At 43.2% G+C, this 143,389-nt stretch overlaps 3 protein-coding genes across 25 annotated transcripts; 1 reads left to right on the top strand and 2 right to left on the bottom strand.

Moving 5' to 3' along the window:
* Positions 1–9,041: 9,041 nt before the first annotated feature.
* stx10 (syntaxin 10) lies at positions 9,042–22,198 on the bottom strand. Its single transcript, XM_030428625.1, has 9 exons — positions 22,112–22,198; positions 21,542–21,617; positions 19,571–19,664; positions 18,820–18,914; positions 17,187–17,249; positions 16,138–16,239; positions 15,226–15,332; positions 13,341–13,435; positions 9,042–12,261 (listed from the first exon to the last, which is right to left on the bottom strand). Exons 1-9 carry the CDS (start codon positions 22,177–22,179, stop codon positions 12,185–12,187), a joined length of 777 nt encoding a protein of 258 aa, XP_030284485.1. The 5' UTR covers positions 22,180–22,198; the 3' UTR covers positions 9,042–12,184.
* Positions 22,199–33,058: 10,860 nt separating this feature from the next.
* ier2b (immediate early response 2b) lies at positions 33,059–34,740 on the top strand. The gene has a single exon (XM_030414917.1). It carries the CDS (start codon positions 33,271–33,273, stop codon positions 33,820–33,822), a length of 552 nt encoding a protein of 183 aa, XP_030270777.1. The 5' UTR covers positions 33,059–33,270; the 3' UTR covers positions 33,823–34,740.
* A 13,111-nt stretch (positions 34,741–47,851) lies between these two features.
* cacna1ab (calcium channel, voltage-dependent, P/Q type, alpha 1A subunit, b) lies at positions 47,852–132,449 on the bottom strand. 23 transcript variants are annotated; one of them, XM_030414818.1, is made up of 49 exons: positions 132,356–132,449; positions 131,322–131,474; positions 130,968–131,155; positions 128,320–128,423; positions 128,075–128,190; positions 127,897–127,941; positions 127,356–127,448; positions 126,795–126,989; positions 124,788–124,900; positions 122,446–122,558; positions 121,692–121,823; positions 121,517–121,589; positions 120,486–120,606; positions 120,224–120,291; positions 119,868–119,974; positions 117,617–117,770; positions 113,460–114,049; positions 112,921–113,228; positions 111,918–112,050; positions 111,600–111,729; positions 110,458–110,517; positions 110,004–110,110; positions 108,977–108,979; positions 102,326–102,337; positions 100,449–100,548; positions 99,593–99,753; positions 98,897–99,034; positions 98,282–98,483; positions 98,026–98,190; positions 97,813–97,923; positions 97,394–97,477; positions 95,263–95,268; positions 91,643–91,759; positions 91,485–91,550; positions 90,837–90,934; positions 90,556–90,706; positions 90,255–90,382; positions 89,559–89,655; positions 80,064–80,169; positions 79,592–79,699; positions 77,007–77,110; positions 73,210–73,331; positions 72,044–72,176; positions 70,530–70,643; positions 66,771–66,788; positions 66,222–66,257; positions 60,010–60,208; positions 58,562–58,788; positions 47,852–57,889 (listed from the first exon to the last, which is right to left on the bottom strand). In XM_030414818.1, the coding sequence occupies exons 2-49, from the start codon at positions 131,446–131,448 to the stop codon at positions 57,161–57,163; spliced, it is 6,612 nt and encodes a 2,203-aa protein (XP_030270678.1). In that variant the 5' UTR covers positions 131,449–131,474; positions 132,356–132,449; the 3' UTR covers positions 47,852–57,160. The 23 variants fall into 23 exon arrangements, with proteins under 23 accessions (XP_030270678.1, XP_030270729.1, XP_030270631.1 ...); XM_030414869.1 differs by having other exon boundaries at positions 58,562–58,800; positions 73,210–73,307; XM_030414771.1 differs by having other exon boundaries at positions 58,562–58,800; positions 77,007–77,107.
* Between the last annotated feature and the right edge of the window lie 10,940 nt (positions 132,450–143,389).

Raw genomic sequence — 143,389 nt, 5'->3', positions numbered from 1 at the left:
TTTTTCAACTAAATCAGAGGTGATAGAAATGCTCTGATCCAGATTGGAATGATAGTTTCTTTAATAACACTTTTAGTCACGTTTCTCTGTGACTGATAAAACATCTGTCCGCAGTGGATGTTAGTGAAGGTGTTAATCTGCTTATTCTGCCTGAAGTTGGATACAAATCTAAAGACCGTTTAACACACAGAATAAGTCAGAATCTAAATCAGCTGAATATACATCGTCCGCTGGATAAACATCTTAATAAATGCCGTTTACCTGACAGGTTTTCTGAGAATAAGATGATTTAATATTTATTTTGCCGCTCGGACGTGAAAAGTAAAGCTTCGTTTTTTGTATTTGCTGATAATAAATTTAATATTATTTGTTTTTGTCAAACAAGACAAGAAATTTAATTTTTTTTCGAGAGCATGAAAATAAGTTTCAAGCCTGATTGAACATACACACTACTTTTTAAGATAAAAATGCAATAATTTGTGTAAATGAATGAATCAGAATGTACTTTTATCTTCTAATGACCCCTTGAATGCGTCAGTCGACAGGTTGGGAACCACTGCAGCAGCAGTATTAGTCTAAACGTGGGCTTTAATTTTTTAAAAAACAGGCGGGAATTCGAGATTGAAGTTGAAGGTTTTGTACTTTTTTAAAAAAAAGTAACTTTTGTCACTGTGGAAGATTTTCTTTTTTTAAAAAAGCAAAGAATGTGGAAGTTGTGACCGTGGAGGGTTTTAGGCAGATCCAACACTTTCCGCTGTCTTGTCGGTTGCTTGGCCCGGTTCTCCTGAGGCCAACAGGGGTTCTCACATCCAGGGGTTTGGAGAAATTGGGCGTACTTCAAACGAGCACAGCACCTTTCCTCTTTGATTGGGAGGAAATGTTAGGAGCCGGTAGCCGATCGCTGCCGAGAGAATACAGAGGATGATTTCCTACAGAAGTTTTGAACACTCCTCTGCCCTGCAAAGAGCAAAACGTGGAACGGTAAAGCTTCGTCAGCCGAGTGCCAATGGCTGCATATCACAGAATATCTTTTTGTTTAATTTAGGACACAGGTCGCAGCTTCTTTGCCTCTTTGTAGGGCAGCTATGTCTGAGCACAGTGTTACGACTAAAGGTTGAGCGGGGCCAGAGCAGAAGTTTGCTTTCTCGAAGCGATACGAGTTTGAGTCGCGCTTGTTAGAAGAGCTTTGTACACGTTTTTTTATTTTCTTTTAAACTTTCACGTTAAATTTTCTGTTTCTATTGTGTTTCTTTTTTTTTTTTTTTGTTTTCTACATTTGAGCTAGTGTACTGTAGTCCTTGAGAGGTATTTTGAGACAGATGCTACTAATAATCCAACATTAACACCTTGTACGTACGTAGAGTTGCCAAGATGTGTAAAAAAAAAAAAGTAAAAAAGAGAGAGGAAAAAGAGAAAGTGGAGACATGGTTAGCTGTAAAATAGTTTTAGAGAAAGAGAACCACATATTTTTGCATTGCGATTGTTGTATGACTGAGGTGCTGCGGGCGGGCGGGCGGGCGGGTTTGAGGGGTTTGGGCTTTAAAATGCTGGAACAGATGTTTGGTTTTTACTGTACTGCAGCTGTCGTCGGGCAGGACGGACGGATTGGACCGACTGATGGACGGACGGACAGTCTGAGCAAACAGAACACCGCTGGACTTACTTCATTTAAAGGCTACAAGTCTGAATGTCTGTTTAAAAGAAAATCTCTTCACGGGTTAAAACCTTTACTCTCCATTGTCTTGTGACCATTTAAATACGTTTCTAACCGACATAAACTTCCATTAGAAAACGACCCAAAGTAAGTTTACTTGACCTGGTTCTGGAACCAGCTTTACGACTAAGAATAAGCTACTGCTGCTTGAATGTTCGTTTCTTTACACACACCACCTGGTGGCCAAACGCAGCTACCGCGGCTCAGAGAACAGGGGGGGGGTCTCACAACCGCAGGAGCTGCCGGCGCCACCAGAGGGCGAGATCCCAAGACGCAGTGATCCAACGCAAAGCTACGATTGTAATGAGTCTCGATCACTGTATTCATCCGAGCACCTTAACAGCAGAGCGCCGGAGGCTTCTGCTGCTCATTGTTTTTTACAAATCCGACACAAGACGCAAAAACCCGCCAAAATGTCCGCCGCATGCGGACCAAGATGCCAAATAAAGCTGTCGGTAGATTGAAAAGTTGCTGACGAGACTTTTCCAAAAGAAAAAAAAGAGCTCAGCGGCTGTTTGTTCGTGCTTCGACCCGTCCGTCCGTCCGTCCACGACTCGTCCGGTTCTTCTGCTTCCTGTCCTGATCTCGGCTCGGCTGCAGACCCACAGAGAGGATTCAAAGTGACAAAGGAGAGAGTGACATAATCTTTTAACAAAATAAAAAAAGCACCTTTGGGCGAGCGCTCAACTGTCCCGGAGAGCCGAAGCCCTCTGCACCTTTCTGAGCACGCTCACTATGTCACTTCCTGTCTGTGGTTTGGATGCTGGCGTCAGAAGTGGGACTTTCTGTTGACCTTTGGGGGTCGGGGTGGGATCGAGATGTAATGTGAGGGTTCTTTTTGTAAGTTCCTTATTTTTGTTGTTTTTATCTTTTTGTACTTTTATTCCCTTTTTTTTATTTTGTATGTTTTTGTTTTCTCTTCTCTCGATGACATTTGTTTACTGTAAAGATGATGATGATGATGATGATGATGATGATGATGTGCCCATCGACCTGTCTCCCCCCCAGGTGGGTAGTGGGAGCGTAGACTGTGCAAACTCTCCTCTGATTGGGTGTTCGGGGGGGGGGGAGTAACGGGGGGGAGAGTTCAGATGGGTGAAGGGTTTAAAGGGTTGAAGGTTGGAGTTGGTGCAGACAGGGTTCCTACACTGATCTGGAATCTGGGATGAAGTGATTTCTGATCATTTTCCAGGTCTGTAAGAAAAACAAAATCAGCAAGAAAACTGCTCACTCAGCAAGTATTTAATGATTGGATCCAAACGAGCACAAAGTTTCGAATTTACCGAAAAATCACAGTTTGAATATCTCTTTAAAAAACACAGATTCCGGCTGACGTCGAGCAGATTTTCACGTCTGATTTTCAAAATCAATCAATGAAGCAAAGATGGACGACTTCAGCGTCCTCCTGTTATCGGTTCCCACCAAAATGCTTGTGAGGTTTTAACTTGTTCTGTCATGTGTATTGTATGGAAATGCTTTTTTAACATGTCGAAGGAAAAATCCACCCTCAGAATCACACGTGCTGCTGGATTCATGAAGTCCTGGTGTCTGTTTATTAAAGCTGCACTAGTTTATTATTTCATCCTGCAGACGTGGAGGAGAGTTTGCATTAATTTGGCTTTATGTTTTGTTATTGTCCAACACTGACTCTGCTTTTAGCTGTTTTGGGCTCCACCAGCTCCAGTCGCTGCAAAAAAGCTCAACTGTTTACATCAGCTGGTCGCTAACTTTGTTAATCTGCCGTTTGTTGCTGGACAGCTGACGTTTCAGTGACAGCGGTGACTGACGAGGAGTCAAAACAGTTGATTTACTGGCATTAAAAAAACAAAACGATGAGCTGAAAGATGCCAAATAATTATAATCAATCAAAAGCAAATTAAATGCCAACTATTCTGATCATCAGCTGTCACGTTTTAAAGCAAAAATTCCAAACATTTGCAGGATCCAGCTTCCTGAATGTTTGGATTTGCTGCTCTTCTTTGTCGTTCACGACAGTAAATGAAGAATCTTTTGGATTTTGGTTTAGAAAGAACGAATTTGAAGCAATACTTTGGGCTCTTGGAAAGTTTAAGGTGATTTTTTCAGAGTTGATGACTAAACGATTAATAAAAAAAGTTCCGGCCACAGCGCATGTTGAGCAAAAACTTCTGGTAATCCACTTGTCACCAGATGAATTCTTGTAACCAGAGGGTGGATCTTTCCTGTGTAGGGACCCGGCTGAGAGTCCGGATGAATGTCAGGAGTCGTGTCGCTAAGTGTGTTTTAAAAAAACTGGCTTAAACTTGAGAACAGACGAGCGAGAGGAAGTGGATGCGAGACTGTTTTTGAATCAAGATCCGGAGGTTGAATCCTCCTCGTTTCTCTCTCTCTCTTCTCCATCCCTTCCTCTCCAGCTCAGCCGCCTTCCTCCTCATCTTCCTCGGCGCTGCTGCCTGACCTCATCGACCCCTCGCCCGACCTACCCCCCGCCCGCCTCGCGCTCCTCAAGCTCCGCGAGTCTGTTTTTTTTTTTTTCCTGCCGTCTGCAGGTTCCGTTGTCTTCTATCCAGAACCATTTACTCCGCTCTCCCAAATCCCCACACACCAGAGACAAACACACAGTCACACAAATATATATATAAATACTGTATATGTATAAATGAATACAAAAACGGGCAAACCTCTGAGATGCAGAAGCTCGCACACACACACCTGCAGACTCTCAGGATGCGACGCCGGACGTGTGTGTGCGTGTCTTCGCGTCACTGATGCAGTTTTAAAAAAAAAAAAAAGTCGTACCAGTTTACCTCGGGAGCTCTCAGCCATAGCAGACCTTAATCTCCACAGATATATCTCAGCGCTGCGAGCAGCTTCTGAACTGCTGTGGCTGCCGTTACAAAAGCAGGTACATTTTTTTGTTTTTTCAGGAACAAAAAAAACCTCCGGGGGCCTCAGCAGAGCGCCTCTCGGAACCATTTGAATGCATATACATCGCAGGGTTTTTACAGGAAAACGGGACACACGTTGAGAGTCCATGTCAACACAGTCTTACCTCAGAATCATACGTACAGAACAGCGGGGCGGGCCGGGCGTCTATATGATCATAGCAACCGTGAATGACTATTTTTTATTCCTTCTCTTCCTTGTCTCTGGTGTCGTCGGGTGAAAAAAAAAAAAATACTCTGCAGAAACTCTATTTTTTTTCTTTTCTTTTTCTCCGTTTTTTTTTTCCACTATAAATATATAAATATATAAACTGTACATTATGACATAGAAGCACTATCGAAGTTTGATTGTTAGATGTGCACTCGCAGCATGAGGTATTATTCTTTATTATTCCTTCATAACCCAGAAAAATGATAAAAGTGAAAACAAGAGCTTTTGGAAGTAAAAACGACAAAAGATTTTAAAAAAAACAAACAAACCCAACAACAACAAAAAAACAATGCAGTAGCATCTACTGATGTCAAAGGAAATACCCGACCTCACCCCCGCCACACACACGCAAACACACACACGCACACTCCCCCAGACCTTTACCCAGCCCTCCGTGTTGCCCCGCCCCCCCATCCGACCGATCGGCCCTCGCCCTCCCCCCACTGCCCCGCCCCCTGTACATGCCAGTGTTTCCCCCATGTGTTCCAAGTGCCAATAACTTTGTGAATTCCTAACTGTGACCCAGTAATAAAGATAATTGCACATTAACTACTGTAAAGAGAAAAAGAAACCAGACTGATTAAAAATGAGGAAAAATCTGAATATCTTAATAAAAAAGGTTTTTAACAAACAGGATTGACCTTACGGCTGTGTCGCGTCTTCATTGACCTCTGGCGTCCAGTACGACCGGATCATTTAATATGTTTTTAATTGATTATATGAACATTTACTGAACATTTTGGATTTTTCTTTTAAGAGATTTTGTAACTAAATTTCAGGAGAATTTTAAAAAATATTTTCTAAGGATGTTTTTTTTTTCTTTTTTTTCTGAGAAAATTTTAGTTTTGTAGGAGATTTAATTTTTTTTATAGGTGACCCATTTTCTAAGTCTGGTCTAAATTGTTTTCTCACCTGTATTCAGAACTTGAGAACTGGTGGGTAAAAAATTATCTTTTCATCTGTGAAAACATCAAAGGAAAAAAAAATAGGTTTTTTTTTCCTGATTTCTAGAAAAAAAAAATCAGGAGAATTTTTTTGTCAGGATTTTTGTTTTGTTGGGAGAATTTTTTCATGTGTGAAACACACAAATAAAAAAAATTTCTACAGCGGGATTTTTCTTTTTTTTTTTTAGGAGAACTTTTTCCTTTTCTCTGGAGATTTTTTCAGGATTTTTTATTCTGTTAGGATTTTTCTTTTTTTTTTTCTGGTAATTAGTTTTATAAGTTTGATCTAAATAGGAGATTTTTTCTCTTTATAGGATTTTTGTTTTGTCAGGAGACTTTCAGGAGATTTTAAAAAGAATTTCAGGATTTTTTATTTCTGGTGAACCATTTTCTAAGTTTGAATTGAACAGTGATCTTGATCTGTGAAAACATATTTTTTTTCCCCCAGGAGAATTGTTTTCATGTGTGAAACAGTTAAAGTAAAATCCTTTTTTCAGGAGAAATATTTTTTCCCAGGATTTTTTAATTTCTTTTTTTTTTTTTCATCCACAGTGGCATCCAGTGTGACCAGATCATGTTTCAGCAGAGATTTTTTTCCATTTAATATCTTTATAATGATTATATGTAACATTTAACTGAAAAATAGCCACTAATCAGAGAATCATGCCGTGTTGAATGTGTGACGATGATCTTCACTGAGCTTTAAAGACCGGCACCGTCATGAGACCAAAGGTGAGTGTCAGCACTAACTCTATCACACTCATTTGTATTCCAGGAAACATGCTGTCATGTCCGATAGGAAGTATGTCAAAGCAGTGTGACAGAAATATGCCGACTGTGTCCCTTTGCAAATGTGCAAGGCAGCAGGTTTTTCTGGCTATTCTGACCCACAATCCTTTGCACAACTAAAGGCGTTTCAAATCGCATACTTTTTGTCGTTTTGTCCGTGCTTTGAGCTAAATGCTGATCTGCTAACATACGTACATTCATGGCGGTCGCTGCCATTCAAGGTGCTGACGAGCACATCAGGAGCAGTTTGGGGTTCAGTATCTTGCCCAAGGACACTTCAACATGCAGACCAGGGGAATCGAACCAGCGATCTTCTGATAACTACCTCTGAGATGACAACTGGCTGAAAACATGTTTTGCCAGGATATTTTTTTTTTCATCAAAATCGAGAATACAATTTCATCATTTTTTCAGGATATTCTTAAATATTTTCAGGGGATTTTTTTTTATTTTTATTTGTTCTTTTTTTCAAAAGAATTTTCTTTTTCTGTTTTTTTTTTTTTTTCCTAGGAACTTTTCTTGAATTTTGTTTCTTTCAGGGAATTTTGTTCAGGATATTTTTTTTCCCCCGATTTTCTTCTTTTTTTCTGATTTTTTTTTTTTTTTTTTTTTTTTCAGGATTTTTGCTTTGTCTGGAGAATTTATTTTTTTTCAACAGAAATTTGTTTTTTCTGGTGACCCATTGTCTAAATCTGATTTTCTCTCCTCTCAGATCTTTTTGACCCGAGAACTAGTTGAAAAAAGGATTTTTTTTTTTTCATTGTGAAAACATGAAAAAAAAAAAGCTTTTTGATTTTCGTTTTGATGGAATTTTTTGATGGAATTTTATTTTTGATGGAATTTTATTTTCAGGATTTTTGTTTGGTTTGTTCAGGAGAGGTTTGTATTTTCTTTCTGGTTTTCTAAGTCTCATCTTAATTGTTTGCTCTCCTGTCTTTATAACTTGAGAACTGGTGGAAAAAATAATCATAAGTTTTCAGGAGATTTTTCTTTTTTATGAGAAACTTTTTGGAGCAAATTTTCAGGAGATTTTTGTTCTGTCAGGAATATTTCTAAGCTACCTAAATAGTTTTTTCTACTGGAGAATAATTTTTTCAGGAGATCTTTACCAGGAGAATTACATTTCAGGAGAACTTTCAATTTTTTTTCTGATGATCTATTTTCTGATCTAAATTGCTTTCTTTATTGTGTTTATAACATGAACACTGGTGGGAAAAACGTTTTGCCAGTACATTTTTTTTCATCTGAATTGTTCTCATGTATGAAAGAGTTAGAAAAAAACTTTCTTTAAACCAGTTTTCAGGTCATGAAGACCTGAGGAGAGAAAACAATTTAGATCAGACTTAGAAAATGGATCACCAGCAAATAAATATTTAAAAAATCTGGAGAATTTTTGTTTTTCAAGGAGAATTTGTTTCATTATGAGAATCTTTTTTCAGTATATTTTTAATTTTAGGAGATTTTAAACGTTTATTCAGGAGATTTTTTTTTTTTTTTTTGTTTGGTAAGGAGAATTTCTCTTTCAGGAGAATTCCTAAATATTTGTTTTCTTTTTTGCAGAATAATTTTGTTTTATTTAGTCTGGACAATTTTTATTTTTCTAGTCACCTATCTTCTAAATCTGATCTAAATCGTTTCCTCTCCTGTGATTATGACTTGAAAAGTAGTGGGGGAACAAAAGTCCTTCACTTTTTACTTTTCATTTTAGAAAATGGGAAAGAAAAGGTTTAAAATAAATTTCCCAGGAAAAAAAAAAAATCACACTCCCACATAAATCCTGCTCCTGCACGGGGCCACATATCCCACTTACCTTTGTTCGTCCTGGCAAAGTAAGAAGCGTCTCCAAAAGGCTCAAATAAGCTTAAAATGTAAGTGTCTGACACCTGCAGACGCCCTGTTTAACACTTTAGTTCACTTTATGTGGGATCTTCCATATTGTAGTTTCTACAGTGCATCCGTACTCAGATTGTCCCTTGTTGCCACATCCTGAGTGAACGAGGATATGACATAAAAATATAATATATGTCTAAAAATATCAGCCTCATAGAAGCAAACTGTCTAACAGTGAGAGTTGATGTGAGTCCATCACCGACGGCTGACTGAGCAACTTTCAACAGGACGTCTGCAGCTCGTCTGAATGAACAGGACTCGTGTGTTTTCGCGGCGCTGCTCGGTTCACAAACCCACCGGGGACCCAGTTCTGCTCATTACAGCTAAAGTAAATGTAATTTCACATGATGGTCCCGCTCTCAGAATAGGATGCGATGATGTTTCCATTTTAGAAGAGTGCCTCTCGATTAAACCTCGCTCCTGTGGCGTCGGCAATTTGATGAAAAGCTTTTTACCTAAAGTACAAATCACAGAGGGAACCGGAGCCAGAAATACTGACTTCAGACTAAAACATACAGCGAGGGAACAAGATCAGCGCCGAACATGAGAAAAATAATCACCACAGTCGCTTCGTGTTGAACAAGTTTAATGAAACTCAAAACCTCACTGAACCGTTTCATAAATCTCCGGCAAACCAGTAAGAAAACAATCATTTTACGCAGATTTCACGTTTTGTTTTCGTCAAAGCAGCAAACAGAAGCGTCGTGACCTTCATTCAACGTGTAGTGTGTGAAAGCTAATACTTAAAATATCTCGTATAGCAGAGCGGTGAAATGAAAAGCAACCCTTCCTTTTAATATCACGTCACAATAACAAGTCTTTCAGGAATAAATGTGGATACATTCGAAAAGGACAAACTCTCTCCGGCCAGAAGCTGCTCTCTGATCAGTGGCACTTCGATTAAAAAGGGGAAGTTTAGTTTCATTGACAGTTTGGAACCGGTCAGAGGTCAGATTATGCAGTTTCTATTGGACAAAACAAAGACTAGAAACCTTTAAATGACTCTTTCTTCAGACCCAGATCAAGTTAAAAACAGAATGAGCGCCTTAGAAAAGCCACATTTCCACCCAACAGTACCCGAAACGTTTAGACCCAGGAAGTGTTTTTCTAGAAACTGAAGGTTCCTCCAGTCTGTTGTTTTTAAATTACAACTCCTGGCTGATGTATCGAAGCACAGTGAGCAAAAAACAAACATGTCTGGTGTCGCTAGTGTTGTCAGGAGTACTGAAATATCAATTCTGAATATTTTAAATGGTTTCAACACTCATTTTTCACAGTATTAATACCTCAGTACCCGCTCACGTAGTCTCACCTCCTCCAGAAATTAACTTCAGATATTTTATGACCCAACGTTGTCAATGTTTCCCCATTTAATCAAATATGTTTTGCAGGATTGATATGTTTCAAGGTATCAAAGCTAGAAGCTCCAGTATCGTGACAACACGAGGACCTGCAGATTCATCTAAACGGAGGTCGTAGTCTCAGAGTTAACAAACTTTTGGAGAGTACGACGCCACAATCCAGGACTTTTTGCGGGCTAATTAACTCGGATCTTGATCCCTGCGGTGGAACAAACGCTCCCAGTCGCTGGGGGAAACTTCCTGCGGGTGGAAACTTGGCTTCCAACACTCGATGTTACAGTTTCAGATCCGTTAAATCCAAACAGAAAAGCACTGAACAACAGAAAAACTCCTCTTCAAGTGTTTTCTGAGAAGCTTTTACCTTCACACGCTGTCCCGAGGTCCTACAGTGACTCATGACTTCATTTATGCTCGCAGCCGTTTTCCACGAATTCGGTTAATTCTCCCCGCCGAAGCGTTTAAGGAACGAGGGCTCGCATACGCAGAAGCACATTAAAAGCATCCGTGATGAACTACTGAGCGAATAGGATTAGAAAGAGGCAGTGAAGCATCCTGGACGTCTGACCTCTGACTCGCTGAAAAATCTCATCTGACTGCTGAATTCATTATTTTCTCTGCGGCGGGGAGACAAAACACAAACGTGACAGGAAATCTGAATCACACAGGATTAAAAAATAAGCTTGAATCTGGATTTATACAGGAATAAAAGTCCATTCACACACACGCACACGTTTAAAGCGTTATAGTGTACTGTGTATCATCAGTACAGCGGTGACACACACCCTGGCGTGGGCAGTGTTACCTGACGTGACACAAAGAAAGCAACATGAGCCGCAGCCTCCAGCAGAGGGCGCCGCCAGCCCGGCGCTGCGCTGCGTGTGGAGACATCCTGCCCGGCAACCGTTCATCCTCTCATCAGCCGAAGCTTTTTCAATAAAAACGGGCGAACCCATTCGCTCAGAGCCGAGCTTCTCTCTCATCATCGCCCAGTGAGAGCAACAAAAGCCTCAGCCAATCGTGAGCTGAACCTCCTGCAGCCGTCTGGGGCTGCAGACCTGACTTCACCTCACCGAGACGCATCACCGTCAGGCGCGGGGAAATGAAAACCGCTCAGAAAAAACATCGAAACGTGCGTCGAGAATCAGAGACGGATGAGTCGACGCGTTTGTTTGGATTTGAGAGGACGAGCTCGTCGGTGCGACCAGCAGAAAAAGGAAACTGCACGTTCTCCTGATTGAACCGATGACTAATCCTCGGTTGTTCATTTCCCCTCCCTGACTCGCATGTAGGCACATGAACATACTGCACTTTTCACAATATAAAAATATATTTAAGGCAACACTGAAACCCCTCCTCCTCCTCCTCTCCTCCCTCCCACGCTGCTCCTGAAAGCTTAAAAACACAAATAACTGCATTTTTTCTCTCGATTTTACCGTTAATAAATCCATTTTTTTGGAAACAACTCTTTGGCTGCTAACTGCCGGGAAATCAGGTCTGATTAAATACGTTACATGTTCTTTACAAAAACACTCCTTTCCCTCCTTCTATAAAGCATTTTACTTACAAAACAGTTCATCAATACGTTTGTGGTTCATCGTGGAGTCACATCGGGCGTCTGCCAGCTCCGAGCACGCTGCGGATCACACGTCACGCCAACCTGGTGGCAAACGGCACGAAAATAAACAAGCTAGCAGTCGTCAGCGCTTCTTCCGCCGGGATTTAGCCGTTTAAATGCCTCCTGACACTTTCGTGCAGGGTTGTGATTGTTTTTTTTACCATTTACAGGTTATGAATGATGACAGAATTAGATTGTTTGGTAGTTTTAAAGTGACGATTACTTAATATTCGCGGATTTATCGACATGTGCACATTTCTCTGCCACTGGTTGGGTGTGATTACAGGCCGTGACGCTGACAGACGTGAAATGATCTGGAGCTGATTTGCTCTTTTTAAGCTGACAGCAGCAGCTTCCCGCCGCGACTCTCACGCTCAGTACCGTTTTCTCCCACAATAACCGAAATGCACCAGTTTGAAATCCGTAACACCTCCGAGATTTCCGCGTGTTGAGCTCCTCCGCCGAGGTTTTGTTTTGTTTTTTTTCTCTCTCACTTGAATGATTAAAAGCAGAGAGGAGGAGGAGGAGGAGGAGTCTATCCTGACTCCTCTCTGCAGGGCACCAGTTTCTCCTCAGTGTGAAGAAAGGGGGAGGGGGAAGGAGGAGAGACACGTCGCTCCTCCTCCTCTTATCTGTCCGTCCATCAATCCATCTATACATCTATCTATCGATCCGTCCGTCCGTCCTGACAGGGAGGAGTCGCTGAGCTCAGTCGGGAGGTCAGAGGTCACTGAGATCAGAGGGCGAAGAAGAGGATGAGGACGACGATCATGATGGTGACCAGCACGCCGATGGCACACCACTGTCTGCGACCTGAGACACACACACACACACACACACACACACACACACACACACACAGTCAGGCTGACATCCGTGACTATTATTAAAGTATTGATTGTTGTTTCCAGGCAACAGCGTACCAACTGTTTTAAAGGGAACAGTTCAACATATTGGGAGATTTGCTTTCTTGTGATTTCTTGCTGATTTTCTAAAGTTTTTACAGAGTCGAGCTAAATATTCCCTGTTTTTACGCTAAGCTAACGTAACCAGCTGCTGCCTCCAGCGTCGTGTTACACCTGTACACACACCTCAGAGCAGAATCAATGTGCTCGATTGATATACGTTACCTGCATTAAGAGATGTGAGACATGTTGAACTGTCTGTGTGTGATCATCTAAAGGATTTGTACAGGTGCTGGAAATCCTTGAGAACACTTGAATTATACTGCAGTGTTTGAGGGTTTAAAAAGCTCTTAAAGTGATAATAAACTGTTTTTAACTGGCTCAGCCTGATTATAGGACGCCAAGTCTGTTTACAAAACAGGCGACACATTTTAAAACATGAACTTTTTTGTGTTTTTCTTCAAAGTTACTACGAGGAACTTTCATTTTTCTTTACTTTCTGCTTTCTGTTTGTTTATTTTTAGCTTATTTTAATACATTTCTACATATATTTTCTGTATTCATCATTATTTCTATTGCTTGTATTGTATTATTTTACTATTTAAACCACTGTTGGTGCGTCTCAATCACTGGTTGAGCACTTAGAAATGCAGTTTGATTCATTTGAAAGGTGCTCTATAAATAAATAAAGATTGATTGATTGATAACAGTTAAATTCCCGCAGTGGAAATCTGACGCATCATAGTCCTGAACAGAAACTGAAAGTTTCAGCTTCTGCAAAAAAGGAAGTTACTGGTATAGGAATCGCTCTGACACATGCTACCATATATTTTTTTTTCCCCCTGAACAAACTCAACTGTAAATAATTCATTTCCTTTCTAAACAATCCTGCTTCTTACAGGACAATCAGGCTCTTCTCATCAGCAAGTAGTCAGATTCTCATTCTCAGAAATGACTAAAGTGTTCCTCTGCGTGTTGTGAACTTACTGCTGGTCATGTGAGACACCTTCTCCAGCTTCTTTAAGACCGAGTCCATGCGGGACGACGTCTGATCCATCTCGTCTCCAAAGTCTCCCAACATGCTGAACAACAGGAGGACAAAACACGTCAGCAGAAGCAGCGAACACTCCGGAGAAAACACTTGTTTAGCCACTAAAACCAGTCAGTGTGATCAGGTCCAGTTGTCCTCGGCTGCTGCAGACATTTTAAGCGCTGCAGGATATCGAGAAAGGAAGAAATGTACTCTGTGTGTCTGAATGATGAAGAAAAACAAACTTCTACATAAAAAATAGCAGGAACTCTTGAAGAGCACATCCCGAACTCTTAAAGTACGTGTTGAAAGAGATATACGGACGGTTAAGCGTTTCTTAAAGCAGCAGTGGGGCTTAAAAAATGTGACTGCTGTCCTGCGGGTGGAGCTACAGGAGAGCTGAAGGAGTCATTAAAACTCAGAACTGCTCTGAAGACGACAGGACCGGCAGATATTGTGACTCTGCCGTGACGTCCTGCGAGTCACCGTACAGATGATTAAAAGCTGTTATAGTTTGCGTTTGTCGTCGCCGGCTGCGTTTCTCCTGCCGAGCACTGCGAGTTTCCATCGGGAGGCGTTTAAGTCGGCGTTGTTGACACGAGAGCAGAGAGACAAATAATCCTCTCGCTCTGCTTCCTGAAGACGAGTGCCACGCTTGTTTTAATCACCCGTCTGTTGACTCGACACGTCTCGATCCCGGACAGTCACGGGAAACATTCAGAGGAATCCAACTCGGATCAAATAAAACAGCAACTGAAGAAGTGAGTGGGAGGAGGAGGTGGAGGGAAGGTTCAGTTCTGCCTCATGTGTCGTCCGCTGGAGAAACATTCAGTATTTAATTAAACCGGCATAAAAAATAAACAAATAAATAAAGAACTGAAAGCACTCTTTGGCTGTGAACACTCAGCAGTGAAGGGACTCAAACCCTCTAACTACTTTGTTTCTGTTAATGATGTCCCAACATTTCCCAGAATTCTCTCTGGTGAAGTCTTTCCTCTTCTGTTGGATCAACATGGGATCTTGTTTTAGAAAACACATGTAGGATAGTGACGAAATGAGACACAAATCATTGTTTGATTCTGTTTGAATTTTGCCACAAATTCAAAAATAGTTGCTCATCTTGAGAAAGTCGCAGTTTGTCATAAAACCTCGTCACAGTGTGAGGCTGTGACGAGGTGTAATTAGAAAGACAAAACATCTTTTATTTAACATAAAACCTGCTGACTCTCCTTTCAAATCAGCCGTCAATAACAGCAGATTTGACATTTTAACTTGTTTAAATAGTTTTTTTGTGCCGAGGTGACGAGATGTTGGTGACGTACATTATGCGAGAGGAACAACTTTCCACAAAACTGAATGGTATTTTACTGACGAAGTGTGACTTTCTTCACTCGCAAGATTATCTTAATAAAAATCTACAAACTTCAAATAACTTGTTTTGTCCGAACAACCGGCAAAAAACAAAAGTATTCACTTTACCGTCACTTAAGACAAAGAAAAGCCGCAAATTCTGCCAATTAAGAGGCTGAACACCAAGAAACAACTCAATTAATTCATTATAAAATCAGTTTTCTTTTGTCTGTTGACTGATCAATTAATCAACTAATTGTTTCAGCTCTATGAGGGACAGACAGCTCAACATAACTGAACTTGACGTAAACTGTTGATGTTGATGAAGTTGTTAAAAAAGGATTATAGAAAGAAGAAGAAGCCGTCTGTATTTAAGCTCCCAACATCTTCTGCAGTCGTCTGGAAGACGTCTGAACTTTGTGTCGTCTTATTTCACTCGACTAACAATCTGCTGAGTGAAAGAAGTTAAAACATATGGTGGTCTGCACTCACACAGCCTGCTCGTCCAGCTCGTCCCCGATGCGTCCCGACATGTCTTTGAGGACTCGGATGCTGCCCGACACCAACTCCAGCTGCTCGTCCTGCTCCTGCATGATCAGCTACACACACACACACACACACACACACACACACACACACACACACACAAAGTTAACGTTCATCCTCAATGTCTATCATTTCCACAAAATATTAAAACGTTATTCCTTTTATTTCCCATCTAAACATCTGCTTTTGATCACAAATCACGTCACAATTTACTTTAAAGCGACTCTAATGCTGCTCAGATCTGGTGAAACTCCACAGGAGAACACATCTACTCCTCCACCTCTAATCAAAAGGTGTGAACGAGCACGTTTTTTTATTTTCATTCACTTCCTACTAACAGAAACCGACGACCTGACACAGGATGTGTGAAGAAACAGTTTCATCATGCGACACCACAGGAAGCAGAAAACCCGACAGCTCGTACTCTGACTCTGAAAATAACCTTTTTACACGTAGGTTTCATTTTCATTCACAGCTTGAAGCTTCGTAAAGCGGATAAAGATCTCCTCGTCTTCATTAACGCGCTGCAGCGGGAGTCCTGCGCTCGCTGTGCTCGTCTTGTATTCGTGGAACGTGACGCTTTGATTCAATCCGTCTCGTAACGTAACCTCGTAAAAAACAAACAGCACAACATCTTTTTAAGCTTTTAAAGTCGCACTGAACTCGAGTTGAAATGGCCGTAGAGGGACTTCACAGGAGGAAACTAATCCTGCTCACTTTTCTCTCCACTTTTAAAGATAAATTTAAGTCAAGAGTGTAAAAACAGAACACAACACTGATGACTAAGACTTCTCCCTTCTTCCTTTTCCTCCCCGCTTCCTGCCGCCCAGCAGCTTCCTCTTGCTTGTATGTTTCTACCTGCTGCTGTTCCTGTTGCTCCTCGATGTATCTGGAGTTTGCAGACACCATGTGAGCCTCCAGTCCTGTTGACCTGTCCTGGCCTGATGACGTCAGCAGAGCCTGGACGAGACACACACAAGACACAAGAAAGGACAGAAACATAAGCAACAATTATAAAACATTTCCTCGTGACACCAAGAACTGAATAATGGTTTTAACATCACATAAAAATCAACCGTGAGGTTTAAAAACCCAAAGCAGCACTCGGATTAAACTGATTCAGTATTAACTTGGTATAAAATTAACATATTGCACAATAACATCTAAATTTAATGCACAACATTTGAATAAAGTCATACAGATTGATAACATGCAGGTTTCTTGGGCTTTTGTTGCAGACGCACGCGACTAAAAATGAATTTTTACACCAAAATCAGTGCGTTTGTGAACATTTTCTATGTGGATAAACCTGCTAATATGGACACTGACTGTGTTCCAGTTGCAGCAGCCTTTGTTTTGTTTGTTTTTTGTGTGTTCAACATCATGAATGAACACAGGGAGCAGTAGAAAAGCAGCATGGAGGCCGTGACAGTGGTGACTTTACAAACATCTTTTTCCTCAGTCGCTCTTTCAAACGCAACGCCGACTGAACGGAAAACTACACATCAGTGTCATCATCTTCAACGTGTGTCACAGCGTCACACCCGAAAAGGTGAATGAACACAACAACAGTCATCTGACTTGAATGAAAGCTGATTGTACCATTTCCCACTGAAGTAAAGAGCCAGATGTTAGCAGATGTTAGTGGGTCTTTTGTCTGGTGTGAAGAGGACAACATCGAGCTGCTGTGAATTGTAAAAGCCAGCAGATGTCACTGTGTTCGCTGCGTTTGAAGCCCTGAACCTTCAAACCTTCATCAGCACATTCACAAAGGAACCACTGCTGACAGCCTCACACTTCTACCAGCTCCATCATTCAGTCCACGTATCTGCGGTTCGTTACATTTCGCCCGGTAACGTGTTTATGACGTTCACGTGCTCGTCGTGTGTTTAGACGTGCACACCCACCTGTCTGTTCTTCTTCTCTGCCTGAGCCACAGCAGACGGGCTGGACAACTGATCCTTCATCTCCTGCACACACACACAAACACACAAACACAACAACACTTGACAACACACTCCCACAATGTTTCACAAGTGTAGCAGAGGTGACTCTGAAAGCCCGGCTCGGCGCAGACAGCATCATTAATGAGACGTTGTGCTCGGCAGCCGGGCAAATCAAAATGTCAGAAGCACTTGTGTTCCCCCTCAGTACGGCTCCTTTCTTTGGCTCAGATGACTCAGATCTCCTCGGTTCTATTTAAAGATGGCACCTTGTTGCCTGCAAGACTCGTCTGCTGGTACCTGACTCACATTTTCCACTGTGCCAACGGCGCGGTCGTTGATTCAGTTCAGTCCGGAGCTGAACAGCTGCGGTGCAGGTGAACGAGCAGACGGGCTGTGGCGGATAATCGATATCGCATCTCTTTACGATGAAACTCGTTGAAAACACAGAAGTTTCTCCGTGTTTTAGCTGCTGAATGACGGATGTTTGACTCCGTCTGACCCGTTCAGTCTGTGAGCTTTATTAGAAACACTTCAGTTGCCAAAACAGAACAGAAGCCTCACAGGCAATGTTTGTGTAACCGTCTCTGCTGCAGCATGACCACTGGTAACCACGCTAACACCGCTCCAAACAAAACACACACACGGTCTGCGCCGACGATACGTCAGGTGAGATCTGTTACATCGGAAGAAAACGGACGATTTAAGCATCTTTTAATTAAACAATTAGGATCAAAATACGAGCTGAGCGCCAACACTCAACACTGTTTATTAAATTGGCACAAACATATAATCCTTGACATTTCTGCACTGGATTATTTATCGATAAACAACCCAGATTCCCTGAAAAGGTTGCCGATTGTGTAAAAATTTGTCACACCTGGCTTTAACATACGTCTTGACATGTGACCATAACTCCACGATATGCAAATAAACACGTACGTCACTGGTGTAAACTCGCACAAACAGACAGAAGGAAATCATTCTGTGTATAACGTTTGCAGAATTTATAAGAAGTGCTAAAATAATCAGGAATTTGTCAAAGACGGCGATTTTAACATTTTTTATGTTTCCCCTGACTCGACAACTAACAGAATACATCGATTTGTTACGGAAGTCTGGGGACTTTCCACACAGGTGACAAACATATAACCTACATAAGTTACTATATTTAAAATTTGACATGTTTTCTGTCAATGTTCCAGTTCCAAAAAGAGTGAAGAGTCTGTTTGAGTGGAGTTGTTTTTGTGCTTTTAAACAGAATGTGGCAATTTGTTCATCGTTTATGACATAAACTCAACTGAAAACCGTACAAAGACAATATATTTATATGTTTTAACTGATCAGCTTCATTGATCTTTGTAAATATGTGCTCATACAGGTGAACAGGTTCATAGTATCATGATTGTGTATGAAAGGCTCCGCTGCTATGACGGGGCGAGGTTCACCACTTTGTGAAACACACGTATCATCAAACACCTGATAGGGAAATTAATCTCATCCACACGAGTAAAGACTGAAAGATTTGACATCCAAGTCTATGAGAATGAAAACCCAGCATGTCTTTAAAGAAACAGTATGTGGAGGTTGAGTTTACCTGGACAGATTTCCTGGTTCGCTCCACAAAGTCTCTCCTCTCCTGAAGTTCATTGTCTCCCAGTTTGAACTTCCCCGGGTTCGACTCCACGATGTCTGAGCTGGTTAAAGAACCAACGGACACACAAACTCGTCCTAACCTCCCTGTGATTACTGTCAGAAACTCTGCAGACCATCTTTAATGGATCCATAACCAAAAACTTACAGGATTTCAGGACGTTTTTAGAAATAAAATACTAGTAAAAAGGGAAGAAAAAGCTTATCAGGACATTTTGGTGTAAAATAACTTCCTCTCTGTTCCCGTCATTTGAAGTCGTGAGGAAACTTTTTCAATTTTCAAACTACTCAAGGCTCCTTCATGCACTAAATCAATCTTTTATTAAAACCCTGGTGAACCAGTTTCATTTGTTAGTGAAAAATATAATAACCACAGTCATGAGTCACAATAAGAGGTTCAATCATTGAATGGAAGCAGGTCGTGTTTCCTCTTCTCGCCTGAAGAATCTGCTCTTTAAAAAACAACGTCTTTTTTCTTGACTACTGACAGAGTCTCTTTATATTTGTGAGTTTAATTATCATGTAGGTAAAAGTGTCTCTGGTCTTCAGAAGGTTAACAAATCTCCTCCTGAATGAGTGGAAAGATAAAGAGGAGAGTGTGTGAGCGGGAAACAAAGGATCAGTTTGTTTTAAAAATACCGACGGTCATGTGAGGATTGGAGCTGTGAGGGTGAGAGAGAGAGATTAAAGGATACTGATGGTCTCACTGAGGTCCTCCAGGTCCCAGTCGATGGCCCTCAGACAGTTCCTCAGCTCATTGGTGCTCCAGTCCAGCTCGTCACGACTCACCTGAGGACGCGGCAATCAACAGACACTCACTTACTACAGATACGACGCAAACATTGTGCTCAGACTCTGTGCGAGCAGCTTTTCACTCCCACGACAGAATTCTACAACTTTGTGATCACTGAAAATTTGGCATGTGGGAGGTAAAGCTGTGAAACCAGGCAGACAAAGTCCTGACGTCCAGATGATGTCAGAGACGGAGTTTGTCGCGAGGAAAAAATGGACAACAACTAAACGGTTTATAAAAGATTGATTTAACGAGGCTGATTTGTTGATTAGCACTCTGTTGTATTCCAGGAATACTGTGTTCTCATTCGATAACTAACACAGGCTCAGGAAAACTGGTTATTTCCACGAGGACGGATAACTCAATTAAAAACAGGCATGTTAGGAAATTATTCAGAACCTCATTAAACTATTCCATCTGTTTTAAATCGCTGTGATGACAACTGTAGGAGTCCGACAGCTCAACGAATTTGAATCTGAAACTTTTACTTTTTTCTTACAGTATTACTGTTGAGCGTTTTCTTGTCTATGCGACAGTGTGATAAACATTCGTTCCTGCAGGTTTTTAGTTGGGATTAAACTTTAAAAACAGATTTGAATCTTAACAAAAGCAGATAAGTGTGTCCACTCCTTTCTCCACATGACTGATAAACACCTGCATCATCTACCAGAAACACGCGTGAATACAGAGAAAGCTTCGCTGCAGCAGGTTGTTGATATGTATTTGTTTAAAAGGCTGTTTGTGTTTGAGAGATTTGCTGTAATGTACATTATGCACAGTTGACTCGACAGTCTTTCCCTTCATTAACAGACGCATTTGCATTTTAATAAATGCATCCCTGAATACCTCCGAGTGTAGTTTAAAAATCATAATCCCAGTGAGTCCAAAGTGCATTTTGAATGAATTACCAACTATATTTAGAAGTTTCCCCGCTTGTGATCAGACTGTGAGCTGATTGTTTACGCCGAGGCTGACCTACTTGGTTGCCGCAGGCCTCAAAGCATTGCTTTATGAGAAAGTGCCGTACATGAAAGCAGACATAAGACGAGCAAGTGAAACACACGATAAATAAAACGTTTGACAGCCTCGCAAAGAAACACACTGCAAATTCATCAAATATACGCAAAAACAGAGATGCTGCAGGCGGCACGGAAGAAAACAGAAACATGTTACGACAACATAAATGTTTCTGAAGGACATAAATACTTAAGAATAAGAATGCAGGAAATAAGTAATCAGACTTTTCTAGTTTTCTTTCACGTTTGACATGGTGTGTTCGGCCGTTTTTAGTGTCTCACAGAAACTTTTTTTTGTGCTGCGAACAATTTTTCATGATTCTGCATTTGCATCATGTGTTTTTGTATCAGATATTCTGTCAACACAATTTGGAAACTATGATTTGTTGTTCTGTTTTGGAACATCTACTGCATGTTTGTCTGTCCTGGGAGACAGATCCCTCCTCTGCAGCTCTTCCTGATGTTTCTACCATCTTTTATTTCCTCTGTTAAAAGGTTTTTTTCTCAATATGGCAATTTTTAGCTCAGACTGAGAACAGGATGTCGCTGAACGGATTGCAAAGCCCACTGAGGCACAATGGGATCGTGATTGTGGGGTGCTGTCAAAGGTCGTCCTGTTATTCTCTTGTGTTGCACTTTTCTGTGATGTGTGTTTCCAAGTTTACTGAATGACAGTTGAGCTTTCTAGGCCACCGTAGCTGTGAGCTTTAGACCCTACCCTTTGTTTTCCTGTGTGTGTGGCGTATAAGGACATACTTGTGTAGCATATCCATCCAAATATACCTCTCTGGAGTCCTTAAAGTGTCAGGACAGAGATTCCTGCAGTGATATTGTTGTGGAGGTGTTGGGCAGCTCACCTGTGTCCCATCCTGCAGCAGCTCCTCCCATCTGTCAAACAGGCTCCGGGCACGAGAGAGGGCCTTCTGCACCTCCCTGAATACACAAGCACAGCGAAGACAACATGACCAGCACGGACAGTGTTAGCTAACTGGCTTCACCCTTGAGACACCTGGCTGTTTTTTAAGCCCAAACACCCGCAGCTAACGCCTCGTTTTAACCAAAACAAACACAGGGGCTACATTTCGCATCCCTCTCTGAACTTCGCAGCGGCTTGTAAACTGCCTGACAACAGAGTCCCGACGCAGCCCAGCTGTGTGCAGTGAAAGCCAGGTGAAACAAACACAAACAGCACGGATTTATTTGTCTTGTTAGCCCCGAAAACAAACGTCAACACACCGACCACCACGTAAGCTAGCAGCGCTGATGCTAGTTAGCCGCAGCTAGCCGTTTGGCTAACTTCGCTTTGGTAACTTTGTCCTGAGGGGAAAAAAAACAACTCGCTGTCCAGTTCTGCGTCTCTACGTGTAGTTTCTTGACTTAGCTTGACGTAACGCTGAGTTTTAAGTCTTAATTTGTTCATTTCTTACCCCTTCACGACGAAAAATGGGTCTTCTATCGACATGATGCCTTCTTCCGCTTTCCTCCCTTTGCGCATGCGCACTTCACAGACCAGTCTGCAATGACACTTATCAGTCAGAGTCAGTTGTGCAGTTTTTCAGCTATTTCATCACATTTAAACACAATTATGGTTATTTATGACACTTGGACGACATAAATCAACACCATGTACCACCACAATTTATAATCCAACTGAATATCTTTTCTTTTTTCCATTTTTCCAGCTTGTAAACGTTGGAAAAAAGTAAAAAATGTCATCATCAATCAAGCCAACAATCATGACAAACCACAGTTTCTATACCAGGTTGTGGAAGATGGTTAAGATGAAGGATTCCGCTGAACAACAAAAAGTGAGAGAAAAGAGGAGAGGAGTCACCAGCACACATCTGTATAGGATTAGTTGCCGTGGTAACGTCCATGCAGTGATGCAATCGCTGGCTGCGTTTGCAGGACATGGCAGGAATTGTGACACAAACAGAAAACTATGAGCTGCATTTAACTCTTTGTATACACCGTGTCCAAATATTTACAGAACAGACTGTTTTAAAAAATACGGTAGACTAAGTAGGAGGACGTCTTCCTCCAGAGAAGGTCGTTTACAGCCTACAGACGCAAATTGCACATCTGCACTACAATTTCATGACATCTGAGCCCTCTTAAATGCCCCTGTAGTGGGTAAAATATGATAAAGTAATCCTCTGCGGTCGCCAAATGTGCAGTAAAACATGATACAGTGGCCCCGAGGGTGCTTTTCCACTGGGGAAGATGGGATGTGGGGTCAAACAGTCTGCCACTCGACCTCCATGTGCCTCTATATGCACTAATGAATAGTTAACTGTGTGTTTTTATTAAAGAGGAGTAGTTCAACTTTAAATCAGAGTCACATTATAAAACTCTGTGCAAGGGTTTGGAACATTTTCCCCATTAATACATGGTGACTCATCACACTAGTACCATGTTAAATATAGCCGGCTGTTATTTTGAGTCATTCAACAGCTTTGAGCAGAAACTCGGTGCACTCTCAACTATTTGCTCGTGTTTTAAAGCACAGCACGTAACATTTTTCCCCTCCTACGTCTTGAAGGAGCGTGCAAATCTCTTTTTTTTTTCTGGCATCTCCGGCCTCCAGAAAGCGTTCCAGAGCGGCGGAAACGCCATCGCAGCTGTCAAAACCACAGCCGCTGATCTTTTATTTCGTTTTGGGGAAGTGGTAGAAAGTGTTGGACAAGTGTTGCAAAGCTGGAAGGTTGTCAGCGCTGACTTGCAATTATTCAATTACTCAAAACAGAAACAGCACGAAAGGTTTCAACCTCCAAGCTTTCGGCATAATCAAAAAGAGCTGTAGGTCATCTCTGTCTTCCTGAGGTCGTGAACGTCTGAATAACTTCTATTAAATAACAAAAAACAAAAGTCATGCATGGAGAGGCTTTCCCCCAAAAAACATGTAGAATTTAATAAATGAACCCTCTCATGGGGAAGACGCTGACATGTTGGGGCCAGATGCACAAAAATACAATCTAACAAAAGACATATGCTTCCAATCACAGACCTTGATGTGTTTTTAATTCATATTTATTGATTTTTCCAGAACACAACACAGAGACACACAGGTGTTACATCACATAACACTAACACACCTCACAATTAATCAATTCCACATGTAAAGAGGAATAGATAGGAATATAAAGGCTCTCTTGTTCTATGAAATACATTATCGAGTCATAATGAGGTGAAACATATTCATTTATGACTTTATGCCACTGTGTGTTTTGTCCGTTATCTCCGTGAACAGAACGTTAAAAAGATTCCCTTTAATATTTACCAGTGAAAAAAGCTGTTTTGTATTCCAACTAGCACACGTAACGGATCGCCGTCATTAATTTCCTGCTCTTTAATGTGCAGAATCCTCTGATGCTCTGTTAATCACAGGTAACGCCTGAGACGAGCCTACTCCGGTTTGCACTTGAGTAGAAAAAGAGGGAAAAGAAAGTGTTAGATTCACGACGACGGTGTGAGATATGTGAGCTAACATCGTCTGTTACAGATGCTTTCTGTTCCTCACGCTCTGCAGGGCGTCATCCACACGCTTTAATCAAACTTTAACTCGGACTGTTCGAGTGTTTCTGTGTGAGTTTAGTTTGGTTATCATAAAATCTATTTAATTACTGATGCGTATTGTAGTGGGGGTGTTAATCGGGTGATTAAGTGGTTACATAAACACTCGGGCGGACCAACATGCGATGCTAAAAACCTCAAAATCATCTTAAAATCACACCACTTTCTTTATATTATTTTGCTTTTAATGAGCTTTTCCAATAAGTGATGTTAAAAGATTCATGGACTCGTTTAAGCAGACCTTCTGGACGACATCATGCTCTTATTAAAAATGAATTAGTAAAGGATCCACACAGACACAGACGGACTGAGTGGATCAGTGAAGGGTGTCGCTGCAGGAAAAGAAAACAAAAGATGCATGCTCAGCAAATCCTCCAGCTCCAGTTTGCATGTTCTCCTTCCTGTCGCACCCATTTGTCTCGATCCTGAGGGGGTTTGCTCTCAATCCCACCCTGTCCTGTCCGGCTCCTGGCTTCCTGTCTTCATCCTGTTTCCTCCCCTCTTCTCCTCCTTCACTCCACCTCCTCCCTTCCTGTCCTGTGAAAATTCACAGCCAGTTATAAACGTCACTCTCACCAAACACACACACACACACACACACACACTGAAGGAGTCCTCTCTGTGGTTTTCTCTGGTCTTTATCCAGATCAAGTCTTCACCCTGAGTTCACTCTCTCAGCTCTAAACCAATGGGCCAGTTTAATAGGTATAACACGTAACATGTCTGAATTAAACTGTTACGTATTCAAAGACAAATAGTCAGATTTTAGACATTTTTGTTGAGCTGTTTTCTTAAAGGGATGTTCCAGTGTAAGTTTAATCCATGGTCTAACACACCAAGACACCGAGTAAGACCCACCATCGAGAGATTAAGGTAGCAGACCGCTAGTTTACGTAGTTTTAGCAACCTCAGAAACGACCGCACGATAACAATACATTGCAGTCTAGCCTCCAAGATGAAACCGCCATCAAAAAGCCACAAATAATGCTCAGAACAGCACCAAACTTCAGCAACAGTACAAATAGGGTGCCAGCACATAGTTCTAGGCATCAAACATCTGCTAGCTTAGCTGGATTTCTATTGTAAAGTGAACACAGCTCACAACTCTCCTGCAGCAGCTTCCTGTTGTGGGGAAACCCTGACGAGTCGATTACCGAGCGCAGTAGAGTTCCGTAGTCTCCTCCAAACCACAAAAGTTAGAAATGCTCAATTCCGTTCTTTTCCCTGTCCGCTGTCGATAATAACTGTTATAAACTGGTAGGCATGACACATATGAACTTTGATTGCATTTCCATGGAGTAATAATCATACATTTTCATCCTTGAGCTGCGGAACTCTACTGCACTCAGTAATCGACTCGTCAGGGCTTCCCAACAAGAGGAAGCTGCTGGAGTGGTGAGTTCTGTTCACTTTACATTATAAATCCAGCTAAGCTAGCAGATGTTTGACGCCTCGAACTATGTGCTGGGACCCGATTTGTACTGTTGCTGAAGTTTGGTGTTGTTCAGAGCATTATTTGTGGCTTTTTGATGGTGGTTTCATCTTGGAGGCTATACTGCAGTGTATTGTTATCGTGCGGTCATTTCTGAGATTGCTAAAACAACGTGAGCTAGCGGTCTGCAAACTTGATCTCTCGAGGGGCGGTCTTACTCGGTATCACAGTGTGTTAGACCATTGATTGAACTTACACTGAAGTATCCCTTTAAGTTATCCCAAATGTTTCCAACAATGTGCAAACCCCAGAGATTGTTATCAGATAGCCGTTAGCTCGTTGTCAGATCGTCGGTCGATGGCGACACAGGAAACATCCGTTGATACATCAGAGAGTGGTGAAGGAAGTCGGCACAGGTGACCAAACGTGATGTAACTCAAACTTTAAAACGTTACCTCGTCTGTGAACATCAGAAAGATGTGTATTAGCAATGGTTGTTGTTTAACACTAAAGACAAAAACTCCCATGATCCCACACAACAGAGGTAATCAGCGACAGTCAAAGCTCCATTAGGGCGTTTAATTGGGCTGCTGCCATCGTCCCTGTGTACAAACACCAGGGGAGAATCCATTCACTGACAGCAGTATGTCCGACCGCACCACCAGTAGGTGGCGATATGCACCGCTTCAGCTAGCTGCTACTGGACCTTCATCTGGGTCACATACCAAACAAGTAAAGAAGTGCCAATCGGGGGAAACATGGATGACATTTCTGCGCTGAATTTCACATAATATATATTCGTCGTCGTCTTCTTTTTTTGTTTTTCACGACTTCCTGCTACAGATTTATGCCATGGACGACTACCGGGTCAATGCCCAGGGCGGGACTGTGGTGCATGTGCAGAGAGCAGAGGCCGGTTCAGGTCCGACTGAGGAGTATACATGAGTACATTGACTTTCATCGGCTTTATCCGGCGGTGTTAGTCCGACTTTGAGGAATTCGATTTGGTACGATTTCAGTCGGACTAACACAGAAGTCCGACTTATTCCACTCTATTATATCATGTAAACGTAAACGTAAATTAGAACTTAATGTTTCTTTATGTTGCAACTTTATGTTTGTTTAGGTTCATTTTTCTATCCCTCTCTTATCACAACTGCATCTTTAAGCTCTGGTTGGGTTTAGGCACAAAAACCACATGGTTAGTGTCAGGAAAACATCACAGTTTGGCTTAAAATACCCGTTTTGGTCACCGTGATCAGGGATGTAGAGCGTCTGAGAGTGGCCGGCTTCGGTTGCCATAAATATGCATGAAAATATCCTGAGGTGTCCTTAAAAACAGGAAGGCTTTTTGCTGGCTGGTTGGATTGTTGGCTTGTTATAACACCACCACCATCATCTGAAACTGGATCATGATGTTCCACGTTTCATACCAGTGTTAAATGTGGACATATCTGTGGTTTGCAGAGACATTAACTGCTAACATTATCCCTTTTTTTTCTTGACATCACCCCAAAATCTAAACGTTGCCTCCAAACACTTTACAGTCTGTCCAGCAGACAGCAGCATCTCTTCCCCATCCTTCAGTAGCAGATCAGAAAAAACCTCCAGTGTAAAAACCCTGAAACACTTGATGAAAACAAACGTTTAAGGGTTTTTTTACACGACTAAAAATGTTCTCTAACAACTCAGAGAGTTATTTTCCACTTGCTGCATCACTTGATTTATCTCTGCTGCTCTTCTGATGTCCAGTTCAGCTGTGGAAACTCTGCGTCATTTTAAAGCATTGTGATGTAGCAGGAAAATCTCCACTGGAACAAAAAGAGAGTCTGAAATGAACCAGGTTGGTCTGGTATAACAAAAGAAAGCTGGCTGCGAGTCAACAATCAAAGGGAAACAGCCAGAGGAGCGCTCAGTCTATAAATAGACATCCTGACCCATTCCCTGACGATGCCTTCAAGTGCCGCTCGTAAGGATGACCTACTTTCAGCTATTTGTGTCACAGATGCAGCTTGCTGTTTGGTGCATTCAGAAAAGTAACTTGGTCTTAGCTGCTGTCAAGTTTTTGGTGGTGCTGCTGTTCAGACGGAGGAGGAGGAGGAGGAGGAAACACACGTCACGATATTAAATGACAGTGAATGAAGCCAGGACGCAACTGAAAACCACAACAAACATCAGCCTGTGCGTCAAACACCTGCAGCACTTTAACCGCCACTCGACTCTCAGCGTCTCTGAAACACGCTCAGCATCCATTAAAGCATTCAAACGTGCCAGAATTTGAAATTGAGAGCCATTAATGTGGCTGTTACAAAAGATAATATATGCTTTTTTTCACAGCCAACCACTTTGGCCTCGGATTCTAGGAACCCTGCGGTTTCCAGTTATGTTGTGAATATGTATAAGTCAAGTCTGAATTAACTTTCTCCATCAAAGTGAGTCAATGCAGAGCAGACTTCTGAATTCAGTCTGGCCTTAAACTTGCATTAAGTGATATTTTGGGCTGCTTTGGAGCAGCGCAGCAGGCAGTACACAACACAGACATACAGTATTATTTCTTTAAAAAGCTAATACGGCCAACTCCTTGTCTGCAATTTACTTTCTCAATCAATTGATAAAATTTTTTGGTCTATAAAATGTCGGAAAATAGTGAAAAATGCCCAACGTAATGTCTTTATGTGTGTTGTTTTGTCCAGCTGGTAGTTCAAAGACATTCAATTTGAGAGAACATACAAGAGACTACATGTAAAATGCTTAAAAGCGCCAAAACAATCGTTAACATGATATCCAAGCTGCTATAATACAAATGGTTTGACTTTCACACTGCCTACATTTAAAACAACACCAGTAAACAGCCAGACTGTAGACCTTTGTTAGATACGTGAAAAGTTAGATATCTTTTCCGTCTTCATTTACTTTATTGTTAAATGTAACCATTTGTATTGTTTGTGTTGATGGCTTTGTGTGAAATGTGCACAAAAAAAATCAATCAAAACATGGTGGAACCTTAACGTGGTCCAATATTCCCTCTTTTTTTCCTCTATTTTGGTCTCCTCCAACTATCTTAGTGTCTCACTGAAACATCTTGTTCACCTGCTAGTCGCCAACTACGTCCGGAGCTTTTGCCGCTAAAATCAGCGGCCTGTCGCGTTTGGAAACGTGGTTGATGAGAGTCGTGAGGTGGAATCAGAACAGTGAGGCTGTGGGCTGTGAAACCAAAACAAGGATCTGAAAGACGCTAAAATGCTCCGGAGAAGCTGCAGAGTCAAGTGATAAATATCAGTGGGTTTGTCTTGATAAGCTAACATTTCACGTCACACACAGAGTGACTTGGCGCTCAACAAATAACCTGGATTATGAGTTGATTTCACATCTCAAGCTACGTTTAATAATCTTTTAAGTTTTAATCTTAGAGAAAAATGATCAGCGACAAATTTAGGATATGTGACTTGTTGTATAAGCTCAAACTTGCAAAGAAAGTCCTTCTACAAAGTCTTTTTTTAAGGATTAAAGCTGCATAATTTTAGAGGTTTGCATGCTAACCAAGCTAGCTCCTGTGTCATGTTACTACTCTGAGCTCGCAGTCAGGACAGTTAGCTGCATGGCTAAGTGAAGAAACAAGCTAACAGCAGCTACAGTCAGCCAATTCTTACATATTTTACCTTTAACACGCTGCAAGCCATCGTAGTAATGACACACACAGACTGGTTAATGAAATTGGGTCTTCTTTAGCTTCATGTTTTGTTGATTGTGACAACAGTTTCCAGACTTTCTGCCTCTTAAAGGTCATATCTTGGCAACTGGGTCACTTTCCAGTCCTACCAACCAACCAGTGTTTACGCAGAAGCAAATACTGCAACCCTTTGAAACGGCAGACCACACCCTTCAGTCTGCACACACACACACACACACACACACACACACACTTACATATACAGTCACACACACACGCCACCGCCCATTTGGCCCGCGGCGAAGGCAGTGTGAGGATAATCACACATAACACTGTCACCATAGAGACCAGTCGGGTACGGACCTGAAGTGAAGTCATGTTGGTGGTTTGTTTTTCGTTTTTTTTCTTCGCTCGGCTTATGGAACTACTCATCCGACAGACATTTATTTAAAATGATTTAGTCTGTTTAAAAAGACTTGCAACACATTCCAGTAACAACACATCAGCTCACGTTTCACAATCTATCATTTAATTGCTAAACACGACGAGCGAGAGCAGACGGTGAAAGTGGACACAAGGAGCAAAAAATGTCCATTCGGGTGGACAAATGTACATTTTTTTCTTTAAAACTTTGTACTTTGCATCCTGGATTTGTACATTTATCTAACACATTTTGTGATATTGCATTATGTTTATGCATTTAAGAGTGAAAGACTAAATTAAATCTGATCTAGCGACACAACCAATGATCCCAAAGCGTCAGTATTCTTACTTTCTTACATATTGGACCTTTAAGGCAGACAGAACAAACTGTCTGACATAGAGAAACACCTTTTCTTTGTGCAAAAACAAGTGCAATTCCCACACTGAAATCCTCGCAACAATGACTTTATTTAAAGTTTTATTTCAGACGCAGAGCGAGTTGTAACCTCCATATTATGCAGCGCAACGTCTCGGCGTGATGGCTGTGAGGACATTTGGTCTCCATTACAGTGTTAGTGTTTCTCCTGCCACGTTCACGTCATGTGGGGAGGGGAAAGGAGCGATGGGGATGGTTTCCATGGTTACAGCTTGCATGTTTTTTTTTTTGTTTTTTTTTTACAGCAGCGGACCACCGAGGGCGGTGACTGCCAGTGTTACTGATAACAAGTGTACTCTGAGTTACAGCTGTGTTGTTGTCATGAGTGTGTGAAGCTCAACCTGTGTTGAGAAAAACGAGGGTCCAACCTGGATGATGTCATGAGGAAAACAAATACAGATGTGGTTACTTTAAAACTTCCATATGTTGCCTTGGTGATGTGCACAATCTCCCTCCAACACTCACACACTTCGCTCTGTGTCTCTTCACTGTAAATCATTTATTGATGCAGAGGAGGGAAAATTTAGCATTAAATGTTGTTTTATTATATCTCAGCGTGCCTTTTAAACATCTAAATGAGATGAAAATCAGCCCAAACTGTGGATTATTTATTGTTTTTCTCTGAACAACAATGAGAAATGTCCATGAAAAAAAAATACAGCAAAAAAAAAGAGGAAATAAATCAAAGTTTGGTTTTCGTGGAGCAGTGCGCAAAAATTAAAGAACATGCAAAAGCAATAGTGCCATTAAAATAATAAGAAGAAGAATTACATGTATACAATCATAGAAACACTTTAGTATAACCCTTGTTAATAAATGGTAAGAGGCTTCTTCAGTTCTAACTAACCAGAGGGGAGTTACAGGCTTTTAAACTCTGTGTGGGAGTGTCCTAACAGAGTGGTTAAAGACACGCGTCCTCGGTGAGACCTGAAGAAGCCTCTCGGATGAGAAACAAACCGAAACACTCCCGGTTGCCTACGATACAGCACGGAAGTGCACCGTGACCTGGATGACTGAGAACCTTCATCAACACAGTTACACAACTGTTATTAAGCAACTGTAAAGGCTTAAAACATCAGTCACAACACTGTTATGGGAATCCAAATAAAGTTTATGAGTATTTATTAACCATTTACAAAGTATTATGAACATCAATCACAACCTTCCAACAAACAACTGCTGATAAATAGTTTATTACAGTTAAATTACTATTAAATTAAAGTTGAATTTACTTCATATTTGCCTTTTTTGATTATATAAATTGCTTATTTTAATGAATATATATATAAATATTTAGATATTTAGACACGATTACTCACTGTCTTGTAAAATAACCTGATTAAGTTGAGTTTCTTCTTCTCGTAAGCACCTGCTCCACCACATGTGTGCAGAAGCCGTGACTCTGTGACATAATAGGGTTAAAAGAAATAGAATAAAATGATAATAAGCACCGTCTTGCTGCAGAATTTCCCCTTTTTCTTTTGTTGTCAGTCTGAAGTTGTTGTATTTCCCGCGGGCCGTGAACGCAGCAGCGCGGTGCTCCGGGCGGACTGCCTCCTGCAGTTTGACCTCAGCTGTGCTGCTGCTTAGTAACCTAATTTACACCGGTGACAGCTCCATATATGGTGCCCCGATGACGACAACACCGCTGTGCACGGGCACACACCGGGAGCGAGGGGGGAGGAGGGGGGAGGAGGGGGAGGGGGGAGCTGCGGTTGCGCGTTCGCGTCATGGCTTTTCCACTGTGCGCGTCCCCACGGAGCTTTACTACCGGATGGACCAAATATGGCAGCTGAGCGTGCGAGTGTGTGACGTAGTGTGTGTGTTCGACAGAGAGAAGAGGAAGAAGAAGAAGAAGAAGAAGAAGAAGAAGAAGAGCAGAAACTCCCGACACGTTTTTTTCTCTCCCACGTAAATTCTTCGAACTGCTGACTGTTTTTTTTTTTTTGTTGTTACCGGAACGTAAACACTCTCTGACATAACGTGACTGAACCGAACCGGCCGGACTGGGTTCTGTCTCCAGACCACTTCCTTGTCTTTATTATTGTGACAAACACTTCCTCCTCCTCGAGCTGTCCGCGTCTCATATGTTACCTAATCGAACAGAATGTCTGTATTTTTATTAAATTACAGCGTTTATTCTGCAGAAACATCACCGTATAATATATAATCCATTATATAATCACTATTTTGTAGCAGATTAAACGTTGAAACTTTATTTTATTTATTATCTCAACAGTTTATCTCTTAAATACCACATTAGATAGATGTTGGAATAAAAATATTATGAATAAATTGTTCCTGCCTGCCTATAATACTCTTGATTTAAATGCTATTTATTCTAATAATATAAGATGATAGATATATAAGACATTTACATTCATTTCTATATGAATTAAGACATATTTAAGTGATGGTGTTTGGCTGAAACGCGTTTTTAAACCTGAAAAAACACATTTTCCTTCATGTTTATAAGGAAGCTACCACATATAAGCTTCCATTAAAGAGAGAGAAATCAATAAAATGTAGAATTTAACCTTCAGGAGTCAAATATCAGAGTTTAGGTTTGAATTTAACGCGCTGCAGCAGCGACGAGAGATCTGCAGCAGAAATAATAAGAGAAGATCAACTGTGAGAAAAACTCGGTAGACGGAACAGATGGTGTGTGTGTGTGTGTGTGTGAGAGAGTGTGTGTGTGTGTGTGTGTGAGAGAGAGAGTGTGTGTGTGTGTGTGTGTGTGTGTGTGTGTGCGCTCCCTGCAGCTACAGCAGGTGTGGGCGGCGCCTGTTTGTCACTTACTGAGGAATGAAGTCCACGTTACGTCAAAGGGGAAATAAAACGCCACCCTGCTACTCGCACACGCTCATTTCTCAGAGTACAGCAACTAGTGCGGAGCGGAAGTCCGAGCCGAGCCGAACCGAGACAGGTTACAAGAACTATTAACTAAAGTCTGACTCAGGACAGATCGAGCTCGTCGGGCTAGTTGAGCCTTTTTTGGTAACAGTGCCAAAAACAACCGTGCGTAATTACGCATAAAAAGAAGAAAAGAACAATGAGTGCCACAACCGCCATGGAAGTCAACGCCGAAGCCAGACGGATCCTGGCCGTGTCGATCAGCAAGCTGTACGCCTCCAGGACCCAGAGAGGAGGACTGAGGCTCCACCGGAGCCTTCTCCTCTCCATGGTCATGAGGTCTGCCCGGGACATCTACCACTCCTCCCGGGAGTGCGAGGGGCCAGCCGGCGCGCAGCCAGCATCGGAGGAGCCGATGGACACCACCCCCAACCCCGAGGAACAACCCGGGCTGCCCGAGCCGGAGCCCCAGCCGGCTCTGAACTCCACCGAGCCAGCCCAAGAGGAGTCGGACAGCTCGGAGGAAGACAGTGACACTGAAATCACAGAGGACAAAGAGAACTTGAGCCCGGCGAGGCAGTCCAGGAAACGCCGGGGCAAGGCGTCGGCGGCGCCTGACTTCCTTCCCAGCAAGAGGGCGAGGCTGGAGCCCGGGGAGGAGAGGTATGCGGCCCCGCTGGGCAGCTGTCGCGCGGGGGCCGGGGACACCCTGAGCGCTTTGTCTCTAAATCGGGTTATACCTGCCTTCTGAACAGACGGAGGGACAGAAAATAGCCTCCAATGAGACTTTGGAGCGGAGTGATTCTCAACTCCTCGTTAGCCTATAAGGGCGGTTTGATCCCTTGGCGCACCAAGGAGCTGACCTACATCGGCGATCCTGGGACAAAGGGATTACCGGGGCCACGGTGCGAGCTCTCCGGGTCGATCTGAGGGCGCCTGCCGGGGCGGGTAGAGCCCCCCCCGCTCTCCCTCCCTCCCTCCCTCCCTCCACAACAGAGATCAGCGGAGCAGAGAGCGGAGAAGAAGCCCGACGCAGGCCGGAAAGTTTGAGGAAGCAACCGAAGGAGGTGGGGAACCGACAGAGTCGCTTTCTGGTTCCCCGGTGATTCACCTTCAGCGAGAATGAGTCCAAACAAGTGACTGCTGCTGACTCAAAGTGTGTGTTGTGTGTGAATCAGCAGTGAGTGATGTGAGTCAGTCAGAGGAGAAGTGAAGTGGTGAACGGCTGACCACACACACACACACACACACACACACACTCTCTCACACACACACACACACACACTCTCACACACACACACACACGAGAAGGACTGGAGGGAATTTCCTGCCTTTGTGCCGGGATATGAGACTCTGAAAGAGGAAGGACAGCTGAGACTGTCACACACACACACACACACTGCTGCTGTGGACTTTTGACAAATCAATACTACTGCTTTGGAACTGTGTCATCTACAGTGTTCACGTGGTGCTTTTATAACCAGGCTCTCCACACGGTGTTGGTGGGTGAAGCCCGGTCGTCTGAACTCTTTTGTGTTTTCTGTGTCACTGAAATGTTTGTTTTTTCATGACTGACGTGTGGAAAAAATAATAATTACCTCACATTCAAAGCTGCTTTATTCTATTTGTGTGATGGCATTCATGGTGTAATAAACACGTTGAAAAGGAATCTCAGCTGTCTCGCTCAGTTTTGTTCCGAAGTCGCTCGAGGATTCACGTCCAAACTCCTCTGTCGGTCCCACATTAAAGGGTTCTGTTGGTTCTGCGTCAGGGCCGAGGGTCACGGGGTCAGGCTTTCTATAAGAGGGGAGGAGGCTGGTACAAACAGTCTGGCCCGCTAATCTGCTGCTTACGCTAAGACGCACGCACATTAAAACAAACAAACTCACTGACACACACACACACACACACACGCGCGGTAACGCAGAGCTCCCGGGGTCGCACCGCTTCCTGCTGGATTATGACAGAATTCTGAATCACATCCTTCCTTCCCGACATGACCTGACACGGATTCAAGGGAGGGATAATAAAAGAGTTACGCAACACACACACACAGCAGCAGCTGGGCTGACAACACAGAGAGCAGCAGGTAGCGTTTACAGCCTCAGGGGCCTCTTCATCATCACCAACATCATCATCTCATCATCATCATCAGCAGCAGAGTCATCGTCAGCAACTTCCTGCCACACAATTACACCCCGGAACTCGTGATGTCGCAGCTGGTCGCGCCGGTTGCTCAGGGTTTTCACCTTCACCGTCGTCGTCACGTCTTCCGACGCAGGTGACGAAGTGTTCGACTAACAGCTGTCATCGTGAAGCCTCCCCCAGCTGATCGCTGACATTCACACGCTTATTTGAAAACCCGAACTTTGGATAAACCCAGGTTCAAAAAGGGTTTTCCACAGAGGGATATCTCTTTTTTTTTTTTTTTTTTATCTTTCACACGTCAGGCTGTGAGTGATTTGAGATCAGAGAGGAATACAAGTGGGAGGTTTGGTTTAGTACGAGAAGAAACGGAGTCCGTTTGGAGATAAATATTATAAAGTTCCAGCCGATTTCAGACGAAAAATAGTCATTTGGGAGATTTAACTGATAGATATCAGCATGAATCTTCCCCCGGTTGACTGCTCGCATGAAAGACGCAATATGTAAACTCTTTAGTTGATGTAGTGTCGAACAGAACAGCGCTCGTCGGTGTGTTTCTGTTGCACGCTTCCTCGGCCCGTCCGGGTCCAAATCTGCCGAGCCAGCGGTGTAAACACAAACACTTCAGCGATGCTACAAGTTCCCGGTCCTGACTGCAAGCTGCATGACTGACTAACCACTCGAGTGACCTTTAAGACAAACATTCTTTGTATGACGAGTTTTCAGATATTTCAAAAATGTGTTTTTCTGTCCGCTAGTCTGAAAGCGAAAAAGACGTTACGGAGGCAAAATACCCCGAAATCTCCAAACTGACTAATTCATGAAGGAAAGGAAGAACAAGAAAAGCAGATAATGATGAAAGAGCTGATGAGTGATGATGACTGTTTCCCTTAATAGTTCCGAGGAAACGAGGATTCATTACTTTACAGTTTCTGTCAGTTGTAACAACAAAGTAGCGACCCGACTGTCAGCTGGGATCTGGGGACGTGAGCACAGCAAGAAACACGTGATGGGACGAGCAGCCGGGTTGTAAACAGGCCCGGTCGAGTTTGTTTTTTTTAAAAAGAAACTGGATTAACTCTTAAGCTGACGCACTTCCTGTTGACAGGCACAGGCAGCGAGGCCTCAGTGAGGCCGACACACACGAGGGCGAAGGTTGCCTCGTGTGGTTAGAGAGGCGTTTGAGTTTCGCTCGCGGTGCAGCGCGAGGTCACCGCCGAGATAGAACAAACTTCCTGAAAGTTAAAGCGTCCGCGTCACGGTGTGTTCTCACTGCAGCGCGCGACTGAAGACACAGTACACTTAATACGTGTCATTATGTGTGAGAGAGGACGGAGAGGGTTTACGATGAGGACACAGGAAAGAAGAAGGAGATTAAAAAACGAACAGAGGACGTGTGAACATAGGGAGGAGAGCTGTTCCATTTCCTGTGGTTATCGTCGTCACCTGATCACCGCCACCGTCTATTTCCGCCTGTTTTTATCACCGTCCTTCCCAACAAAGCCTCATCCTTCACCTTGGTTACAGCAGTTCGGCGAAAACACTCGCAAAATAAAAACGTCCAGCAGCAAACCGACGAGCTGCAGACGAGCGTGTCAACAGATGAGCGCTGATAAGGCCGCGACGCCGCTGACATCACTGGAAAAAGCTGCGTCAGTGGACTTTGTGTCGGGTTGTTTTCCTTGACTCATCGTCGGCCTTATCTTTAAATCGAAAGGGAAATACCTTCCACGTCACGGCTGCAGCGCGTGTGGATTCCCTCAGCGTTGACCTTCAAACTGTTTAGATCTGCGGCCGCTGCTTCTGTCTCTCTAAACTCAAAAAGGTGCCTTATAATTCACCAACTTTACTTCTCTCTCTCACATAGACTCGGATGTAACATACCGGACATCTTCCCCCAACCGTTTTCCGATGTTTCTGTCCATTATTTTGTTCACGAAACGTCAAAAAACTGTGAAAGTAACGCTCGTCGCAACTCCCCAGAGCGCCAGACGACGTCTTAAAATACCCAAACCGACGATTATTCAGTCAGCGACGATGTTTGACAGACAGCCAGTTAATCCTCTCATGTAAGGAGCAGAAACAAGAGAATATTTGTCACGTATTCCTCCAGTTTCAACACATTTTCAGTGCCCTCCTGCTAACAATCACCACCTTCTTTCAGTAAGCTGCCTTCATTCCTCCCCGCTATTAAACATCAGATCCACTGGCGATGCCTCATTATGAGCATCTGGATGAAGTGAATCCACAGGGAGTTTTTCTGAGGCCACAAAGAGGAAAAAGTGTTCAGCTTTTCATGAGAAACAAAAACACCAAATGTGGGAAAAGTCAGAAAGAATGAATCAATATGTTGGCTGGAACATGAATATCTCCTCAGATTATTCTACGGGGGGATTCTGACCGCCGGGCTTCATGATTTCATCTCGACTTTTCCGCTCGAGATTGTTGTTTTGGTCCACCGGAGGCTCAGCGGCGGCATTATCACACCGCCGGTGTTAATATCCACGCAGCGCATGAATGAACGTACACATGAGAGTTTTATCACCGTGACCCCGATCTGCTCGATACGTCAGTGGCTTAATGTGGGAGGGGGGATCAAAACAAAATCTGGGTCATATAGAGAATTCACGCTTTCATATTTCAAACTGGCGTGTAAATCCGTCTGTAAGCAGCCGTTAGTTGTCCGTCCAGAGAGGATTCCAGAGTGTTTATCGCTCTGTTACGGCGAGGACTTACGTCGCGCCGGGTCCTTTTTGAAATGTGCTTACTGACAGAGTCAATGCCACTCAAGTATGCAAATGAGCTCAGTGAGAAGATGTTTAATTGGGTGTTTTATTTCAGAGAGAAGGAGGGAGGGTGAAAACCAGGGGAGCACAGATACGTACGTAAGTTTGACGCAAACGTACAAAACTTACAAAACGTGGCACATCTGTACACGAACTGGGAGCCGGAGTTACAAACAACAGCTGCTTGTGGCAACTGAGTGACACAACTGGATTATCTCTACGGAGAGCTGGGGGACGTTTCCAGACGTGTCGTTGCGACCAAACCCGGATACTTCTCATGGGAAGTCGGGCCGTCTTCATCCGTGTTTGTGGCTACAGAATCAGGCGATTTGAAGGAGACGTTGTGACATTTCTAGCCGTATTTGTGGCGACCAAAATACATATTTTAAAGGGAAGGTGTATATATATATATATATATATATATATATCTATTTAGCTCCATCTAGCTGTGAGGTTCTACATTGCAACACTCCTTTGCTCACCCCTCCCGTTCTGAAGACGTTGGAGACGTTCCGGAAGCTACGGTGGCCCTGACGGACAAGAAACTCATTTTCAAAATATGGACTCTTTCACAACAGCGTTGAGTATTTCTACTGATTCATTAAGGCTATAAAACTAGAGGTTCCCTCTCAGTTCCGCAGTCAAGCTAGCTCTGAGCGAAAACGCGTTTAGCCTTACTACGTAGCACCACGTAGTGCTTTGTGTCCCTCTCGGCAGTAGTTTTTTTAAAACCGGAAAGACATGGCGGCCTCCATAGAGCTCGCCTGTGCTATGTATATTCAGATAGGTAATTCTTCACTCAGGAGGATAAGTCAGATTGTTGGCAGAGGTAATTGTGCACCAATGAGGACTTGCTTATCAACAAAGACGTTGATTTGAGTTAATAAATCACTTAAATCGTTACACACTGTCCCTTTAAGCCGAACCGAGACGTCTTACTTGCCACAACCGAGCGTTTTTCTGTGCCTAGATGCTCCAACATAAAGAAATGCACAGCTTCAAGTGTCTGTAGTTTCATTCTTTGTGTTGTTAGGTGTCATAGAGGCGTCAGCGTTACATTGAGACTGTTTCGTAAACAGTTCAACTCGACGGCGGTGAACACTTCCTGGTGTGAGAACTGAGACAAAGCGGTTACGACCTCCCACAGGAAACTGAAGGGTGGACCTCCACGCAGTCACACAACCCAACTATGAGTTTTGTTTCCTCGATATGTCGCATTAATCACCCGCGTCTGTCATGACTGAGCAGGGTGAGAGTTGGAGCGAGGCAGAGGAAGTGAGCTGCGACTGACAGAAATCTGTCTTTGATCGAGTCATCGCACAGTCACCGGCATCCATCATCGGTTTTTTTCTCGCGATTATGTCACCCGTGGCATGAATCTGAAGCGTTGTCGTCTTTAAATGACACAACGTGAGTTTTTCCGGGACTTCCGTTCACCTCAGGCGTGTCACCTTGACGCCGCACATGATTTGAATCGTTCACATCCGAGACGTAACCGCAGAGCTCGAGCTTCGGCGGGTGTTTGTCTGAAAACGGCGAGTTCTCCACAGACGGGCACAACAGCAGCCGTACATAATGTTCCACACCGCCACTTAAAAAAGAATACAACACGTCCTTGGGCCAAACATGTGCTCGAAATCAAAATGGACTCATTCTGGCCGGAATATCCTGCACACGGAGCAGAAGCCCCCGCTCACAGACACGGCGTTATTGCTTTTATTATTATTTATATCAATTTGCAGGCTTGTGCTGCAAAAAAAAAAAAGAGAAAAAAAAAAGGGCGTTAATGGAGCCGGAGGTGCAAATCTTCCTTTCAGTAAAACAGGATTGTTTTGTTCCTTTTATTTCACAGCGTTCTGCATCTTAACCAGGAGGCACGGCTGCTCTAATGGAGCCCCCCCAAAAAAACAAAACCAGCACATGAATAAATTGGACACGACCTCAAGAACATCAGACTCTCAGCTCTGTGTCACCGTCTATTCCTTGGCACTTAGTAAACGGACGATTACTGACTTAATACAATTACTACTGCTGTGTAATACTGTTGTTGTCCGTGTACCACTCTGTGTAATGGCTTTTGGGTTATTCTGGCCGTGTAACCAGGATCTTTAAGGTTTGACAACAAACAAATCAGCAGAATTAATGTAAAGCTTTACGTTTATTTAGGTTCAATTTTCAGTTTTTCTCGTCGCAACACAAACCACTTGGTCGGGGTCGGGAAGACGTCATGGTTTGGTCCGACTTCCTGTGCAAGCAACAGGCGTACCAGACGTTCGTCGTGACACTGGTAACGTTGTGAAACTTTTAAATCAAAGTGGTGTTTATCTGTGGAGTTATCGAGTCGAACAAATCCTGCGTCATAGCTGTTTTTAGCCGCGGAGCTTATTTTCTGCAACGATGCAAAATCTGACGGAAAATCCCTGCAGGTGTTTTTAGTGAGGGGAACCAGGGCGATGCTAACTTCAGGGCTAGCCTCTCCAAAGTACGTCACACCTGTCAGGATTGAACGGAAACAAACGGAGGTGATATAAAGAGGCGACGTATCATTTACACGGTTGCCAAGTCTGCTTGTTATAAGCGACTTTGGGCTAGTTTTTCTGTAAAGTCGCTTATAAATATTGGTAGTCGCGTGTTGCGGGTTGTTGGGCTTGTTGTTAAAATGTTCCTCCTCCTGTTGTATTGCACGTCATATTGTTTTGAAGTCCTGGAACTAAAACAAAAAAGGATCATAACATATAAAAGCAATAATAAATACAATGATATTTCTGGATTCAGGGTGATATTTGTGTGTGTGCAAAGTGTAATAATCTCTCTTTTTTATTTATTTATTTTTACCACGAACGGAGAAGGAGTCGCTTGGTTTGGGCTCGTTTTCATCGGCCCGCTTGCTTGTTTCTCTCGCGATACCTGGCAACACTGATCATTTACACAACACACGCCGTTACAATGGTGTGCAGCCGCCTGTAGGGCCGTCCTCATGGCGGTGACGTATTATTGTATCGTCAACAAATTCCACGGAAAGACCAAAATAACACGTTTCCAGCTCCTAATGCTCTCTGACATCCGCTCCCTGTCTGTGGCTCGCAGCCTCGAGCACTCTGAATACTCTGTTTGTTATTTTTTTGTTTTTTTTCTATTTTCATCTGTAAATTAATCAACGTTTTGCTGCTTTAGTGGCTATTTCCTGCTGCTGAACGGCGAGCATGTGAGTCTGAGTCATGATTAACTACAATGTGTGTGTGTGTTCACAGGGACGGAACACAACGATGTGCAACAGTGTGACTCAGTGGTGGTTTAATAGTTTCTGGACAACAACGGAGCTCCTTCAGTCCGTTGGAGAGGAAACAGAATATGTGTCCGTAAAATCTCTTCTGACATTAAGACAGATCTAAGAATATCTTCAGCCTTTAACCTTTAAAAGAACAATATCGCCTCACATATCCTGCTGCACGAATATATATACTCTGCTTTTCCATACAGATGTAGTGGTGCTGCAGCAAACGTTGGGCGTCTCTGGACAGATCCTGCACCGTGACGGCTGCACACACTGCGAGGGAGCCTGATTAAGATGCAGAGTGCAGAGGCCAGACAGTCACAGTGACGCGGAGCTCTAACAGCTCCGAGCTAAAAAAAGAACAAAAACACACCAGCGCAGGAAATGTCTTCACACAGGATGCATGCATCGCGTCGAGCCGGGGCGCGCTCCCGCCTGCGATGGAGGCAGATACACGGCGCGACCAATCAGAGAGCAGGGGAGCCGTGTGGTGCAGATGCGCGGGGGCTAAACAGGGCGTTTGATCAGGTCTCTCAAACCACCAGCATGATGACGGCGGTGTGTGTGTGTGTGTGTGTGTGTGGTTTCTTTACGTATGTCTTTTGATGACACGCTTGAAGGTTTCACGTTAATATGAGTAAGAATGTTAACGGTGGCGAGGAACATGTATGTATGACAGGAGGGTGAATAAATGACAATGCTGCATTCTTCCTCGTGGTCACCAGGTTGCAAAATAGAAGTCTGATTGCATGGGAGCTTATGAGAAGTGACCCGACTTCTCACTTGATTCGTTACCTCAGCAGGCTAGAAAATAAAGCAGGATGTGATGTTCGTGCGTGGGCGACCTTGTGACTGACAACATGCACCGCCGCCGCCGCCGCCACTCCTCAGGTTTTCAATCAGGATATCCTCCTCAGCTCCAACCACTCGTCCAAATATGGTCACTTCTGGCTCCTTACCGCCGAGATGGCGACCTGCGAAACAGACCGCGGTCCCCCGGGGGGCGTCACGCTGGGTTCACACTCAGATGTAAAGTGTAGATAATCGATAAAGGCAGATAAGTGCGCGAGAAACAGACCTGGCGGATAAACCGCGCTGTACATGAAGCATGTTAGCTTGCCTTTAGCATCTGCTGCTAAGAAGGAGCATGAAAAAACAGAATTGTAACGCTTTTTCCACCAACTGGAGCTCTTTTAATTTCTTCATCTCTCAGCACGCTCTTCTTCACCACCAGCTGGTCAACACAGATGCGGACGGAGCTTTCTGTCAGTATTCTACGTACATTTCTTCCGTATTCCTTCCCGCTTACGGAACAACGGTGCAGTACCTCCGATAGTCGTTGGGGGCAGTGTAACAAGAAAGACACGACCACAAGACGAGAGGAAGTTTAAAAAAGGCAGAGGTTATGCAAAGTTTTACCGTTTGACAGTTTGACCAGGAAAGGAGGAGGATTTCTGAGCGGCGCCCTCTAGTGGCTGTTTTGCTTCACATCTACACCGACATGAAAGATGAAAGGAAGCGTGTAGGCGGTGACACTAACGGACGTAAGTGAAGCATAAATGAGCCTTAATATTCACATAATGGTAGGAGATTGTAACATACACCAATCTGTATTATCTTTTACTGATTTTATGAAAATGTAATCGAATTAGCACAACATTTTAGCGCTAGACCAGTTTAATAATGATGGGAATTCTCTGAAAATTGTGGTGACTTCATCCTTTATTCTTTTTTAATCCCACAAGCAAAGGTTGAAATGTTAATATAGGGTAAATAAACATTTATGAAATAAAAAATAGCCTCCGATGCTTGATGCAAAGTCAGTCTGCCTCCACTTCAGCTAAAATAATAATAAAATATGTATTCCTCCTCCTTTTGACCTCCACTTCCCCCCTTTTCTTTTTTGATACTCAGCACAAAATGTCAGCGTGTGACTTCAAATGCAAAAAGATCAAAAGTGTGAGTGTGGGAACAGGAAGTCAGTTTAAACATGTGGCTGTTTCTCTTCTTATAAAGAGGAAGTAATGATGATGTCTCTCCCTCCGTGAGTGAGTGTGTGTGTGTGTGTGTGTGTGTGTGTGTGCGTGCATTCAGTCGAAGATCACATGACCTCACGCCTCTCACGGGGCTGATCGTGGGGCTGAGATGTTTCATCACAGCAGAGGACTGACTAACTGTGAATGTGAATGAGTGCAAAATGCCTGCATGAGTGTGTGTGTGTGTGTGTGTGTGTGCAGCAGTAGCAGAGCTGGCTGAGACAGGAAGTGATGCGTCGATGCCAGCGGGCGACAGAATGTGTAGGAGGATTCTATTTTTAGACTCGGCTGCAGGAGAACACAGAGCACTCCAATACATCTGGGCCTGTGTGTGTGTGTGTGTGTGTGTGTGTGTGGCCATGATGCAGTGGGCAGGCTAATGGCCAGAGGCAAAGCTTTTAGTGTTTTTTAAATGTCCTCAAAGCCCAACAGATAATTGCATCTTTGCACAAAAATCAAATTAGGACATAATTCTTCTTATGTTTTTAAAGCCGTCTGTCGGATGCCACCCAGAGTGTGTTTCTCGAGGAGGAGGAGGAGGAGGTGGGAGACAGACAGACAGACAAATGAGTGGACAGGCAGACAGAGAGGAGGAGGAGGAGGAGGAGGAAGAAGGACAGATGTGAGGACGGCTGCAGGAAGAGCAGCGGCAGTGTTCAAAGAGAGGACGGGATGAAAAAAAAAAAGAAATAGCCGGAGGAAGGATGTCAATAAAACGTGACTACACGAGGAGGGGGAAGACACAGCAAATGGTTGTGTGAGTGTATCAGTGTGTGTGTGTGTGTGTGTGTGTGTGTGTGTGTGTGTGTGTCTTCCACAGCCCACATCCGTGACGTAGCACCAGACGTAGACAGAGAGGAGGAGGAGGAGGGAGACAGTCTGAGGACACTCAGTGAGGGGGCGTTTGATTTCAGCATGTTTAACGTTGTTATATGGAAAAGAGAGGCGGCCCGTTTGTCTCACCTGCGATGAGTCGACCGGGTTTTTAAAAAAAAAAATCTCTCTGCAGGAACGAAATGAACAAAATGTTCCAATCAGCGCTCCTCGACAACATTCAGGTCCATTGCACTACCTGCATTCAGTCCAATTAAAATAGAAATCAAGCTTCCCCTCAGGTTGTAATCAGGAAATTATGACCAATTTTAAAGGGAAACTCCACCAATTTTACACATCTAAGTGTGTTTACAGGACAAAAAGAAGCAAGAAGTGTGACATAGAATCAAACACAAACACCTGTAGTCCTTTAAAATCACTCTCCATACTGATAAGTCACCTTTCACCCCTCTTTAAATCGCTGTTAGCTTATGAAATTCTAATCATTAAAGGGCAACTCGACCAATTTTACACATTAAAGTGTGTTTACAGGTCACCAGGAGTGCTTACTGCATATTCGTGAAAAAGTTGTATAAAGCCTTTTGTAGCTCCAGAGGAAACTGCCCAGTTATCTGATAAATCACCTCCAGTGATGTCACTCAGTTGCATTGTGGGTAGTGTAGGCGCCAGGATTTGAAAAGCAGCTCCTGCAACACTGAAAGAAATGATGCAAATCGATGCAGCAGAATCGACGATATCACCCCCCCCCCCCTTTTTTTTATTCCACACAGTCTTCTTCCTTTTCAAAACCTGGTGCCTACATTACCCACAATGCAATGTAGCCACTGAGTAACATCACTGGAGGCAGTTTATCAGATTACATGCAGATTTTTGGAGTTAGAGGTGTTGAAGGTGACTTATTAGTGTTAAATAATCTCATCACACACGTTTCATCTTCTCTATATTTGATCTAAACAGACTCTCACTCAGACTTTGTTCAAAAAAAATGTTAAACAACAGCACTTATCGAAGCCTTGTGGGGTTGTTTGAGGAAATTGGACCTGGAAAGTCCTTTTTAGAAAAGAAAATGTAATAGTATAACTGAGCTATAATTTGTAATAGCGTCTCTAAAACGTTTTCCTGTCATGTATAATTATATTAGCTGTCTGTTACAGGTTCTCTTTGCCACTTCGTGTGTGAACTAACTGAATAACAGTTATTATGGATACATGATGCTGTTATTGTCCTGTTGTGTGTCTGAAAGCTGTCAAAACTGTCTGAACTAAAAACACTCATTTATGTAATCCTCTGTGATGAAGGGAGACGTACGCTACACACCGGTATAATTAAAACGAGTCAAAGTCCTGCGATGAAAATAATATTCAAGGAAAAGTAACCAAAGAAAAAACAGTATTTCAGTATCGAGGGTTCAGGTGCTTCTACTGATCGGTGTTCTGACCCGTCTCATCGATCAGCAAAGAAATAAAAGGACTTCACAGGAGACTTTTGTCATCAGGTGACAAAAATAAACATGTCACAGTTTGGTTAGGTTCAGGCAACAAATCTACGTCGTATTGTTTAGGAAAACAAGATGATACGAGCGTGCTTAACTTCCCAACGTGTGGACAGACTGTCTACCTCTAAATGTTTAATCTTATCCAGGTTGACGGATCAGGCTTAGTTAATTAGTTAATTAGTTAAACTTTTTTTTTTTTAATAAAGTCTGAGTAAGAGTCTGTTTAGATCAAATCTAGAGAAGAAGAAACATGTGATAAGATTATTTAACACTAATAAGTCACCTTCAACATCTCTAACTCCAAAAAACTGCATTTAATCTGATAAAGTGCCTCCAGTGATGTCACTCAATGGCAGTAGCATTGTGGGTAATGTAGGCACCAGGTTTTGAAAAGGAAGAAGACTGCATGGAATACAAAAAAAAGGGGGGGGGGGGTGATATCTTTAAATCTGCTGCATTGATTTGCATCAGTTCTTACAGTGTTGCAGAAGTCCGTGAGCTGCTTTTCCAATCCTGGCGCCTACACTACCCACAATGCAACTGAGTGACATCACTGGAGGCGATTCCTCTGGAGGAAAAGGCTTTATACAACTTTTTCACATCTGCATTAGTACTGAATTCTGTTAAGATTTAAGTAATTTACCGCTTTAACAAGCAGGAGCAGCTGAAAATAGTCCCATTTTATTCTGCAGGAAGACGTAGGTTGTAGTTTTCCAGTTCTTTACAACATGTCACATGATATTTTCTACAGAACTTAAAGACAAATGAGTCGTGTTATTTGTATGCAGGAGGAAGCGATGTGGGTTGACATATTAATCTGTACCTACAGCCGTCACATTAATGTGTCAGAGTAGAAAAACACTACAACACTTCCCCCTGAATAGTGTTAAGGAGCTACACTTCACTTGCAGGGTTTCTGCAGGGTCTTAAAAAGTCTTAAATACGTCCATATTTTGCATAAAGGTCTTAGATTAAATTTAGTTTGGTCTTAAATATGTACGTTCATTTACGCTTCCGTCGTCACCTTTTTTTTGCTTTGTTTCGGGGAAATGTGTTGGTGAGATTCAGTCAGCTCTGTGTGTTGTTCTTCTTTCTGAAGTATCAGGAACATAAGTGGCATTTTGCCAACAGCTTGGCCAGAATTTATCGCAGCACACTTTGCCAGTTCTGGAAAGACTTCGATGGCGGAATCTGCTACAACTACGGGAAAGTGTCAGTTTAACAAGTGTTGGCTTGAACAACCAGAATTCAGTTGGTTAAAAGCCGAACTTCATGATGAATTTGGAAGAGGACCCTCAACTTGGGCACACTCGGTGTGAAAGCGCTGGTGTCGCGCACAAAATCGGAAAAACACCAGTTAGCTTCTAAAACTCTCCAGCGAAGTCACGCTATCGCACACTTTTGTACGCCTTTGTCACCAGTTCCCAGTCCAAGTTCATCCAGTTCTGCTCGACCCGAACTCTGTGCCACCTCTGATGTCTTGCATTCAGGCGACATTCAAACCATCTTCGGCTCAACTTTGGGTGTCGAACACCGTTGCTTAATATTTTGGCAACAAATTTGGATGTAAAAAGTTGGTTATTTTTGAAAGTAATTCTGCGACCGCACTTTTTCGTACTTCGTAGGTGTTAAATTTAGTTCAAAATGGTCTCAAAAAGTCTCAAATTTGACTTGTTCAAACCCTGACTTGTCATTTGCACTTTGTGTAACTACCAGGACGCCTCCAAGTTCAAATCATAGACTGCATGTATCATGTAAAGACTTCATGGTCCCAGTCTATTTTTTTTTAATCTTGAGCCAATGTGATTAATCTCTAATGTTGTTGGGAGGAATATGCAAACTGTGATGTTCGAATAAAAGAATCTGACGGTCTTAAAACTACATTTCGACTTAAGACCTTCTTCAAGACAGGGCCTCAATAGATTAGGTTAAACAGGCAGGACTCAGTCTGTGGTGGTGCAAAGTCCTTAACAGATGTATGATCAATAACTGTGAATATAACCCTATTTATTGTGTTTGTTTAATCCTTAAGAGTGAAAGAATACAGTTGTGTTTGTCGTCATTGTGAGAGTAAACATGCACATTTGTCCGAAGTGTTGACCTTTCCCTTTAAATAAAACAATTTCCTACCTGTAATCAGACCCACGATTATCTGATTATGTTCAATCTGAGTGAAGTGCAGGATCAATAAATCAAGACAGGAGGATGGGTAGAATGCATTCTCTCTGGTTTATTCAGGTTCTTTAGGAAGAGTTCTGTTTGAAATTACAAAATGCACTGGTAGAAACAGCAGAGATAGATAGAGAAAGAAAACAGAGGGAGAGAAAGAGATGGTCAGAGCAAGAGAGAAAGAGAGAGAGAGGGAGGGAGAAAGACGGGATCTCATAGCCGGAATAAACGGGAATAACATCACCAGATTCAGGTTTCAGGCAGCTCTTTACTCTCAAAGGGATTTGTTTTTCTATCAAGGAAAAAGTTTTGTGTTCCTTCTCCCTCCTTTTTAAAATCATTTTTTCTTTTTTTTTTCCTGTAATGTTAGTTAAAGTGTTTATCTATCCTTTTGTTCCCCCCCACGGTTTTCCCCCCGTGAAATAACTGGCAAATATAACAAACAAACATTCTTTGATTTCATCACCAAAGTCATTTCCATTGTTGTTGTTTTTTTTTGCATGTTTTTTTTTTTTTTTTTTTTTAAATCAGGATGATTTTTTTTTTTTTTCATTTTTGTTGTTATTTTTTTTTTGGTCGGGTTTTTTGGATTTTTTTGTTTTTAAAAATAGAAGAAAAAAGAAACACATTGCTCTTAAAAACATCTATCTATATATATTTTTACATATATATACTTTTTTCTTTATATTTATTTTTATTTTTTTAATTCCTGAAGTTGACTTGTTACCCCACATAGTGGCATGCACATTGCACATGCAAATCTGTAATTAAATACTTCTCTTTTTATCTTAAATTGCCATGTATGTTTATTTTTTCTCTTTTTTTCCCCAACTTGCTTGAGTGAATCCTGTATGGTTTTCTACTGTGGCACTGGTTCGGTTTCTACTGGGTCGAGTGATGGTTTGCGTGGTGATGAGATGGATGGTTGAGTTGTTGCTTCAGAGAGTTTCCCCCCCCCCCGAGTGCATCTCTACGCCGACGACACTCCTACATCTCTTGGTGGTCGGATCTTTTCAAAAGATATTTAACCCTTTGTAGCTAAAATCAGATTGTAATATTCATTTTTAGGGGAGGGTTTTGTTCCTTATACATACTTATACTCCTTTAGCTTGACCTGGTTTGACTATTTCACCCAGTGTTGCAGCATCACACAGCTAAAGTACCATATATGTAAGGATATATAAAAGTAAATAAAGCTTAGAAATACATGTTTTTTAGTTGAAAACCACTGTGAATACCAAAGAACAAGAGACTGAAATGTCTCTAATCTTTGGCTAAAGTTTACAGGATTGGAATCAAATATCTTTTGACACCTCAATCAAATGATTGGTTACCTGAATTTTCTAAAATAAAGGAGTTAGTAGTTTATTTTGAAAGCCACACAACATAAAATGTGTTCGTTTCTGTTGCGATGACCTGTGGATGTGTCATTTTCCTCCTGTTTGGTTCAAGGATGTTACGTTTTGACGATATAACAATGAATCTAATGTTCTGGAGGTCAGACTATAATGAAATCTGTGCTACAAAGGGTTTAAAAAAAGAAAACGATCCCGCTAATTCTCAGATCTTTTGGCACCTCGAGATGTTTTTTTTTTGGGGGGGTGGTGGGAAGATCGTCCTCCTGTTGTCAAGACGCGAGGACAGATACTCTTGAAGCAACTCGGTTCACTGAGTTGATGGTGATGGAGAGAGAGAGCGATACATCCACAGATAGATGGAAACAGAGAGAGGGACCTTGAGGGGTTGCTATGGCGACAGCAGGAGACACTTCACTGGCGTCTCCGAGGGATCGTTTTCTCCTCTGAAGTACCGAGCCCGGCGCATATCAGAGATGAAAGTTTGGATAACTTGCACAGAAAATTAATAATTCACTCCTCGCACTCGTCAGTCCTGTCTTCAAAGTAACAACCCTGAGTGTTAGCATCAGGCTAGCAGTCCAGAAACAACTGCACCTATTCAACAAGATATCACTTTCGATGCAATGTCTTCTTTTTCTTTTTTTAAAGTTAGCAATGTTAGCAGCTAGCCAGCGAACAGCTAGCAGCTTGACATTTTCTTTGGAGTTGGTGGAGACCAAAACAGAGCTCAAAATTAGACTAAATTCATCAAGTGGACAGAGTAATGACGCCCAGTTAATGCTATGCTGCTCTGCGACTGTTGTGATTGGTCAGTAGCTAACTGTAAGCTAACACATTAGCCATTAGCACGTCTTAATACCATATCAGGGTTAGGGTTAGCAGTTGATTAGTGCAGCTTTAAGAATGAAATACATCAGGTTTCTCTTGTGTTAGTTTCTACATACTCGTCTTCACAACAAATTTAGTCATTTTCAGATTTCAAATGATTAATTCAAATGAGTGAATTATAGATTAATGTGCAGGAATCATCAAAGAAATTCACCCCCAATACCTGCAGGACCACACGAGGAACTGAAGACCCACACAAAGACGTTCACAAACCAAACACACACACACACACACACACACACAGCAAGCATGAACTCATTCAACCACACAAGCACACACAAACACACACACTGGACTGCACACACCTTTCATAATGAGTGACGATGGTGAAAGCTCAACCCCACCACCTTGTGAGTTATGAATGGTACTACACGAGGAGTGTGAGGAGAATGAAATGCGGAGAGTGAAGCACAAACACGATGAGTTTTTCCAGAAAGTTTATGGATTATATACACAAGAATTACAGAGCCCAAAATATACAGTAGACAGCATGGGAGAGAATGGGTGAGAGAAATGATGTGATTATCTACTGAAGCCTCCTCCACCCTCATCGGTCCAGGCTCGACTTAATGGTCCCGGAGGAAGGTGAGGAGCGGGTGAGGGAGGGAGGCGAAGATGGTGGATGGCGATGAGGACGTTAAAATGTTAAATGTGTGCGCGGTGATTGTCTCAGTGGGAGAAATCATGGTGTCCTGTACAGTGTAAGGCACTGAGGGGTTACCTACTGTAGCTGATGGCGTCAGGACACGCGCACACACACACACACACACACTAATAAATACATGCACGTTCACTCGCTTCCATATCTTCCTCTTACATGCACACACTCACAGTTAGTGCTGAAACATTTAGTCGATTAATTGATTAATCAACACCTGGAAAAATAAAGCAACAACAATACTGATAATTGATTAAATGTTTGAGTCACCTATTAACCAAAAACGGCAAACATCTTCTGATTCCAGGAGGATTTTGTAATAATTTGAGGGTTTTAACATGCTCAAATAATCCAGACGTGGTGGAAACGTACGTATTTTAATTGTTGCGGTGAAGGAAGTGACCGAATGGCTCACAAGGACCCAGGACTAGTTTCACCTGCATGTTTTAAATTTGGTACACTTGCGTATCGCACCTTTGCCTACAGAAAAGTCTGTTGTGGCCTGAAACCAGCAGGAAGTTGTTAATTTTGAATTAAGTCTCCAAGAGCTTTAAATATTATTACTTTTCTCTGTTTGAGATCCCTGTAAACTAAACATCAGGACTTGTGATAGCAGTTTCCCACTAATATATTCATTTAAACACATCACCTGTGCATCATTTACATTCGTTGTAATTGGACATTTTTAATATTTTTATTTAAGCCTTGCAACTTAATTATCTTATTCATTTCTTTCTAGTTTGCTCTAGTTTTTATTTTACACAACAAGAAATGCTACAAATTCCTTTGCAAATTCTTTACCTTTATCAATTCTTTATCTTGTGTCTTAATATTTCGTATCTTATTGGTTTTTGGAAACTATCTACGTTAATATTCAAGGTTTAGGTCAACATCTAAAATGAACTCATAGTCTTGAAATGACTAAATATATATATATAAAAAACATAATACATTTGAATTTCTCCAAGAATTTTCTGACTTCTTGAGGAGTTAATTAATCATAAAAATGAACAGTTTCAGCCCTAAACACACCGCTCACTCATACACACTCAGACATCAACACACACACACACACACACAGTAAACGTCTCCCTGTCGCAGCAGTAGCCCCGCCCCTCTCAAAGTGCGACCAAGCGTGGGCGTGTTTGAAGGTGACAAAAAAATGTCTTCTGAGCATGAGGATGAGCCCGAAAAGTGGTCCAGTGCCATTGTGAAATTGTGTGTTAACATCACTACGACCTCTGCTGCTGCTGCTGCCCCCCCACCCCCACCACCTCCCTAGGACCCCTCCCCAAAACACCCATTACATCATTAAAATCTCTCTCGATGCCTTTTTGACCCTCCCGCCCCTCCCTACCCGCCTCGCTCTTAACCCCCGACACACACACGCATGCACACATCTAGTGCTGTACAAAGGGGAGACCACGGCGTGGCTTCAGCTACATAAGCACAACTTTTGGCAGCACTACTGTACATTAAAAACCACTGTGTAGTCTTTTTTTTTTTTTTTTTAAAGAGAGCCCTTATTCGTGTTTTTGTCGACACGTTGCCTCACGACTGACCCACTGACACAATTTCACAGCCGACTGAGTGGATGGGTTGGTGCGGGATTTGTTAGTTTTTTTTTTTCCTTCGTCTCGTAACGAGGAAGAACATAAAGAGAATGATAAAGTCAGGAGGTTACGACTGATGGGAGACAGACGCCGGAGGTGAAGACGTGGAAAGCGGAGGTGGAGAGAAAGCATGACTGAGCAAAAAACCTTGTAATCCCCCCGTAACTCCATTCAGGAAAGTCAGTGAAACAACAAGAAAGAAAGAAAGAAAGAAAGAAAGATCGGATGTTCACTTTTCTTCCGAAAGAATGGGATTTTGTTCTCGGAAAAAAGCGCACACACACAACATGCTTTCACACAAGGGCAGTGTTGTGTGTCGGCCATTTTGGATCCGCTGTTACAATTCTGGACAAGCGAGTGGTGTCGTGGAGAGCCAAAATGGAGGTGGGTTTTTTCCCTGCCCGTCAGTCAACACGCTTGGCGTCGGGTGTTGGTGCGTCGGCAGGCTGCTGATGGGGAGGTGAGGTGTGATGTGGGTTAGTGAAGGAAGAGGGGGGGAGGTTGGGGGTGAGGGAGGGGGGGAGGTTGTTAACATCACAACGTCTGACGCCATGCCGGGTAAAACCATACAATAACTCAATCTGAGGCCTGCTTGTTTTCTTTAGCTTCCCTACGTGGTCTAACTACCTAGCTACCTAACTCTAGAGGGACCTGAGAAGTAAGCAAACTGCTTTGCACCTCTGTAAACCTCTCACTACACCGCCTGAAACTGGACCCGCGACATATCCGCGACAATGCCACACCTATTCCTACAATAGGGAGGTGAGGCCAAGAGGGCTAGCTTGCCAAGCAGCATCCGGTATATCAACGATGACTGTTTGAATCGTTAAAACTCGGAAAAACCCACAAAGCTCTGATTCAAACTGCGTGGATCTCTTTTGATTTTTTATTTTTTTTTGGCAACTCTTACAAAAACTTGTGTACGTTTGGATGGAAAGTTTAAAGCCCATACCGGATGTGATATTGATTCCTGCTTCAAAGTCTTCCCTCTTGGCTTGGTTTCCTCACCGCGGCCCAGTGTCAAAATCATTGCTCTCCATGTTGCTATGTTAGCATGGGAGACGGTGGGACTCGACTTTTTAAGGCGTAGTGTGGTTGATCTCGACTACTACAGAGGGTAAGGGGGGGGACGGACGGGAGCGGCCAGGGGCGAGGAAATCTACGGGGGTGGGTGACGAATGTGACTCTGATACAGAAGGCACTGTGGCTCTGTAGGGGGTATTTGGGAAGTATCCCCACATGCCGTTACCCCTCTTGATGCGAGGTGAGGGCAGAAGGGGGGTTTCGAGTTTGCGCCCCTCGACTCCCGCCAAACAAATCGACAATCAACGAAAAACAAAAAACCCCCCTATCCCCTTCTTCACTACGCTTATGCTCAACTGCGAGGCCTGGAGGCGACACATCGTTTCGGGAGAGGAGAGAAAGATGGAGAGGGGGAATCATCGGGAGGAGGGAGGGAAAAAAGACAGCGACAGAGGTAACATGAACGAAAAGGGGCTTCACTGCGAGGTGTGATGTCAAGTGACGTGTGCAAACGTGGTGTCGATCTTCGCATTTTTCCCCCAGATCTGTTTATTTTTTTTTTTTCCTCCTCCGTGTTTCATCAATCTGTTGTTACAGTACCACAGCGTTGCAGTTTCCGAAATAATACGATGAAGGATGCTCATGAGGTCTGCATAGAGTCAAAAACACGTGGACTGGGGTTTGTTTTCTGGCTTCAGCGACTGCGACGAAAAACAGCGCAAGTTTTCAAGAGTAGCTAGATCGTCGACCGTGTCATGAGCATGAACGGTATGCAAAATAAATAAACATCTGAAACTCTAATTATACTCTGTTATCTATAACTACATCTACTGCATTATGTCTAGATTTAGTTTATCATCTATAGTTATCTATACTTTATCATCTTGTCCTAGAGTTATTGAATATTCAATAATTGTTGTCCCTCATATAACAATAAGGATGAAATTATTATTCCTAAGTGTTTCTGTCCTGTGATGCCTTTTTTAGTGTCTTCAGTGTCGCTCTCTGGCAAGCTGAAAGAACAGATGTCGAAGCAAATGGACAGAAAAGAAAGGAAAAGGTAGATGAGGAGAGAGAGGTTGGTGGATACTGAAGTAGGTTTTGGCAGAGGAGGTTTTCAGCTTTGCTACAACCTCGTATGTTTGGTGATTTTGGTGACTGTTCTCTGGTTATCCAGACCTGAGAGTAGGGGCTGGAGGGGAGGTCAGCATTGGCACAGACGGGCAGACAGAAGGACTTACGAACCGACAAACGGACAGATATGGCGTCTCCTGGGCTACATCCACGTTTCCTGACTAGGACTGGACTCCATCTATTAATCTTACAAAGATACAGGAGGTTTCACTCCGGGTCTAGAAACCAGGAAGTGGCCCGGAGGCTGTCCTTTAGAGCGGGGAAGGTGGGGAGGATGTGTGCTGATAACTGCCCCCTGGTGGCAAAAAAAGAGAACAACACCACCTAATACTGACACCAACACTGTACCACCAATACTGTGCTGTCACTGCCGGCAACCGATCTCACTACAAAAACTACAGAGCCCGACAGAGGGTAAAGATTAAAATTGGTAGTTTTTTTTTGGCTGCAGGTGGAAGAATTCAATCGTGGTAGAAGTTTAACGTCAGTAAAACAGGGTTGTCTGAAGCCTCTGCAGTGTAAAAGGCAGACATGATATGATCTACTCCTGCATCTGAGCATGAAGTCTTGATCTTTGGGTTGGCTCGACAAGAGTGCTGACCCCACGAATCGTTGGAAGTCAGGTGCTGAAGCTCCCCTGACCTCTACCTCCACCATTCAGAAGAGAAACTGTATCTTAAGAGTTGCGTTACAACACGCAACGCTGCTAAGTGAATGTTCCCAAGCCGTCATTGCCCCGAAAAGTTGCAGGAAGGCATCAGGAACCCGGTAAACGTCATTGAACGGTGGGGGGGGGGGCGGGATAAAAAACATAACGGATGTAAACAAGATGGACATAGCATACTTAAAACTCCAAATAACATGACAACAAATCTACAGCAACAAGTTCTATCAATCAAACAATCAATCAACCAATCAATCATCAGTATCATCATCATCATTGTCATCGTCATTTTGCATTGACATTGATATCATTATTCATAAGACTATCATCATTAACAATAATAAATCAAGTGTGGTAGAAGTCCGCTTCTCTCCGCTCGTTCTCCCTCGTGTTTCTCGAGCGCGACAGGAAACGAGAATGTGATCCTGCCGTGTTTCCTGTCTTTTTTTTTTAATTGGTCGTAGAAACGCAGCTTTCGAACGGCGTCGGCAGAAAAAACTGAGACGAACAAAAACGGGCCGACTGTCAAAAGCCTGTTTCGCGTAAAAAGTAAAACTACAATTCGAGATGTTAAGAGAGAGAGAGAGTCTGAGAGAAGAGAACTTCTGTTTTTTTGAAAACCTAAATGCAAAGTTTCCTATAAAGCCCCCAGGTCCCACCCACACCAGTTAGATTTCCTCTCTAGTATGTATTTTAATCAATCATGCAGGTTTCCATCAAATTTTGGACTCCGAAAAAGATCAAAGGAGGCTGAGCGAATGCAACAGAAGAACCAAGCTCCAATGTCCGAAGAAGAACAAGAAGGAGAAGTAATCGATAGAAGAAATACTGAAGAAATTAGTCTTTTTCCCCATCCCTCCATTCCTCTCCTCCGCCCCATTCGACTGTGTGATGTCATTTCCTGTCGGGTCATCCCTCGCCTTGCGCCGGGTCGAGTAACCGAGGAGGAAGGGGCTTGACGAAGTGTCCGACTCCCCTCTCAAGTTACCTGAGCTCACTGCCTCCGCAAAAGCGCACTCGAACAGGAAGTGAGCCCACACCGTGCCCCGCCCCCTTCCTCTACCACCACCACCACCACCACCGCCGCCGGACAGGAAGTGATGTCACACCAGGTCCGTCAGCATTAAGTGAGTCTTTAACAGTAAACAGAGATGATAAAACTCATCAAATATCAGCCAGCACTGTGATTGGCTGGTTTTTGCAGTATAGGCGGAGCTTCCTGGTTCTGTCCCTTGGAAAGGAAAAAGGTTAAAGATAAAGTGGTTGTTCTCCCTTTTTTTCTTTTCATTGTTTGTCATGTAAAGTTTCATTTTTGTTCTTCATTGTTCAAGTTTGATTTTTCTGGAGGCATAGCTTGGCATGTAAGGGTTAGGGGGTCCTGGCTTTTTGATAATTTATTCTTCTTTAAACATATCAGTTCAAGGAGCAGAATCAAAGCGGTGGACTCTGTGTTCCAGCTCATGTTCAGGCTTTTACATTTGCAGACTTGGCCAGCAAACAGATAGCGCACATCTGGCGACACTAACCAATCGCGCAACAGTCTGGGAGAAGTGCTGTCAGGCCTCGTAAACGGCGATCGACTCCCGGCCATTTTACATGCTCCTCCCTTGCTTTTCCGGCCCCACGCCTCTCTCGTCCTCCTGCGGCCTGGCCTTGCTGGTCAAGCAGGGAATTCTTTAGTTCTGAGACTGAGAGAGGCGGAGGTGCACTGTGCCCCGGGTGTCTTGGCAGTCTCTTTGTCAGTTCATCCACGTGCTGCTCTCATTGATTTGAGTCTTACACAAAATTTGTAAAAGGCTATTTGCAGCACCTTCACCCCCCCTTCCCCACCACCCTTTTCCTCTCATTTAGAGTCCGAGGGCTAAAGGTAGAGGGTTCGGAGGGCGTTCAACCCCCATCCCAACATTTTCACCACTCCGCTTTATCAAAAGTCTACGTATCCAAGGCCAGAGCACCGGAGGCTGCTATTCTTCTTCTCCTCTCCTGCCCTTATCCCTCGCTCCCTGTGGTTGCTAGCACCAGTCATCCTCATCCGTCTCACTATAAGGTTCATGCAGGCCCTTGCGGGGCCCTCTGGCATGTGGGGGGCGGTGGTGTGGATGGGGTGGCGCCCCAGGTGGCCCCCTCCGATGTGGAGAAGGTGAGGATGAGCGGTAGCCATTGGGCACCCTACGTGGATGTGGGTGAGGGGGCGGAGGGGGCCCGTGGCGGGCAGTCCTTGGTGAGCGTGGGTGTGGGTGAGGATTTCCTCCGTGTGGGTGTGGGTTGCCATGAGAGAGGCTTTGCTCGTAGGCAGGGGGCTCATGATGCCGCTCGTACTCGTAGTCGCGCTCGTAGAAGGGCCCGTCGCCCTCCAGGCTGTCCCCAGGCGGGGGACCGCTCCAGCGGCCTCGATGAGGGGACCTAGGTGAGCCGTGGAGGGGCGAGCGCGGGGACTGGTGCCGAGGGGAGCGCGGAGAACCGTGCCGGGACCCGGAGCCCCCGTGGTGTGGAGAAGCCTGGCGTGACGGGGGCCGGTGGTGGTAGCCCCTGTCGTGGTCTGGTGGGGAGAAGTGTCTGGGGGAGGGCGAGCGCAGTCGGCCCGGACCCGGCGGACCGTAGCTCGGCTTTCGGACGGCGGGGGAGTAGGTGACATGTGGACGGGGTACAGCAGGGGTCTGGGGCAGCTGGCGACGGCCTCTCCTCGGAGTGCTGGTCCCCGAGGTGGAGGGGACCGGGCTGCCGCTCACCGAACTACTGCCCTACAGCAAAATGTAAACAAGGAAAATCAAAACGCACCGCCACAACAACAACAGAGAACAGAATAGAGCAGGATGGTGGAAGATAGACAGAACGATAGACAGAACGATAGATAGAACGTCAGATAGATAGATAGATAGATAGATAGATAGATAGATAACACCATTGAAAAATCATTAAAAAAAAACATAGTGATGAGGCAAAAAATTGACATCAAGAAGCCACACGTCACATTGAAGAAAAATGGACAGAGAGAGAAAAACAGTGATAAAGAAAAAAGCGTAACACAAAAAAGAGAGATTGAAATCCATAAGTAGGTGTATGACTTTGTGTGAACTCTTACTGGATAAGAGAACAGTAGTTGTGGTGGGTGAAAAGGATCACTTCATACAGAACAGTGTCTGTTTTTAAAATCAAAAATCTACATCTAGTGCAATAGAAACACAGCTCAGAGGGACGATGTGAAGTACCAGCATGAGCACTGAAGTGTTCACCGTGACAGTACAGAACATCCTGAAGGCTACAAGGGCCTTTATCCCACCTGCACTGGGTGCAAAGCTTTATCTAAGCTTTATATATGGAAATTAACTCAAGGACGAACAGAAAAGACAGTGTTGGACAGACTCTAATACATTACGCCCCTCGGCGTTAATCTCGCTGTCTGTGGAGCCCACCTGTCTGTGTCCTCGTCCATCGGGCCCCTCGCTGGGTGAGCGGGACCAGTGGCGGTCTTGGGGATGCCTTTGGGGGTAGTCATGGCGGTCTGGGCCGTAGCGCTCCTTGTCCATGGAGCTGTGATGGTGATGGTGGTGGTGGTGGTGACGGCGGTCCTTGGTCCGGCCGCGGTCGCGCTCGCGCTCCTTCGGTGGGAGGTCGCCCGACTGCGTGGTGGTGCTGAGGTCTGTGCCCAGGCCTACCAGGGAGATGTCTCAGTTTACATTTGAAAATACGAGATTGTTCATTATGTTGTCAGCTAAACGAGGCGAGGGCGCACACGTTAAGATTACAAATGTATGTGAAAACAAGCTAAACAGTAGTTGTATGAGATTTATTGGTCAAATGGAAGAAATAGATTAAATGCACCATACCTGCAGCAACGTGTCGGGAATAAAAAACACATTTCAAACCCCATCATTACTGAAGGATAAGTAAGCAGTGGAGAGTCTCCTCCATCAGATTAGAGAGCTCTCCAATTACAAAGGGGATTTAGAGTTTAACCGCGCCGGCCTCGTCGCATTAGTTTTACAGCTGAAGCCTGCAATTTGCACTCGCAATTAGTGATGAAGTGAGCTATCTGCATGCACCACGCTCTTTTTCAAGGACCAATTTGTGCCAAGACTTGACTTACATAAGATTTAGTGAATACAAACTTTACTGTCTGTCTAACAGAGTTGCTCTTCACCGAGGTTGTCTGACATGTTCTGGATGACGAGGCTCTGAGTGAGAAGCACACAAGTCTTGCAAAGACGTTGTCGCTGTGTCGGCGCTGGAGAAGTTACAAACATTTGTGAAGTTAACTTTCGTTTGTGAGAGACGTCCGGCAGTCACCCGTCAGAGCTAATGTTAACCTGTCTGTCATGGCTAGCTTGACTTGACTTGAGCTTTTCCATGTGTTTACTCACAGAAGCTTTTAATATCATAACGTACTCGGGCTTGAGGTAACGTTACGTAATAACTTTTCTCCCTCTGGCTAGGTGTGATGCGATCTCTGGTAGCGAGCCATCCTCAGAGACGGCAGCAGGGTGTTTGTTGCCTTCCTAGATAAAATGTTCCCACACAAGTTGCTAGTTGTTATGTTTAAAACAGAAAGTTACAGAAGTAACGTAGTTATCTCACCCCAAACTACAATGTTTTCCTAAACCTAACCAAGTAGTTATTTGCCTAAAACTAAGCCAACTGTGAGTGACCGACTATGGTGTGGTTCACTTGTTGCTGGTACGCTGCAACACCATTCAGTCAGTTATGATCTGAAGATGTTTGTGCCCATGGAGGCTGCTGCCATCAAAGACAGACTTTTAAAGAAAGCAAATTGAACTTTGAAGATTCATACCCTTTCAGACGCTGCACAGATGTCAGGTAGGACTTAAAGGAAGCGTGTAGATGTCTGCTACGAGTGACTCACCCGTGTCTGCGTCGGTGTATCTGGTGAGGGAGCGCTGTGAGGTACGGTGACTCCTGTCCCTGTTTCTGCGTCCGCCGTGTCTCCCCTCCTCGGACACCACCCTCTCCAGGGAGTAGTCGTCCAGCCTCACGCCCCGGCCCGGACGCCCGTGGACCAGGCTGGAGGTGGAGCGACGCATCGGACTGGTGTCGGTGATGGTCTGAGAGGACCAAAGGAAAGAGCAGAGGCAGAGAGGGAGAGGGGGGGCAGGCAGATAAGGAAGGAGAGAGGATGTGATAAGGTGAGCAGAAAGTGGTGGGGGGAGAGAGAAAGAAACAGAGGAGAGAAGAAGTGAGATTTGAAGCACTGCGACGTCCTTCGTCCGCGGCGAGAAGGACGACACTCTCAACACTCGCTAAGCTGATTTTGATGAGCGTATGACACGACTACAGACCTGCACATGGTGGGATGTCTGTCAGATTTGTGCATTCATTCATTTGTTTACATGCCTATTCAATGACGATAACTGACTCGGGTCAAGCAGCAGTGGCACGTTGTCTCGGTTTAGGCGGGTGTTGGTCAGCCACACGAGGACAATGCTGCATTTTCCTCATGATAATACGAACAGTTTGTCCGCGGTTCTGTCCTGTGTGGCGACCTGCACCCACCTGATCAGAAACAACACACCGAAATCACCCGTTGACCCGTCTTACATCTCACATATCGGCTTGCGATCTTTTGCATTCTCATAGCTTGACCCTTAGCCGCCCTGAAACCCCCCCCCCCCAAACTACTAAGCCTTTGACAAGCACATGTAATACCATGCTTCTTCACCATAAACACGGAGGAATGAAACATACGGGAGGATAAACAGGGATCTGACAGGAAGAGAAGAATAAAAGAGGGCAGAGAGACAGAGAGCAAGCATGAAGGAAGGCCATAGAAACCATGCCTCACATGCACAATGCAGAGGAACCTTTACCGGACGTCTCCAGACGGCAGCCGTGCTTCATTTAGATCATACTCCGGTTGGAAAAAGCCGGGAGAAAACCCTGACATCGCTCTTTTTTTCCCCAACGTAACCAATAAGCATATCGCTGCATCACTGATACCACAGAGGCTTGTAACAGCTGATTGGTAAAGTAAGAACATCTCATTGATTAGCAACATCTGGCAACGTGTTAACTCGCGGATCAGCACTCTCGTTTCTTCCAATCATCCACACACAGGTGCTTTTCTCGGTTGTTGGTTGTCGTTTCCCAACACAGAGTATGACGTAAATCAAATATGGCAGCCAGGTGGATAAAGTCACATTCCACAACCTCAGAGCCCGGTCAGAGCGCTCCGACAGATCCCAGCAGGAAAATAACCACAGGATTAATTATCGTGTTTATAAAAAGGGGGTTTGTGTGCTGCATGTTGAATTAAGCTGTCGGTTTGTCTTCGTGATGTCAGTGCAGAGAGGTGTTCACTGTCGGCTGTACCCAACGATATCCGCGTCAGATTTTATGACATAATCACTCAAATAAAACCCAATTTTAACGCATTTCTTGAACAAACTGAACAGGCCAGTGTCATCAACGTAAATACATGTACTTGCTTGCAAACAAATATGGACTAAAGCAGAATGTTTCTTCAGATTAAAACTAATTACATCTTCTTTTTCGATACATTTTGACTTTTGGACTTCACAAACATTCTGGATTTTGTTTATCTGGAATCAAGTCGGAAACAATCCTACACAATTACAACACTTATAATATCAGTGAAGCCTAAACTTTATCTGCAGTAGTGCAGAAACGTCAGGTTTAAACAGATTAAAAGACACCCGACACGATTAAACAAACAGAAAAACTGCATAGACTTAAAATATCGAAGCTTCAAACTATTTGGTACAGCCCGACGTAAAAGTGTTTGAATGTAGAATCAACTAAATAATGCGTAGATATAGTTACACTATCTTTGTGTGCATGTTTAGAAAATATAATATGTGGCCGTGTTTTTGCATCAAGACACAGATAATCAGCGAAACATACAGAGAAACAGGCTCCAGTTAAAGTCTACGTGATGGATTCTGGAGCCAGTCTTGTGTGATTTTCCTGCCGGGCTCGATATCAGGCTCCTCGGACCAGAACCCGACCCTGCTGACACCCTGAACCCCCCCGGAAAGCTTCACATCGCCCTGAAGCACACGTCAGTCTGCAAGCAGCAGGCCGGACAACGGATTCACCGTCCTGAGAGGAGCTGCACTACACACACACACACACACACACACACACACACACACTCTGAGCAGCTTAACACAAGCCATGCACGCCCACTGGGTTGCCGGCAGCACGGGATTACAGATCTGCACACACTGAAGACACACACACACTTTTCTTTATCGCCTCCCTGAATGAAGTGTATAAAGTTAAATATCAACGATTCTCAGTCCATTCTCTCTCACTTTATTTGGGCACTAGTGAGGCCGACGTCTCAGCTATAATCGTGACACGTCTGCTGTGCCGAGCGTCGTTAAGGTGGTTTCAATCTGCACAGCAGCGTTTCCAAATGTTGTGCATGGAGGTATTTCCAGGTGTGCAGTATCACTATTTTCCACACATTCATTTCCGATTACAGAGCTAAATTCTACACCCTTTATAAAATTAGTTAAAAATCTTGCAGGGAGCCAAAAATAAAGGTGTAGAGAGTGATTAGATAACTACTAATTTACAGGTGTGCCTGGAGATTTTGACCATCGACCTTTTTGGCAAATTCCAGCTCAAACTACACGAGTAGCTAATATAAATTACAGACACTATTACTAAATGTTTTCAGAGGTCGCTCCAGTCACCAATTATTAGCTACTGAGGAACGTATACGAAATAAAACGATATTCGGAGCTGATAAAGTTACTTTTACCTGAATGTTTCCACTTTCAGCTGCTCTATATTTTACACTCTGCTCCTGAATCTGATAATCTGATAATTGATCCGTCCCTGCTAATAATTCTTGTTTTTATAGGCACGGAAACTCTCTTCGCATTAGTTGATCAAGCAGATATTTGTCAGCTTTAATCTGAAAATACTCGTCTGCACACAGAAACATTGTGATCCTGGTGACTCGCGTGTCGACACTAAACTCCCAGTTGTAGCGAATAATGTGCTGAGAAGTTCGAATGACGTCATCCAGACGTGCTGAGCACGAGGACAGTCACTCTTCTCGTCGTCCGGCCTTCACTCCACCTTTCAGGCTACAGAGTGAGCGTTCCCTCGTTCACACACTTCCTCTCCGTCACATCCACGGCAAGACTCATCTCTGCCACGACATGCACGGTTTATGACATGCCGGTACGATGCCAACCGCCAACAGTTTGCACATCAGGCCAGTCCATGCTTTCCGTCATACACTGTTGACCCGGTCTGCAGCGATGCGACAGACTTTAAAAACAAAACAAAAAAACGTAACACACAGGTAACACACACACACGCACGCTGCATACAAGCAGAACTCCAGGGGGAAACTGGTCACGGAGAACAAAACGATGGAGAGCAGAGCGACCTCAACACGAGCAGACACGGAGGGGAGGAAGAGAGAAAGAGAGAGAGAGGAAGAAAGGAAAAGATAGAGACGGTTTAAAAAGAAAAGCTGACAGGGTAGATAGAAGAAGGGAGATGTGATCAAAGTAGATCTGAACAGTGACAATCAGGTCACAGTTGGTTTAGAGAGCTCCGGGTAGGAGGTGGGTGGAGATTCACCGCGGCAAAGCGACTCAGATGGCGACTCTTTGAAGACGAGGAAACGACTGAAATCCGAGTTGTTTGGAGCTGACAGTTAAAACAGACTGCACAAACTATAAAATCAATAATACAAACACTTGATTCAAAGGAAGAAGAGAGGACATAAAATATAGAAATCTGTCCCTCAAATGATCGTGACAAGACACAAGGTTACGAGAAGTTTTGGAAGTGTCACAGCAGCTCGACTCAAACTGAGATTGTTCCCGTGATTCTAACCGATCAAAGCTGGTAACTTTGCTGTTCTGAGAGGTGAGATGACTGTTTTTGTGGAGTCTGGTGGCTTTCAAGATACCAATAATATGCCTGTTTCTGGCTATTAATTAAAAGAGATATTACTGTTTAACAAAAAGGTATTTTAAAGGGACAGTGTGTAACGATTTAAGTCATTTATTAACTCAAATCAACGTCTTCGTTCATAAGCAAGTCCTCATTGGTGTACAATTACCTCTGCCAACAATCTGACTTACCCTCCTGAGCGAAGAATTACCTATCTGAATATACATAGCACGGGCAAGCTCTATGGAGGCCGCCATGTCTTTCCGGTTTTAAAAAACTATGGACTGCCGAGAGGGACACAAAGCACTACGTGGTGCTACGTAGTCAGGCTAAACGCGTTTTCGCTCAGAGCTAGCTTGACTGTGGAACTGAGAGGGAGCTCAGCGAAAGCGCTCGTCACTAACAACAACAATAACTAACTACATCTTTACCTCATTACTTGAATCAGTAGAAATACTCGACGCTGTTGGGAAAGAGTCCATATTTTGAAAATGAGTTTCTTGTCCGTCAGGGCCACCGTAGCTTCTGGAACGTCTCCAAAGTCTTCAGAACGGGAGGGGTGAGCAAAGGAGTGTTGCAATGTAGAACCTCACAGCTAGATGGCGCTAAATACTTGATATATTACACACTGTCCCTTTAAAGCAATAAATCCTTAAACATAGCCTTTAAAAAGGACTTTAAACACACTAAATGTGCAGTTTTTTGGTGGCGTACATGTCAACCAACAACAGCTGCATGTGCAGATGCCAACCAAAGTTTTGGGTACGTTATGATAATTTGCAGATGGAAAACTAAATCTTTTACTGGTCTGTCACTGAACTGAGTCCCTGTTTAAAGACTTTGACTGTTGTTGATTTGGATTGTGCTGTCAGCCTGCCGTAATAATCACAGTATAGACTTTTCCTTTAGACATGCCTGTCCAGGAATGTTGTGTGGCTTTAATTTAATAATATCTAACATATTTAGGATAGTCTTTTATTTTTTCAATGTTGGAATATTCAAAATAATTCAAATGTCATCTCTCTTTTAAAGGTTTAAATGTTTTCATATAATAATTGTATGTATGGTATGAAGTGATGGTTTATCACAGTTACTTCTGGGGAAATACTGTAAATTGTAAGACAATAACAGACCAAGCTGACGGTCAAAATGCAGATACGCTTGCAGGAAAGAAGTGAGTGTGTGCTGTTGTGTGTGTTTTATATGTGCACAGAGTGAAATTACACTCGAAATACAAAACCTGAGCTCAACCTGCGTGCACATTATACAAACTCAATTCCACCTCGCTGCTTGGTCTTTTATTTTCAGTCAGTCAAAAGAATTAAAATGTCATCGCTCTTTGAAAGGTTGTACTCGCATTTAAATGCCATCATATGATAATTACAAGTATAAAGTAGTCCTAATAATAGTCTGGCAGCACTTACGTGTCAGTCAAAATGCAGATATGCTCGCAGGAAAGAACTGAGTGTGCGCTGTTAGGTGGGTTATGTATGAGCACAGACTAAAAACAGACTGAATATACAGAGAGATGTATTTCTTTTTGAGTGAAACACAAAGAGTGTGCGCGTGTTACAAATTCAGTTCAACCCGTCAACCCACTTGGTTCCCCCTGACTAAATCTGACTTAAAGGGATATTCAGGTGTAAGTTTAATCCATGGTCTAAATCACCGTGAAACTGTGTTAGACTCCCTCTCGAGAGATCAAGTTAGCAGACCGCTAATTTACGGAGTTTTATCAACCTCAGAAACGACCGCACGACAACAATACACTGCAGTAAATGGATCCAAATATAAACCGCCACCAAAAAGCCACAAATAATGCTCAGAACAGCACCAAACTTCAGCAACAGTACAAATAGGGTCTCAGCACATAGTCCGGGGCAGAAAAGACTCCATTAAAGAATATAGATCTATTAAAACAGCAACAGAGAAGATGTGTTTTATAAATAAAAACGGACGGGGTCATAACTTTACGCCGTCGTGAATACCAAACAGGAAGAGTCGCTGTCACCATCTGACCTCGTCCCAGTGCAGGTCACACCCACACATATGATACACCACATTCTGGTTCAGATCCAGTTTGAAGAAGTGATTGACAGAGAGACAGAAGAAGAGAGAGAGAGAGAGAGAGAGAGAGAGAGAGAGAGAGAGAAAGAGAGAGAGAGAGGTACATACACTGAGGTTATTTCCGCGAGGCCTGTGTCTCCTCCGCTGCAGAGCAGGACAACACAGAGATGATACGTAGAGCAGAGCAGTGTAGCACACACACACACACACACACACACAAGCACGCACACACACACACACACAGGCCCGACATAGCATAGCCGCCAGGACCGAGAGAGAAGAAGAGAGGCAGAGGACGAGAAACAAACGACAGAGATATGAAGGAGGGACGGAGGATGAGTCCATGATGAGGAACGTAACCGTGTTTCGGGAGGGAGGGGGGGAGAAAAAATGACAAGGGCAGGGATGACAGAGATGTAGGACATGTATAGAAGTGAAGGAGAAGACGAAGGGAAGGATGACGAAGACGTAAACGAACAACAAGAAGTGATAGAGAGGACAGAGAGAGAGAGAGAGAGAGGGAGGACCCAGTTAATTTAAAGGAGGCCAGTGCACACACATATAAGAGCGAGGTGGGTGTGCCAGTGAGCGAGAGAGGACAGAGGACAATATATAACACACACACACACACACACACACACACACACACACACTTACCGAAACAGCATGAGCTCTCTGTAAGGCAGAGCAGTGTTAGAAGGCAGTAAGTAACACACATATATAGTGTATACACAACACACACACACACACACACACACACACTGGACATCTTCTACACTCCCGCAGCATCTGTCTTCATTCATGTTCCGTTACTGATTATATAAACTAATTCTTTGAAAGTTTAATTATGTTAACGCCGAGTTAACAGCGCTCACGCAGGTCAGGTGGTGTTTGTTTTAATGAGCAGGGAGCACCGAATGGGTGGAGTTTGTCTAAATATATAGGGAACTGATTGTTCACTTTCTTGTTGGAAAGACAAGCGTGCAAAGAAGCGTCCCTGGAAACTTGGTATTTCAACTGGAGGAGATGAAACGCAGTCGCGTCGAGCGTCTCGTCTCTTTTAACCTCCAAACGGAGACGATTCCGACACATGGAGCATCTTTGACTTCTAACCGAGATCTCAAGAGCTGTTTGTGTCCTGTGTGAAATCAAAAGTTTTGTTCCCTTAACTTAACAAAACTGTGACTGAAAACTGAAGTAAAGTCCAGATTTCTGATCGGACACGGGACTTTATCCCGACGAGAGTTTGTGTCCAGTTAGAATCCAGTCGTCCAACATGTTTTGCTGCAGCCAATCTTTATACTATATCACCTGACTTCTAAAGGCTTTCCGGCAGAAAACTTCCAATATGCCAGCCCCGGCAGCCCAGATAGACAAAATATATGAAAGGTCACACAGTTCTCAGACGCACTGCAACGTCCTGCGATCGTCTGGGTGAAATAACAAGTTTAAAGGGAGACCCGTCTCAGTCAGTGGGTTTTTTTGGAGAGTGTTATTTTGTTTGGTTGGAAGTGCATTTGATTTAAAATGAAACAATAACTGTGGTTATGAGTGTAAGGTGCTAACTGTTAGCTTTAATTTGAGGCTGTTTACATCCGGTTCGTATCATTATATCCAGAGTATTTTAGAGGACAAAGAAGAGAAGCCTAAATAACAAGATTTTAATATATAACAAGCTGCAGACTTTACGTCACTAATCAACCGCATCCATCTTCTAAATTAGAAACTTAAAGTGAAACTCTCAGCAAAATGCAACCTAAGGAAAAAGCATAATTACGACGAAAGAGGCACTTTTAAGATTTACCGTATTTTAATTTTCGGGTCAAACTCATTTTCAATGGGAGAGCTATGGGAACTTTAGCGATAGCATCAAAATCTCTATTTTTAAAACAGTAAGAAGTCTCGACACAACATGAAACTTTGCTCGTAGTATCACCAGGGTCTCTACACATGAACACGAGCAGTGAGAACATTGTTTGTGTACACAAAGTTTACTAAAAAGAAGGTTTTTGAACAACTCACGTTAGCAGTAGCTTGTTCCGCTCGCCGCCGTCCTGCCAGTGGAGAAGTGTCGATCTCAGAATGTGATGTAACCTGGAGGACAGTTAAGGTGGAACGCTCCTAAAGCTTAGTTCCATATGAATGCAGGATAATTTGTTTTTTTGTCATTAGAGAAAAACAATATTGACCTTGAAGTTGAAAAAGGAGCCTCATATAAGAAACAATACTAGAATCAAAAGCCGGAAAAGTCACGTGAGATCTCGCGTGGATAGTTGTTGCTGGAAGACAGTAGTTCCACCTTAACTGTCCTCCAGGTTACGTCACATTCTGAGATCGATACTTCTCGGCTGGCAGGACGGTGGCGAGCGGAACAAAAAAACCTTCTTTTTAGTAACTCTGTGTACACAAACAATGTTTTCACTGCTCGTGTTCATGTGTAGAGACCCTGGTGATACTACGAGCAAAGTTTCATGTTGTGTCGAGTCTTCTTACTGTTTTAAAAATAGAGATTTTTATGCTAACGTAAAAGTGCCCGTAGCACTCCCATTGAAAATGAGTTTGACCCAAAAACGAAAATACGGTAAATCTTAAAAGTGCCTCTTTCATCGTAATTATGCTTTTAAACGAGCGTTTGACTCGGGTACATTCACAAAAAGACCCTTGATTGCATTTTGGCGAGAGTTTTGCTTTAACCTACTAGAACAGGTAGATATCGTACTGACTCCTCCTCACACATCACATTCCCTCTTATACATCTCTCTACCTCATCCTCTAAATGTTCATACAAAAACACTCCATGGAGTTACCAACATACCAAAGTGAGAGCAACATGACTGGATGCAGTGACAGTGGTAATGCCTGTATGCATGAATGGTGTGTGTATGTGTGTGTGTGTGTGTGTAACTGCAGCCAGAGGCTTCACAGTAAAGTCTGCATGGAAATATAAATTCCAGCTCTTCTTATGAAAATGGTGCAGGTTTATTTCTGATCTGTGAGCAGAGAGCGAGGGCTTTCTGTGTCCTCACTTTCTTCATAAAGTTCCTGTCATGGCTGTTTTTATCTAGCTTGTTCCTTCTATACCTGCTGAGTACATTCATGAGGCCAGATTTCAAAATCTGTCTGTGTCTCATCCTAAAATTTGATTTTCTTATTCACTATTTGGAGTTAATAACTTCTACAAAAAGGTTCAGCTGGGATCGAAGCATCTGTAACAGCTTCTACGTCAGACCACCCGCTTCATATCTCACATGCAATGGAGGAATGGAGAAAATAGAAAAATAAATACATTCATAAACTCAATAAATACACTAATACGCCTTTCAGTGCACCAAAAATAACATTTAAATTAATTAAATTAATTTTCCTTATTTCCTCACTTTTTACCTTTCTATTATTCAGTTATCGACCGTAAAGTAAGTATATTTTTAAATGACAAAATTAAATAAAACAAATGGAAAACCAAATCGGGAATAAAATAAAAATACGTTAATACAACGTTAAATAAATACTGAAGCAATTAAAACGGAAATATCAATTTATGTCACCTTTTATGCATCATTTTATAAATATTTTTCTTTGCCCACATTCATTTTTAGTTTTTGTTTCCTGCATTTTAATGGCATATTCATATTATGTGCTTGTTTTTGTTTATTTCTTTCTGCTTTCTGCAGCTTCAATCCTCCATAAAATACACCTGCGACGTCAAAGAAGAGTCTGTTTGGACACGTTCATGATGGCGGCAATGAATTTGCAATGTGGCTGTATTTGTTTTGAATGATTTATATGCTGCAGAAACGTTTTTACTTCATGAGTTTTTCTTTTTTGGGTCACTTTGATCGCTGAGGAGAGACGTTGACTCTGGCCACAGTTGACACATGACAGACACACCAAGGATTTGATGGAGATGGAACAGGAACAGGGTTCGACCACATATTCTATACATATAGGTCCTCTAGATATATATTCTGTACATATCTAGAACACTTATCCAACCATCCGACCTGAGCTGAGCAGCAGCGGTGGGTTGGATAAGGTTGGATAGGTGGAGGTTAATGAGAGTGAGGGAGGAGGAGGAGGAGGAGGAGGAGGAGGGATGGTGGTGGAGAAGGGAGGGAGGGAGGGATGAGACAGACGGAGGTGAATTTACAGAAGTCTCGCTGCTTCTTTGCATCCTGTCAGAACATTTTGTTGAAATTGTTCAATTACAGATATTTTGACTCATTATTGAAATCTAGCAATGATGCCAGAATAACAGAAATGTTTCTTGGCTTTGGTTTTGATTTCAGACGCGGCTCTCGTCTCTGTTCGAGGATGCGAGGAGACTTTGTCTCTGATTCACTCTGGCTGTCTTCACTGCTAGCAGGCGTGTTAATGGGAGGGGGGTGATGGTGATGATGGTGGGATGAAGGTGCTCACTTGGTTGTCTGCCGAGAGGCGGGGCATGGAGAGGGTCCGCCCGTGCCCATCCATTGGGTGATAGGGCTCAGTGTCGGAGTACCCGTCCCGCCCCATCTCCCTCATCTCTACCGTCTGTAAAAGACAACGAGAGGGGGGCGTGACCACCGTCTGCTGAGGGAGGGGGAGGGGCTCTGACAGGTCATCGGCTGATCGAGGGGGAGGAGCTAACTGAGGTGAAGGTAACAATAAATAAATTCATAAATAAATTTGTCTTAACTACAATTCTGTCTTCATTTATGCAACGTGTTGTCGCATAAATTGACTGTTGCAATCTTCGTTGTTTTGGAAAATTGGCCTCTGAGAGATTTAGATGAGCTGGATATCAATAAAACTAGCTGTAGCCAAAATCCTCTACGTATAATCATGTTCTGAATCCTGGATTGTGGCACAAAACCAAACCCCTGCACCATCAGAGTAGAATTCAGATCTTTCTGACATAAACCCTGCCGACCCAAAGGGTCCAAAACTGGGGGGGCAGGAAAATATCTCCTCTCCAAACAGTCCACGACACAATTACCAAATCAAAATACAATCTTAGTACGTTAGTCATGGGATTGAAGAGAGAGAGAGAGATGAGGGGCTGGAGGGGGAGTCCCAACAGACAAGTGAAAGGAAGGAGGAGAAGGTGCACATCACAAAACACATCCACCAGCTCCATCCACCGAGCCAACTGGTTCATAGAGGAGGTTGAAGAGTGGAGAGGAACAAAAATAAAAGGAATAAGGAAGATTGTGAGACCAAAGAGAATACGGGAGATGGTGACTTTGAGCAGGGAGATGAAGAAAGAGAGACAGATAGAAAAAAAAAGAAAAGAGCTCAAAGGACAGAGAGATGCTACAGTCGTCATCCAGCAAGATTTCAACTCTGAACTAAGAAAAGTGTTTGTTGGCGGTGACGGAGTGGATTAAAGGACTAACAGCTCTCAGTCTTTCCACAACAAGGACGAAGTTCTTCTGTTCCTCTGCAGCTGCATCAGATCACTTCATTCTGAAATGCCCATCCAACCACTTCTGAGGTTAGATATGGGTCATATAAGATAATATAAAATAAAATACTTACCTGGATGCAAAGAACAAACAGATGGTTTTACTTTCAGCTCAGTTACTCATCTTAAAATGCTGGTTTTAATTTGTCTTTATTGTCCATCAAAAGGTTTCCTGCTTTTGCATTCAAGCTCTTAGATCAACTTTCAATTAAGGATAAGCACTGGAGTAATTAAAACTCAACTGACAACATAGTTTAAGGTCTTCAGTGGATAAGGAAGTCCATATGAAGTGATTTAGATAATGAATAAAGAGTTTTTGCACCTCTAGTTTAACATTCAAGGTGCAGATTGCAAGTGTGCTGGTTTCAGGACGTTTCAGGACGTTTCAAGATGTTTCAGTATGTGCGTTGCAACAGCGGGAGTCCTGAGGATTGTTGAGTATTTGAACCGTGGCGTGGTTGCGTGTGCACCTGTGTGTCTATCATACCTGCGAGTTGTGACGGTTGTCGTGGTGATCGTCGGGGTAGGGTCTGTCGGGGCTCCAGTTACCCTTTTGGAACATTTCCTGGGCTTTGGGCGTCACCCACGACTGGCTCTCAGTCATGCCACCTTCAGGAGGTCTGGCACCCACACATACACACAAGTCAGGGGATTACAAGTCTGGGAGGCTTCCAGGTGAAGAAAATTCACAGTTTGAGTAGCAGTTTATGAGATCTTTGACCAATCAGGCAGCTGATGCTGAAGGATCTCTTCAAATCGAGTGTTTATACAAATTAAAGAACATTTTGTGCATATATCGTGATGCCACAGATGTTTTAATGAAGCCTCATGGTTTAATAATGTGCTTATTACCCAAATAATAATAATAATATAACATTCCACGACCCCGATAGAGCTGTAACACTAGCGGGGCATGAAATTGACAATTTGGCCTTGAGAGTGGTGCAAGAAGACGACAACATACTGCAACCTAAATAAAACAGGCGTATTCTCTGTAGAGTAGCTGTTTCAAGGATGTCTCAAAAATAAACTGAAGGTCTACATTATCGCACTGCACTGAAATCTGCACAAGCTCACGTTAAAAATCTACCACGCTAACTTTAGCCATACGACTGCAGGATTACAAACAATAACATACATTCATACTCTGACACTTTCTCTTACATTCACATACACAGATACAGATTTGTAAAGCATTACAACTATGATAATCCTGCTCAACTTAATAAAGAGTATGCATACATTTTCCAAAGGGCTTTCTTTTTTGGGGGGCACATATCTGATTCTCTCCCAAAGCTGACTGATTTTATTTTTATTTTCAGCGACCCCAACTGTATCGCACACCAGAGTTGAATTAGACAAGTGAAATGTTGATTGTTGATTTTCACAGAAAATCAAAGACAAAATTCAGCACGAGAAAGCTGACATGTACCACACTAAACACCAGATCTATTAACTTCTGCAACTGAAAACTGAAGGTTGGACTGATACAAATCTCTTTTGACTTCCTGATATAAACTTGAAAAGAAACAAGAAGCCCCTAAAAATCTCACAAAAGGTGCACAAAGTGTTATAATCAATTACTACAAATATGAATACTTCCTGCCTTTCAGTGCACCACATGTAAGTTCCCACCTGCGCCCAGTCACTCACATGCTGTTGAGGTTGTCCGGCTGGGTGCTGGGGAGGCCGTTCAGGCCTTGGCCCCCCTGGCCGTCGGTGCCCCCTCCCTCAGAGGGCGGTTCCAGGCGCTGAAACATTAATGGCGTTCGGTTCTGTGTGAGATACACGACATGGCCTGCAGGCTGGCATCAGGCACACTCAGGGGGCAGACACAGGACACAAACACAGGATGCACTCGCAGCATGCACCCACACGGGGGCGCCATCAGCAAGCACATGGCTGTGGGTATCCAAGGTAAAGTTACCTGCCAGACTACTGATCTGGGATCTGCTGACCACACTGAACAAGTGTTTAAATCAACACTGCCGGCTTTAAGGTTACTTGACTTTGTCCTTTATATCACTTTGGGCTGATGTTCAGGGAGGGAAAGCTGATCTCAGATCTGTGTCAGAGGGAAACTTTCACCTTAGGCATTTGAGGTAAGATTGCTCATAAATCACAGGTTTTGGACCAGATTAACATATTCATGAAACACATGATCAAAAAAGACATTTTACTCAAAAGTCATCATTCATCTGCTAAGATTTTGAGTAATATGCCATTTTGTAGAAAGTAGACATCTGATCCTGAACTAAGAACATCTGCTTCCATCAGGTCAGAGGTCAGACAGGCTTCCTCCCAGGGAATGCTGGGTAATGAAGACCTCTCAGGAGTGGCTTAAAGGCAACGGTTCATGACTGCTTCAGCCGGTGTCATGTCCCTCCACAGCCTGGAAGCTAAAGGCTGAATGCTAAATGAGTGCAGATGGATCGAGGCCTGTTCAGAAACAGATACACGTCCGAACCTCCTCGGACACGTCAGGCTGACCTGCTGGACAGGAAGCTCGATGCTACGATGTCAAAACTTTGAAGGATATTTGTAGTTTTACAAACCGATCTTTAAAGACTCGGCGGGTGAAGGTGGTAACAGAAGCTTTACAGTGGTTTCCTAATCTGTAGTAAAAACTGTATATTTTGGTTTGGAGGTGCACATATCTTTAAAGGATTGTTTTAATGTGGTGTACATTTTCTAAGTAGGCCGAAGGTTTTAAGCAAGTGTTCTGGTGTGGTAGCTTCAGGAGAGTCGGCTTAAACCAGAATTATACTTCTGCTAAGATGCACAGAAATGTCTGTGTCATGTTGCCTTGTCCACCAACTTTCTGTTACGTGCCTCACCTTTTTATCCCAAATCCATCCATGTATAAAAGTTAGTAAGTGTGCTAGTCAGATTTGTTCATGGTGTGCAAGTCAGGGCTAACTTTGGTAAGCTAGCTAAAAAGCAGAATTGTCGAATTAGCTCAGAAATTCACTGTGACACTCAACTTTGTTGGTGCCTTCAAGTTGTTTAAATATTTACCTAGCTATTAGAAATTCAAGCCTATCATTGCTTGAGAGCTGTAGTCCTCTAATGTATTTGCCAAAAGCAACAATATGTCAGCTGAAAACCTTCAATTAACAGCTGATCAGACACTGAAGCACAGCCATTTCCTGTCCAGTCGTCATCTCCTGTGCCACAGAGGTGGACGGCTCAAGTTCGTCTCTGGACAGTCTTGTTTGATACTGGATAGCTCCAATGGTGCATCCTGAGAAAGTTCATGGTAGATGGCGAATACATACACACCAAACACCTAACGCAGACACTGGCTTTAATGGAGTATGTTTCAGCAGCGGCATATGTATCAATGAATTGTTCCAGGATTGACTGATTACATACGGCGCCACTGGTCACAGGAACCTCCACTCAACATCCCACCAACCACCACAGCAGACAGACAGGCAAACAGACAGCTTCATGAACACACAGAGTGGAGAGAATGGGTCTCGGTTAGAGCAACTTGGTGACAATCGGCGTGGATTGACCAAACAGCGAGAGCTTGATAAGCCAAGGTCTCATCTCTTCCTGGAAGGATAAAGGGAGTGCATCAGAAGGGACAGAGATGACGCAAGACAACAAACAACAGAGTGAAGAAACAGGAGAGTGACGGACAGCAGAAAGAATACCAGACAACAAAATATTTGAGACACAACAACAGCTCAACAAACACCAAAGGGGACAGTTGTGGCGTGAAGAGGCACAAGTAGGACGGAAGACGAGAGAGACGAGCACAGCGGATGAGGGGTTAAAGAAAAATCCACCACCTGGATCACTAACACTGTTACAAGAGAACATGAGCTATCCTCTAAAAACTTTCCCTTGCTCATGAACTTACTACAACTCTATTGTATTAACATATATAGGTCTCGGAGAGCACAGATGACACCAAATGATAAATCTTGTTGACTCCAAACGAGTCATGACTTTTAAACTGGATTAGCCATGATGTTTTAGTCAGCAAGTAAGGAAGACGAGAAAATGTGGATACATTTGACCAACTCTCTTGGAAAGGAGAAGGGATTATATATGCACTGTGGCCAGGGACATGGGAGAAAGGCTACTAATGCAACCTTAGGTTAGACACAAAGTTTAGTTCAGAAAACCTGCAAATTAACTTGCTAATGAGTGTTGCCTGGCTGGGTCTGACGTCTCCTGGATATGCATGAGTTGGGCTCTCAGCTTTATTTAACAGACAGGTTTGGACTGATTACAAGTACATTTCAGGGTCTTTTTTAGGTTTGGGCCTGAATTTATGGACCTCTGATGTGGACATATAAATACAAAACAGCAATCAAATTTGTGAACACTGAGGTTCGTCCATGATCCAGACCACATCCTTAATTCAAAACACACCATGTAAAGGTTATGTTTTTGGGTGGATTATTCCTTTAAAATGGTACAGCATTACAAAAAGAGAGACAGGAATGACGTGAGATACTGTGGACATGGCAAACGACGATGACAGACACACAGACTGCTTGAAGTCCTTGTGTACTGCTGATGTTGAGAGAGCCTGTGTGGACCTGTCCATTCAGTCCAATGGGATGGCTGCATTCAAGAACATACCAACACATACTGTTTAAAGAAGAAACACTAACATACTCTCCAGTCACCAATGCACTCCTTTGTTCTTCAAAGTGGAAATCCCATCTTAAGAAATATATGTCTATGAGCAAATTTGGACTTGGTTGTATCCCCTAAAATTTAGGATCAAGTGCTGATGACTTGCTGAAGTAAACTGGAGGTATTTCATGAGTGGAGAGATGTTTCCACACGTCCACAGAGTGGATTGAAAAATACAAATACAGCGGGCGCGAGTGCATCTCAACGGCATTCATCGACATGAAGGGAAGAGCACTGACAGGGAACAAAAGGTAAGGCCATGTGGTATCATCATCATAATTATCATCACGGTTCAGAACATTGCCAACAACAAAAACCGTAGTTGTGAATTGGTAAACCTTCGTTAACACCGAATCCTCCTCACCACGTTCAAACAGCCCATGGCGAGAAGACAAAGAAAATTTAAAAGCAGTTGTTGTGGGAAAGGTTGCTAAATAGCTAGAGAAAGTAAAGCAGGTAGAAACCTCTGTTAGCAAGCACGGTAAAAGGCATAAGGCTGGTGGAGGGAGCAACACGGTGCTTGATAAGAACGTAGATTCTCAGGTGGCATGCTAATAAAGGGCATAGCACAGGCGGAGAGAGAGGTAGGAAGTTTTTTTTGGATGTGTAGCTGAGAGTTTATATAGGATTTAAATGTATAAGACGTGGTTCTTATATATTTAAATCCATATTTGGCAGAAGACAGGCAGAAATCTCTACAAGGGCCAGTGGAAGTGGTACCAGGAGGAAGAAGAGAAAAGGGTAATAAAAACTTGTTCGAGTTCAGGGAGTTTCTCTGGGATGGAGTCTACCTGTTCCTCCCGCAGGGCCTGCAGCTTTTTCGTCTTGCTTTGCCGGTAGTATTCCATGATCATCATGGCGGCGTAGATTTTGCCCACCGTCAAGTCTGTGGCTGCTGAGAAAATGACAAGTTACCCTGCAAGATTAGACCCGAGTGGGATGGGACCCTGAGCCGTGGGGGGGAATGGGAGTGGGGTACAAGACACACAACTACAACAACAACAAATTCACAACAACATGCGGAGTACACCAGCAACTGGGCCATTTCTGTTTCATGTCCTATTTGTGAGATAGTTGATTTTTGAGTCTCATTACCAACTCTTCAAATACTGACACTTTTAGCTTTCCCCAATTATAGGTCGTGTCAGCAGAACACCTATATGTAAGGCAAGATAAAGAATAGAGTCTGTTTGTTTGCTGACAATGTGTTTCTGAGCATTGCAAGTGAGACTGCAAACTGCACAGTATAAAAGGACAAACCGCTTTTATAATAGAGACTTATATGCTCTTATGTTGTCTTGAGGGATCATAGGTAACCACTGTGTAAACATGTATGTGCAGCATTAACAGAAACAGACACACCAATCGCTGGTGTACAACAGAAAAATACAATATTACAACACTACAATTACTAAAACAACAAGGCCAGTAGTCTTTTCACAGGCAGATGCTGTACCTATACACTGTAACATTCTCTTAGCTGTAATCTAAACATATCAAATCTTGAGCATATTTAATCTTTAGACATAATACTAAGGTACTAGGTAGCCACCTCATTAAGAAACCTTTTGACACCACAGTCAAATGGAAAACAGGAGCTCAATTTTTTTCTAAAAACTCCAGACATGTATCCCTAGAGTTTGGATGGAAGACATTAACATTTAAAATCAGAAAAATACTGAGCTTTGTTTTGGTCGTCGAATAACTAGTTTCTCACTGAACGAGTGGCGCCTTTTTCATAGTGACATGGCTACAAGTCATCCATCATCAAACTGATATTGATAAGATATGACCACAACATATCTTATTTTCTTCTTATATAACTGAGCAATCAGACATGACATATGCATATCTTATACATTCTTAGATGCCATGCGTTACTTGCGGGTATGCATAACATGCATCAGTTTACTAGTTTGTACTCATGGGAGCACTAAAATCATTTCTATAACCTTCTAAACATTCATTCATCACGAACATTTCATATATACTTGTTATATATTTATTTGCCCTCAAGATCTGTTTTTACTGGTCTAATAACTGCTCAGTTCTTCCTGTAGTGAAAAGACTTCTATAGAGGATCTTCTATAGCAGGCACCCCCTGATACCAGGACTAACTGAATGGGTAGAAATCAGCAGTGCAGATATGTGTGCTAATGTTCCCATTCTGGTGTGTTTGTATGTGTATAAGTATGCCTTCAGTACATGTATGGTATGGTGCATTCCTATGTGGGATGTTTTTCTGTGAAAACATACGATGCACGAGCTTTTTCAGCCAGTTAGGTACAAGATTCATCATCAATCTAAACTTAAAAAACACTATTTGACCATCTGTTTTGCAAGAATCCAGTCCAAAATGGCTCAACCAACCAAACCAGGGTTCAGGTAGGCCTGCAACCTTCCATATTGTTGGTAAGGAAAGCACTTGGGACATTTTGTAGCCTGTTAGTAGCTTCAGGAATTGCGTTTAATTGCCCTAGACCTAAAACCAAACAATTTTACAGTACAACCTGAGCCTAAACAGCAACTTTGGCTTAGACACAAATCTTTTTTCTTCATGAATGGAGAGCTAAGTCATGTCTTTTTTACACACCATGTTTGAGGTGGGACGGTTGGTGCTTTACTCTGCCTATTTTCTGTTTAAAAGGTGTGATGACCTAATTGGGTTGGTCTCTGTTCATCGGCCACTGAGTCGGCAGTAATAAAGAAACAAAGCTCAATAGATGTGAACAAGTGGGAATTTTAAAAAGTGGCTAGCATCAGTTAGCAGCTAACACAAATAAGAAGAACAGCAATTCAAATGCCTGCAAACTGGGGAGATGAAACAACCTCTGAGCAGAGGAAGATATCATTGTCAGACATTAAATAATTGTTATTGCCAAGTTATTGGTGTATTGTTTTGAGAGTCCTGCCCTTGCCATTTGTTTCATATGCTGGTATCGTGCAATGTCTTTGACGCTCTTCGAGTCACTACTCCTGCTTGGGGCAGTGAGCAATGAGTTACTGAGGTAACACGTTTCTATCATAGCAATGCTATATGACAGGCCAAGGAGTCACCAAAATCCATTATAACTTGCCTACGGACCATGAATCTTGATACCCAATTTCATTGGAATTTATGAAGTAGTAGATGTTTTGCTTCATACAGCAGCACTGGAAGGATGTTTGGATGTACAGAATATATACTGGTTTATGTTTGTATGCATGTATGTTTGTGTTTGAATGTTATGTATAGTATAGTATGTGAGTTTCTGCTGTAGTGGCCTGATCAGGAGATGCGAAGCAGTGAATGATACTGGCTGGTGGAAGCTGTCCTCTTGGTGAGTTGGTGATCGGACACACACACACCACTATGCTAGTCTCTCCTGCAACTTACCCTTGTGCGGTGTAACCAGCAGGTCCAGCGTCTTCTGCGACAAGTTCGGCCAAATAGCCATCATCTCTTTTCTCAGCTCTGCATCCATCTGGTGCTTGTCTGCACCGCCTGGGTAGCATCAGCAACCCAGAGTGTCCACACACGCATCAACCATTCATACACACATGCATACATCCATACATACGCAAACACCCCACATACATAAGTGCGTACAGAGCAAAAGGAAGTCCAAAAAACATATATGTAGCCATTCACACATGTACACATTCACCCAAAACAAGAAAGTATTTTGTTAGAATCAGAATCAACAGTTTTGTTAAATTTGCTACAATAATCTAGAGTTGTTGAAAAGACAGACAGAAACAGAGAGGAGAAAGTCATATTTGTGAATTACCCAGGAATACCCAAGAGTGTCAGACAGGAGGACAACTGAGATAAACAGTAAATGGATTGTAGTACTTTAGGGTCGTACCCTTGGCAATCTTTATATCCAGTGCTGTCCTGATCAGAGCCATGAGGGTTGAGTTAAAATGCACCGTGTTGTCATCAGCAACCGGCAGATCCATGCGCAGCAGCCTCTGTGGAGAGCCAGTCAGGATGAGAGCATGAGAAAGATACTTGTCCTGGCTTAAGTGTGGTGTGCCTGAACCTTCAGGAAGGGGAGAGGGTGAGGGGTTGGGGGCAGGGTTGAGAGAGCTCCGTAGACAACAGCCAATTACAGTTGGACTGGATTTGTCCAAGGTTTATTTAATGTTCTGTGAGACAGACTAGAGTTAAGGCAAGGGTGACTATAATGTGTTTGGGTAATGATTTGATCAATGTACCCTAATAAGTCAAGTCGGTAAATTTGAGTCGAGGCAATGATCCCTCTGTAAAATGTGTGCTATATTAAGTGATTGTTAAGCATTCGTGTGTTAAGTTTGCTGCACAATTTATAAGTGCGATCACTCACAAATGCAAGAGCATTTGCTTGAGGTAAGAAACTTGAATTGGTGAGTCCCTGCGTCTCCTGATTTTCCAATGATACTCTACGAAACAGCACAGCTATCCAATGAGGGCCATCTGCTGCTAAGCAACTGTGAGAGCCGAGAACCACAAGGAAGAACAATCGGAGCCAAAATGGCCTCCGACCCAACCTGTGCCCATGTTCCCTAAATGTGTGAATGCATTGGCGCATTTACACATCTCTGTTGTTACACACATATAGATATATACTATAACAGTACACATACACTGACCCCCCACCCCCCTCCAGCCCCAACATCCCTCCCCGCCCACTTACACACAATTATTTGCACAGACTGCAATTAAGGGCGCTTAATTGCAGTTGACTTGGTTGACTGGAGAACAATAACAGTATCACTGGAGTAATTCCGCAATTTTTCAGGAGACTGCTGTTGTTTTATTTGAGGCATCTGCTATAGAGCTCCCCCTACCTGTAAGGAGGTTCCCTGTCTTTACATGTCTATACCAGGTAAAACCAATGGAGAATCCTGGGGATAGAACGAAACAAGCTCGGCCAGCTGGGGCCGCTTGCTGTTCCTATCATAACCAGTTGGCATCCATCGGATTTACCTACGAACATGAGCGTTGGGCACTAACGATAGCAAGCACGGCAGTACGATGGCGGTGGGGTTGTGTACGTGCTCGTGTTTCTGAGTGTGTGTGAGTGTCGGGCATGCCCAAAGCCAAGTGTGCGGCAGGCGGAGGGCATCGGCCAACATCCACAGCGCTCGGCAGACAGCAGGCAGGCTCGATGTCGCCCATAGCCATGCGACAGAGATTGTGAGCAATGCATGCAACACCACACAACACCCCCCCAAGAAAACTCCCACATACCCGGACAAACAGAGCATGCAACATGCCTTAACTTCACTCTCATGATCTAACCCCAAAATCTTCTACCCAGCCCACTTTCCCCCGACTTCCCTCAAAACCCACTTTCACAATACAAGCAGCCGTGCATCCGCGCAAAGAGAGTATCCTCAATCCAACTGGATTGATCCTATTGATTGACAGATTCATTTCATAACTTTTTCCGCTCTGTACATTTTTACATGAATGGTTCCCTTAATCATTGCCAAATTGGACAGCGATGGTAGTATTTCATATCAAGTCAAGATCTCTCTCAATGCCAAACGGGTGCAGTGTCTTAAGGGGTTGTCAGAGTTAGAGAGAATTAGAGTTGTGGCATTCCCTGAAAGAAGAAAAAAAATCATAGAGAAGATCAAAAAGAGATGATTGACGTTTCTGTTTTTGTTTTGGACCAACCAGACTTCAAAGTGGTAGTACTGAAGGGTCAGGTGAGGGGGGTCTTTCAAAGGGGACACATGTTAGGGGCAGCTGTTAGTTGAGTTAAACTAGGCGGCTCTAAGCTTGGTCATGAGATGTAGTTACAGATAAAAAGGGAAGGGCGAGTATGAGAAGGGAGAGGAAGATCGTGAAAACACTGAAAGAGTAAAAGAGGATTCAAGAGAACGTGGGTCAATTGGTTTTAACAGAGAGAGGAACGAAGTGTGTGTGTGCAGATAGAAAGAAAGATAAGAAAGAGGCTGAAAATTACAGAACAAGACAAGAGATAAGGACGAGGACTAAAAACAACACTGACATAAGTTTCCTGAGGAGAGGTCAGCTCAAAGAGCAAGGTGTCATAGCGATACACATTTGTCAAAACTTTGAACACTTTTTCAGTAAGGGCGAGAGCTAGTGTCCACTAAAGAGTAGATCAAGAACTTTAGGATTAAGAGTGATCAGTGTCAAATGGTTCAACACGTCTAACCTTCCCCTCTCTGTTCTGACAAAAAAAACCATGAAGACTTTCTGTTCTCACAAGGTCCTTTAATGGACATTTTCTGTGAAACTGTATCAATGAATACTGGAAAGGCTTTGATGGCTGAAGTATGTGATGGGGGCCACTGCCAATACAAGTTGATAGTCTGAAGAAAAAAAGAAAGAACAGTAGAGTCAAGATAGAGACAGAGTGGTCTTAATTGGGCAGAGGGATGATATGGAGGAATGAAGATGGATGCTGATTGCTGACAGGTGAAAGGACAAAGAGGTAAAAGGACAGAAGAATGACAGCAAGAGAGAAAGAGAGACTGACAGGTAGGAAAAAAGAGAGAGCAACAAAAATGAGTAAAGGATACGACAAGACAGTGAAGAGGAGAGCAGAACAAGAGACAAAAGTGAGAGTCTAGAAAGAGAGACAGAGGTGAATTAGGTACTAACACCCAGATTCAATAAAAGTTTAGCACACTGAAGAGTTTGTATTATTTGATCTAAGAGTGTATTTGCACCTAGCTCATTTTAAACTACTTGACTACATCAATCGTGATCAGATGTAGGTCAAAACAAGCAGGCCAAGATCATCTAGAGAGGCCCCTACTCCTACTCTGGAGTGGTTTATTTGCAGTCACGACCAAATCCACCGTAACATCCTAACAAACTGGCTCATGCATTGACTGAGGATCTATACAGTTTCTTTAGCTTATCTGGGGTTGGGTCATGGTTGCAGCAGGCTAAGTAGGGTATTCTAAATGTCCTTCTCCTCAGCACAACTTCTGAGATTCTGAGATGTTCCTAGGCCAGATGAGACATGTAATCTCTCTTCTGAGTTCTGGGTCTGTCCAGGGATCTCCTCCTAGTTGCTCATGACAGGAAAGCCTCGCAAGTGAGGCCCCCAGGAAGTCTCTTAATCAGATACCTGAAGCACCTTAGCTGGCCCTTTCTGATGTAGGGTAGCAACCTATCTAATATCTCAAAGGCTAACCTGAGCCCAGAGCCCAGACCTGGGAGGGAAGCTTGTCAAAGGATGGCTGGGCTCTATGTCAATTGGGCTTGGGCCTGGAAAACCAACATGGAGCCACCACTCTGTGGGTCCACCACCTGTAGGAAAGGGCAATAGGGTCGGATACAATGTGCACACTGGTTTGCAGACTAGCCTTGACTGATTATTAAAGATAAAATCAATCTACCTGGTGAGATATCTGTAGAACTATTTCCGTGCCCATCAGAGTCCATCTACAAGAGCGAATGAAGCAGCACTTCTTTTATTAATTTGCATCAGAACACTGTTTTCTAGTTGCAGTCCAGATGCTCTTTGGAACTGGATGTTTGTTTAATTCCAAGGGAATCTTCCCAGTCATCCTTCTGCCCAGTGAGAGAAAAGCCTGCCGGTGGTTGGCATTTGTGTCCAACTGTTTCCAGCCACACAAATGAACCAAGGGGGAAACGTGACAGTTTTAATCAAACAAGGGTATCATTTTGGTATCGATATTGAAAGAAACCAATTTTCTGAAGCTTTTGGGGGTTAAGGTTGATGTTGGCTACGACAGAGTAGCTTTATAGTTGAAGCATACACTTCACACTGTGAACGACAGGGTTCTTGCCTTTGTGGTGCTACTTTTCATAGCTTCTCTATTATGAAAACTCTTTGCTTATTTGGTGCATCTGGGTGTCACTAAGAAAGAGAATGACAGAGAGGATAGACAGAGTATGATTCCACTGACGATAAGAGAAATTGAGGACAACGAGACAAAGAGACAGCGGATGCTGAAGTACTCGACCCAAATCTTTACCCTGATGGTCTGAGGCACAAAGAGAAGCCAAAGACTCTGAAGTTTCCTTGGGTGTCAAAAAAAAAAGAACATCTAAAAAAATTCAAAAAACTAGAAGGGCCATGTGTATGTGCACATTGTGTAAGTGTGTGGTAATGTGGGCATGTGTATGTGTGCACTAATAGTGCCATCCACAGGAATAAGAGACGCAGAGGACTGAAGACAGACACCCTTGCCGGTCCTTCTGTACCCGCATCGTAAGCAAAGAGCTGCACAGTGTGAATATAAGCCTGGTTTAAATAACCTCACTTTAAATGTTGTTTGTATGTTGACCTTTACACTAGAGATGATCAGTTTTTGTTGTTGTTGTTTTTGTTTTTAGAATAATGGCTTGTGTAAACTCAATTCTTTTCACATTCTGGTATTCATAATTCTTTACACAGTATATGCTCTCAAAGAATATCAGTAATCACCACCAGCAGTTGGTTGTTCTGGGGCTCATGTCATAGTTTTCAGATTTTTTTTTTGTTGTAGTGTAAATATTCATATTTGTGACACATACCTATAAAAATGTAGCCCAATAATATGTTTTTATTTATACAATCTGAGTTATAATTTGCCTTAAATCTTGAAATTGTTGGAAAATTCTTTAACACAGGCTGTGGGGTATTGTACAAGGCTATTTGAGATTCCATGTACTTGTACTACAAGATTCAAGATGGAATATAGTAGAATGCAAGAAAACGTCCTTTTTTAAATTAGTTTTAATGGATGTTTCCATATTTTAATTTCCTTAATTTGGCAGGGAAAAGGTTAAAATCCTTTGTTCTTCTGACTGGATTGTGGGTGTGCATGTGCATGCGTCCGTGCAGGTTGCAGAAGGACTAGCAAAGCCTCCTCCGTTCCTTTACTCCTGCGGCCTGACGGGAGGATATAAAAGAAAGAGGATTGACTACCACTCCACTATCACTTCACTTCACTGCACGACAAAAGCCCATCCCTCCATCCCCGCGGTCGGAGAGAGAGAAGAGAGGACAGCGCTCACCACCACCACAACCACCACTAACAGACAATGAGGAGAACATCGCTGGGAGGAGGGAGAGAGGGAAGGAGGGACGTGGAGGAGAAAGGGAGAGGAGGAGGAGGAGGAGATGGAGGAAGGGACTGGGAGGCCTCAGCAGAGGACAGAGAGGAGAGGGTCTTCTCCCCAGCGATGGGGAGGTTTGAGGACGGAGATGAGGGGGAGAAAAGTGGGGAAGAGAGGCATGATGGGAGGAGGGAGGGACAGAAGGAGGTGGGGTGGTGGCTGAGGAGGGTGGAGGGGTAAGGTGGGGGGCGAGTCTACCTTATAGGCGACCCGGGCGGGACACCTCTTCCCGAGGCCTAGCGGCGGACACATGTGTCTTAGCATCTGATACATGTCTGTGTAACTGATCCGGCCGCTGGGTTGGCCACAAACACACACACACACACATATCACATGCACACAATCATTCAAACATCCACACACCATCACACACACACACACGACAGACAGAACAAACGTAGACGGACGACGTGAAAACGAAAAAAGATAAACAATGAGGGAGGGGGAGGACAGAGGGGGGAGGACGCACAGAGGTGAGTTTGGAGGAGGAGACACGAGGAGAAAAAAGAAAGAAACCAACAAAGGAAAGGAAGAGGGAGGGAAACAAATACACAGAGGTTATTGTTTTGATCGCTGTGGATATGTGGTTGCTGTGGTGAGAGAAAGAGAGAAAGAAAGATAAAGAGAGAGAACGAGGGGTCGTGTTACGTGGCTCCTAGTCTGGTATATCATAAAGTAAGTAAGGGAGAGGAGAGGAGGGGAGGGAGGGAGGGAGGGAGAAAGGTTGGGGGAGGAGGGGAGGGTTGGAGGAAGAGGAGGTGTTGTTTAGTTTAGTTAGTTGTTGTTGAGACACCGTTCTATGCGAGGTGAAAAGGGGATTAGGGATTTTTTTTTTCGCCGCTCGAATAGAACTGGCAGCGGGGCTTCTAGCAGGCAAAGAAAAGCACCGCTGCAGAGATCGGAGTGAGTCACAATGACAAGTCAATGCAGTCCGTTACTGAGGCTGCGTGTCCACCGGGAACCTCCGCTCACAGCCGTGCCTCCAGATGTTCACGGGGGCTCCTCCCTGATAACCTGAGAGGGAGGGTCGGGATAACCCAGCAGTGCTAAAGGCTAGGTCAGTTCACCCTCATCACAAAAACGATGTTGTGTCACTGACTTCTCGTGGCGTCTAGCTTTACAGATACTTCCATAGATGTGAACAGTGTTGGCGTAGCTCATACGCAGGAATGTCTAAATTAATTTGTCTTTTAAATTATGATGGTAAGTAAATTCACGTACGTAATCTATAGTGACCTGACTGAACGTTGTTTTAACACAAAGCAGAGTCTTTTCCTGAACATAACCAAACTGCGTCCGTCAACGTTAAAACAGTCCAAAACTTATAATATGTCATCATATGTGAAATATTGTCCAACTTACCATCTAAGCTCTTCACGTGCAAAACTGATGCTAGAGGGGTACGAATACTGACATAGACGTACGCTTGAGATTGTCTACTTTATTTTTTTATTTTATTGTCTACTTTACTATTTTATTTATTCACTGTGAACAGATTCAGTGGGACAAGGGCACCACTTTAATGATAGCACCTGGTATTTTGGTTGACGTAGCTCATACGCTGTAATTGAGTGTCTTAATTCATTTGTTTTAATGTAAATTAACTTACGCAATCTACATAATGTAAATTACACAAGTGACGTGACTTAACCTTGTTTTAACACAAAGCAGAATCTTTTCCTGAACATAACCAAACTGCGTCCGTCAACGTTAAAACAGTCAAAAACTCACAACATGTGAAAGGTTTGTCAGCAGGCTTTATTTTGAAAGTCCAACTGAACATTTGAGCTCTTCACGTACAAAACTGACCACTGACCAAGCTGCTGCATTTGACAAGCTAGTAGCGAGAACGTGTTATAATGGTGAATGACTGAATTAACAAAAAATGCTCTTGCAGTTTTGATGGGCACAGTGGTTGACTACTTGCAGATATAGCAAGAGTAGATATTGGGAAAGACCATAAACAACTTAAACTATGTGCATGAGGAGATATCACCAGTAACTGTAAAATATTCTTTCTTTTTTTTATGATTTTGGTGAACTGACCCGTTAACCATTTCTTATGTCATAGCCAAAGACTTCAGCACTTTAAAAAGGTCTTGACAGTCTTAAAACATCCGCAGACGACTGACGATCGTACCCACGAGCATCTATCGACACAGGAAGTTAATGAGAGGTACCTGGTGGACACAAGACCTTTGTATGTCCAGAGTCACTGCCCCAAATCACACACACACCCTGCCCCTGTCCTTTCTTTACCCAAACTCCAGAGCCACAGACAGAGCAGGTTTGGCCTTATTATCCTGATGATATTTCAGTTAACAGTGAGAGTAAACTTTTACCATGAGGCCTGTTACATCCTCCACTCAAGAACACGAGTACGTGGGATACAGACGGTCTCGTAACACACTTATGTGTTTACATAACGCACTGTGCTTGTTGCACAGGGGGAGTCATGTCATGTCAGTGCGATCTGGGATTATTTAGCATAAAAATGGCCAAAGAGTGGAATTGTTTTAGTTATATTAAACACTGAAGAGGATTTTAAACTGAAGATAAAAGCTGCAGTGGATCTCTGGAGGTTAGAAGATGAACAGTTTGATATTACACTTCTTTACCGGTGGTTGCTTGTTGTAGTAGCTTGATGTTGCTGCAGGTTTTAGCACCGTCACACAAATTCTGGACTATTTACTTTGCGATGGGCACCTCATGCATTCTTTCTGAGGAGCTTGTAACAGGCCTGACAATTGTTCGGATACCTTGAATATTTAAAAGCCACTACCTGCAGGATTTTAACACAGTTCCACTAGAATTATTCTTTTTATTTTTCTACAAATCAGCCACCAGAATGAGATTCAAAACTCACATAAAATCTCTGCACGTAGTGGCTTTAAAATCTTAGATCTTATAAAAAATATTACAGACTACTGCTGAGCACAGCGGTTCACAAACATGTGCCGTGGAGGCGCCAGAGTCTGCAGTTTCTGATTCCAAAGAACAACAGCTGCTAATATCAGCTGGGTTCATTTGTGTTCATCAGCAGTCGACATGCCAACCAACAATATATATATATATATATATATATATATATATATATATATACATATATATATATATATATATCTATAAATTGTGCAAACTGTCCTAAGAAGTGAACATTTTTTATATATTTTTTTACCTTTACCTTCTAACCAATGTTGCTAACAATAACAGGAAGAACTTCTTAGCTGCTCCAGTCTTTGGAAAAAACTGAACATTACTTGATCAATAATATAATTTATATCACTGTAATTAATATTTATAAAGTCATATTATTATAACAGTAGTTTTGACCCTATATGAGTGACCTGTAGTTAGCATTTTGTTGCTCAACGCTAGTACCTAAGTAATAAAAGTTGCATTATGGCTCTTTTTACGAATGTAGCTGGTTTTAAATTCAGTTCTTGACTGATTATGCTAGTAAGCTAATTTGTATATTACTAAGTACTTCATCTACTCTGTCATTAAGGTATCGCCATCCATATTATGTACATTCAATGCCAAAGGCGCCACTAGATGGTGGAACAGACTGCAGACTCTTGCGCCTTGATGACACGTGGCTGTCAAACAGTGGCCGAGCTAACGGCTATGAAGGTTAACATGGCGACGATATTCAGACCAAGCCATCTCTGCATGTGTCTCTGCACTAACCCTACCTCCCTCACCCAAAACCCCCAACTCAAACAAGAACAATGCACATTGCTCGAACCATTTTCTGCCCAGGCAAAAATTAGACAGCAAGCAGAAATAAAAGACAATGGCTGACTGGAGTCTAGACTCTTAATGTTTACATCGTACTGACTAAAAAGGTGAACACATCAGTGTCATTTTCCCCCAGCGTTCAGTCAGAAGACAATAGCGAGTGCAGTGCACCACCTCATGCTTCACACACCGCTATCGGTGTGTGTGTGTGTGCGTGAGTGCGTACAAGAGTGTGTGTGTGTGCGTGTGTGCGCATTTCTGCATTGTCCCAAACATTCTCATTGTCAAGTCAGAATGCAAATACATAGAACAGAAACCCCCCCAAAATGATTCAATGGTGAAATGGGACTAAAACAACTGAATAATGCAAACCCAAAAAAATCAAACCAAATGAAATTTAAAAAAAAAAAGTTGAAGTAGTAAAAGATTTGTTTTAAAAGTGATAAAAGAGCGACATTCATTCCAGTCTCTTAAAGGCGAGCAGGTTGCGTTTAAGTTTGTGCTTTAGGGGTTTGGTCCAAACCTTGCAGGCCACCCTATGTGGGCATTTCTTGCCAAGGCCCAGGGGAGGGGAGATAACTCGCAATAAACTGTACATATCCTTATAATGTATGCGCCCGCTGCAAGAAAAATACAAGGAGGGGAGGTTAGGTGAGGGAACACACTGAATATAGACAGAGAGAGAGAGATATAGAGAGTGGAGAACGAGGAAGAAGAGGAGAGAGCATTTTATTTAACACACCTTCCTCTCATGCATGCTCACACACACTCGTTACAGTGAGGAGAGGAGGAAGAGGAGAGGTGTTACATTCATCGCACACACTGTGCATTGTTTGAGAAAGTAGAAGAAGTTCAGAGAGAAAAGGCAGCGAGAGAGCCGGACAGCTCAGGCCAGCTGTGACTGACCCACTTTGAACAGCATCTGTGATGCAGATCACCAGCTGATGAAGATCCTGTTTCATCACAACACTTCCTGGGTGAGATCATGACATCAGTCTTTGCCCCGTTTTCGGGACGGGAGAGAAGGTCAGGAGTTAAGAGTAACTTTACATTCAGCAGAGACTATCGACAGACACGTCTGATGTCTGCTAGCTTAGAAAGATCCGACTACAGTACAAGCTGTATGTCTGCGTATTTGCTACTTCAGATCTGTATTTCTGCCTTCGTATTGCGGATGACTTCTGCAGTGTGTGTGAGACGGTGTGTGCGTGCCACTCACCAAGCAGCGGGGTCGTACTCGGCCCATATCCTTACGTACTCGTCCAGGTGATGCGGCCCGAGGATGGACGAGTCCCTGGTCAGGTACTCAAAGTTGTCCATGATGACGGCCACAAACAGATTCAGCATCTGGAACAAGAACGAGGTCAACAAACTCATAGCAAGAGTGTTTCTTGATAAGAATCATTGAGGCAACAAAAAAATCACAATCGGGGTCAATAGGTGATTTTTAGCGGGTTGTCCTGCGTTGTGTAGACCTGTGAACTTTGGTGGAAAAGCGGTGTCAGTTAGGTTTTTCTCACCAGGAAAGAGCAGAGGAAGATGAAGGAGACAAAGTAGGTGTAGGCGAAGGTGCTGCCACATTCAGGTCCTGAGTTCCCTGAGTTCTTGTCGCATTCCTTACCACCCAGACAAGCTAACATGATCTCATGCCACGCCTCGCCCGTAGCACTCCTGCACGACGGGGGAGACACGCAAACATGAAGGACTGAGCATCCTCAGAGAACATTCAGCAACGATGGTCAGCACTGAAACATTTGATATAATTTTGATATAATCGTGAGAGAGAAGCTCAAAGACTCACCTAAAGAGAAGCATCAGGGCCATGATGAAGGTTCTGAAGTTGTTGTGCTCGTTAATGGCGCCTTCTCTCTCCTCATCGAGCGCCAGATTCCCGAACAGCTACACACACAAGCGGTGGAAGAGGGACGCAAAGCAAACACAACGAGAAAATCATCTTTACTGTTTATTCTGATGTTTTAAACTTTGAGTTGAAATGATGCGGTAACAACAGGAGCCGTGGTGTCTGAGGTACTCATCCCTCACTTGAATGCATTAAATTCCTGGTTCTGTACTTATACTTCTTGTATTTCAGAGGCCGTTATTGTGCTTTTACTGCACAACATGTATTTGACACCTAAAAAAGCCTCTGCAGTAGAAAAATTAGCTCTTTAACGAGCCACAACTTCAAAATGTTACACACACGTTGTGATCCATCATTCCTGCACTAAAAGTTCCTTTAGTTTTAAGACATTTTGGTGATATTACTTCTATACTTTTACTTTATATTTAAATAAAGGGCTTTTATCTGCAATTTTAACATTGTGGTACCGAGCTGAAGGTTGTGAATGTTTCTTCCACTGCAGAGAAAACCGACTGACCGTCTCAGCTGTACGATTAATCCTACGCATCATGTAAAATAATCACACATGGGTTGACGGGCGGCACTCACCTGCATGCCGATGATGGCATAGATGAAGAAGAGCATGGCAATGAGCAGGCACACATACGGCAGAGCCTGTCAGAAGAGATGAAGGAGGATTTGTAAGAGCTGGTACGTGTATTGTGACCATACGTACGTTATGTGTGTATCTGTTTCCGGCTGAATACCTTGAAGGACTGGACGAAGGTCCACAGCAGGATTCGGATGGTCTCTCCCTGCCTGAGCAGCTTGATGAGACGAGCTGCTCTGAACAGCCTCAGGAAGCTCAAGTTGATGAAGTTATTCTACGCAACAGAGGGAGAAAACAGTCAGCTTCACCAAACACACGACACCTGCACAACCTCCCTCTACCAAACACAAAAGCCAAAAACAACAGCGGGAGGAAGAGAGTACAAAGAGAGAGAGAGAGAGAGAGGAGAGGGGGGGAGGGGGAGAAACATAACTTACTGCAAACAAAATGGCTCTTAGTAGATACAAGTACAAATGAGGGAAAGACAGAGAAAAAGTCAAAAGACAAAGAAAAGATGAAAGAAGGAGGAAAAAGAGAGGAAATAAAGGAAATCATAATTCAAAGAGTCTAAAGGTCATCATCCAATCTGGTACAGCAGAACGCTTTTTTTTTTTTAAAAAGAGAACCAAATGCACTGATCTCTGGGGGGCAAGCAGGCCACACAAGATGGAGCACAGGGCACTGTGCCTGTCAACCACACACACACACACACACACACGCACACGCACACGCACACACACACACACTTTTCTGTGGCCCAAAGAGCGTGGCGTTGTGTTGTCTGTGACACCTGTAGCTCTAAAAATGTTTAATGTCAAAATCAGCCCCAAATTGCATTTCATGTCCTGGGAACAGCAGCTGCAGTGTGTATGAGTCGGATAAACTTTTATTTAAAGTGTGAGTTTTCACACTTTAAATCTTGGAACCATATGTTCCAGTCTGGAGAGTCTGATCTGAGCTCATTCTCTGGGCTTATACTTTTTTTTTGGTGACGACTAGCAAATGTTTAAATGCTTAAATGTTAAAAAACACTTTATTTTCCTCATATTCTCTACTGCTGCAGCACCTCTATTCACCCTTTGCTATAGTGCCTGTCTCTTTAAGGCCTGCCTCCAGAACAAAAACCACTGCTACGATTGGTCAGTTCTGGCAGGCCTGAGCCGGCAACACTACCTGTTTTTTTTTAAAAACTCTGCCGGTGTTCCTGCAGCCACGACTGTGTTGAGAGCGTCGACTGTATAATTGTGACATCAGAATCTTACAGAAGTCATGACGGCTCATTTAAAGGTGCGGTTTCTAAAATAGCTTTTGATACTTTAACAGTGTATCTTGTCTCAGGTCTGGTGCAAAACAGTGCTTGCTTGGAGCATCCACAGCAAATGTTAGTGTCCGATGAAACAGAAATCTGTGTTGTGCAATTTGGAGAAAAGAAAATACTGTACAAGTGGAACAAAAAATGTTAAGTTTTAAGGACTGTGAATTATTATCATGGGCCTTGTTTGGAGGTGTATTCTTCATATTTGCAAAAACCGGCTAAAGGCTCAACTAATGTGACGAATAGTGTTACAGAATCTATCTGCTCTGTTCTCAAGATGGATTCAACCCAATTAACTGCTGAGTTTTGTTGGTGTCACAGAGAGAATAATGTAATGTACGACAGCCAGACTCCCCGATGAGGCCCTCGCATTGTGTGGTTGACAGGCAAGGCAGGAGGAGGAGGAGGAGGAGCATGAAGAGGGAGGGAGGGAGGAAGAAGAGCGACTTAGCGAGCAGCCTCCGTGCAGGCATGGGTTTGGCATGGCAGCATACTTTTCGAGGAAAAGAAACCGGCCTACATGCAGACCAGTGGAGGGCCGGAGGGGCCGAGCACATGAACTGATTCACACATTCACTCATTTAGTTGCACGAAGAGTGTGAGAATTCAATCTGCTACATTTAACATGAAATACTGGCGCTACCTGCTAATGCTACGTGTATGAATAACCTCATACTGTTGCAAGTGTGAATGTCATGTGTGATTAAAGGGACAGTACACCCCCAAATCATAAAATACATATTTTTCCATTCAGATTGTTTTAGGTGTGAGTTGCAGAGTTTGGGAGATATGAGCTGTAGAGATGTTTGGCTTCTCTCGAATACAATGAAACAAGATGGTGCTCAATACATTTCAACTCAACAGCAATGTCATCATCATGGAGATCAAATCCACAGACCTGCTTGTGAGCAGTTTAATGGATGAACAACTTACTTTCTACTGATCGACACCGCACAGAAGGAAGAAGTGTACATCAAGTCATGGATGACACGCTGGTGCTTGTGACATTAACATTGATGGTTTCCTCTTTAACCTTAGCTAGGTAGTTAGTTTGCATCTCATTCATGCAACTGCTCACAACAAGGTGTGCGGATTATTTTGAAGTCACCAGGTCATGATTGCTGTTGAGTTTTTTTTTGGCACTTTGAGCACCACAAGTTGACTTCTATCTGGATATATCATATTGAAGAGAAGGCAACATAGACATCTGTACAGTCAATTCACACCAAAACAGGTAAGAGAAACAACATGTATTTTTCTGATTTTGAGGTGAAATGTCCCTTAAACTTGTTGCACTTGTTTTATTAACAGTGATCGGTAAGCCTTTCTTTTACAGTTCCCTAATTACCAGGTATTTACCTGCTAAATTCATGGTAACACAACAGTGTTTCTAGGTAATTACAAATGGTAATAAGAAGGTAAATACAATGAAACTATGGCCAAAATACTGGGCATTTACCTGGTAACTATATGGTAAGTTATAGTGTGTTATTGGGTAATTACTAAGAAGGTAAATACAATGAAACTATGGCCAAAATACTGGGCATTTACTTCGTAACTACATGGTAAATTATAGTGTGTTATTGGGTAATTACTAAGAAGGTAAGTACAATGAAACTATGGCCAAAATACTGGGCATTTACTTCGTAACTACATGGTAAATTATAGTGTGTTATTGGGTAATTACTAAGAAGGTAAGTACAATGAAACTATGGCCAAAATACTGGGCATTTACTTTGTAACTACATGGTAAATTATAGTGTGTTATTGGGTAATTACTAAGAAGGTAAGTACAATGAAACTATGGCCAAAATACTGGGCATTTACTTTGTAACTACATGGTAAATTATAGTGTGTTATTGGGTAATTACTAAGAAGGTAAGTACAATGAAACTATGGCAACAACTGGGTATTTACCTGGTAACTATATGGTAAGTTATAGTGTGTTATTGGGTAATTACTGCTGGTAATAAGCAGGTAGCTACAGTCCCCTAATTGCTAGCTATTTACCCAGTAAATGTATGGTAACAAAAATGTGTTTCTAGGTATTGTATTTATTTTTTTATTACCATTGGTAATAACCTAGTAACTCTTTTGTGTTACCATGAATTTACCAGGTAAGTACCTGGTAATTAGGGGACTGTAAAAGAAAGTTTGATCTTTGAGATGATTGGGATTAACCCACACAGATACAGAGGGTAAATATATATATATATATATCTCAGTTGAAAGATGGCAACAGCACCTCTGTATACATTAAATATTGCATATTTCACCTACAAGTACAAGAACCTCGCTATGTAATCATGTACAAAGAGTTGAGAAGGTCATCATCCAGGAAGCGCATGCACTCGGGGTCAGGGGTTAAGACTGGTCATGGGGGGTGGGGCAGAATGGTCAGGGGGTACGCATGACCAATGAGGATGCAGCAGAAAGCTTTGAGAGATAAATTACAAACCAACCAGATTCTACATGTGCGAAGATGTAGAAAGATGAATGGGGAGGGAGTTTTTTTTTGTGTGTAGTACATTGTGAGTGGGTGAGAGACATTATTTGGAGGAAGGGGGGGTGTTTTTTTTTTTTTGGAGGGGGCAAGGGCATGGGGCGAAACGCACACCATCACCATCATTATCATCATCATCATCACAGCACCACCACCACATGTCATGGCGCAGCACGGATGGAAGAACACGATGAAGGATTTCATAGTGCATTTTGATTGGATGGATTATATCAGAGGAGGAGGAGGAGGGAGCGGGAAGGGGCGTAGGGCGCCAACAAAGTAGAGAGGTTTTTAAAGAAAGCATGTAAAGAGATAGAAGAGGAAGACGGAATCATTATGGGTGTCATTAGAAAAGGCAGTGAAACACAACTTCAAGTCAACAACAACAGTTAGAGAGTGACTGGAGAAACAGAGTTCAGCCCCTCTTTGATGCCAGCTGTCAGAAACAGGTAGGACTGTGTGTATTTTTTCACATATTTTAAGATTAATCATCGACGTATTGGAGACTTTTTTTTGCAATTTGTCCTCATGCAGTGGGGGAAGATTGTTAAATGCTATCGGAGTCCCTTAAATCAGAAATAAATTAAATTGAACATCAGCTTGAGTTGTTGTCAATCTTGCAGCTGTTTTTAGAAGAGTAAAAGTCAAAGTTAACGGTCTTATTAGGGGTTAGGGTTAGGATTTTGGTTCAATACGTGGAAAATTCAGTCTTTTATTAAGATAAATACGCAACCAAGCAACATCAGTATCTGATTGCTATCTACTACCAACACTAGATTTCACTGGTTGCGCTCGCTCGTGCAAAGATCAGATGTGCTTCACCTTCAGGTTAGCTGCATCGAGCTGACAGAGAATCAATCAGATGTCTGAAATGATCAGCTCGCTGTGGACAGCAGCGCTGAAGTCAATTACCGTCTGCTCAGACAGCTGAGACGGGAATTGAGGGTGTCTTTAATCATGTGAGAGCGCAGTTGTTCTGCAGCGATTACAACACTCACTGCTAATATAGTCAGCGCGAACGAGAGGGAACTGAAACCTGGATACAAAACACCAACTCTCTGTTTGTTGCTGGACGACAGAGAGGGGCTGAGCTTCAACTGAGCTCCACAAATATTGAGACTTACATCTATAATCATATTCAGATCATATATATACAGAGAGAGAATAAAAACACAGACATGCTGATAGACATACAAACAGAATCACAGTTAACAGTGAGATAAACATGAGTGTGTTTACATACAACGGCACATTAAAAGGCATAATCTGTCATTGACCCCCCAAACAACCCCAAACAACAGACTCATAGGTTATAATCTGCAGACAATGTGGACCGATGTATTGATATGCACTGGAATTTTTTGGGGTCTCGACGCACCGACTCCAAGGAAAAATCAGTCAAAAAACCCCCATTATTTATCTGTTTTGGCGCCTTTCCCGATGGTTTTAGAGGGTAGTACATTCATGGACTTTTGCATTGCATCGTTATTTGGTGTGATTTTATAATCTTGCTTGAACCTTATCATTTAAAATGTAACTGATGATACAAATCTTGATTTTGTGTTAAAGTTCAGCTTGTTTGCACTTTCAATAAGGGACTCAAGGAGGTATCGCAGCATTTTAAGGGTTGTTAGCTATAAAAAAAAGTCTGCACAGTGAAAACGAGTATCATCCGAGTGAAAAGTGTCAATATTGGTACTTTTGAAGAAGGATGATGATCCTCATTGGGTAACTGACTCAAGTTTATTTATTTGAGCTTATAAAGAACTTGTTCTGTAGGTGGTTCTCTTAGTTTTGTTGATAAATATAACAACTTCAGGCCTAATATAACAACTTTTAGTTAATCCTGACAGAACATTACAGAACATTTGATTGGTTGGACAGATACCAAATAATGGTTTACTCTCTCAGCTTATTTATTAAGAACAGATAAAGGAAACTGAAGTAAAACAGAGACCTGTCTGTTTTAGACACCGACAACAAGGCTGATTCTTTCTTTAAATCCACTGAACCGGTTTCATGTGACAAATCGACAACTACCGTTTAGCTACAAACCATAAAAAAAGTGTCATCTGGTCCACAGCACTTACCCCTAATTCTGTCACTAAAATGTCAGTGATGCTTCCGAGGACGGACACAAAATCAAAAATGTTCCAGGCATCTCTGAAGAAATTCTGTTGGGGAAAAAAAAAGAGAAAAACAGTAAGAAACCGGTGAGCAGACAAGAGAGACGCTACAACAACAACAGCCAATCACATCCTCCTGTAACACCCGGCCAGCGGTGGTGTTGTTACCGTGGAGACCGGCTGGAGGGAGGCCGATAGCGTGATCGCAGAGTAACACGGTGCAATCCAGGGTTTATCAGGGACAGAAAGTAACCTGCTCTAGATCTGTCTACCAAAATAACCCGCTTTATAAATGAATAATAGGATGAAACACTGGAGCATATAGACCGGCTCAACCTGGATGTGCGCGCAGAGGTTTTATGGTCGCGGCTGTCGGGTCTTACCAGAGGGCCGAAAGCGATGACCTTGAGGACTGATTCCATGAAGAAGAAGGTGGTGAACACGATGTTGAGGTTCTTCAGGACTTCATCGTACGTTTCCGATGCACCGTCAAACTAGAAGGACACAAAAAATTAGTTGCAAGTTTGACAAACACCAAACTTTCCACTTTCACATCTATATTCTGAAGTTGAGTCGAATCGTGTGAATGTTTGTACCTTCATCATGAGGACGATGGTGTTGAGCGCAATCAGAGCCATGATGCTGTACTCGAAGGGCGGAGAAACTACAAATTGCCACATGCGATACTGGAAGCTGAGTTTATTCTTCGGCATGTGGCGAGTCAGAGGCCTGGCGTTGATGGCGAAATCTATACAGGCTCTCTGTGGGAGGGAAGGAAACGAGAGTTATACTACATTACTTTAAGAAGAGTTAACAGAAGATGTCCGAACATTCAGAAGAATCCCTCCTCACCTCGTTCTTTTCTAAGCTATAGTCCTCCATCATCTTATCCCCCTGTTCCTGGAAGGTGATAATGATGAGAGCCACAAAGATGTTTACGAAGAAGAAGGGGAAGACAACGAAGTACACCACGTAAAAGATGGACATTTCCATCCTGTAACCTGGGCTAGGGCCCTGATTCTCATAGGTGGAGTCCACCGAGTGCTTTAACACCCTGAAAGAGGAAGAGGAGAGAGAATCAATAAACAATGAAAAACTCAAATGTTTGCATTGGCATTCTGTGTGTTTTTAGATGAGCACATGTACTTTATTTTTTGAGTATTACACCATTAGAAAAGTAATGTGTTCACCATATTACCTGTGTGATGTTATGCTCTAAAACTACTTTATAAACATGAAATATTCAAAAGCCGTTTGTTTCAACTCCACATTTATAGTTACGGCTGATATCCTTGATTAGATATTTCCAGATATTGCAACCACAATTGTGATTTATATTTATATTAATTACATTACATTACATTGATTCAAAACTAATAAATCATACAACAAATAGAGAAACTACCACATTATACTTAACAAATGTTTGTGTGTGTGTGTGTGTGTGTGTGTGTGCGTCCTACTCACGTCGGCCACCCCTCTCCAGTGGAGACAGTGAAGAGGGTGAGCAGGGCCCAAGCCACGTTGTCGTAGTGAAAATCGTACTTCTTCCACTCCCGCTTCTGGGCTTTGACCTCATCTCTATCATACACCAAGTACTCGCCCCTGGAGGAACAAACACACGAACACACACACACATGATTTTACAGTGAAAACATCGGCAACATCGGCATCAATCAGGGAAAAGAAAACAGAAATAGACGTGCAGAAAAGGATCCAGGATCACAGTGCAGCCCACATTAATATCATCTATCTTAATGTTCCCGGAAAACTCCACCAGGTGGCAGCATCTGCACGGCTAACTGTAGTTCAAGTCCACAGATTCTATTATAATACAGTTTCTCACCAGCATTTGCAAAGTAGTGCCTCTGACATTAAGAGACCATCAGTTTTTGCACTTTGAGAGTACAATAGTGCCAAAAGACAGTCCGTTTGGTTCCTAACAATACAGAATCATGGTAACATGGTAAAATATGGTACTTGGTAAAAATCTTTCTTCCTACTGAATTAGAAATACTTGTACAAATGGTTGAAATTAGAAAATATTAGGTCAAAAATGTACTAATGTACTATTTAATCCTGTTATTCTTGCATGTCTGACTGAAAATATAACTCTAAATACGGTAAATAATCACACATCTGTCCCAGTGAATGAATACCGACCTGCAGTCGCGCTCAAACTCTTTGGATTCGTCCGTGCAGTAGAAAAAGCGGCCCTTGAAAAGCTGCACGGCCACCACGGCGAAGATGAACATGAAGAGCATGTAGACGATCAAGATGTTCAACACGTTCTTCAGAGAGTTGACCACACAGTCAAACACAGCCTGCGAGGTGGACACAGAGACGGATTAGCAAGACTGGATTAACTAGTGTGGCTACCTTTCATTTAACCCTAAATGATCTGATGAGTATTCAGCCTATAATACACTTGATTTGTTCTCTGATTTATAGAGCAATTCTAGCGTTAAGGGTTTTATAAATACAAATATAACACATTTAATGTGTTGGCTCATGCTTCGCCCTCTTTTGTCTCAAACCTGCGTTGACTAATAACCTTCGCAGCAGAACAGCGTCGCTCTCTCGGCTTCTGGAGTCTTGGATTACACCAGACGAGCTGTTTGGAGCAATTTTATCAATTTTTCTTTTCTTTGGTTGCTTTATTTTAAGTTTTGAAACACGTCTCCAGCTACTTCAGATGTTAAGGAGAATGCTGCAAAGCTGTTTTGCTGTGAAGCTCCAGAAATGTTTTGTGGACTGCAAAACTTTTCTTTCATTTTTGGGTAAACAGATAGTTGTTAGATAGTTTTAACCTGTTCCATTGGTAAGAAACACCTTGCATTTATAGTTTTTTTAGACACTTTTTCTCAGGAATTCAACAATACCCTGAGGGCTGCAGAAGATAACCAGGTTGTGCCCTCCAAAGTCTTGCATTTCACTTGAGACTTGTTCCAATAAAGTCTATCTTATGGTATCGTAGTGAATTAAACTTAAACTGAGATCACAGAAACACAGCCCCTACCTTTAACTTGGGAAGTCGTTTAATGGTCTTGAGAGGTCGCAGCACTCTGAGCACACGAAGGGACTTGATCGTACTGATGTCTTTGCCCTTGCTGCTCCCCCTACAGTTCAGCCAGAGAACAACAGCAGTGTCAGAGAAGGATTAGACAGCAGAGCGAAGGAATGAAGAGATAGACGATCATGAAGGGCTCTTACTGCACCCTCATCAAACGTTTATTAAAAAAGGGGGTTGAGTTTAATTCAAACCTCTATAATCTACGTGAAGGCAACACATGATATGCAGTGTTCTCGTATAAAATATGTACATTGCACCAGTGTGGACAATAAAAGCTCCTCTTCTGTAGGAAAAAGAAACTTTTAAGTGCACGTCAAACATGAAACCAGGAAGGAGGGAGAGCGATCAGTCGCCTGACCGTTTGGTTTCATGGACATTCGAGAAGCAAAACACCATCGTCCGTTATTATAATCGAACAACCGTTATACAGACAGACATTCGCTCATTCCATATCGACAGGCATCTCCCGGCAGAGTGCCCAGCCAAACCTCTTTCTTTCTTTTTCAGCGACAGTTTCTGTTCGGGTTCTTCGGAATAAATGGGAGTTTTTTTTTTGGTAAAGATGTGGACACATGAGGCGTGGACGTTACATATCACATGGGCGAGGATTATGTTGATATAATCCTGAAGTTTGGACACACGACTGTACATGAACTGATTCTGAGAGGTTTCGCATAGCCTCCTTTCATCTGCATCCGGATTTCAGATTATTTTTTATTTCTTTTGGTCTTCGGTCAGAACTGCAACCTGAATCGAAGGGAAGCGGAGGCCATGCGAGACTCTCGGGACATGTGATGTCGCTTTACGGGAGCACGACATCCACATGTCGTAACACAAACAAACACGCTGCATCGATATGCTTCAAACGAGCCATGAGAGCGACCAGGAGGAAACCATTTAGCGCCGAGAAGACAAACTCCTTCGGCCGTGTGTGTGTGTGTGTTTTTATTTTTTTTAATGCGCTCGTTTCCTCCCCGAACCGCATAACAGAACATTCTGCTCATGATTTGTACGCCCATAAACCAATATCAGCGAGGAAAAATTGGGGTGTCAAGGGAGTAAATAGCCGAGTTGATCTTTACTGTAAGTGGATGGGCCATTTTCAAAAAAACACAAGGCAGGAGGCGCCTGGACGCCCGCCAAGCCCCGAGCGGAGGAGAGGTCGTCCATCAAGGCTCGCTCTTTAACTATGAACTCAGCTCCCGTGGCAGAAAAAAAAAAACGTAAGACAATTCAATTCAAGGCTGATTGATTGAGTCTGAGCCTTGGAAGTTCTACGTGTATGCGTACGGAGGGTGTGTGTGTGTGTGTGTGTGAGAGTGAGACTCGATCGATAATCAATAGGCCTTCCTCGTTTGAAGTTGAGCAGGACTGAGGTCTCTCTATCAGAGCAGCTGGAGAGTATTAGAGTAAAGCCCGGTAAGACCATAGGTGTCAGGAATTAAAAACATCCCTGCACAAACACACACACACACACACACACACACACACACACTAGCATACTTAATAGGACTCTGTGAGTCTCAGGGTTGATGTTTGAGTACGTATCGTGCACTATTAAAAAGGTGTTTGCCCCTCAGATTAAGGTGACACTCAAACACTTTGAATCAAAATGTGTCGGCGAAACTTATTTTTGGTGTTCGGATGTTTTTTTCTGTGACGTATGAAGGACACGACAAAGTACGACAACAGCGAGAATGAGCACGAACGATCAGAAGAACAAAGAAAGAAAGAGCGAGAAGCCAATTTGATCCGGTAGGTGAAGAGCAAGGGGGACAGAGCGGAGGAGGAGGAGGAGGAGGAGGACAGAGGAAGAACTTTACCGGGTGGTGCTCCTGTGGAGTTTCACCGAAGGTGGAGACAGCGAGAGTCAGTGACAGCGACAGAGAGAAAAGACAGCAGACAGAAGAAAGAGGAAGAGGAGGAGGAGGAAGGGAAGGAGAGGGAAAAACACATAGAAAAGACAGACAGACAGACACAAGGACAAACATTGATAGAGAGAGAGACAAACAAAGACAGACACAAGACAAGAGAGAGGGGGTTTGGTAGAAAACAGGAAAAAAATACATCCACATGAGAGACAGACAGAAGAAGGAAGGACAGCAAGATGGCCATATCAGCTCAGAAACCCCTCCCGCCAACACACCTACAGGATACACACTCTGATACACACTCTTATCCAACCACCCCCCGCCCACACCCGTCTCCCGTCGCCATGACAACTGGATGGGATGTCTACATACCTGTCTCCTAAATTTTTTTTTCCAGATAAGTTGAGTTACTGTGTCATAGAGAGGGTCGAACAATTCCCTTTTTAATTAGACGTAAACATCGTAGCCAACAACCCCTCCTAGTGTCTGAAGCAAGGAACTGCATTACTTTATGAACATAGAAATGCTACTGCTAGCCTGAGAAACAAGCTAATTTTCTCTGTTTTAAATACACGTATGATGTATTAACAAGAGAGCGTTATGCATTCTAACAACGCAAGCTAAATATGCCATCGCACTTCAATTTATGCTAACGTTATTTGGCACAAATAATTTTTCTACCTATCCGGACTGGGAAAGGAAGGAGGAGTTTCCCAAACACATCAGAGATCATTGAGGTTCCTGTAGAACTGAACAGACTCACATTAGGTTCACAGAGCTACATGGAAACAAGGTGTGAGACTTTTCTACTAATTTTAAGTTACTCGCTTTCTGTCAGTTGACTTTCTGAGATTTTATTGATGTATTTTAAGACGAAGAGGTTGTGAAACATTATGGATCCAATTACAGATGTGAGCACAACCCCTTGGCCACATTTTTAAATTAAATTAAGACATATTCTGCACATTGATCGATTGAAAGAAAGGCGTTTAAACTAAAGGTTGATAGTTTGGTCATCTTTTGTCCTGATTTTAATTGTTTTCCACATAATAGAAATAAATTACGAAAATATGGGTGCAAGTAAATTATGTTGGGTCGGGGCAATGCCGAGTTAGAAAAAACTCACCAAACGTTTTGTTTCCTGCATTTTTGTAAATCTTTTAGTTTACAGCTTTGACTGTATACTGAAGATATTATCAGTAAGACTTATATAGACATGTTAACTTTCAGTAATATTGCCAAAACTAGAAAATGCAGTGTATCAAAATGGTAAAATGTGAATGTTTATCCAACATTTTTTAACATCTGACAAAAGAAATCAACCCTAACTGATCTCTTCACTTCTAAAACTACACTTATCATTCGTATACAAACAATAATTCTCAGGTAACTTCTTGAGATCTATATTAAGAGCTCTTCTGAGAATCGAGCCCCCGGCTGAGAGACTCCGGATGGTTCTACCCTCCTTCCCTCCCGGCTGTTCTTCTGCTGTGGCCTGCTGTGCTAGCAGCTCTATGAAGAATTACCTTCACGGCTGGAAGAGGAAACTCGATTGCTGCATCCATTTACACCGATTCTTATCTTATCACACCATAATGATCAATTAGATCGGGCCTACAGCACAAATTGCCCTCATTAGATCTGCAATCATCTAGTGGGATTTTTATCAAAGCTCTTTTTTTTATTGCATGCACATCTGCAGAAGGAGGGGGGAGGAAAAAGGCTGGTTCCAGGTTCTCTTGACATGTTAGAGCACATGGGGTTGTACACTCAGGACATCCATCATGAGCGGAGACTCAAGAAACCAGGATTTGTGTGTATTGTCCCATACACACACACCATCAATAGAGAGGGAAGGCATTCTCACAGAGTACTGCGACCGCATGCACTCAGTGTTTGGATGGAGGGTGCCAGAAGCGCAACTGTTGTGTTTAAGAAACCCGTAAAAAAAACCATGAAGCCATTGCACTCCGACCATGCTGACACTCCTCTCCTGTACAATGGCTCTGTGATTGTACCTGCTGTGGAACAATGTCATGCGTCAAGGTTTAGTTTTATAGGTTTTGTGTGTGAAGCCCCCCTTAAGCAAAAAACTGTACTGTAGCTCAGCCCTGGAGCAGATGGTGGGAGGCAAAAGGAGAAGAGGTGGTGGAGAATGCGAAAAAAGGTTAGGGTGAAGAGGTGAAGGTGAGAAGGGGGGAAGTGGCGGGAAAGCATCCTAAAAGATAGGACGATTAAGAGAGTGATGGTGTTAGAGGGGAGAGGGGAAGGTGAGCGGTGGAGGAGGGGAGGAGGCGTCTCTGGTTCAGCGGGTGGAGTCATGCTGTGGAGGGTGCAGCAGTGGAGTGATTCTCAACTTGTTTTGTTGTAGTAGTTTCGCGCTGGTGCTGCTCGGCTCTTTAGCCAAAGTGATATTTTACTTTGATAGAACAATTTCACTTTGCTCCAGGTGTTTACGGAGCTCATGAGCGTTCTGATCTGAAACTGATTGATCCTGTTGAGGTAAAACTAAACAAAAATGATCAATGTTTCTGTTGGATAAAACTTTATTCTCATCCCAGTTCACCAAATACGGATGCTGCCTTATCACGCTCCCCTGCGTCCCGTACAGACACAAGACGACCTTAAGTGTCTATCAAACATCGTCAACGTTGTGAAATGGTTGCAATTTAGTTAGATTTAATGAAGTTAATGCAACACAATGGAACTTCCTGGAGAAAGATAGTAGCTTTGGGTTGGCAGATCGTGTCAGATGTCAACCCAAAGCGTCAGTATTTGACGACCTGGCAGTTACATTTTGCCACATTTGGTCGAGTCAATTTTATTTATATCGCCACATCACAATGAAAGTTACCTCATGATGCTTTTAATGAGGAGCAGGTCGAGAACAAACTCAAACCCAACCCATCATTTTCCCAACAGCAAGCACAGCAACATTGACAACTGTCTTACAACAGGTAGAAACCTCGGGTCAGACCCAACTACGTCCTGGACTCTCTTGGTATATTGTCTCTTTATACAATGTTGGGTTGAGCTGTTGCTTAGCGTCTCATATTGACACGGATCTGCACGAGATGCCAAGTGGTGTGGCAAAACATTGGCATTTGATGACCCGGGAATGAGACCAGGCTGTTTTTATCTTGTTTGCACTTATTGGTGCCGATGTTAATCCCTCGATCTAATACTGTGAAGGTTTAACACTCTTGAACTTTAACACAGGTGTGAAATGTGTTTTTAAAAAAGTATTATATCACTTTAAATTCACAACACCTGTCTCCTGAATGCTGGGCATCAAAACACTTGTATATGCACCTTCCCCATCCTGCTGGATTTACTCAGTGCTGCTGTTTGTTTCCTTCAACACTGTTCACTGCATTCAGACTGCGAGCAACCACATGACTTATTCACATGTAGGACAGAAACCAATGGCTGCACGTGATGTGGGATAAAGTTATCAGTGCTGACAGCTTTTTGTGGAAATTCAAGGAAACACATCAACCTCTGCTAACATTGTTAACAGCTCTCTAGTTGCTGGCAGTGTGAACGCGTAGTGACAACGACATTTAAAACAGGACTTTCACTTATATTTGCTAGTAGAAACAGAGGTTGTGTGTTCAGACTGAGTGCAGAGTGAAGTGATTAACACAGATGTCTTTTTACATGACATGCAAGTAAATTGTTTTCAAGGCATTGTGGCAGGTTTGACCGACAATGTGGGAACATTAAGGGTCCGTGAGATGAAGATTTGTGCCGGTATGGATCGTCTTGTTCCTCAGTGACAAGTGAGAAGTGGCAGAGGTGGTGCTGCACACATTTTAACACTTCCAAAGGCCTTTATAGTACTACTGGACAGATCTTAGCTGTCCATATCCAGTAACTTATGCACTCAGACAGAGACTACTCTCAGTCCAAACCAAGAGGTAGAGTTTCTAGCATTTTTCTTCTTGACTCTTGACATTTAACGTTAGTCAAACAACTTTGGGATAAGCATTCGCTTTTGGCATAAGTTAAAAGATGAAGATATAGAGATTGTCCAATGAAAAGACCAAAACGAACAACTAGGTAATATTATGTTCTCTTTTTACCATGAACTTATACAGCTCAATATCACAAATTCGCCTCCTGGGGCTTTACAATCTTTACAGTATACACCTTCTGTCGTTTCGAACATTGAGGGGATGTTAAATATTATAGATTTATTACCTCACACACTGTCCTGAATTAAGTGCATTCATTTACTGCAAATGCACTTTTTGCTCCTGATTGAGCTTATTTTAGAAAATTCAGTACATAAACGTTTGTCACACACATCCTCTGTTGCGTTTGAGTGTCAGAGACAGGTTGGAGATACAGATAGTATTGACACAAACACATTTTTAGTTTTGGTCTTTTCACAGATTTTGTAGAACATTAAGAAAAATGTTAAATGACACTATAACACTTTACTGATTTATTGCAATGGCACCACCTCTACAATCACCTCTGTATTCAATCTGAACACATGTTGACATTAGTAGCTATCAGCTCTTAAGATTCACACAACAACATATCTAACTGGATCACAGTCTTTGCCTGTGACTGACGCTGAACATCGTTAACATAAATTCTGAGCGATGACGTCTAACGCATCACGGGTTGTGTTCAGGTTCATGCAGTCACCGAGGCAGACATGCACTGAGCATCCACAGAGCTGAGGAGGATGCACACACAAGCTTCTTTCTCTTCACTCACTCTTCTGCTTTTTTTTTTTTTTTTTTTTGCACACAAACAAACATTCAGTCCCTCCAGTTGCATACTGTATATCATACATATTCAGTTCATATGTATTTACCTATATACTGCCTCAGCGTAATGACAAATCATTCCACCCACCACACCCTGCCCACGGCATGCCTCCCTCCTTCCCTCCCGCGTTCAGTCTTCCCCCAAACGTCGTGCAGAGGAAGGAGTGTTAAATACCTGAGTCTCCGGGTACGTTAACATGGTCAGAAGGACGGGTGAGGATGTGTGTTTGTGTTTGAGTGTGTGTGGGTAAAAGAAAAGAGACAGAGAGAGGGGGAGGACGAGGCGATGAGCCCTGGTGGTATTCCTCCCTGTGGCGAACTGATAGCCTGGGCACTTAAAGGGTTAAAGGTGTCTGGGGTGCCCTCACCCCCACGGACTGACCGAGAGGGACCTTCAGCCCGGAGGACGGGGGAGGATGACGAGAAGGGAGGCAGGGGTGTGGCGGGGTTGGAGGCAGGATGTTTGGCGTTAATGGTTGTTGGAGAGGTGGGGTTGAAAGGTGTGTGTGGTGGAGTTCAGAGGGGCAGCAGGGTTAATTATGGATTCTAGAGGTAATTATAAGACGCGAGTGGATAAAGGCTGTCTAGGGAGCAATGGTTGAAACTTGTTCCTGACATACAGCACACAAATCAAAAGTAAGCATATGCTAAAATTATGGACCTGGAATTAGGTTGGGTAGGTTTCACAGGTCCGGAGTACAAGCTTAAACTGGTTTGATTTTATGCGACCCAACTCACCCAGCATGTGTCAGGTGTAGGTGAAGAGAGTTAGCAGCAGGTGGCTAGTTAGCAGGAACCTGGGATAGCCAATTAGCCCAGTGCAATAAGGTGGTACCTGCCTGTTTTGTTGTAATATACAGTACTACTCTGACCAACATAAAGAGCTGGTGCAAGTTATGCTACACCAGCATACTTTATATGAAGCCTCAATATGATAAGCTCCGGGTTGCCCTGTTAGAATTACCACATTATGTTGCTGATACAAACTCAACTGTTTCATTTCTTAACAAGGCTTTTATTGTGAAACAACTTATTGACTTGCGAGTTTTCCATACACACTTGAAATGAAGCGAATGCCATCTTTTTGCGAGTTGTACAGCCAATTCTTTACTAAGCTGATGTCAAACTTCAGAAGAAGAAACAAATTGTCACAGTTGTCCTGATGGACTGTAGTGATGCTACACTCTCGGCTGAGTGGTGTGTGACACTTTGTGGTAAAATAAGCTACAACTGGTCTGGTATTTGGCTTAATTTCAAACCGGTTGGAAAATCAGCCCAACCATACATAGAACAACTTATATCTGCAACACATCAGCATGTTTGCAAAGTCATTGGGAGCAAATTAGCATGCTAAATATAGCATTTAGTATCGTCTTATTGTGCCTCAAGCATGGCTGTCGACCCTTGGGCGTTTTTTGCCTCGGTTTTTGGAATAAAGGGGTTTTCTAGCAATTTTGCATGAGCAGCTTGAAGTTGCAGTGAGTTAACAAATTGTGGTTTTTAAAGAAAGTAAATCTCCCGTCAGTTAAGGCACAGGTTTGGAGAGGTAGACTGAGAGCACTGCTTCGGCGTCTCTTACTCTCTGTATGCTAGGAGTAGGAGGGGTGTCAGGGGGATGATTTAGGGAAATCAGGTAGACACTGAAAATGTAATGACAGATAAGAGGGGGTCTTATGAAAGAGGGAGTTGAAAGATATCTGGAGGGAAGGTGAATGCATCAGCAGGAACCAAAGCTGTGAAGGGGCCTGGGGCGGGGTGGGAGTGTTGGTAAGCAAAGATTTGAGGGATCAAAGTCAGAAAAGAGGAAGGGATGACTCACGGCCTGGTTGGTGGAAATATCAGATCGGCATGGATTGGGGAATAGGGGACACAAGGAAACAGGAGCAAGGGAGATTGGGAAAAGAAAATGTTCAGAGGGAGCAGGTGATGCTTTTTTTTATTATATCAGGTCAGACAGTCACAGAGATTGATGTTAGGTAAGGGAAGGTTTTGAGGTGATTGGTTGAGGTAAGGTTTGAGGTTTGTGGGGGTGAAAGATGGGTGACAGTGAAACTACACTCTAAAAACTCTAAAAACTAATTTAATTTTCAGCACTTTTAGGGTTCCTCTCTTGGAGCTACAGAAAACGATTAAAAAAGTTAAGTTGCTTGTAAAACTACTGTGATAATCGTTGCAAAGGCGTACCTCAGGGTACCCTCTGCGGTTCCCCAAAGATTGCACCATCGAGGAAAAGCAAAAAAAGTTAAGAGGACCCTTTTTCTTTTTTAGAGTGTAGGTCAAAGGTCGGTGGTCAGGAATTTATCACGGGTTGTTGTCCGGATGAAGGTGACGATGAAACGTAGAGAAAGACCTGCTGACACGATACCACGCGAGTTGATGACCGATGAGATAAGAGATGGAAATGGTGGAAAGGGTAGACTGCAGGAGGGAGGGAGACAAACAGACGATGACAAGACTGCAGAAGAAGTTTGAGAAAGAAAGAGAGGCCCGAGACTGAAAGATTAAAACGAGTTAACAAATAATATATCGAGGCTAGAGCAGAGAGAAAAAGCGTAGTTTAGAGACAGAAAAAGACAGAATAAGAGACGAAGGGGAGAAAAAAGGAGAAGACTGTGGGAAGACATTGAGAGGAGGTGATTTCTGAAGTACAGCAGGCTGACAAAAGAGGAGAGAAAGATCAGCATTGCTTCGTGTATCGGACGCACAAGGCTGGGCGACAAGGGTCTTTCTGCAAAATGGTGGAATGTTTGTGTGTGTGTGTGTGTGTGTGTATTTGGGTTGAGGGAGGTGGAGATGATGAAAAGGAGGTGGAGGTGGAGGTGGTGGAGGGGGTGGGGGACACTTACGTGAAGGCGAAGGCCACCAGAGCACCACTAACCACTATAAAGTCCAGAATGTTCCACAAGTCGCGGAAGTAGGAGCCCTGGTGGAGAAACAAGCCGAGCACCACCATCTGGAAGACACGGAGCACGCTCAGTACAACGCACACATTTTAACACACACACACACACACAAACACACACACACACACACGCTGATGTGGAAGCTCAAACAACACACTCACACACCAGTCCGTGCATTTACAAAGGCACAGACACGCAGCGCAGATACAAAATAATACACTTGAAGGCAAACAGCCATAATAATACACACATACACACAGAAATTTGCACAAAAAAACAGAAAGAGGCAAGAAATAAACACAATTATGCAAATACCGAAGCATTAAAATACATTTTAATACACACACTCTCTCGCTTTCTCCCTCCCTCACACACACACACACTGATACTTTGTTACCTTGATCAACATTTCAAACGTGAAGACGCCTGTGAAAACGTAGTCAAAATAACGCAGCACCTGCAGAGCAACACAACACCAGGAGATATGATTATCATATTAAAAAGACAGAGACAGGGAGAGAGAGAGAGAGAGAGAGGGGGATGAATCAGTGGAGGGAAAAAGAACAAGAGAAAGAGAGCAGGAGTGATTAACAAAGAGAGAAAAAGACACGAACAATCCTAATTCTAATATCCTGTTTTTCTATTTTCAAACGGCCATTTTACAATCCAATTTTCTCTTCTCAGTGTTTCTCTTCTCATTGGTAGTAGAGAAGAATAAATCATTTATTTTTCACATTTTGTTTCACATGTATTTATGTTTTTCTTGGTAAAATTATCCTCAACCTTTTCATCGTAATTATATAATAATAACAGTTACTAATTTGTCTCTCTTGCGATCACGGCCACCACAGATGAAAGATTTAAAAGGAAAACACTAAATAAGACTGTTTAAATGGGGCAAAGTTTGATGCATGAAGTTAAAAGTCAATTATCACATTAATCAAGTAACCAAATCATATCTTAAATTATTACAATATAGTGGCAAATGGCTGCAAAACATCTCATCAAAAGAATAATAATAATCAGTTTAACTGACTAAAGATTTCTGCTGCTGACTTCTAATTAATGACTTGACTATTTGAGTTAATTCTGCAGTCAATTGTCTCATCCCGAAAACATATTTCTTGCAGAGTTTGTTTAGACGTTGACCCGAAGCAGCTGGTTTTCATATATCATCCAGCATGAAGCCTAAGAGCTGCCAAGTGATGCCATCTGTGATGCTGTCTAAAAAAAAAAAACGACTGGGAAAATGAAAAACTTGGAAAAAAACACGTTCTCTTAAGAATATATGTTTAAATATTGTGTAACTGGATCTGTTATAGATACAACTTCATACCTGCCAGGTGAAAAAATATCATTATGACCTTTATGAACCTTAAAATAATCAAAACCAAAGCCTCATCCTAAACCGTCGTACTCGTGAAAATTAGTGACGTGTTTTCGCTTTGGAAGGTTTTTTCTCATCTTTATATCCTCTGGAAACATTTTATTTCCCCCAACACACACACACACACACACACACAGTGAATGATGTCTCACATTATTTCGCGGTGAGTCAGGCCAGACGGGGTCCTCTGCAGCGAGGGCGATGCTGCTCATGGCGATGACGGACAGGATGCTGAACTCGAAATACTTCAGAGTCAGGATGTAGTGACAGCACTTGCGAAACCTGGTGCAAACACACGGACGCATACGTGTGTTGACACATGAAAAAAAACAGCACACACAACAAAACTGTTTAAACATTTCCAGGCTTCTGATTCAATAACTCTCCTACGTCCTCAATAAGGACACAGCAAATGTTTTATGACAGTGTTTGGTCGAGGTTTTTTTTTACACACGGACGTAAATACTCACGGGTTGGTGGTGGACATGATGAAGCAGGAGCTGTAGGGAGGCATGGGTTTGGGTCCGTCTTCATCTCCTTCTTCGTCCTCCTCCTCCTTCTTCTCCTCGTTCTTCTTCTGGTCAGTGTTGGCGTTTTTGTTCACTGAGGACAGAAAGAAAAGAAAATGGAGGACAGACATACGGACGGAGAGCGAGAGGGTCAGCATCACGTGAGATACAATCTGCTAGAACTGATTCAAGAATAGAAACTGAATGAGACTGAGTTCACAGCAGTCTTAGTCAGTTAAGCCATGTTTTTAAAGGGGGCACCCACTGGTTTTACATGCTGGAGTTAATTTAGTCTTTATGGGGAGAGCTGCTCAATGTGTGAACACAGTTGTTTAATGTCTGTTGCACCAGTTTGGTAACTTGGTGTAACTAGGGGACGAAGAGGGAGGATGGTCGCCAACTTGGCTCAGAAAAAGTCCCAAAAAAAGATGAAAATCACAATAAATCTGGTCATACTGACGAGACTCTGATATACAGAAGCAGCTCTACAATGTTTAAGTTACGGGTTTTGGTGAGCGTTCAACAAGACGATGATACACAGAATTAAACAAACCATAATATTTGACCTGACGACATTTTTAAAATGATCAAAATTAGGTTTTATTCCACAGAAAACTATCATCAATGTGACCTTTAAAGTATTACTGGTTATTTTCAACTTTCTCTTTTCAGCCTCATCCCACAACGCAACATGGTATTTGTTTAAAATCACTATTTTGTAAGACATTTGGAATTGCCGCTATTTCAGAGACTATTTGTACCAAAAAGCCTCAATCCTAAATATAAATGGGCGACTGAACCGAGGGCAGGATCCACGAGGAAGTCCTTAATCTCTCTGAAATTACGTGGGAGTATTTGATTGTCTCTAGTCATTTGTCTACAGCCAACTGTCTTCTTTGTGAATGCCAAGGCATTTGTGACTATATACCTACTTCTACCACAGCTAATCCCCCCAGATGCTCACCTTGCAGGATAGCGTTGGTGGAGGGGTAGGGGTAGACAGGTGGCATGTCTATCTTTGTGTACTCGGGTTTGGCCATGCTGGTCAGGATCAGGCTGTCCATGCTGTGGAGCAGCGTGTGGGTGTCGGCGTCGCGGCAGTTCAGCAGGTTGTTGACGTGGTCGGGATGGTCGGGGTGATCCGGTGGGAGGGTGTACGGGTGCTCGTGGGCGCTGGCCAGCTTGCTGTTGTTGCGGAAGTTGTCCAGGTCCTCGTTGTACTGCTGTATGGGCCGTGTTGTGGAGAGGCTGGGACAGGTGCTGTGGTGCTCCCTGGTTGGGGGACGAGAGGAAGGAGGAAGCAGAGACAGAAGGACGAGGATGGAAAAAGGATTTAGTTTGATTGAAGGAGCATTTTATCTAAAACACCAGAATAGCACCATATTTCACAAGATGTGCACCGCGTCCAGCAATCCCTTGTCCCTCGAGTGGCTTTTAATTCTTGTCAGGTTGTAATTTAAAAAAACATTTCACACAGAGAAAATAAACCCTTCCTTCACTCACTTTCTGGTGCGATGTCCTCGGCTCCTCTCCTGGTTGCCATGGCGATGCCGTCTCGTCTTCCGTCCCTCCCCGTCCACACCTTTCTCCCCCTCTCCCTCCGTCCCCCTGGATCTGTGCCTCCTGCCTTCCTCCCCTTCTTTGCCCGCCCTGCGATGCTGCCTGGACTTCCTGTGTTCGTTGTTCCCCTCCCCGGCCTCGCTGTGGTGGGGGGACACGCTGCGAGCCTCCCGGCCCTCTCTGTTCCTGTGCCTGTGGCCCCGGTGGCTCCGGTGGCCGTGCCTCTCCTCCCCTTGCTGGCTCTCCACGTTGCCCAGAGACGTGCAGCTGAAGCCGTGCTCCATGCGGGTCTCGGCCGGCTGACCCGTCCCTCCGCCGTCTGGTCCGACTGCTTTCTGATGGTGGTGGTGGTGGTGATAGTGGGTGGCTCGGCGGTAGTGGTCGATGTCCTGGCGCCGGTACTCCTGGTCGAGAGGCAGCTCACCTGGCCGGTTCTTGTTGGTGTTGTTGTTGCGGTTGTCCTGCGGGTTGACCACCAACGGCCGATCAAGGTGCGTCTTCATATCACCGCGTCCTTTCCGGGGATAGGACACCTGAGTCGAGGTGATAGGGTAGCAGATGTTGTGAGTGGGCCGCTGCTAAAACATCAGATACATCTTAAAGGATTCGGATGTAAATCAGATGAAGGGAATATTTCTCTACTCACCTCAAGTGTTATCTAGCCATGCATGATATTTTTGGTTTCACTGTCCAGGTTTTGAGATTAAGCAGCAAAGCTTCTGCTGGCACCACAGCTGAATTGAAGTTAATTTAATATGCGGTGTTTAAAGTTTATAAATCTGCCATTTGAATAATTTAACAGCTAAATTAAAGGCAGAATGAGCAGGATTAGTTAGTTGTGGCTTGTAAACAACAACAAGCTTTGCCGCATCGTAGCGTCCTCTTGGATGCATTCTTACAATCTGGCAATCCGGCGCTCACACTGTGCCCGAAGATTGAGGTCCAGAAACATCCCGAACATAAACTCTACAAGTTTATACTTTATTTTCTGCCTTTTCTGGGACGAGCAGAAGAAATTTCAGAGACTAATCAATCTCATAACCTGATCACATAAAACGTACCTGCATGGAAACTGCCATAAATCTGGTCGTGATTTCCGTGAACTGAACGTTTAAAGCTGGATCACAACTGTAACTTTGATCAAGACATAAACTTACGATATCTATGAGAGATCTTCTTTCTTCTTCTTTTGATTGGTGGAAAATGTCAAAACACTATCTATGTATTCAAATAAAGAGCTAAGAGATTGGGCCATGACAGTACATTGTACATCTGGATCCATGTTAACAATTTTTGCTGTAATTCAATTTCTCTTGTCCAGGAGAACCTGTCATTTAATGTCTTATGTTCATAAATCTTTATGAGATCAGACAGATGAGTCTTTTTTTGTTTTGAGTACTGAGAAGTTCATCATATCGCAGGAATATTAAGAAGAAGCACTGATGCAAAATGTGCCACAATATGAAGCCAAAATATTTACATTTAGTTTCAAATGTTCAACTTTAAACTTAAAGAAAGTCAAACTAAAGAAAAGCATTTTGTGAATTTGGTTTTAAAAACCATCTTTCTGTGACAAAAACGATAAAGTTCTTATTTCTTCCTTCACTTTCACACATATGTGTATATGTAAGCTGGGCGGTTACTGTTTTCAAACTCAGCAGAATGCCTGACAGTCGCATTTGCATGATTTTTGTGTTTCAGCAGCAGTTTGCTTCAAAGCTGGCACAAAGGACACAGTTAAGGCCGGCTGTGACCTTCAATCAGGGCAGTTCATACCTTACTTAGATCTCAGTTTACCCAGAATAAACCCCAAAATTTGCAGCACTTGCACAATCCCCCCTCCCACCCCCACCAGGTTCCCTCCCCTGAGCCACAGACGTACACAGATCGGCAAACAGTCCACCATTCTTGGCTCCACGTGAGCAATTTGAAATCCAAATTGTCACGAGTCTCTCAGAACCACAAGATGGCAAACAGATCCAGCTGTGAGTAACACAGTTTGCCGAGCCATATCCAGCCGACTCCTGATCATCCTCTCTTTGGACTTGTTTTTTTATTTTTTGTGAAGCGCGTTACACTTCACCCCCCCGCTCCAGTTTAGAGTCCGCTGCCTTCTTTGGGTACAGCTCTGGATTTCTCTCTGCATGCCCCACTTTAATAATGCATCGCTCCCAAGCACGCAGCTTCAAGCCGTCCCATATAGCAGCGGCTAGCGCAATAACAACACTCTTTCAGCAGGCTTAAAGGGACATTACACCCTGGAATCAAAACATCATGACCCAGAATACACAGTGATTAAAAAGAAAAGCAGGTCAGGCTCTTGTGTTAGTGTTGTGTTGCTGCTGTAGATGACTGCACATCACATACAGACGGAGTGAAAGAGTTACTTAACACCAGGCTGAGAAGTAAACATCCCTGCAGCACTGAGAGAAGTTGGAGGTCAGCTGATGTTAAATAACTCTTTGAAAATGGAGTTATTGTTGTACAAGAACAGAGCAAAGCAGTGGTGACCTGCCAGGCAGCCGGTTTTTAATGTATGAAAAGAGAGAATGAACAATGACTGGTCGACAGGGATGAGGATGTTTCTGTAAAGATCTCAGACAAAGATCGTCACTTTATTTACAGAGGAATGAAAGTGAACTTCATCTCAGGATTTTTGGGGAACCAGCAACTTCCAAACTTTAAGAAAGTCCAACAAAACGTGAGAGTTCAATCATTATTTACTCAACCACATGGTGATGGAGAGTCAGGTTGAATTTCGTAGTCCTTCATTAACACTCTTGGAAGCCAATATCTTCACTGTAGCTGCAAGAGCTCGTTCTTAAATCAATTTGGGATCTCAGAGCTTCTGCTGACTTGGATTACGCAACATGAGCTGAATTATATTGGTTGTTTCTTACATTTGTTGTTTAGGAGAATGCTGCAACACTGTTTTATGTTCACGTGACTTTCCATCAGCGTTTTTTAAATTTGGGGGGGATTTTTTTCCTTTAAAATGTTGCGACAAGTTTGCAATATTTTTGGGGACCTTCAGATCTGTTGGCTCGTGATGTTTGGCTACGTTTTGATGTCGCTTGACACAAATCTACGGAAGCCCTGAGGGACAACTGAGGACATTTATTCTTCATTTTCCAAATCAGATCTCAATGAAAGAGAACTGAGAACTAGTGGATAATCTTTTTAAGTTCCTGTTTTTTTTTCCATGTGTGAAAAACAGGTGATTTTTTTTATTTTCCAGGAGACGAAAAAGTTTCATGTGTTTCACTCTTGGAAGCCAAAATTATCACTGTAGCTGCAAGAGCTTGTCGAGGATTTAAATGGTGTCTTCTTAAATCAATTTGGGATCTCAGAGCTTGTTTCTTACGTTTGTTTAAGTCTCCAGCTACTTCAGCTGTTTAGGAGAATGCTGAAACACTGTTTTGCTGTTCACGTGACTTTCCATCAGCGTTTTTTAAATTTGGGGGGGATTTTTTTCCTTTAAAATGTTGCGACAAGTTTGCAATATTTTTGGGGACCCTTAGATCTGTTGGCTCGTGATGTTTGGCTACGTTTTGATGTCGCTTGACACAAATCTACGGAAGCCCTGAGGGACAACTGAGGACATTTATTCTTCATTTTCCAAATCAGATCTCAATTAATCTTTTTAAGTTCCTGTTTTTTTTTTCTTCATGTGTGAAAAACAGGTGATTTTTTTAATTTCCAGGAGACAAAAAAGTTTCACGTGTTTCAACAGTTTTGGCAGGAAAGAAAAAAATATCTGTGAAGACAATTTTTTCTTCCAGGATAATTTTTTTCCCCATGTGAGAAACCAAACATCCACCAGTTCTGAAGTTACAGAACAGAAGAGAACTTTATTTCCTTTATTTTCCCCCTCACTTGTCCCTCAAGGCTTCCGTACAAATCGCAAGAAATTGGAATATCTGTGAAATCTAATATGAAATGTGTTAATGAGACGAGATCGTGGGTGATAATGTCCCTTTAAGATGTTAAAAATAACCCATGATATCACTTTATCACAACAGATATTCACCATATATATATCAGGAGTAGACTGCATATATATGTGTATATGTGTCTCCTTTAATGGGGGGGATCCTCACCTCATCTCCCTCCCCTCCCACCTTCCAGTCCTCCTGCTCCAGCTCGTTGTAGAGCGCCTCGCGACTCGTCATCAGGTTCTGCCGGCGGATCTCGCTTGTCCTCTGCTCCCACACCGACTTGTTGCCCTTGATGTGGTTCTTCTGCTGCTCCTTACTGTTGGAGGGCGTTGGCGAAGCGGCCATGGGGGGAGATTTAGAGGAAGAGAGGAGATGTTTTAGACATAAATCACTCAAGTAGGGGAAATCATTTTATATGTGAGGACGATATGTTCTGAGAGTGTTGCATTCTGGGTTGTTTTTATTCTTTATGCTGTTCTATCATCGATGTTTAAAGAGCGCTAAAAACAGCGCCACCACTCAACTCTGGTCAACTTTGGTACTGCATGAGAAAAAAAAAATCTCCAGGACAAAAACTATTTTATTTAAGAACTGTACGGGACACCTCCAGCTGCAAACAAGGTCACTTATTCCTCTTTGTGTTATTAATCTTTTGGTGTCTCAAACCATTTCAGAGGTTTTCTTTACGTGCGTGAAGTCATCCAAATGTAGGGCAGGTTCATATGCAGCGAGCCACTAAACATGGAAGCAAACCAGGAGGCGAGACATCGTTTGTTAGTCTCGGTGAGCAATTTTCCTTTAAAAGGATTGGGCGCCATGTTCCGGTCCCTGTCATACAACCCTGATTCCAAAAAAGTTGGGACGCTGTAAACAATATAAAGTGCTTCCATCTCCTTTATACAATCATGTGTTCGACAAAGTGTTGAACCTCAACCCCATGATACCTGTGGAAATATCCAAACAGGTGTTTTTGGAGCATTACACAACGTTCCCAGTCTCTTGTTAGCAAAGTCCCAACTTGTTAGAAACGTCTCGCCGCCATTTATATTCACAATTTTTTAAAATCAATGATGTTTGTGGGGTTAAACATCAAATGAATGTTGTCTTTGGAGCAGCAAATTATCACATCCTTGATTTGTATCTGTCCATAGTCCGCCCTGAAAGCGTCCAGTAAACCCAGTTTAACTCAGAGAGTTTCATGTCGGTTCATCCATCGTGTTTTCCCCGCAGGAAGGAAGTAAAATGAGAAAGAACAGAGTGGATAGAAAGCTTAATTTGATGAATTAAGAAGCAGTCAAGAAGCCAAGAGGAAATTCATCGTCCTCTGAATGTGTTGTAAGGTTTCCAATGCAACACAAACGAGTGTGACAGTGAGAAATGTTCACAAATCCTTCACTGGTCCACAAAAACAAACCGCTTCCAAGCTCTTAACAGAGTTTGCAAGTATGTGACCAAAAAAACAACTGAGTTCTTTATCTCAAAGGCTCTTATAAAAGATCTTATAACTAGAAATCATCCACACACTTGTTCCTGCGAATGATTTACAAGTTGGTGTCAAAATAAAAAATCATACTGTGATTATTTTGACATATATTGTGATTGTGATCAGTCAAATTTAGCTGTAATGTTACGTTTTGCTTTTCATTGTAACTGAAAAAACTATAAAAATGATGATGATGTGATATTTTGTGGGGTTTTATACCAAATAATCATGTTTCCTCACATTAATGAGCACCACAATGCTTCTTTTTTACCTTTAACATTGTTATTTCGCTAATATCTGGATTAATTAACAGGCATTGCTGCAGTAAAAAATACAAAAATCCACCAGTTTCTAATCTGGCAATCAAAGTTCTCGCCAAAAAAAAAAAAAGAAAAAACGCCCGAGGAGTCCGGTGACTTCTAAAGGAGCAGCAGGGTTTTTTTTTTTGTGAGAAATGGTTTTTGATGTGTCCTATTGTCAGCGTTTCTGCTGCCAGGAGCAGATTTTTACAGACTGTCCGCCTCTCGCTCTTCTTCACTTCACAAAGCCCCGAATCTGTTCCTTTCACTCCCAGAACAATCGCTTAATCATGTTTTTAGAGGATGAGAAGCGGGGAGAGTGTGATGGTGGGTGTTTGTGTGTGTGTGTGTGTGTGTGTGTGTGTGTGTGTGTGTGTGTGTGTGTGTGTGCGTCACGTGTACATGATGAACGCCTGCCAATCACAAATGTTGGAAAAGAGAGAGCTGAGAAAGAAACAACGATTTCTCTGTGTGCAGCTTTTATAAAAAGAGCGAAGAAGAAGAGAGACTTTTGTTCAGAAATGTGTGCACGTGGGTACTATTGTGTTCATGCACGCAACATGTGTATATGTATGTTCTATATTGTGCATGTATTTGTGTTGCAGGTGTGCGTTTGTGCGTGTGCACTCACGCGGCGATCGACAGGTTGGCAGCTGACAGCGGGCTGACCTCTGCCACCTCCTTAGCCTTCTGCATTGCTGTCTTCTGATTGGCTGCTTCCTCTTGTTCCTCCTCGTCCTATTGGAGAAGAAGAGAATCATCTCATTGACTTGAATCTACATTTAATTTCCATAAACTGGCAAACATCGCTGATCAGATTCGAAGACATAATCCTTATATATGTTTTACAGATTAAACCAGGACAGAGGTCGACACAAAAGGTCCTTGTTCGTCACCAAACGACCCAGAAGTAAATCTTTCAAAGACTGAAATATATCAGATGAAAAGGCAGGATGTGTTTTTTCCTGCTCTGATGCTGTTCTGTACCTTGGTGAGCTCCTGGGCGTTGGCCAGATTGTCGACAGCGATGGCCAAGAAGACGTTAAGCAGAGTGTCTGTGGTGGCAGAAGTTAAGGAGAGAAAACTGCTGCCAGGAGAATCAGAGAGGACGAAGGAGGAGAGACGATGGAAAGCAAATCATCACTTCATCAATAAAACACTCGTCTGTGTACTTTTGTTTTCAGTATATTTACATATATGCATATTGCACATTTGTATCTGTTTATGTGTGAGCGTGAGGGCAGGATACAGTTGCCAAAGAGTGTGAGGACGATGAAGAAAATGGAGAAGACCATCCCTTTGTCGTTCACTCCTCCCTGGGACTCGATGCCGTCGTACATCACCATGTTCCAGTCCTCTCCGGTCAGGATCTACACCAGAGGACAGGAAGTGGAAGAGAAGAGAGGTCGCCATTTAGAAAAATGGGTTAAGATGGCGTGAATCCATCGACAACCTTTAATTCTTCTGCTCTTTTGAACAACAGGAGGGCGAAACGAGGTGTATTCAGTTGGTCACAATCTGCAAACTCCCCACTAGATGCCACTAAATCCTACATGTTGGTCTTTTAACTGATAATGAGGCCAATCTTTATTTTCTTATTATTTTTAATAAACCCAAGATCAAATATTCAACCCAGATTCCCCCCTAAAAAGTTCGCTCGCTTTGCATATTTATTTACATTTCACAGTTTCACAACTTTCTGGAAAATCGTGGCTGTACACACACACACACACACAAACACACACACACACACACACACATCTGTCCTCTGACTCACTCAGAAACAATACAACAACAACAACAACAGCAACACAAACGGCTCTTTACAGAAAGCTGTCTGCCCGTGTGAGTACAGAGAACACACAAAAAAACATGGAGACCGCAGTCAGAACTGAACAAGTCATCTGACAACCCGATGACATGACAACAATGGGCCTCAGCTGTCCCGATCGTGTACGTGAGTGTGTACGAGCGTGCTTACAGTCCTGTCTGTGAAAAACACACTAACTACACATTTGCAAAAGGGCAGCGTTTACAAAGACACTGTGGAATTTATTCGGCAAAATAAATCATGATGGATTCAAACAAAGAGCGAAGAAAACTGACATAAAACCAAAACTAATGTTTGTTTTGTCCTGGTGCCGAATTAACATGTAAAAGAATGTCAGAGCAGGATTTCTGGACATTAACTCATATATTTTGTTTATGAAAACGGTCAATATGAGCCACATCATAACAATAACACCATATAACAACTTCTAATAAATGTCTCCTTCGTACCTGAAACACTGTCATGATCGCTGCTGCAAAAGTGTCAAAGTTAGTGGGAGGGGTTCCGCCTTCAAAGTTGAATCTGAAGAGTAGAAAATAAAAAAAAAGTTAAACACAATGACCCCCACAAAGACGGAAACAGAATGATGTGAGCTTGGTTTTTAGGTTTCGTGCTGATACTGACTGTCCTCCGAACAGCTGCATCCCCAACAAGGCAAAGACCACGATGAAGAGGAAGAGGAGGAACAGCAAGCTGATGATGGACTTCATGGAGTTCAACAGAGACACCACCAGGTTCCGAAGAGGCGCCCAGTACCTGAGGAGGAGGAAGAGGAGGAGGAAGACTAATTAAAAAAGGGAAAACAGAGGTAACAGAGGTATTTTAGATACGGTACGATTTGTAGTTGGGCCCCGTAAACTTGTGGCCCGTCCTCTCTAACGCCAACGTTAATTAAACGCGCTGCAGAGTCGGGTCACTTCTGGTCGAGGCCGTCTGGGTTCAGCCTGAGAGTCAGAGCTCTAATTAAAAGAAAGTAACTGGAATACTAACTTACAGTCCAGCTCGAACTGTATAGAGAACCGACCCTTAAACCCTGGTGGCCCCAAGAATCTCGCTTCATGATGTCATTAGGTAAAACCACAGAGGGTTAAAGACTCAGTTTTTCAAGTGAGATTTGTTAAATTAGCAGCGTCCTGACGAGCACAGAACAAACGGACCGATGTGCTCCAATCCAATTAAAGTTCTTCTGAAGGGAGCGTTGAAGGAGTGCCCGAGTGTCAGAACCAAGAACTGTTTGGATCCTCCAAAGACTTCCAAATTAAAACACCAAAAACCTTTTTTTCATATCAGCACCACAACCTCAGTGTGTCATCGCGATCCTCGTTATGGTCGTTTCATGCGTCCATACGTGAGATGAGTTTGTGACAGACAGACTTACTTTGTGACTTTGAAGATGCGGAGAAGTCGCAGAGCTCGTAACACGCTGATCCCAAACGACGTGCCCGGTTTGATGGTGGCCCACACCACCTCGAAGATGCTGCCCACGATCACCTGCACACGGCACACAAACAACACCGTCAGCCACTGTGGAGAAGTTTCAGGGTGTTTGACAAAATGTTGTCGGAGAAAACTGGGTGAATCCAGTTGAGAATTGGGTCATAAATCGCTTTGAATCTCTGACAGAATCTCTTGAAGTTAAAACATAAAAATAACTCATTTTAAAAGATCAGAGCCGCGGTTGATCGGACGACAAGCTAACAACAAGTAACCAGATCCTAAACGGACTCGACTTGAGTCCAACTTTATTCAGAGACACTTCAGACTTCCAGTTCTCTTCCACTTTGACAGCAACGACTGCAGGAGACGGTCCTGCAGTGAGTGGAAGAAGTACTCAGAACTTGTACTTGAGTGACAGTCGTAGTACCACAGCGTAGAAATACTCTGTTTCTAGTAAAAGCCATGCATTTAAGTGTTTACTTAAACATGGTGGTGTTTTTTAGCAACTTTATTATCTGCTGTGTAGCCTGTAAATTTCACCTCAGCGATCAATAAAGTTTTATCTTAATCTATAATATTAGATCAGAATTTATTTGTAGATTATATTTTGTATTATCAAACAAAATCTGCCTTGTGACTATAGTATAGTGAGATATATTTCATGGAGTAAATAGTGCCTAAAAACTGTAATTAAGTACAGAACTTAAGTGAAGTAAGTAGGTACAGTAAATGTTAGGGGTGTAAAGATTCACAGATACAAATCGCTAACCGTCCTCAGGCGCCTGCGTAAAGTCGACAAACTAACGGTAATACCATCGATATGACTTAAAGACAGGACTATCTCCCAGTGTCTTAGACCCCGATCAAAGTAAAACTTGATTAAACTAAACAAGCCGGTCATGTTTGTTTCCATTAAATCGAGCTCTCAATAAAGGAATGAATGCGTCTATTGTTTCAAATGCTCTCTAAACTCAGAAAAAAAATAATTCAGAAAATCAGAAAAAAAAACCCCGAAAAACAAACCAAAAAATAAATTACTAAAACATTTTTTTTTCAAGTGAATGCAATACGCTTCCGTATCTCTCAACTCTCGTAAAAGGTTAAAGTTCGATGCGAGATTCTCGCGAGAGTAACGTTAGCGTATCCGAGGGGAAAACCACAAGAACAACAACATGTCCACCAACTCTGACACTGTTCACAACTCACCAGATAATCTGAAATCTAAAGTTTGAAAGAGATTTGGATTTTATTAGAAGGAGGGACATTTGGACAGATGTCTGGCCATATGCAACGTCTGTAGAACAGCTATTTAGTGCAGCGGTAGCATAACAGATCTGAAAACTCACCTGGTGAGACGGCATGGAGAAAACTACGCGGGCGACGCTAACGTTAGTAACATTACAGCTAGCACAAGCAAGAACTCACAAGACAACAACACGGCTGTTAAAGACTTTTTCCAGCCACAACTCGGCGAGGTCCAAAGTAATCACGGCATCTATAGCCCGTTTTATTGTGAAAGACTTACGACCTTACAGTGTGACTGAGAGTGATGGCTCTAGAGACATGGTAAGATAAGCAAAGCCACGTTTATAGAATTGCTTATTTAAATTTATAATGGAAAATGAATGTCTACATTAAACAAATGTTAAGAACTGTGTCAGACTGCATCGCATCGTATCGAATCGCACCAAATCGTTCCGTATTTAAAAAGTATCGTCCCTGAATCGTATCGTAGCTCATGTATCTCGATGCGTATCGATGCGTATCGAATCGTCTTACGAGGAAGAGACGCACACTCGTAGTAAATGTACTCAGTTACTTCCCACCACTGCCTGTATCCATCTCTGAGTTTATAGCTTTTTTATGAGGTGTTTATTCACATTTTCTGATTAATAAACATCAAAATCAATCCGAGAACTAACAGAAAACACTCTGTAGCTGAGTTCACCCTCCGCCAGTTGACTGAACACAGTATTCGTGGCGTCCATGTTCTGCACGTCAGCACGATATGAAGTAACCTGCCTATAAAGCCTCTGTAACTTTGTCAGCATGAACAAATCAATACGCAGTTATTGCACATGTGCTGGTGACAAACGGCTCGCCGAACCCGCTCATTGTTCATTTGTCGCACGGCAACGCGAGCAAAATCTATTTCTCAAAATCCGTTGATTAAATGGAGCGTTGGGTTCGTCATCAAAACCTGATAGTTATGGGCATAATTTGTTTTTTCACTCGGTTACAGTGTGCATGTGTGTGTGTGTGTGTGTGTGTGTGTGCACTCACCACACAGTCGAAGCAGTTGAATGAGGAGTGGAAGTAGGGCTGGATGCCCAGACCGTACATCTTGATCAGCATCTCGGACATGAACAAAGCGAGGAAGATAAACTCTGCATAGACTGCAGAGAGGGAGGGAGGAAGAAGAGGAGGAAAGTCGGGGTTAAATACAGAGAAAGGTGAAAAAATGAAAGAGTGAGGTCGAGGAGATTGCGAGAGAGGAGAGGAAAATCAAAGGAAAAGAAAGAAAAGAGAGTCAGAGAGAGAGAGAGTGAGATGAGTGGAAGTCAATAGTGGTGCGAGCCCGGCAGTGTATGACAGTCTGGTGATGAATGGACTCCATCAGAAGCTACAGCTTCATATGCTAATGACACTGGACACCAGCCAGGGCCAACGAGCCCGAGTGTGTGTGTGTGTGTGTGCATCCTGAATAAAAAATAAATACTACATGAAATACATCACTGAACATCACTGACACAGGTGAGCCGTCACAACTCTTTCGAGTCTCGGCTGCTACAGAGCTCAAGCTGAAGACAACAAGGTCTCATATTAATGTCTCATATCGGAAATGTTTCTTTTGTCAAGCCGACGTCACCAGAATGAAACAAATAAGTGAAAAATAATTCCTTCTTCGTGTAAAAAGAAAAAGGGGGTGATGGATCAGATTCTGGTTATCAGAGAAAAAGAGCAACACGTTTCTGCTATTTAAAGGCGGTAAAGTTGTAAATGCGTTGTTTGCACGTGTGGGCGGAAACAGTCGATCTGAAAGAGTAAAAAGATGATTCAGATTGGGGGTAAGGTGTGTGTGGACGCTGTACAATATACTTTGAATTCAGCTGAATTTAGCACATGGAAAGCACAGTAATTTGTGCCTTCGGTTAAAACAAAACTGTCCCGTCAAAAGTTAGCATCAGAACAGGATGTGATGTCACACGTCTGATGAAAACATTACACAGATATTATGCAGGAAATGCATTGTTGAATTTGTCGCGCTGCTGGCTTTAAAAAGAGTTGGAGCAGATATTCACAGAGACGTGTGTGTGTGTGTTTGAGCACACCTTGGAATAACACTGATTAATATTTGAAATATAAACATCAATATCATCGACGTATAAAGCTTTAAAACTTAAAAACAAACGGTACGCTCTTAAAAACAAACACTATTTCTCAATTTACATTGAAATTGCTGTGATGGTGTGCGACCCAAATTCAACATTTGGTAGTTTTTTATTGAAGGTTTTTATTTCTATTCCTCAAAAAAGGTTTTCTTGTCTTCAATTTCACTTTTCAGGGCGAATTGGGAAGTTATTTCTCTAAAAATTAGTCGCATCAAATTAAGTTATAGTATTAAAAAAGTTGTAGGTTGGAGTTAAAATGAATTACATCTACATATTGCTTCAGTCTCGAGGGGGCTGTGCTCGACTAGTAACAGAACTACGAGCTACAGAACCAAAACTAGAGCAACGATTCCTGGAGAAGTTCCAGTCGTTGATGGTAAAATGAAGACTGCGGGGGTTTTTGTTCTTACACTGTACTACACCAAAGCTTCATGAGGCCTCTTTTATGTTTTCAGGAGTGTCAGAAAACTTTTTTACAGTCGCCTTGTGTCTCTGTGTTTCATTGATTCCTGTGAAGAAATCTAAGTGAAACAGCTTTTTTTCTTACGGGCACGTTGAAGACCCGAACACAAGCTGTGTTGACGGAGCTGTTACTATCTGGTACACAGCTTCATGCTTCATCAGACAAATATACAAAAGAGCTAAGAGAACAATGGTCAAGTGTCAGGAAGACAGAATGGTAGAAAAAGTTTCTAAAATATCAGGAAAACTCTTCAAAATTCAAAATTCATCCCAGTTGATTCCTGCAAGTATAGCGTTCATTTTTCGGGTTATATTTTGAATATAATATGAAATACACACAAAAAACCTCACTTATCAGGGCCGGCAGTTTACTAATAATAGAATAAGGTACGTGTGGATGTGTAATCGTGCACTTTCATGTTGTTAATCTACTCACAGAGGAAGTCAGAGAGCAGCTCCGGCTGGTTGTAGTGCACCGCAGCCACACACATGGTGTTGAGGCCCACCAGGCAGAGCACCGTCCAATAGAACGCCTGCGTCTTCACGATCTTGCGGATGAAGAATCGCATCCGTCGCTCCGTCTTGTTGTAATTGCCGTCCTTACCGTTCTTTATACTGGAGCGGGCGAAACCTGGAGGAGACATGACAGTCCGTCATCGAGTCGGCTGACCCATCACCGCCCGCTCTCCGGGGGACATACGGCTCATCGTTAACCTGAGGTGACACTTTTACACGGCGACCCCACCATCAACTAATCATTTCCGCTCTTTTGTCAGCCGGCAGCAGGAAGTGTCACCTCAACGTTTATCCTTATAAATGGGCCTTGAGTTGTAGAAGTTTCCTTTTTTTTTAGCAAATTCCAGCTTGACGTTACCAAAAGGTTTTATAGTTTGATGCTTCTTACAGCAAATGTCCTCGAATTTAACAAACAAAAGCGCCGCAGTTTGATGAAAACGTTCTATCCTCAAACGTCTCCGTCCCTCTGTTTTTTTCTTACCTACTGCGTCCCCCATGTTGTCCTCTCCCTCTTCAGGGTTCAGCAGCTCCGTCTTGTTGTTCTTGGTTTTGATGGTTGGCCTTCGCCTCGTACCTAGCGTGTGATTCAAAGAAATAAATAAAAATGGATCGTTCCCTTCGTCCGTCTATCTCTCAGATGTTACTGTCTTGTCCTTCCCACGGTCTGTCACTTGTAGGTGTATTGTGCTAAACAACACATTTACACATTTAACCGAGCCATTCTGGAGTTGCTTAGTCACATTGTGTCATGCATAGCGGTTAGCTTAAAGATGCTTTGGCAGTCTACAGTGTCTGGTGTCCTCCTCCTCGAGGAAGGAGCGTCAAAAAACACAAAGCCATGCATCTCGGTAGATTCTTGCAAATATCCTCATGGTACAAGCTGTCACTGTGGATTCTCTATGTAGCTCCGTCTGATGCTGACTGCACGAATGTCATTAGCGTGGTGCATTTTTCCCTGTCTTGCCTACAGTTTGCAATAAACACACACACATAATTAAAGAAGAAAGAAGAAGGTCAGTTACCATCAAAGTTCCCTGTGGCGTCGTCTTCAGCCAAAATCACCTCCTCTGCACAAGATAATAAGACAGGAAGCTGTTAGCACGCCGCAGCAGGATTTTGTTTGGTTTCCTCACATTCAGTATGCCTATGCATGGGAATGGGAGCTGTGTGTGTGTGTGTGAGTGTGTTTGTTGCGCTGACCTGCTTTGCAGATCCACTCCAGGTATCCGTTGAGCTCTCTCTCAATCTGCTGCTGTCGCCTCAGCTTGAGGAACTCGCTCCGGTTCTCCACTCGCTCTCTCTCTTTGGCAAATTCACTGCAGACACATTTGTAGTTTTTTTTTTTGCTATTTCAATTTGCTCTTTTGTGATCAAACGAACACAAAAAATATCATCATGCAAGAATGCCTATTATGGTATTTTATTAGGTAAGAAGAAGACCTTACCCTGAGAGTACACCCAGCACCAGGTTGAGCATGAAGAAGGAGCCGATGATGATGAGCGGGATGTAGTACATCCAGTTCCAGGCACTGCCCTCCACATCATTACTCTGAAGGAGAGAAAAAAAAAACACAGAGATACACAGATGAGTGAGTTATTACTGATAATCTGATATAAAAAAGTCTTTTGGACTTGGAAACAGGCCAAAATAATTAACTTTTAATGCAGCTTCGTTCCTCTTATGGACAGATTCTTGACTGTTTAATATCAAGGTCAACAAACATGCCACAAACAACATTTCAGCCTACTAGCCTTCAACAGAGTCTTGTTTTTATTGCCAGTCATGTCTGTTGACATGTCTAGAATAATAAATAATAAATCAGTGAACTCTAGATATTTTTGTATGTGCTACATTTTGACAGAAAAACATGGTGACGGCACATTATTTCAAGGATTAACTACTCGATTCTCAACTGTGTTTGTTTGGATGAAGTAAAGTCTTGGTGACGGTTAATGCTTGAATTATTTCAACTCTAAATATTCTAAATATTCCCAATACCAACTGGTACTGTGCACCTTCCGACTGAAATCATTTGTAAAAGAAGAATTTGAAGTTATAAAGGTAAAGTTTGGATTGTTTGGAAGTGTTGATCTCAACGCATCAGTATTTGACATCATTAAGTTGGGAATGGGACTCAGAAATCAACTTTCTCACAGAAGTTCTGTGAAGTTAGTTGGAGAATTGCGTCACGAAAACAAGGCAGCGACTAAAAACATTCACTACTCCTGAGAAAAAGCTCCACAGAGCACCTTTAAGTGCAACTCGTCCTTCTAAACGATTTCAAAATATTCTATTTTACAACAGATTTTAGCTGTTGCAGTGAAATCCATGACTATTTGTATTGTTTTCAAGTTGCCGAGTGGTTTTAATTTTTGTGTTCTTGTGCTGCAGGAGAATAGAGGACTGCTTGAGTGTGCGTGGAGTCAGGAGTGACCCATTTCTTTAACTTAACTTGTGTCTTTAAAGCCTGACCTGGATGCAGAGACACTGTGTTTGCACCTGCCGTGTGCTGTGCTACGTTACAGCAACAGCGTCATGGCGAGCAACGACCGGCAACAAAAGCTGACTGACACCGTGTCACCTCCCCTCTTTCGCTAAACAAACCCAGCTGACAAGCAGAGAAATCAGGTTTAGTGGAGGATATCGTGTTTCTGCGACCTGTGTTACGCCTAAATGGAACTATCAGCTGATTATTATCTGCCGCAGGAGCGCTGTGTGCATTTGTTAGGGTTTTATACCGCATGGAACGGCGCGAGCAGCCCGTTCTCTATTAAACTTTCATTGGTTTCCTCCTGACTGCCTGTGTGAGAGTGGAAGTCAGCCTCCATCCATCAGAAAAGATGTTAAATATAGAGCGAGACGGACCAGAATAGAGAGTGGAAGAGAAGGAGGCGGGGAGAGAGAAGGAGAGCGACTCCGAAAGGCAGGAAAAAAAGCATAGATGAGAAGACGGATAAAGGAAGTCGAACTGAGAATGATAAAGCGAGCGGGGGCTGGAAAATGGCTTTTTGGACAAATAAATGGTGTTTTGAATCAAATCTCAAACTACTTTATGCCTCATTTAGCTGAATGAAATTCAAGCCAATCACCAAACTCCAAACCCGCCCACCACTGCCAGTTAAAAAAAAACCCAGTTCAAACCTAATACACATCAGAGAGAAACAGGAAGAACGTCGCTACTTGTGATAACTGTGAGAAGCACAACGAGATGTGTGGATAGCATAACTAACACCAAACGTCTGCAGTGAGTTTGGCCTTGAAGTAGGTAAAAATGTACATACAGACCAACAATACCACTGCATTGAAAAACACAGCCTTCTCATTCATTTCAGTGGCATCTGGCAGCAGTCTAGGTTGGTCAGTTAAATATACGCCAGTGTAAATACATCAAAACATGAAAGGTTAAAGGGTGGATAACCAGTAAACAGCACTCGTGGACTCGGGGGTGTGATCGCTCCACTTGGGTGCGTCCAATGGCAACCAAAATGTTATAAAATGCCCTCAAAACATGTTGAGGTGCCATTTGTTCACTATAAATACATCATGACTTTCTGCCAATGGTGGCCCCCCTGCCCTTTTCATTTATTCTGCCCCCACACCATAAAAATCCTGAGTCCGCCACTGATACATATTGCTAATAGTTGCTAAAGTTGATTCTTTGACTGCTATGGATAAATGTCTGTGGAGGAGAAGGTGAGTGTTTACTTTGAATGACCCTTCTCTCCACGTTCACAAAGAAAAAACATGAATAAAATGTTGCTGTTATCTGTGAGAATCATTGGGCTGTTTGTTTGTTAATGCAGTGCTTGCTGATGATTTTCATGGTCATATTTATGGTAAAGTCAAGGGTGAAGGGCGCTTGCTGCTTTCTATCGCGAACAGGTGACTTTTAGAAAGAGAGCTGCAGGACTGAGTCCTCAAACCAGCAATCGTGTGAGCTCGTCTGGTACTTCTGGTTTGCTCAAGTCAGTCAGTCATTACATTAGCTCAGTAAATATCCCACTCATAAATGTTTTAATATTTCACAAGTCTGAGAAAATGTGTTTGCTAACACCAAATGTTACGTTTGGATCAGTGGACGGGCTAACTCACGAAGTAGAGCATGTCGGTCCATCCCTCCATGGTGATGCACTGGAAGACGGTGAGCACGGCAAACAGGATGTTGTCGAACTGGGTGATGCCGTAGTTCGGTCCGAGCCAGCCGCCTCTACACACCGTGCCGTTAGGACACAACCTGGACGGCAACTCATTGCCACACGGTAATTCATCCACCACATCATCTATGTGAAGATTGAAAGATAATGTTGGATCAGAAAGCAAACATTTCCCCCTATCCAAGAGGCTGGTAGTGAAGTGACTCATTAATATCATGACTAATGGCTGGTTTCATGTTTCAGGGCCACGGTACTCTACGTGATGGGCCTCAATCTAGTGTTTTCTTCTTACATGTGACTTCATCGACGCAGGTAGTGTGGAACTTTCCCATGTAGAACTCCAGGCCGATGATGGCGAACATGAGGATGGCCACGAACAACAGCAGGCCGATCTGCAGCAGGGGGATCATAGCCTTCATAATGGACTTGAGCACCACCTGCAAGCCTGGAGGACACAACGCACAGAAACAATCAGGAGGAGGAGTCAACAGCCCTTTTTAGATAGAAAAGGCGGCACATTTGCTCCAAGGTAAGCGCGGCAATGTGCCGGCCTTTCTTTCTAAAACCGAGGCGTAATATTTCTCCTTTACAACAAGCCGCCTCTGAGGTAGGCGTAAACATGTGACGTGAAGCTCCAAGTTGGGCTGTGAACAATCACTACGAATTTGACTTCAAAATAAGAGCTTTACATTGCACCCCTTTGGAGTTTAGAACAGGGTTCTTAGCGGGGGGCTTTTAATTGAAAAGTAGCGACCGTTCCTAGCTTGCCGACTCAACAACAAGCTAACACAACAAAACAGCTACAGAGACCGAGGAGACGCTAGCATCTCCTGGATCTCAACGGCTGTCCAGTTGCTCATCTTAATGTCCGCGGATGAAATGAAGGACTGACTGCTGTGATCAGCTGTTTCCTGGTTTTAAAACTCCCCGGCTGTGGGTCGCACAACAGTGCAGGTCATCGACACTTCCACCCACCTCACACAGAGGCCGGCACATTGCCGCCTCGTTTTAGCTAGCAGGCGAGGCGGAAATAAGTGTACCCTCAGAGGTCTAAAACCGCAGACCGAGCCGCCAAAAAGACGGGCAAATTGGCGGCTTGGTGCCCTGTCTAAAAACGGCTAATGACGCATCTGAATCGTAGATATAGACTGTGGTTGGTCCTCTCTAGTCATTGAATTCAAATTGTCTAAGTTACTGTAGGTCCTTACTGACTGCAAGTTTGAAGGTCAAACAAATGACCTCTGCTGGTTTGAGATGTAGAAAGTAAAAGCTACTGCATGTACCAGCGCAGTGTGCACATAAAGACAAACACAGCACGGCACTTACTGGGAATCCCAGACACCAGTTTCAGTGGTCGCAGCACTCTGACGGCTCGTAGCGTCCTCAGGTCGAGCTGAGACCCCACCGACGACAAAATACTGCAGAGAGACGGCAAGAGAGAGGGAGAGAAAACAGAGAGCAAGTTTAACAGGCTTTCAAAAACATGCTCGTCACAGCCTGTGTCACTCTCTCTACATGCCATGTCACAGACATCGCCATTACGCACAGACGAATGTGTCCGCATCTGTTTTTCTTTGAAATTTGGAGAGAAAGTACAGGAATGTTAATGTTGTGGACGAAATGTAAAACTCCAATTAAAGCTGTAGGAGGAGTTCCTGCAAATCGCCAAGAATGAGCACTTAATTCAAAATGGCCGACTTTTCTGTAGGTTTAGCTGTGATACGCATGTGTACCCAATTTCATACATGTAGGTGAAAGCAGTCCCAGGGGGCGCTAGTGAGTAGCCATTTTGCCTCGCCCTTGGCTGAAAACCCTCAAATACATACATTTTACAAAACATGTTTACGGCCTCAAAAAACACTGATGTTTGTTAATGTTTTCATCTGTATCTGTTGGTTGGTTGGTCAGCAGGACTGCATGTAAACTACTGAACGGATTTCTGCAACAGAACTTTGATGGAGGATGGGTCACGGCCCAGAACAGACCCCATAACTTTTGGTTGAAAAAGGGTCAGATCCAGGATTGTTTTCTCTTCTAGACATTGTTGTTAATGAGAGGTATGCGGGTGGTCAAAACCTCCAGACAAAGTGAGAAAATGGCCGTTGATAGGAGATTGTAAATTCTGTAAACAACTAGGGTTCTTAAAACTGTGTTGAGGACTAAAAAACTGAAAAATTATGATGATTCTGCAGCTTCACCAATCTGATCTTGGCACACGAAAGCCACAAATCGTAGGTTACCACCCAAATTGAAATCTGACTACAACATGTACCTTTTAACGAAGTATTGTACGTTGAAAATTGACAATTAAGACGGGGAATGATCAAGTCCCTTCTTCCCCGTCTTTGTCATGACTCGGCTTTACAGACACAGTATGCGTCCATAGCTCGTGTGTGTGCGCGTCAAGAAGCTCTGGTGTAAATTCAGCCAGAGACAGGTTGGAAAATTCCATTCTCTGTCTCGTACGGGGGCGGAAGGCGGGGTCGGTCCAACACAGGGGGGAGGGGGGGAGGGGAGAGTGCGGGGGCGTAGAGAGGGGATGTTCTGAGGAGGAGGAGAGAGAGAAACGAAGGGGGAGGAGCAAGAGAGACGGGCAGACTCTGACCTTACGTCAGACATCATTAGGAGAACCATGACTATAAAAAATAATATGTATGTTCTTGTGTTTTGTTTTTCCTTTAAGCTGCAAGCTTCAAGACAAACTGGAACGACCGTCTCTGAACAGAGGAAGTGGAGTAAGACTTATCACCCGCCTACAATGCCATACTGAGTTCTCTCCCCAGACAGTTTAACAACCATTCACACCTGGGCTCACCTAGGCCTAGAAACCCACATGAAGGCCCTGACGACTCTGAAACTCAGACTTCACAGGTGTCCTTAATGACTCTGTGAGGACACTCCCACACAGAGTTTAAAACCCTGCAACTCCCCTCCAGTTAGTCCAGTTGCCTACGATACAGCACTTACAATGAAGGCAGCTCATTTGTCTTTACCAACAGGATACCACAGGGCTTGTGATTGGTCACTAGCAGATCTCACCTGGAAAAACAGATTCAACATCAAGACATCAACACATTCTTGATGCTCCGAGCTTCCAGTCCGAGCAGGATCAGCTAATTTAACCGCTAGCTACGTGGTTACCCGAGCTAATTAGCTGATGGCCGCTGCTTAGCTTGTAATTATTTACTTCCACCATCAAAACCCGTCTTGTGACACACGTGCGCTCTGTGCGTCTGCTCTACAGTCAGAAACGGAAATGTGTAACGCATCATCATCACTTACTCTCACTCTTTTCCCAACTTTGTGCAATTTCTCAACCCTCAAACGTAATTACAAAAGAGAAACGACAGAACGCAATTAGAGAATGAGAATCCGTCCGACCGGAGGAGAGCTGCTCCTTAAATCAAGTCTTCCTGACAGCGTTTGACCATCGATATAGCCGCGTTACGTAACGCTAACCGCTACAGGAAAGGCCGAGAAAATTAACAAGGGGCCCAGACACTAAGTATGAACTGAGCTAAATTTTCCCTTTTGTCATCCCTTTTTTTTCCTCCATCCGTCTTTCTGATCTATCATCACCACCCTCCTCCTCCTCCATCTCTCTCTCTCTCTCTCTCTCCAGGTTGGTTGCTAATACCAGTAAGAGGTCATTTATTAACAGACACGGTACCGGCAGCCAAGCCCCTCATTCCCTCAATGGCTTTTTAACTGCCACGGCTAAAGGCCACGCTGCAGACCTGAGAAAACACCGGACCTCAGCAAAAACAAGCACGCCGCCTCAGGTCCGGTAAAGATCCAACCGGACACACACGGAGATCAGAGCCTGACGCGGTTCTCTGTGTAAATGAGGGCACACGACAGAGTGAATAAGCAGCTTCAGCAGGTGATCCACAGGTGGAGTTCCACTTCAAACTCTACTTTCTTCATCTTTTGTTAGTTTTCTGCACATTTTGATCGATCAGTTTTGTTCATATTCTTTTTTTTCCCTATAAATTGCCAACACAGACCATGGCTTTCATTATCCAATACATTTCTATGTCTGACTCTCTTATTTGTATTTTCTGTATCTCATTACTTCAGATACTTTTTCACTTTCTAGGCGTGTAGATGGACGACCAAAAACAGCAGAGGGTCTGTTTTGACATCTTGAATCTAAATCCTGACTTCTTCTTCTCCTTTTTTGCTCTCTGTTTATTTTTGTCCTGTTTCACTGCTCTTCCTCCCCGTGCATCTCATTCTGGGGCTGAGACGCAGAGCTTCAACATTCATCCGTGCGAGACGGCAACCATCCGCTGCTGCCAGACAACCCAAAACCTCCAGGATGCAGTCACCCCTGGCAACGGCTGAACCTGCCCACAATGCACCGAGGCGGCCGGTAGAGGGAGCAGCGACTGTGCTGCCGGGTGAGATGGGGATGGAGCGGTGGGGGAGGGAGGCAGTGAAACAACAACAAGAGTGTAAAGGAGGAACAGGTGAGAGGTAGATGGAAGGAGAGGAAGAAAATGAGAGAGAAAAAGACTCTCATGTCTGTTGCTTTAATCCTCCAAAAGTGGAGTGAGTAGGAGATAAAAAGAAAGAATGAATCAAGGCCTGGCTGCTCTGCTGCATTTACAAATCTACACAATTATACTACTTAAAATGCCCAATTTTGACAATGGTAAATGCTTCAGTAATCCTTAACAAACTTTTGAGTTTTGTTGTGACAAACTGGACAAATGAAAAGATGTAACCTCGCCTGCTCGGGTTATTGCAGCAGCCGCGTCAACTCTCAGCAAAGAAACAGAAAATATATAACGCCAAAATATCTTTTTATCAATGAATTAGCGACAGACAGAAATAGACAGAAACCAGCTTTAGGAAGTGGATTAAAGAAATGTTCATTCAACTAGCTTCTTTCTTTGAATTATGTAGTTGATTATGTAGTTATTAGTTAATTTATGGAAGTTGCAGCGATCTGGAGTGAAGTTGGTCTGTTTGACTGTCAAACTGTTTAGCTAGACTACTAGCATTGTCTGCTAACACATGGGTGTATTAGGGGAGAAACAGGATATGACATCAGCAGGCAGAGACCTTCTCATTCCTTTGATAACTGCATGAAAAACGTACGGTAAGAAATCACCCAGATCTTCACTCGAGACTGATGGCTGCTAATTGGTTTAGCCCTCCGCTAACTCAAAGAGGGATAAAAAATGATTTAGTCATGCAGCTCTTCTAGACGTTCGGATGTCAACCCACTGAACCGATCAAATTCTGTGGGCTTTATGATTCTCAAAAACATGTATGCAAAAGTCCGGCACTGTTTCTGGGCGCTGGGCTAACGAGGCCGAGCTATTAGAGTTGAACATGAGTCTTTTAGAGGACGCTACCTGTCTCTGTAGCATGTCATGTGAGGAAAGCACTAATACTTATTTTGCAACGGTTTCCTTAAACCTGCTGGTTAAAATTCTTATCTCAACATCTCCTTTAAATGACAGGAATACTAAAAAAAAAAAAAAAACGTGTACAGGAGATGAGAGTCCCTAATGAAATACGGACCGGCAGGAGAAGAGATGGAGTATCCCTCGAGAGACGGAGAGTGAGAGCAGGAGTGAGCAGATTGAAAGAGAGTGATAGTCCTGAGTGTCAAAAGTGTGAGAGTCGACTGCTGAGAGAGAGAAACCCCAAGGAGAGAGGGAGAGAGAGGGAGAGGGGGAGAGAGAGGGAGAGAGAGGGAGAGAGAGAGAGAGAGAGAGAGAGAGGGAGAGAGAGAGGGAGAGAGAGAGAGAGGGAGAGAGGGAGAGAGAGAGAGAGAGAGAGAGAGGCTCCAGGGAGGGAGAGGGAGGGAGGGTTTTATCTGCAGAGGGAGAAGGTGTTTGGACGGTGATGACAGAGGCTCTCACTGCTGGGAAACACCCAACAATCAACCTGTAACACACACACACACACACACACACACACACACACACACACACAATGTGCTATAATATGCTAACAGTGTATTCACCTTTCTTGTTTTGTAACTGAACTCTCATTTATTGAACTGTTTTTTTTTGCACAGGGCTGCAACCAGTAAATAATTATTATTACAGATGAATCCACTCGACTGATACAATAAATCAATTATCAATGTAGTTGGCAAATAATTCTAATTCTTTTGATCGACTAATGCACAGCTCGGTGTCTGAGCATATCGGAAATAATGGACGAGGAGAAGACGAAGGGTGTCTTATGGAGTTTCATGTACTTCTTGCACTATAAAGCATTACATATATTCATATGTAATAGATATGTAAAGTGCAAAAACACTAAAATACATTAAAAGCATTTAATGAACATTTCAAAAAGGAGCGTTCTGATGTAAGAATACGAGAATATGTCCCCTGACTTTCAAAGCCGTTTGGCCAATAGTTTAATGCCTCTGTTAACTAACTTAGTTAGAAAATACATGATTATTTAAATAATCATTCATTAAAAATAAGGGTGAATAAATCATATAGGTTCTGTAAGGATGGAGTAGTTACTCAGGTTTAAGATAAAGGATTAGGCCTGCTCTGGTCCTGATGCTACATCATTGCTGGTCAACTAATTAATGTTGTCGTCTATGGTCGCTCACTTCAATCCTTAAATTCCCCTCCAGTTCCCTGTTGATGATCAGAGAAGCGCTCCAAAATATCAAAACAGAAACATTTTGCGACGGGAAACCCAGCGATAGAAATCTACCGTCTACAAACACTGATGTTTGTGCGCGATGCTGATGATGATTGATGAAGGCGACGATGACGATGATTGATGGCCCTGACATCTCGGAGGTCACTCGCCACCTTCACTTTGCCTGGTCTCTCCCCGCTCGTGGCATTGCCATGGCAACCGGCGATTCCTCTCTTCGCCGAGTCTCCACGGTTACCGACCTGCTCTCATTCATAAGCGTTGCCGGGGCAACGCAGCCCCGGCTCATTGATGGAATCTCGGCATTGCCGCAGCAACGGGGATGGGAAGTGGGTCTCCTAGCGATTGATTTTTCAACCCCTTCAAACCTTCGCATCTCCCACTCACCCATCCACCTACACACACATGACCACGTTATCCTCACCTACCCCCTCACACCCTCCTCTAACAGCAGCTTCTGCAGCTCCTGTGTGTTGTGCAAGCGTACAGTATGTGCACACAAGCATAACTTCCCTGCACACACACATACACACTGGCCAAACAAGTGCAAGTGCATCCTTTACCACAGAAACAGATTCACACACTGAGGAGGGTTTGATGACAGTGACGGATGCAGCGCAGCACAGGTAGTATAGATGACCCACTTTCTCTGCTGCTGCCGGTGAGTGAGCGCTGAAATTCTGGTGTTTTAACATACTCACACATGCACACACAAATATACAGAATCAGATATCTGTGTCTGATTCTATTCTGGAAAAAATACTAGCCAAAATACTGCCACGACTTCCATTTATTCCATCAAGCGGCTGTGGTGACGTCTCACTGGAGAACCAACAAGCACCCGTCTAACCCTCAAATCGCTGCTCAACTCAGGTCTGTGCAGGAAACCTGAGAGAAAGATGTTTTTAAAAGTCAGTGTGTTCAGCTCTCAGCACTTTCATCGCTTCTGACTGAATCTCTTTAGTTTCTCTCGTCCTCTTTGTATTTTCAAACTGTTTCATCGCGTTCACTTTCGGCTGTTTCAGGAGTCGCGTTCAGTTACTGCTGCTGAAAACACAACGTATCCTGTAACGCTGCTTCAAAACAAAAGCTGTTAAATGACTAAATAATGAGGGACTTTTATTGTGAAGGAGTTAAAGTCAATGAAAGGTGTTTGTGACTGAATCAGCGGAGCCACTCTGGAGAGGTGATTCTTTGATAGTACTCAGGGATCAGGACAAGTGCATCATTGGTTTAAGTCACATCATCCAGCAGGTAGCAGGTTGTGGTGGAATGTAAATCCCCGCCGCGCTGAGTCAAACCGCGCTGAGCCTTTCAGATAAGCCCTGCGGATTGGACGACGGCGTGTCAAGCCCCCAGGAACACTGCAGGCTTTGAAGCCAGTGTTCATAGTGGTGAAACTGTGTAATTACATCATCACCTGACACACTGAGCACCATAATTCCTATTTCTATCAAAATTTGGGTTTATAAGAGACACTTTTTTATTCCTTTTGTACCAAACTGTGACCCCCAGAACTGAGGAACATGGCGATTCATGACTTCTGAGTACGGTGACATCACTAATATTTACTGATATTCATCATATTAAAACATATAAGATGTTAGAAACATACATAACTTGCATGTGCCTGTGTTAAAGACCATGTGTGTGCATTCATGGGCGATTTTAGGAGTAACGCATGCTGTCACAGTGCGGCTTCTTTGGCAAAACATACAACATGCAACAAACTGGGACCAGTTCCAGCCAGTGTGTGTGTGTGTGTGTGTGTGTGTGTGTGTGTGTGTGTGTGTGTGTGTTCGTGAGGGGGGGTTTGAGGGCTCAGTGGGAGACACAAAGGGGACGGGAGCTCACACTGTGATGACACATGGCACTCCCACACTATTTCCACATAAACCCACACACACACACACACACACACACACACACACACACACACACACACACACACTCTAACGTGATGGACGATCTTCCAGTGTGACACGGTGCACGGTAAAGGAATTTGTACAACATGTTCCAACACGATATAAGACATAAACAAATTACATCGTGCACGTAAAAACAGTGAAATACTGACAAAATGTGATCAATATAAATAATCTTATAGGGTTTGTGCACAAATAATAAATGTTTTAAGTGATGCACGTCATGATTTTTAGATTTGAAGAACTTCTCTAGCTTCCTCTCACGCAGCTTCACTTCCTCGTCACTTCAAACAACACAGATTGGTTTTGGGGGAGATTTTCCACATCGTCTAAATCTGTCGTTTTCTTGAGGGGACGATCTCTTAAGACACAAGTATTTCCTTCAGCCTCATTGGCTGTCTGGCCCTTCGTACCGTGCAGCCGTGCCGTACTTTCCGCCCAGTCTACAAATGTTTGGAAGGCAGCATGGCCGTAGTAAAGGCAGTAAACACCGAGCAGCCAACCCCTCACACCGGCCCTGATCTCTCTCTCTGTCTATAGATATGGGACATTAAGCAGCGTTTTACGACTTGTTATGTCACCACTTACCCCTGATCCCCGCCACCGAGGTGGTACGCCCCAATCACTCTCCCTTATTGGGAGAGCCCATTTGTAAGGTGCAGAGGGGTGTCGGGAGAGAGATGGGTGGTAGGATTGGAGGTGAAGGAGGTTACTGTGATGGCTCCATCGCCTCTGGGGTCGGGAATCTTTTCCACCAGCTTATGTCATCAGACCCCTCCCGCCCACTTCATCAAAGACACGGTTTTCCTTTCTTCCCTTCCATCCAAACCTCTCTTTTTATCTCTCAATTCATCCCTCTCTCCTGTTTTACAGCCCTCGTTCCGTCTCCTGCTTTGCCAAGGCTTTCATTGGCAGAGGCAGGATGGAAGCACTCTCATTCTGACCACATTCTCCACCCTCATCCCCCCTTCCTCTTCCTTTCCCTCTCTTCATTTTCTCGCTCTTACATTATTGCTGATCTCAGCAGAGTGCTAACACTCAGCTGATGGACTCTCTCTCTCTCTCTCTCTACCTCCACCCCCGACCGAACCCCCTCGTTTTCTCTTTGTTCCTTTCTTTCTCCACCTTTCGTTCTCCCTCCCTCTCCCTTCCTGCTACTGCTTTTTGAAAATGCATCTTCATACATGATCAGGTGGAGGATGGATGAGGAGAACTGAAGGTGGATAGTTGGGATCCTGTCCTTTCTCTCTCTTCTATGGAGTCACTCCATCCATCCACCCTTCTGTCTTTAAAACACATATATGTTTTATTAACCTTTATTTATCTAGGGGAAGGTTTGCTGACTGTGCATGCTTTTCTACAAGCACCCGTCCAACCACTGCAGGGCTGAAGAGCACCTTCATCTCTGGATTTAACAAAGTAATGCGGACGTTGTCGTTTTTAAGACGTAAAGAATTTGTTGTTAAGGATATTTGCGCCAACCTCTTTTGTCAAAAGCAGTAACGGAGCGAGGGAAGTTTGATCTGCTGTCACTTTGTATTATCAGATGTTCCCGGCTCCTGTCTCAGTTTGAACTTTTAACCTAATTCTCTGGTAAAGTGGCTGTTTGTCAGTCCTGCTCCATCCGTCCGTCCATCCATCGCTGTCCCTTAATTATATCAACACTCATCTTTTCCCTCTCTCCTGTTCGCCCACGTCATTCTTTCCTGTGTCTATAATCCTCCTCCAGTTTTTCCATTCACCTCTCTCCCCTCGTACCCTTCCCTCTCTCTGCCGAGCCGGCTGATTGGCCCACCTGTCTCTCCGTCTCCTGCCAGCGTGACTTCTGGACCTCATGAGGACTCGACGTCTGGACTTCTGTGTCCTTGTTTGTGTGCGTCTTTCCTCTCGGCATGCCGCTGGGCGTTTGCTCGCAGGCCAACATGTCACGCAGTCGAATGTTTGAGAGTGAAGTTTGTGTGGTTGTCTGTCTTTGATCAACCTTGTCGTCAGCTGCAGCCGACAGCTGGTTAAACAAAAAAGTTCTGGTAAACCCAATGTACACTATGAACTCAGCACTCACGGCAGACGGATAACGCCAAGTCGCTGATGAAGAAAGTGCTAAAGAGACAGATATCATTTGCATAAATTTGCAGAGACAAAAAAGTGTCAAGGAATATCGGACGTAAATTTATGAGGTGGCGCAGTTTGATGCAGGTGGGGATAAGTTTGCCTGATGCTGTAGCTCGCTAGCTGATCATGAACCGCTCAGCGGTGAGAGGATCACTTCCCAGACAGAAACAGCAACAAATTCACACCTGTGTACTGATTTCTACTGAGACCTTTCCTCAGGATCTAGGAACCTCTTGAGGTGCATTTCCACCTCATGGACCAGGGTCTAAAATTTTGGGGACATTATTTCACCTCCCAAAATGTCCCGGCGTGGAGTAAGTGCTAAGAACGAGGGAGTACAAGAATTTTGGGGAGGTGTTTGCAGTCCTGTACATACTGTATTTCAGCTATTTCAGGTTTTTTTTTCATTGTTACAGATGAAAACATACAACGGATGGATCAGCTACGAAGTCCAGTCCTTATTTGTCAGATAGTGGTGCTCAAAATGTTGCTTTTTCATGCCAGCAGACTAATATTCCCCATTCATCAAGACCACGGTGGATAAACGGTTAAAGGAAACTGACCTACAGAAAAAGTTCAACTTCTTATTGAAACTTTGGAAGGTTAAATTTCAGGGAAAATTCTTGGCAACTTTTACAGAAAAGCAATAGAAAGCATCCCGACTGGAAACATCACAAACTGGCATAGTTCATGCACGGCCCAGGACAGCCGGTGATTAAAACCGCCCAGAACATCACTGGTACCATCAGCAACATCGTTGAAGTGAGGACACTAAAGGACAACACCAACCTCAGCCACAGTCTGTTCACCCTGCTGCCATCTGGCAAAAGATACAGAAGTATCCGCTGTCGTACCAACAGACTACAGCTTCTTCTTGTACCCTGAAAGGAACCTTTAAGTTCCTTCGAAAGCACGTCCAGGGAATAACCTTTCTGGGTACTTGTGTTTATAGGATGGGTACGTCTGACAGAGGGAGTTTTATCTCACCCCAAAAGGTAAAATTTATTGACCCACTGAGGTAGAAAACCTTGCTATGGTATCTTTTTGTTCTCCAGTTGCCAGGCGGGGTCAGAGGTCAGAGTCGGGCACAGATCTGGTTGAGAATAAGTGTTTCACTGACGGACGATTTAGCAGGACAGATGCTTGTCAAGACCGTGGGTGTGATGATGATGATGGTGGTGATGATGATGATGATGAACTGGTTTAATGCCCAACTTCACCACCTTGCTGCCTCCACATTGTGTGTCTGTAGGTGCCGTGTTTGTGTCTGTGACTCTATTTCTGTTCACAAGGGTGTGTGGGAGTGCACAAAGCACCACCACACCGAAGCAGGCGCACAGCAAAAAGTGTTTTGTTTTAAAGGGACATGACACTGACTTCACTTTGCAGTTTTGTTCTAAAATGGCCGGTTAGCCAGAAGGGTGCTTCAAGAACAAGAGTTTAGACTTGGGAGCATAAGCTAAAGTCTAGTTTTGCGTGCAGGTAACGTGCCAATCCCTCCAATTAACCACGCAAAACAAGGGTTGGGATTAGGGGAAGATCGTCTAGGAGGACACGCCACCCCTTTTCAAAGTTCTCGATTTTCACCTTGTCGACTGAACCAGCTCTTAGCTCACTGGCTGCTACCAAACGTACGGCCTTTACAATGCTTGTGCAACCAAATACCCTTTTTATACAT

The sequence above is a fragment of the Sparus aurata genome, chromosome 1 (genome assembly GCF_900880675.1).
Source record: "Sparus aurata chromosome 1, fSpaAur1.1, whole genome shotgun sequence".
NCBI classification, from domain to species: domain Eukaryota; kingdom Metazoa; phylum Chordata; class Actinopteri; order Spariformes; family Sparidae; genus Sparus; species Sparus aurata.
Note: the sequence above shows the minus strand (reverse complement) of the source record. Positions and strands in the feature narration are given on the sequence as shown.

Excerpts from the sequence above, each read along its gene's own strand:
- stx10 (XM_030428625.1), bottom strand. The coding sequence starts at position 22,179 with ATGCGCAAAGGGAGGAAAGCGGAAGAAGGCATCATGTCGATAGAAGAC. Across the intron at positions 21,618-22,111 it reads CCATTTTTCGTCGTGAAGGG|GGAGGTGCAGAAGGCCCTCT; the intron begins GTAAGAAATGAA and ends TTGTGTATTCAG. Across the intron at positions 18,915-19,570 it reads GGACCTCAGTGAGACCATCA|ACATCGTGGAGTCGAACCCG; the intron begins GTATCCTTTAAT and ends TAACCAGCTCAG.
- ier2b (XM_030414917.1), top strand. The coding sequence starts at position 33,271 with ATGAGTGCCACAACCGCCATGGAAGTCAACGCCGAAGCCAGACGGATC.
- cacna1ab (XM_030414762.1), bottom strand. The coding sequence starts at position 131,448 with ATGAAGGCTATGATCCCCCTGCTGCAGATCGGCCTGCTGTTGTTCGTG. Across the intron at positions 70,644-72,043 it reads ACAACCGTCACAACTCGCAG|ACGGTAGAGATGAGGGAGAT; the intron begins GTATGATAGACA and ends TGTCTTTTACAG. Across the intron at positions 60,209-66,221 it reads CTCGCGGAAATAACCTCAGT|ACCATCACCGACACCAGTCC; the intron begins GTATGTACCTCT and ends TGGTCCTCTCAG.